The sequence below is a fragment of the Hemiscyllium ocellatum genome, chromosome 17 (genome assembly GCF_020745735.1).
Source record: "Hemiscyllium ocellatum isolate sHemOce1 chromosome 17, sHemOce1.pat.X.cur, whole genome shotgun sequence".
In the NCBI taxonomy this organism is placed as follows: domain Eukaryota; kingdom Metazoa; phylum Chordata; class Chondrichthyes; order Orectolobiformes; family Hemiscylliidae; genus Hemiscyllium; species Hemiscyllium ocellatum.
The window spans coordinates 22,937,180-23,063,228 of record NC_083417.1 but is presented as its reverse complement, the minus strand read 5'-3'; the positions used below and the strand labels follow the sequence as shown (position 1 = coordinate 23,063,228).

The following is a 126,049-nucleotide window of genomic DNA, read 5'->3' as shown; positions in this document are numbered from 1 at the left end:
TTTAGTTAATGACTGAGCTTCAAAAGCCCACTGGGAGCGGGTAATGATCTTTTAAATCGATTCTATCACCTTGCAATTCTTTTGACATGAGCTGCCTTGTTTTTAGCTCTTGCCCTTGCTTCAATCCTCTCACCGCTGTGTTAGAATTATTGTATTCTACCACCTATATAAACACCAGACCAAGTTTCTCATTAAGAGATCCCTTCTTCTTACTACTTTACTGCATTAAATGGCTTCTTGTTGATAACAACTTCCATTTCATCATATCTTTCTCCGTATTGAGTTTAATGCCCTCTCTTTACCTGCCCAACCAAACTAGCTTTCTTTCCTACTCCTGTTCATGGACACACTGCTTGACTCTGTCATCACTTCTCTGTTCCTACAGTCTTCACCACAAAGCATTTTTCTTCAATTCACTTCCAATAACGTTTTCACATATTCATCTGATTAGTCTTCATCTTCCATAATGATACTTTTCATCTATTGGTCAGCTCAATAATACCCTCACTTTCACCTTTTACTGTCCTTGCCCTTAGCAAAACATTTACTCACATCTTGGTCTTTCTCACAGTACACAGTTCAGAGCTATTTGACTGGATCCAGCACAGCAGGCTTCAGTTATAATAAAGCTTTTTTTTTCGAAATGAACACGCAACACGGCAATTTCAGGTAGTTTGCTTGAAATATGGAATAAATAACCAAACAAAGAATAATGATGAAATTCTCCATTTACATCTGATGTCTCACTCACTGAAAGGGAGGCAAATTACCAACCAGATGCAAAGGCTCACTGTATCTTCCTCTGATCAGCCCTTGGAAGTGGAAATCGGAGCCAGTGAACCTCACCAGAGAATGGCAGCTGCTGCAGGGATGATATCCACTATTTTTAGTGATGGTGAGTTTCCGGGGGATTGAGAGGAGGGTTGGGTTCAGAAGCAAGACAATAGACGGGGCTCTCAGTGGCTAGCCCAAGCCTATGCCAGTTCCTTGATCATGTACAAATCAATGCAGCTTGAGGAACGTTCTCTCCTCACAACCCAACTTGACTATCAACACTGGTTTATCAATCAGATTGGCAAACCTTCCTTTAGCTCAATCGATATGGAGATAGTTGCCATCCAGACTGGAATAGGTCCTAAAGCGCTGAGAGACGTTGATTAATTTAGAACCCAGGAAGACTGAGCCTGGTCTCCCTCACCTGGAATTTAATTAGGGTGGGAGTGGTAAGACAATGTAGACCTATTATTGCTGTCACTTTTCTGGCTCAGTGTATTTAAATGACAGTGTGAAGCATTTTGAAGTGGGATGGTTAATTTCACCAGGTCTGTCTCTTCAAAAGAACATTTCAATACGATAGTGATGTCACTTTGCTGTGGGCCGGAAACATTGCAGATTTGAGGACCTCAAGAGACTTGCAGCTGTTGGCAGATGAATGCATTTTCAGGGCTTTTCAATAGTTTTTAAACTATTAGTGTATATTTTCTTAAATATTTTGGCACTGCACTGAAAGAAACTTTGTTTTGGTTTAAACGTAATATTGCACACAGGACCTTCTCGGTCGATAGGATTTCACTTACTCCTACAATAATACAAAGAACTATGAATGCCGGCTTCCTTGTCCTGTCATTCTGGGCTGTGGGTGGCCTGACAATGAGTGGTTGTGACAGACACCGAGAATGCTGGAGAAACTCAGCAGGTCTCACAGTATCCGTGGAGAGAGAAAAACAGTTAACATTTTCATCCAGGATGACTACTTCAGCACTGAAAGGTGGCTGGAAAATAGATTTTTTTTAAGGCAGAGGAGGAACAATGGAGTAGATGCTATAAAAATCCAGTCCAAAAGACAAAAGGAGTTGTTAATAGTGCAGAAAGAAAAACAGATATAAAAGGGAGAGAATTGATCCTTACTATAAAGTGGAAAGACGCAAACGCATTATGACTGGGTGGTGGTGGGGTTGTCTGATACTGTAAGAAAATTGGAGAACAGTCATAATATGGTCAGCTTCTGAAATTATTGGAATCAATTTTGAGACCTTGAAACTGTAAAGTGTAGCGTGGAAATTGAGATGCTCTTCCTCGAGTTTGCATTGTTCTTTGTTGGAACATTGCAGCAGAAACGTTAGCATAGGAGCAAAGGTGGATATTGTTGAAATGGCAATCAACTGAGAGGCTGGGGTAATTCCTACTGGCATTGTGGAGATGTTCTGCAAAGCAGTTGCTCTGTTGGTCTTGCCAATGTAAAGGAGATTACATTGTGAACAGTAAATGCAGTAGTCTAGATTAAAGGAAACGTCTGTGGCAGGTGTGTCTCACGTCTTGGACAGTGAGCAAGGAGAAGGTGAATAGGCAAGTGTTATACTTGTGTTTGCATGGGAAGGTGCTATGTGGTGTAAGGAAGCTTTAGGTGTCTTGGCAAATTGTTGTTGGGGTATTGTGCTACCAATAATCTTCCTTTCCATGCTGTGTAGAAGATCTGTATAATTTTTTTATTGGGAGAATATAACCCATTGATGACTCTTAACAACAGACACATTTTACGCAATAAAAAAGTTTATTGTATGATCGCAATAGATGCTCGGTACATTTATCACTTAGGATTATCAAGGAGTCAGATGACATGTCTGTCTCCATTGGGTCATCATGCCAGACTGCTGATTTTTAACCTAAAGAACTGTATGACATTCAGGGTGGATGGAGTTCAATAATGCAGCTTCACATGAACTCTTCACAGTAATGTTTCTGTAAACACCTTCTGTTCCTCTGTTACAAGGAGGAATCAGGAATACAAAGCATCTAATTTCAGAAATGTCAGGTAAGAAAGGTCTCATAAATGCTCTCTAAGCTGTAGCCACTGCTACCTGCACATCCATTTCTGCAGATCGAGATGGGGTCATAACTGTGGTACCTTGGCAATTGTTTAGAAAGCCGTGTCTTCCTTATGAAGCCAGACAGCTGTGGACAGAGCACTAACTGGAACTTCCAGAAAACAGAGATCCAAGCCCCTTGCCAACTGAATTTGTACATCAAAGTTGTACTTTCGGAACAAATACAACTCAGTCACTTGCTGTTTGAGACTCCTCAAATTATCATTTTGTTCGAATTTTGAATTTTATTACTACTCCTTTCCTGTCCTTTATTTTAATCTTTGGCCCATGGAATATAAAGCATATGTGCCAACAACACTTGCCTCAAATGGCTGCTCTTTCAATGCCTGGTGAGCATTAGTAGGCAAGTTCACTGAAATCTCTGTTTTGACTCAATATTCACATTACAGATCAGCAATTCCATCAGCAATCAGAACTTTACCCTGTATTTTCCCTCCTTATTGTTGAACTAGTGATGTCATCAAATGTTTTGTAAAGTTCTCTGTTACAGTAAGGTATTTACCACCGAGAGAACACCCTTTTGAAATTTAATTGCATCCGATTTCAGGATGTATGATTGGATGATGGATGCATTTTCATCAGGGAGAAAGTGAGGACTATAGATGCTGGAGATCAGAGTCGAGTGTGTGGTGCTGGAAAAACACAATAGGTCAAGTAGCATCAGAGGTGCAGGAGAATCAACATTTCGGACATAAGCCCTTCTTCAGGAATGAGGCTGGTGGGTCACGGCTGAGAGATAAATGGGAGGAGGGTGGTGTTGGGGGGGGAAGGTCACTGAGAAAGTGATAAATGGATGAAGATGAGGGAGAAGGTGATTGGTCAGAGAGGGCAGTGATGGATGGATTCAGAAGGCGGTGCTGTGTTGGAGGCTTGGGACTGGGATAATGCGGGGGTAGGGGAAATGAGGAAGCTGTTGAAATCCACATTTATCCTGTGTGGTTGTAGGATTCCAAGGTGGAATATGAGGCGTTCCTCCTCCAGGCGTCAGGTGGTAATGGTTTGGCAGTGGAGGTGGCCCAGGACCTGCATGTCCTTGACAGAGTTTAAGTGTTTCAGCAGGGAAGTTTAAAATATATACTTTAAAATGCTTGCGCACTTCATTCCCATTCAGCCCTGAATAGCTCCCATAATATATCAGTGGGCAGGCTCCAAACTTAGCCCATTAATCTTTTTCAAAATGACAAATGGGCAATTGAGCTGTGATTAAGCCCAAATATTATACTGCCTGCACCATATGCAGTTGGCATGGGGAGGCGGACAAGAATGGGAAAGCTCTTCTTACACAAATTTATTGAAAAGTCAGAAAAGAACAGCGTACTACATTATTCAGGTAGTTCCCTGTGCTCAGCAGAGGCATTCCTGCCAATACACCATGTTCCCCTTCCCCCTGCTGTGTCCACTCATTCTGCACCTGGCCTCCGAAAGCTACCCACTCCACCCACTTGTTTTCCTACAATGCTGCTCAATGCCTTCGCACCAAAGCCCCCGACGTGCCCTCTTCATCCTGAGCACTTTGTGTAGTCCTAGCAGTGGGCACTACTGAGTTCTGGTCCTGCTGCCCAATCAGATTGGCTGGCATCTCTCAAAGGTATGACATCTTCCTGCTGAGGGAAAGGAGTCCCATTCACTGCTCGTTTGGATCACTGCCAGAATGTTGGTGTGGTAAGGCAGCCTTTATAAAATAAAAATGGCTAGTCTGGAACCAAGTTTTGTTACAGTGGGGTAGTGTGGTGAATGGGGGAGTGGGGGGAGATGTCAAAGGGTTGGTCTGACCTTACTTTCTATCCTGTGCTTAACCTGATCATTTAACAAATGATATACCAACACAACAAATCCAAAGAAAGTAGACCAGCTCGAATTTCTACTCAGGATTAATGAGAGACAGGTTTCTTGAACAGGAAGAAAGTGAGGACTGCAGATGCTGGAGATCAAAGCTGAAAAATGTGTTGCTGGAAAAGCACAGCAGGTCAGGCAGCATCAAAGGAGCAGAAGAATCGACGTTTCAGGCATAAGCCCTTCTTCAGGAAGGATTTCTGAAGAAGGGCTTATGCCCGAAACATCGATTCTCCTGCTCCTTTAATGCTGTCTGACTCGCTGCGCTTTTCCAGCAACACATTTTTCAGCAGGTTTCTTGAATAGCTTGGTATATCGGTAACAATTACTAATTCTGCAAATAGCTCAGGCTTACAATGTGCGTTCTGAACTATGACAAGGACTACGTTGGTAATATATGTATTCATATAATTTAGTGTGCTTAATAGCTATCAATCATCACAATTTCTCACCTTTGCACTACATTCAAATACAGAGCCTGCTGTATGATTATTTTTCAAATCAATGAGCACAAAAATTACCTATTAACATTTAAATAACGCTGCTTTGCACGACTGCTGCCTTGGCTCAGGTTTTAATACGGACTAATATTTGAACTACCCAAAGACAATCATGTAATGAACTTCTTCTTGACACTAAGTGAAACTCTTTACAGATGGTGAATTTCACCTTGACTGAAGCTTCATCCAGCACCAAATGTGTTTTTTATAACTGAGAATCGTCATTGCAAAATAAAAGTAAAAAGCCAACAGCTGAAAGTGACTTTTAGATTCCCCTGGTGGTAAAAGTAATATGCTTCTGCAAGAACGAAAGCTTGTTTACCAGCTGTTGCATTTGAGTCACAAGATTTCCAATTCACATCCAGCCTAGGGCTTGTGCACAAATATAGGCTAACACTACAACTCAGTACTGAGCAAGTGTTGTACTTGTAGGGGTTCTGCCTTTCAGATGAATTGTTAAACCAAGGCCCTAGCTAGTGTCTGGTTGGAGAGATGCAAAAGAACTTGTGGTACTATCTTGAAGAAAAGCTGCTAAATCATCTCTGGTGCCCTGGACAATATTTATTCCCTCAGTTAATATCACACAAGCAGAGAATTATCAAATTGTTCTCCATGGGCATTTGTGTGTTTTTGGCTGTTACAGTTTCTATATTGCAACAGTAACTACATTACACTAGCTGTAGAGCACTTTGTGGTGTCATATAGATGTGAAAAACACTACACATATTCGGAAAGGGAAAGGTGCACCAAGTACAGAAGTAAGGATGATTGCTGCAATTGCACAGGGCCTTGGTGGAACCACATCTGGAGTATTGTATACAGTTTTGGTCTTCTTGTCTGAGGATGGGTGTTTTGTCTTTGGAGGGAGTTCAGCAAAGGTTTACCAGACTGATTCCTGGGATGGTAGGACTGACAGATGAATCAAAACAGGATTGATTAGGACAATATTCATTGCAGTTTAAAAGAATGGATGGGGAGTCCTGTAGAAACGTATAACATTCTAACTGGACTAGATTGGCTAAATAAAGGAAGGATGTTCCTGATGATCAAGAATTCTAGAGTCTAGATTAGAATGGTGCTGTAAAAGCACAGCAGGTCAGGCAGCATCCATGGATCAGGAAAATCAACGTTTCAGGCAAAAGTTTTCAGGTTTTTGCCTGAAACGTTGATTTTCCTGCTCCTCGGATGCTGCCTAACCTGCTGTGCTTTTACAGCACCACTCTAATCTAGACTCTGATCTCCAGCATCTGCAGTCCTCACTTTCACCAAGTATTCACCTAGGGCCTCAGTCTAAGGATACAGGGCAGACCATTTAAGATTGAGTTGAAGAGAGATTTCTTCACCCAGAGAATGTAGCCTGTGAAATTTCTGCCACAGATGAAGGGCTTTTGCCTGAAACATCGATTTTCCTGCTCCTCGGATGCTGTCTGACCTGCTGTGCATTTCCAGCACCACACTTTCGACTCGGATCTCCAGCATCTGCAGACCTCACTTTCTTCCTCTGCCACAGAAGGCAAAAACATTGAATGTTTTCAACAAAGAGTTAGAGATAGTTCTTGGCGCTAAAGGGGTCAAAGGGTGTAGGGAGACAGCAAGAACAGGGTACTTGGTTGGATGATCAGCCATGATCATATTGAATGGTGAAGCAAACTCAAAGGGCTGAATGGCCTCCTCCTGCTTCTATTTTCTATGTTTCCGTTCATGTAAGTCTTTCTTTCTACATTTTCTCCATATCTAGTTTGATTGTAGAGGAGCTGAGGCTTCCTTTAAAAGTCTCTGATAATTTACTTCCTTTCAAACATAATCCATGGTGGGAGAATAGGAGGATGAACAGCAGTTGTTATCAAAAGCAGAAATTGGTGTTAATCTCTAAATCACCTCCTTTGAGTTCTATATTTCTGAGGCTCCTGTCTGTTCAGATGTAAGTTCCAATCAGTGGGAATTACACCTGCTGGAAAGGCTGACACACTTAAATTTGGCAAAGATTATTTTCTAAATGCTTTTGCTCATTGTCTGAATGCAAATGAAACAGTAGATAGCATGAAAATCAGGCTCCATCATGGCTGTGACAGAATAGCATGGTTTCCTGTCATCATATTTATATGGTGAGTGGGAGAAGTTGGGTGGTTTCAAATAATGCTCTATCATTAAGTCAAAGACAGGATGTTTGCTGATGATTGCATATGTTCAGCACCATTTGCAACTCCTCTTGTAGTGAAGCCTTTTGTGTCCACCTACAGTAAGAGTTAGACAACATCAGGTTTGGACTGATTAATGGAAAGAAACATTAGTGCCATTCAAATACCAGGCACTGGCCATTTTCAACAAGAGAAAATATACTAATCACCCCTTAATAATCAGTGGCATCACTACCTCTGTATCCTCTCCTGATTAACATCCTAGGGGTTACCATTGACCAGATGCTGAATTGAACCAGTCATACAAATTCTGTAGCTAGGAGTCTGATGGAGACTAGACATTCTGTGGCGAGTAAATTACTCTTGCCTCCCAAGTCACTATCCACTATCTACAAGGGAATAAGTCATGAGTCTGATGGAATAGTCTCCACTTGACTGGATGATTGCATTTTGAACAGCATTCAACGACAACATCCAAGATAAAACTGCCTGCGTGATTGACAGCTATCTATAATTTTCAACCTTCACTCCCTGCACGACCTAATGTAAAACAACAGCAGTAAGTACCATCCACAGCAGAGCAGTAACTCGCCATTACTTATTCAACAGCAACTTCCAAACCCAAGACCTCCACCACATACGAGGAGAAGCTGAAAGTCACCCTCCAAGTCATACAGAATCCTGACTTGCAATATACCATTGTCTCTGGGCAAGAATGCTGAAATTCCCTTCCTAACAGCGATATGACTTTCCCTATTTCACAAGAATTGCAGAGGTTCAATAAGGCAGCTCACTACCACCAGGGTGGACAATAACAGTTGCCCAGCCTGCACACCATGAACAAGTTAAAATAAGTTACCCTCTTGGATTTTATTTTCTTCAGAGTAATATATTGTTCTGCAAATTGAATCAGCCAACATCTATTTCAACAATATTATTGAGTTTAAGTTCCTGCAAGATACCTCTGTTTGATCTATTGCCAGTGTAATCCTGCACGTATAAAGACAGCATGTAGTATATTGACTCAAACTATTGATGGCAATTATGCCTGTTCTGTGCACTGGTATCCATTGTATGTTTCTCTATTTATTATTCAGGTTTACATCAGACCTGCATTTGAAGAAGTGGGCCAAGGTACTTGATAATGTTCAAGTGTAATGGATGACCACAAATCAACAATACAGTCAGGGTGTTTTGCAAAATCTGTCCAAACAGTCCAAGCAACAGAAATATTGTTTGTGTATGTTGACTGTTTATGTGATGATATTTCTAGCTGTATGTCAGCTTTGCATTTGTGCCTGAGTTCTGCAAGTGAATTGTGAGCCATGAATGAAGGGGGTCTTGTGACACAGAAGCATACTGTAATCTTTATTAGCTGGTTGAAATTAAGGTAAAACAACAGACTCCCACAGGATAAATAAATCAAGTTGGCTTCCAGAAAACAAGGCATAAAGCTGCATGATCCACTTGCTGTCCATGGTCACAAAAATACATTGAGTTGGTGGAATACATTTCTCTTCAGAAAGATTGCAGGCTGGCAATGTAGTAAGCAATACAGGTAAAATCATTATGGCTTCATAACCCCTTGCTGAATTGTAGGGATCCAGCCCACAAATTTGCAGAGATTCGAGGTATCTAAGGAAGCCACTTGTTAATTCACCTTGCCCACAAACATATTCTATGTCAAAAAATAAGAAAATGGATGCAGTAAAGATGTGAAAAATGTGAAAATATTATATTTGTTTTTACTAACATCGTGATTTTTATTGTTTAGGGAAAATTTAACTTTTGCCTGACCTTCCTAAGTAAAAGGCTTCGGAAGATAGCCATTGGGAATCTGTTCTTGTGCTGCAAGGTGTAATAAAAGTGGATAAGCCTGATAGCTCTCTCACCCCTCACACATTTCTCATACTGCCAATCCTGACTGCCCATCAATCCACAAGCCCTATTACAAACCCAAGCCAGGTTAGTGCTAACTCATGCCAATCCATGGCTCCAACACATAAACATCACCAACCCCTTCGAGCTCCTATGTAAACTCATGACAATCCATGACACACATCACAATCCTTTGTCTTTACAACCTCCCTGCCAACTTGCCCAGCATCCACCTTGGGCAGATCTCAGAAGTCCTGCTGAGATTAAATAAAGTCTTAATTAACTATCATAGACTGCAGAAAAACTACCATTAATAAAAGCCCATTCAATATATTTAAATCCCTCCAAATTTAGCTTAGATTACTTACAGTGTGGAAACAGGCCCTTCGGCCAAACAAGTCCACACCGACCCGCCTAAGCGTAACCCACCCAGACCCATTCCCCTACATTTACCCCTTCACCTAACACTACAGGCAATTTAGCATGGTCAATTCACCTAACCTGCACATTTTTGGAGTGTGGGAGGAAACTGGTGCACCCAGAGGAAACCCACGCAGGCACAGGGAGAATGTGCAAACTCCACACAGATAGTCGCCTGAGTATTACAGTATTATGAATGCAAATGTTTGTTTTTATGTCAAATACAGCTAAGACCTTAATAGCCTATTGGAGCTATCAATCAAATCATAAACTTACATACCGTGCTGCCCATCCCGTCATTGTGATGATGATAGGCTGTGGAAGCACACAAGCACCAATAATAAAACAATGATGATCTTAGAACCAACGCATGTAGAAATTACAAACACCACTTGGTTTTCAACTCAGAGGCACAGCAGGCTGTTATTTCTTTTCTATTTTGAAATTGCAAGAGATTTAAATAATTTAACTGTTGACAGTTCTAAAGATTTTATCTCCTTTTTTCTTTGCATTTGTATAAACTCTCAAAAATCCTAGGTCACCCACCAAGGGAAATGGACTTCACTATATCTAAAAGGCAGTGGTACTAGTGAGTTCAAACTCCCCCATCAGTGAATCATATCCTTCTGTCATCACCCTTTACCCGGAAGAAAATAGGATCTGTCAGAAATGAGTATGAGGCATCCGAAACAAGGTTCCTGTCAACATTTTGAATAAAATTGGGAGTCTCCATAAATCTGCAAACATCTGAACTTAGATTCATACATTCAATGGAGCACAGATGTTGGGCATTCAGTCCATGCCAGCTCTCTGTAAAACAAGCCAGTCAGACCCTCCTGCTCTAACTACACAGTCCTGGAAGGATCTATCTAATTTCCTTTAAAACTCATTGACTGTTTCTTTGCCCCGATCCTGTAGGCAACGAATTCTGGGCAACAAGATAATCATACATTGTTTAATGATCTGTTTGTTGATAAGTGATAGTGATAATCATTACAACATGTTTTTAAATCAAGAATATTCCCAAAAGAATAATTAAAAGATGAATCGTTTCATTTTTGGCACATTAGTGTGTTGTATTTTTATGATGATTAACAGTTAATTGCAATGTAAGGAAAATGGTCCATTAAACATTGCATGAGGCATTAAATTATAACAAATATGCTGAAATGGGTGAAAAACAGATATAAATGAACTAGATGAAATTACAAAAGGGTATTTTCATTAAGGAATTCATATTAATACTCTCTGAAAATTATATTTGTTTTTATTAGGTCTTAAGTTTTATTATTTAGGGAAAATTTCACTTTTGCCTTTTGGGAAAGAGATAGTTTAGGGTTAGCTATGCAAAGCTATAACATATCTAATGTGGCAGTAATTTTCTGAATTAAACAGACTGAAACATGTTGAGTAGATTCAGCATTTTTTAAAAGTCTTTTTGAGCAGGTGGTCACATTTCAAACATATAGAGCACTCATTAGGATAAAGGAGAATTTTTTAAAATGTATGCGGCAATTTGTTTTGTTTTTTATTTGCGGGATATGAGTGTTGCTGAGTAGCCCAGCATTCATTACCCAAGGTGGTGATGTCTCTTTCTTGCACTGTTACAATCCATGAGATGTTAGAACACCCATAATGCTGTGAGGAAAGAGTACCAGGATTCTGATCCAGCAACACCGAAGAAATGGCACTGTGGTTGCAACTCAAGAAGATGGCTGAGAGAGAGAGGCAGCTATTAAGGGAGATGAATTTGGGTGACACAGATGTTACTTTTGGTGAAGTTGGGGAAGTGTGCTGAGTGGATGATTAGCTGCAGTGGGCATGCCGACTGAGTGGTGTTGGGAGTTGCTCTGGATGAGATTGAGTGGGGAAGATATTGGAGGCAATAATGACAGCGGTAGAGTATTAGCTTTATTGGGAGGTGGGCATATCACAGATAAAGACTGAGTGCAAGGTATTGGAGATAAGATGTTGGCACTTACATTGGCAAAGTGGAGAGGCATGATGTGGAAGTGCCAATGTTGGACTGGGGTGGACAGCGTTAAAAATCACGTCACACCAAGTTATAGTCCAACAGGTTTATTTGGAAGTACACTGCTACCTGATGAAGGAGCAGTGCTCTGAAAACTCGTACTTCAAAGTAAACTTGTTGGACAGTAACCTGGTGTTGTGCAATTTTTAACAAAGTGGAGAGGAACATTGACCTTCTTCCTACGGTGCTGGGAATCCCTCCAAATGGTTTAGACTATGTTCCTCTGGGTGGCAGGTTTAGACCAGGCTGGCATGGTGGCATGGTCTGCTGTGGGTTCCACTATTGGTCTTGGGAGAGGTGGAAGTCCTGCTTGTGCACCTCCTGGAGCCCGGCCTGGTTTATTACCCCGCCGAAAAAACTCAAGGACACAGTATCCTTGGGAAAAGGAACAGCTTTTAGAAAAAAAAGACTAACTTTGCGCCACCTTGCCCCTTAAAAAAAGAACCACGAATGTGAAAAGATGCCTTCATTTTTACAACCCATCAAAAATCCGGTTAGTAGTCTAAACACTCATATTTCCAACGTCCCTCCCCCAAGTCCCTCCTCCCTACCTTTTATCTTAGCCTGCTGGACACACTTTCCTCATTCCTGGAGAAGAACTCATGCCCGAAACGTCGACTCTCCTGCTCCTTGGATGCTGCCTGACCTGCTGTGCTTTTCCAGCAACACATTTTCAGCTCTAAACACTCATATACACTATACTAACTATATACATGCAAACATGCACCACCACATGCAAATTCAGGCCATGGCACACCTACCACCAAATGCCTCCATATCTATTTGAGCCTTTTTAACGCATTGGCGATCACATTTTTGCGACCTGCCACATGCACAATTGTCAAATTGAACGGCTGCAACAACAAATTCCATCTAAACAGTCTGGTATTTTTGTCCTTCAAGTTTTCCACAAATGTCAATGGGTTATGATCAGTGTATACTATTACCTCAGATGCATTGCTGGAAATATAAATACTGAAAGGTTGTAATGCCAACACTGAACCTAAAGTTTCTTTCACCATCATTGAATATTTCTGTTGATGAACATTCAACTTCTTGGAAAAATACCTGGTAGGTCTTTCTATTCCCTTAACTCCTCCTGCAGGAGCACCACACCAACACCCTTATCACTCACATTGGTGGCTTTGTATAATCCAGAGTGGCTAATACTGGCACAGTGGTTGACAGTTTTTAGGCTGTCAAGTGCCTTTTGACAGTCTGCTGTTCACTGAAACTTCTTGCCCTTTTTAAATAATTAAGTGGAGCAGCCACACTGCTAAAGTTTGGCACAAATGTTTGGTAAAATCCATTCAATCTCAAGAACTGTAATACTACTTTTTTCGTCAATGGTGTGTGAAATTCCCCAAATACTTTCATTTTCACATCCCTTGGGGCCATTTGTCCATGTCCAATAACATGGCCCAGGAAGATGACTTGGGCTTTGGCAAATTCACTTCTAGCTCGGTTTACCACCAAGCCTGCCTTCCGAAATCAATCGAACAAGTCCGATAAATGCTGTAAATGTTCCTTCCATGAATGATTAAAAATCACCAAGTCATCAATATACACCACATAGTTGAGTAATCCTGCAATGACCTTATTAGTCAGTCTCTGAGATGTGGCCAGAGCATTTTTCATACCAAATGGCATGACTTTGAACTGATATAGTCCATTTGGTGTTCCAAAAGCTGAAATCGCCTTTGCTCTGCCTGACAGAGGTACTTGCCAATAGTCTCTGAGCAAGACCAACTTAGAAATGTAAGTTACTTGTCCCATTTTGTCGACACAGTCCTCCAACCATGGAATTGGATATGCATCAACGTTTTGTAACAGCGTTGACTTTGCAATAGTCCACACATAACCGTTGGGTACCATCTGGCTTTGGCACCATGACTATAGGTAAGCTCCAGTCACTGTAACTCACTCGATTATGCAATCTTGGAGCATGTGCTCTACCTCCTTCTGAACCTGTGCCGACTTTAGAGGGTTATGCCTACAAGGATGTTGCTAATCAGAACAGCCTCTCCTATCTCTACATCATGCACAATTAGGTTAGTACTTCCCAGTTTATTTCCACATATCTCCACATGATGATAATAACTCTTTCAGGTCATTTTGATTTTCTTGTGGAATAACTTATCCCAATATTTGAAACTTCCTCATTGTCCAATTTGATTTGAGGAATGTCCAATTCAGAATCCTCTGAGCTTCGTTCTCCCTTTTGTGCTGTAATCATTAACACCTTCCCCTTTGCTTTCCTTCCCTATCAAAATACCTTTTGAGCATATTCACATGACACACGAGATTTCTTCCTGTCTGGAGTCCTTATCAAGTAGATCATCTCACTCAATTTCTTCTCGGTTTGTTAAAGTCCACGAAACCTTGCTTTTAAAGGCTCACCTGTTACTTGAATGAACACCAATACTTACCCCAAATTGCAAAATTGCGAATTTGTAATTTCTTATCCACTTTCTGTTTCATTGTATGCTGTGATACTTCTAAATGCTATCTAGTCAACCGTCCAGCTCTATTTAATCATTCTCTAAAATCTCTAAATAGATGGTCTCTGCATTCTGAATTATAAATTTCTCCTTAATCAATTTTAATGGTCCTCTTACTTCATGCCCAAAAATTAATTCAAATGGACTGAATTTGGTAGATTCAATTGGTGCATCTCTGATCGCAAAAGTACAAACAGAACTCCCTTATCCCAATCATCTGGATAATCCTGACCATAAGCCCTCAATATGGTCTTTAGTGTTTGATGTCATCTCTCTAGTGCTCCCTGTGATTCTGGATGGTACACAGTAGATTTGAATTGTTGTATTTCCAAGTTATCCATAACCTTCATGAATACTTTGGATGTGAAGTTTAATTCTCAATCTGATTGGATCTCTAATGGCAATCCTTATCTAGTTTAAAAAAAAAGTAATTCTTCAACAACCCTTATAGCTGTGATGTTGCAATCTAGCAATCTAGTCGTCACATCCATTATTGTTAATACATATTCCCACTTTAAGTTTGAGGTAGGGGACCTATGCAATCAATCAAGACTCTTGTGAAAGGTTCATCAAATGCTGTAATAGATATTAAAGGTACAGGTTTTATTAGTGCCTCTGGTTTTCCTATTAGCCGCATTCTTATGTAGTCCAGGCCAGTAAAAATGTCTTTATAGTTTAGCCTATGTTTTCCTCACCCCTAAATGACCTCCAAGTGGTAGCTCATGTGCCACTTGCACCACCTCCTTTTTATATCTGACTGGCAAAACAAATTGATGAATCTCTGCCCATTTCTCATCTGCTTGAATGTGTGATGGTCTCTATTTCCTCATTAAGACATCATTTGTTAAGTAACAACACACAGGAATGCATTCACTCACCTTCTCTGTAAATGCCTTTTGATATAACTGTTTTAAGTTCTCATCTTTCTGCTATAACTCAATAAGCCTAGCAGAGCTAAAGATGTTTATCAAGCTGTTCCTGCTCTGTTGCACTTATCTGATCAAAAAAAGTCTTGGACAAAGCTATGTCAGCTTTCTTATCTGTGCCTTTTGATCTCTCCTGCTTCAGCTTGTGCCTCTGTGATCTTGTGATCACACAATCTGAGAAAATCCCTAAAGATCCTTCATTTCTTCAGTTGCATACATCTCCACTGGCTTTTCAACTAGAGTAGGCAGCACGCCTACCAGTGAATCAGCGATATCATTTGCAAGGACAAATTGTATTCCTGAAGTTGAGAGTTTGTCCAGTACTCCTAACACAAATTCTCCACTCTTCTCTGGATTCTCTAGCCTCACTTTACATAATTGGCTACTTTTTGTCTCACCGTGAATTCCTATTACCAGTGTCTTTCCTGGCAATAGTCCCTCAAGTGTACATATCTCTTCATCCTTCAGCATTACAGACTGAGAGGATCCTGTGTCCCTTAATATTGTAATCTCCTTACCTACTACTCTTGGCCAATGTGAATAAACTTTACCTTTGCATGTATATTTTTTAAGCAGATCTGGCACTTCTCCTTAATCAACCTCTGAACATCTTGTACACTCTGAGAGAAAGTTAGACAGTTGTTTAACTTGCCTCATGCTTTTTGTTACTAGTCCAATAAAGCTCCCAGACTTGTCCGGTTTTCCTATATCTGGCTTTCTACTAGCCCGCCAACATTGTTATTTCATGTGGCCCACTTTATTACAATGAAAACACCAGAGTTTTTTAACTTCTTTGTTCCTACCCCCCCCCCCCCCCCCCCCACACACACACACACACACACACACCACAAGGGTTTCCTTTTTACCCTGTGGTGAGTTATCCTTATGATCTTCACTGAGATCTACCTTTCCCTTTCCACATGAGGATTTCTCTTTGCCCCAATTTCTATCCCTGATGGACTGAAACTGATTCTGGAAGCCAAACTGAGTTTTATGGATCAGCTCATAATCTTCAGCCACTTCAGCTGGTAACCCTGCTGTTTTAGCTCTCTGCTCTTCCACATGAGTTTGCACTACTTCAGGCATTGAATTTTTGAATTCCTCCAAAATAATTACCTCTCTAAGGGCATCATAGCTTTGCTTGATTTTTTAAACTCCTATCCATCTATCAAAATTACTTTGGTTGATCCTTTCAAACTCAATGTAGATTTGACCAAGGTCACTCCTCAGATCCCTTAGTCTATAGATCTCTGGTAGAAGCTCATATACACTTAAAATGGCTTTTTTCACCACCTCATACTCCCCAGATACCTCCTCTGAATGCTCCTCCTCACCAGCCCTACCTACAAGTTTTGTTTGGATCAACCATTCCCACATTGCCACTGGTCACTGCATTTGTTTAGCCAACTTTTCAAATGAGATGAAAAAGGCTTCCACATTATGCTCACCAAATTTAAGCAATGCTTGAACACACTTAAACAGTTCCTCACGAGGCTTCTGACTACCAGGGACTTGCTTATCCTCACTCTCTTCCTCACTAAGCCTACCCTCAGCCTTTAACTCCAGCCTTTTAAGCTCACTTTCCTTTTTAATTGTCAGTTTCTGAAGTTCATAAGCCTTCTCTTTTATTCTCTTCTGCTGCTCTCTCTTTTCCCTCTCTTCTGCTTTCAATCATAACTCAAACTGTTTCATTTCTGTCACCCTTTCCTTATCTCTTGCCTCTAACTCATGCTGCTTCATTTGTAATTGAATTCTTGCCATCTCTACAGATTCTGATGGTTTCTCCATCAAGTTTAAATGCTGAGCTACTGCTGTAATTATCTCTCCTTTCCTCACAGAAGCAGGCGGTTCCAATTCCAGTTGGTCTGCTAATTCCTGCAGCTTGGTATTATTCACTTTTTGCAAAACTTCCAAAATCACCACATCCACGTTTGGCGACGGAACGAGTCATTACCATCCCAAGCTTTGTCTACTCAAACAAACTAACACCTGAAATAAAGACACTCGCGCCTACCACTCGCTGTTTAAATCCCGCAAAGAACTCCCAATCTGTTATGGACTAGGCCAGATCACCCAAAACATTCTTAAGCAGGCAGCCAGACCATAACTTTGCAATTTGTCTTGGTAAGTGTACAGTGAAAATTACCTGGAGTAATTTAGTGATCACTACCAGGTCTTAAAACAGACAAACGTTTATTCACAAAATTACACAATGAAACGCAAAGAACAGAATAAAGAACCCCGACAGAACTCAGTCTATCCAAACTACACTTAATTATGCTGTTCCGAATATATACAACAGTCCTAAAAGCAAACTCCCTTAAAAAAACATTTCAAAAAGGAACAGATGCTTACAGGTTGATTACTCCCCTTCCATCATACAGGTCACTTTTAAAACATGACCACTTTGGCCTTAAGTTTCATCTATTTACATATATTAAAAAAAACTCTCAAACTGCTTTTCATCGCTTTATCAAACTAGTCTAATCAGAGCCCAGCCCATTTATGACCCTGCTGAAAAACATTGCCTGGATTGGAGGATTTGAGCTATAGGGAGAGGCTAAACAGGCTGGGGCTGTTTACCCTGGAGCATCGGAGGCTGAGGGGTGACCTAACAGAGGTTTACACAATTATGAGGGGCATGGATAGGATAAATAGGCAAAGTCTTTTCCCTGGGGTTGGGGAGTCCAGAACTAGACGGCATAGGTTTAGGGTGAGAGGGGAAGGATATAAAAGAGACCTAAGGGGCAGCTTTTTCACACAGAGGGTGGTACGTGTATGGAATGAGCTGCCAGAGAAAGTGGTGGAGACTGGTACAATTGCAACATTTAAGAGGCGTTTGGATGGGTATATGAATAGGAAGGGTTTGGAGGGATAGGGGCCAGGTACTGGCAGGTGGGACTAGATGAGGTGGGGATATCTGGTCGATATGGACAGGTTGGACCGAAGGGTCTGTTTCCAAGCTGTACATCTCTCTGACTCTAAGGACACAGTATCCTTGAGAAAAGGAACAGCTTTTAGAAAAAAAGGACCAGCTTTGTGACCAACAAGCTTCTAAGGTTGGCTTGAAGCACAACTGAAGTTGCAGAACTCTGCGTTATCGCTGAGGGTTGAGTTGTTCTGAGAATGGTGCCTGTTAAGATGGGGCTGGAATTAGAAGTGATGGATGTCATAGGGGTGGAATTGGTCGTTAATGAGGCAAATTTGACAAGATAAGGTGAGAAAACCTAATCAGCCTTTGGTGGAAGTTGCTCAAAAAAACTCAGCACAACTCTGACCTATCCAAAACAAAACTAAGATTCTACCCAAGAGATGAGTTATTCACTGCAAATTGTTGGATTACTGCCTCTAGGTTGGGTGCAAGGGTCATGAAGATGTTGAAATGTGGCTAACTCAGTGGAAATTACCCAAGAGGTTGAAACTTCCATTGGGAAATCCCCTGGCTTCCTGACCCCGTGAAAAATGCTCCCAACTCCAACTTGGACACTTCAGAGCATTTCAATGTACTTAGCTAAAGGGTTATCCAGAAACCACTAGATGATTAAAACCTGCTCTAAGTCCTGAAGAACTATTAAGAAGACTCATCACTGATTATCCTTCACAGGAGACAGTTTGGTCTAACACCCACATAGGCAAAAGTTAGGACTGCAGATGCAAGAGATTAGAGTTGAGAGTGTTGTGCTGGAAAAGCACAGCAGGTCAGACAGCATCTGAGGATCAGGAAAATGAATGTTCTGGGCAAAAGCCCTTCATCAGGAATGAGGACACCATGTATCCCTTATAGATCCAAATACCACCTCTAGGAATCCCTGGTCACAGAACCTAACCCAAACCTGAATTTTTTGTTCCATTCATTGTATGTGGGTGAAACTGATTGGGCCAGCTGTACTGGCACGGTGCCCTCCTGAACTGTTGTCATCATGTGGTATAGGTAGACCCAAAATTCCATTAGGAAGAGAGTTCCAGGGTTTTGACATAGAGATACTGGAGGAACAACCATATATTTTTAAGTAAAGATGGTGAGTGGCTTGGAGGGAAACTTGTTCTTCTAGATGGTAGTAGTTGTGTGTTGGAAGGTGCTATATAAACAGCCTTGGAAAATAAACTGCCTTTCTTCAGGCTTATGGTCCTTTCAGTAATCTGAAGGCTTCTGCCAGTATCATCTTCACCCACCTCTGTTAGCCATCCAGGAGCTAATCAGATATTTGTTGCCAGGCTGAAGGTCTTTGTCATCTACAACTGGTCACAATTCCACAAACCAATCAGCAACCTGTTGCCAGCTGAATTTTTTTGTACACACATGGTGCCAGCTTATCTATACCCAGTTTCCCAAATTGCTTGAACAAATCAGCAATGTAAACATGACTTACAATGATTTATAGTAATCTTTTTTAAAAGCAGTCCTTTCCCCAAATTCAGTCCACAATCGAAATTACAGAAGAAAAGCAAGAAAGGTAGTGTCTTTACACCATGGTGGGATTTGAACCCATGTCCTCAGAGAATTAGAGCTGGAAATGTGTTGCTGGAAAAGCGCAGCAGGTCAGGTAGCATCCAAGGAGCAGGAGAATTGACGGAATGATTTCTGAAGAAGGGCTCATGCTCGAAACGTCGACTCTCCTGCTCCTTGGATGCTGCCTGACTTGCTACGCTTTTCCAGCAACACATTTCCAGCTCTGATCTGCAGTCCTCACTTTATCCTCAGAGAATTAGTTAGGTCTCTCAATCACTTATCTAATGACCATTAAGCACTGCCTCCTCTTGTACTGACTCTCCACCATTTGACCTACCCTAAGCATTCATCCACTTTATTGCTGCCTTACTCCTTCAACCACCTGGCAACCATTCCCTCACTCAACTAGCTCTGGAACCCCTCATTTACCTGACAAATTTGTCTACTCTCAGTAACTGTGAAAGACTTCAAGCCATTAATACCCTGGAATATCATAACGATTGTCATTAAAAATTGAATAGTTTCAATATGTACCCCCTTCACTGCTGGCTGTGTGGAATCCTGGATTCTGCTAATTGGCTACCCTGGGAATTCTCCATGGAAATTCCTCTAAAGAAATATTTCTTTGTTTAATCAGGATATAAGATAGGGTATCCAATCCTAATTTGAAGACTTGGGCCAAAATGAGTATGGGTCTAGATTAGAGTGGTGCTGGAAAAGCATAGCAGATCAGGCAGCATCCAAGGATCAGGAAAATTGACATTTCGGGCAAAAGCCCTGCCTCTATTCCTGACGAAGGGCTTTTGCCCGAAACGCTGATTTTCCTGCTCCTCGGATGTTGCCTGACCTGCTGTGCTTTTCCAGCACCACTCTAATCTAGACTCTGGTTTCCAGCATCTGCAGTCCTTGTTTTTAGCAAAATGAGTATGGCTGACACAGTTCAGTTTCGGTTCACTGGTAGCCCCAGGATGTTGATGTGATTTTGACATAAATACCACATCACAGAAATTATTTCCCAGTAAAACAATTTTAAAAACAAACCACAGTAATTTCAGTTCTGTCAGTGCGAGCATCATCAGCAGCTGTGACCTGAAATTCAGAGAGTGGTAATGAGAGTCACAGTAGTCCACTAAAAATAAAGTCAAAGTGTAATCTGTCAAAACGAACTTGTAAAGGACCAGGGAAAGATAAGAAACGAAAGATAGTGATCAAAGAACACAATTGTGATGCTAAAATGGATTCCGTTCAGCAGGATGTTTGTGTGAGGATGCTGTGTAGATTTGGAATTGAGGCTGATGTTTTCAATCATGTTTAATGTCTTTCAAAATGTAATCAATTCCATGCACATTCTTTTGGTCTAATGATGCATTCTCAGGCCTTGCCTCAGAACATCCTGCTTCTTCTCCCTAGGCAAAAGCTTCCGACTGGAGAAGATTTATAGCTCTGTGTAGTTGACTGAGGCTAGTCCCACTGTTTCCTATTGAAATTATAAGAACAAAAGAAAGAGGAGCAGGCATGGACTATTTAGCCCTGTGCACCATTCGATGAATTTGTGTATGATCCCAAGTCTGAATCCTACCTTCCTACACCATTCCCATGCCCCTCAGTTCCCTCTATATCCAAAAAATATAGATCTCTGTGTTGAACACAGCTCTCTGATTAACCTCGTTTTGAAAATCACTGGTCCTTGAGCAAAGAAACTTCTTATCTCTGTTTTAATTTGCTGCCACCTGATCTTGAGATTGTGACTCAAATGAAAATCAATAAGAATCATGAGTGAAAATCCTAGCCAATCTTCATATTCGCCAAGGGAACGTATGGCCAATAAAAGTTCCTAGTCCTTGACCAAGAGCAGGTAAAAAATACTTGGATAGGCTTTGGTCCATTAGACGATAGTTTTCCCATATCCAAATCTGTTTAGATTCAATTATGTAATGTTTCCGTAACATTTATGAGTGTGTTCTGCACAATTTAGAGAAAATTTGCCAATGCACCACAAGAGGTGAAGGTCATTTTGAAGTATGAGGTGTATAAGCTACCTGAAGTGAAAAATCAAGATTTTACAATCTTTAGATAATGATCTGACTCCCGTTTGAAAGCCATGATTGAATCTGCAATCTCTCAGGCAGTATATCCCCGATCCTGACCATGCGGTGAATAAGAATGGTTCCTTGTATCACTGTTGATTCTTTTGCAATCACATTAAATCTATGTTCTCTGTTTCTCAACTTTTCCACCAAAGGGAAGTTTCTCCCCGTCTAGACTCCACATGAACATCTTTATCAAATTTCTCTCCTCTTCTCTAAAGGAAACAGTCCCAGCTTCTCCAAACCATTCACATTATAGACGTTTTTCTCTGTGGGACCATTCTCATGAATTTAAGAATTTTATATATTCAGATACTTATTGGTTTATTGATAGATGTCACACAGTGGAGACAATTGTGCACCAGGCTGAATGCTGAGACAGTTTAGCCGGGAAGTAAAATAACAAATACGAGAAACACATGAAAAAAAAGTACTGGCAGATAGCATGAAAGGAAATCCCAAAGTCTTCCATAACCATGTTATTTGTAAAGGGTGGCAAAAGGAGGAGCAGTGCCAGTTCAGGCCATAAAAGGTGATTTACACAAAGAGGCAGGCGGCGTGGAGCAACTGTTAAGTGAACACTTTGTAACTGTCTTTGCCTATGAAGAAAATTCCACCCAAGCCATAGTGACAAAAGAGGAAACTCTGTCTCTAGAAGGGTTTAAAATTGATAAGAAGATATTGAATAAGCTGTTGATGCTTAAACTTGATCAGACCCAGGGGACATGAAGAAAGTGAAAATGAAAATTGCAGGGATCCTGGTAATGATCTTTCAATCTTCCTTGGATTCAGGGTTGGTGCCACAGGCTTGGAGCATTGCAAACATTATTCCCTTGTTCAAGAAAGGCTGAAAAGATAAGCCCAGCAATTACAGGCCTATCATGATAACTTTGGTGATGAAGAAACTTGCAGAAATGGTTATTTGTAATACAATTAATAGTCACATAGAAAATGTGGGTGAATTTGGAAGAGTCAGCATGGACTTGTAAAGGAAATATCATGCCTACCCAACTTGTTGCAGTTTTTTTGAAGACATAACAGAGACTAGATGAAGGGAAGGCTATAGATATGACGTACATGGATGGCTAAAAGATGTTTAATATAGTGATATAAAATAGACTCGTGAGGAAGGTGATAGACCAAGGAATAAAAGGGACAGGAGCAACAGGAATACAAAACTGGCTGAATGATAGTACATGGGCTTTTTTGGGGGCTGGAGAAATGTTTCAATGGAGTTCCCCAAGGATCAGTACTGGGATGTTTGTTTTTCCTGATTTATAGGTCTTGATGTGTAGAGGAGAAAGTGAGGACTGCAGATGTTGCAGATCAGAGCTGAAAATGACGACCCCTTCTCCCACCTCCAACACAGCCCATCCATCTGGACACCCCATGCTAGCTTCTTACCCGCCCTCGATCTCTTCATAGCCAACTGCCGCCGTGGCATTAACCACCTCAACCTGTCCACCCCTCTCACCCACTCCAACCTCTCACCCTCGGAACGTGCAGCCCTCCACTCCAACCCCAACCTCACTATCAAACCTGCAGTCAAGGGAAGTGCTGTAGTAGTTTGGCACACTGACCTTTACACCGCTGAGGCGGACACCTCCTCCTACTGCCCCCTTGACCATGACCACATCTCCCACCATCAAACCATCATCTCCCAGACTATCCATAACCTCATCACCTCAGGGGGTCTCCCATCCAACGCCTCCAACCTCATAGTCCCACAACCCCGCACCGCCTGTTTCTACCTCCTGCCCAAAATCCACAAACCTGACTGTCCCGGCCGACCCATTGTCTCAGCCTGCTCCTGCCCCACCGAACTCATCTCTGCATATGTCGACATGGTCCTGTCCCCCTTAGTCCAAAAACTCCCCACCTACGTTCAGGACACCACCCATGCCCTCCACCTCCTCCATGATTTTCGCTTCCCCGGTCCCCAACGCCTTATCTTCACCATGGACATCCAGTCCCTGTACACCTTGATGTGTAGAGGACAATTTCAAAGTTTGTAGATGTAAACTCGGAAGACTTGAAAACCATGAGGAGAGTATAGAACTTTAAAAAGATGTTGACATATTGGTGGAACAGGCAGAAAGGTGGCTATGAAGTTCATTGTGGAGATGTGTGAGGTAACACACTTTTGTCGTAAAGAACATTGAGTGACAGTATAAAACTAAGGGTACCATTCTAAAAGATGTGCCAGAGCAGTGGGATCTAAGGGTGTACATGCTCAAGTCACTAGAGGTGACAGGTCAAGTGGAAAGAGCAGTTAATAAAGCATGCAGTATCCTGGGTTTCAGTAATTGGTACTTAGAGTACAAGAACAGGAAGACTATGATAAAAGTATTTGGGACCCTGAGTAGACCTCAGCTAGAGTATTGCGCACAGCTCTGGACACTATCTTCCTTTAAGAAGGGTGTAAATGAATTGGAAAAAGTGCAAAAGAAGTTTACAAGAATAGTTCCAGAGATTAGAAACTTCAGTCATGAGGATAGGTTGAAGAAGTTGAGACTGTTTCCTAAGAGAGGAGAAACTGAGGAGAGATAGATGTTTTCAAAATTGTGAGATCTGGACAGAGTAGATAGGGTGAAACTGCTCCCACTCATAAAATGATTGAGAATCAAAGGGCACAGTTTTAAAGTGCTTCACAAAGAAGCAATTGTAAGGTGAGAAACAACTTTATCACAGAGTCATGATTTGGAGATGCCAGTGTTGGACTGGGGTGTACAAAGTTAAAAGTCACACAACCTGTTATAGTCCAACAGGTTTAATTGGAAGCACACTAGCTTTCAGAGCGACGCTCCTTCATCAGGTGATGGTGGAGGGCTCGATCGTAACACAGCATTTATAGCAAACATTTGCAGTGTGATGTAACTGAAATTATACATTGAAAAATTGATTGTCTGTTAAGCCTTTCATCTGTTAGAATACAGTGATAGTTTCACTTCTTTCATGTGTAAATCACAAGACCTTTTTTTTAAAAGTTGCATTCTCGGGTTAGCTTTTAACAATGGTGATAGCTAGACAATATGTTGAAGGTGTTAGCCCCCTGTGTTCTCTGTCTATGACCTGATGTTTAGATTGTTATCTCACTTTTTAGATTAGAATCAGAGTTTTATATAAATTCATGCAGTTTTGGAGCTCAGAGTTCTACATGAATGCATGCAGTTTTTGAGCAAAGTGCAATGTAACTCTGCAAGTACAAATTCACCCCACAAAATATATGTGTGCATGTGGGTCTTTTTGTCTGTCTGTGTGTGTGTGTCTGCCTGGGGTGGGGGTTGTGAGTGTGAGAAAGTGTGTGCGCGCGCGCAGTGAGTCTTAAATTTATGAGGGGGTGCATGTGTGAGTGTGGGAGTTTGTGTGTCTATAAGGGTGTGTGAGAGTGTCTGTGTGCGCGTCTGTGTGTATGTGAGAGTGTGTTTGTGTAAGGAATATCTGTGTTTGTCTGTAGTGCAATGATGATCACCTGTAATGTGACTTGAACCCAAGGTCCCGGTTGAGGACACAGGTACACACAGACATCCACACACACACCCTTATAGACACACACACTCCCACACTCTGCACTCAGTACACACACACACACACACACACACACACACACACACACACACACACACACACACACACACACACACACACACACACACACAATCCCCACCCCAGACACACACACACACAGACAGACAAAGACCCACATGCACACATATATTTTGTGGGGTGAATTTGTACTTCCAGAGTTACATTGCACTTTGCTCAAAACTGCATACATTCATGTAGAACTCTGAGCTCCAAAACTGCATGAATTTATGTAAAACTCTGTTATCTCACTTTTTAAATTAGAATCAATCTAAACATCAGGTCATAGACAGAGAACACAGGGGGCTAACACCTTCAACATATTGTCTAGCTATCACCATTGTTAAAAGCTAACCCGAGAATGCAACTTTTAAGAAAAAGGTTTTGTGATTTACACATGAAAGAAGTGAAACTATCATTGTATTCTAACAGATGAAAGGCTTAACAGACAATCAATTTTTCAATGTATAATTTCAGTTACATCACACTGCAAATGTTTGCTATAAATGTTGTGTTACGATCAAGCCCTCCACAATCACCTGATGAAGGAGTGTCGCTCTGAAAGCTAGCGTGCTTCCAATTAAACCTGTTGAACTATAACCCGGTGTTGTGTGATTTTTAACCTTAGCACAGAGTGAATGGTTTGGGAATGGAATGCACTGCCTTTGGGTGTGGTGGAGACATTTATTTGAGCATTCAAGAGGACATTGCATGACTATTCAAATACAAACAGATGCAGGATTAGTGGAAAAGATTGGAGATTGGCTCTAAGTCAAATGCTCAGAGAGTCAGTGCAGGCATGAAAGGATGAATGGTCTCATTCCGTGCCATAACAATTCGGTGATTCACTAAGGAATTAATTCAAGTACGCCAATAAAACTAGTAAATGGTTCAGAATAACTTTTTAAAAGACATTTTTGAATATTTTAATTCAGAAAGTATCCTGGACACTCTTAGTCATTGTGATAAATTCATTTCCAGCTCTACTTCTTTAAATAAAGCTATAACAGTTACCACGTTTAAAAAATTAAAGCATTATTTTACAGTACAAAAAGGAGTTATGTTATGCTAACTAATTGCACTGGTTCATGGAAGTTTATGATTATATAGTTAGAGGAAATTTAATGAGCACAAGCCCCAATGTTTGCCACAATGTCCCAATACTGCAACATTATTCTTAAGAATCTTGATTTGTATCTGATCTGACTTACTTTTAAGATTACGTAACATTTAATTGACAAAGGTACACTAACAAGACAAGGAATTTCAGATATTGAGCAAACTTTAGTTCCCTTTTTGACTTGAGAGATCTCAAGAGGCTTTTATGAAGTATTTCAGAAGGAAATTCAATATATCACCTTCTGCAACAAATAAATCTACTCTAACCATCTCACTAAACTGTGATACATGAGCTCGAGTGGTATGCCTCCTTGTCAAACACACAGCGGTTCAATTTTCAGAGCAATCGGCTCCTCATTCTGATACTACTACAATAGGTGATATTAGATCTTTGTCATTGAACAGAATGTCACATCATGGTAAGCTGTTCCAAAATTAAAACATCAGTTTTGTCAAAAAACAAATGCTGGGAATATTGATTGTGAGATGATCCGATTTATTACCTTGGTTGTGTCCAAACTCCTCAATGAAGGTAGGTGCATCATGGAAAATAAACCTTGTGAAACATTTTATTATTGTTTTCAGTGGCATTCTGTTCCACTGATTTTATTTTTACAATTTGGAAGTAGTTCAGAATATTGGAAATAAATGTACCAGAGATTATTGAATAGAGATGATTGAGTTTTTAAAATTCAATACAATAACTATATTATATCTATGCTATCACAATCTATCCTTCTTGGAACATAATCAGTTGCTTCCCAGTGGCCTCCTTTACTTTAATAGAACCGTAATGTTACAACAGGGGATAGCCAGCCAAACCAAATCATCCACACTCGCACAGGATTTGCAACACAATCAAATTAATACATTCAATGGCCCTCAAAATTGCCCAATTGTTCTTAATGAGACTTTACAAATAACAGATCTTGGACACCAAGGTTATAACTTAAGCAAAAATTAACAATTTATCATTAATAATGTCACTTTAGTAGAACACAGATAAATAACAAAGGTAATCTAATTGACATCCCAGTATTCTCTGATCATCAACAAGCAGTCACACCCTGACAGACAGACACAGTTAAGGGATACATTTTAAAAAGAAATAAGGGAATCATAATTTGCCAGTTGATAGTTGTTTCAATCATAAATTCTGGTCTTCACAAAATCCTTGGTTGTACATCTTGCTTGAATTCTAAAGTCACCAGTCAATGCAAACAACTTCAGCAGACCTCTGGAGAGTTTTACTTCTTTCTTACAGTCTAGGATTCTTTTCTCAGAACTTTCAACAAGTTGATAACTGGAGAGAGACTAGAGAGAGCAAAACAAAAACAACTCAACCCAGAAACTTCCAAAAAAAAACACCTGCCCAAAACCCAGTCAGATCCAGTTCAGTCTTTGTTTTCACGTTATGTATGGTTGGCTGGCCAAAACTTGTCTTTTCATGATTGACCAATACAATGTTCAACCAGCTGCCAGTCCTGAGTATAGCAACATCTCAGTTCTGAATTGTCTACTGTGTCGTTAGATGAGCAATTAACCTGCATATCTTTCTGGGCCAGTTCCAAACAGCAAACAGGTAAAAAATGAGGTCTGCAGATGCTGGAGATCACAGTTGAAAATGTGTTGCTGGTTAAAGCACAGCAGGTCAGGCAGCATCCAAGGAATAGGAAATTCGACGTTTCGGGCATAAGCCCTTCATCAGGAATGAGGAGAGGGTGCCAGGCAGGTTAAGATAAAAGGTGGGGAGGAGGGACTTGGGGGGAGGGGCGATGGAGATGTGATAGGTGGAAGGAGGTCAAGGTGAGGGTGATAGGCCGGAGTGGGGTGGGGGCGGAGAGGTCAGGAAGAGGATTGCAGGTTAGGAGGGCGGTGCTGAGTTGAGGGAACCGACTGAGACAAGGTGGGGGGAGGGGAAATGAGGAAACTGGAGAAATCTGAGTTCATCCCTTGTGGTTGGAGGGTTCCCAGGCGGAAGATGAGGCATTCTTCCTCCAACCGTCATGTTGTTACGTTTTGCCGGTGGAGGAGTCCAAGAACCTGCATGTCCTCGGTGGAGTGGGAGGGAGAGTTAAAGTGTTGAGCCACGAGGTGGTTGGGTTGGTTGGTCCGGGCGTCCCAGAGGTGTTCTCTGAAGCGTTCCGCAAGTAAGTGGCCCGTCTCCCCAATGTAGAGGAGGCCACATCGGGTGCAGCGGATGCAGTAGATGATGTGTGTGGAGGTACAGGTGAACTTGTGGCGGATATGGAAGGATCCCTTGGGGCCTTGGAGGGAAGTGAGGGAGGAGGTGTGGGCGCAAGTTTTACATTTCCTGCGGTTGCAGGGGAAGGTGCCGGGAGTGGAGGTTGGGTTGGTGGGGGGTGTGGACCTGATGAGGAGTCACGAAGGGAGTGGTCTTTGCGGAACGCTGATAGGGGAGGGGAGGGAAATATATCCCTGGTGGTGGGGTCCGTTTGGAGGTGGCGGAAATGATGGCGGATGATACGCTGTATATGGAGGTTGGTGGGATGGTAGGTGAGAACCAGTGGGGTTCTGTCTTGGTGGCGGTTGGAGGGGCGGGGCTTAAGGGCGGAGGAGCGGGAAGTGGAGGAGATGCGGTGGAGGGCATCTTCGATCACGTTTGGGGGGAATCTGCGGTCCTTGAAGAAGGAGGCCATCTGGGCTGTGCGGTGTTGGAACTGGTCCTCCTGGGAGCAGATGCGGCGGAGACGAAGGAATGGGGAATATGGGATGGAGTTTTTACAGGGGGCAGGCTGGGAGGACGTGTCGTCCAGATAGCTGTGGGAGTCAGTCGGTTTATAGTAGATGTCTGTGTTGAGTCGGTCACAGCAAACAGCAAACATCCATCTTTGGTTCTCTTCTCTTTTTTAAAAAACAAACAGCTGTTCAAAGTTCAATTCTCAACTTCAACTCATGATTTCAAATAAAAGATAAATTAAAAAGTAGTGACGCTCTCAGCGTAATCACTTTTTTCTGTTGAAATTAAGACCATAAGGCATGGGAGTGGAAGTAAGGCCATTCAGCCCATCGAGTCCACTCCGCCATCCAATCATGGCTGATGGGCATTTCAACTCCACTTTCCAGCATTCTCCCTGTAGTCCTTAATTCCTCGTGACATCAAGATCTATCAATTTCTGCCTTGAAGACATTTAGTGTCCCGGCCTCCACTGCACTCTGCGGCAATGAATTCCACAGGCCCACCACTCTCTGGCTGAAGAAATATCTCCGCATTTCTGTTCTGAATTGACCCTCTCTAATTCTAAGGTGTGTCCACGGGTCCTAGTCTCCTCACCTAACGGAAACAATTTCCTAGCGTCCACCCTTTCCAATCCATGTATTATCTTGTAAGTTTCTATTAAGTCTCCCCTCAATCTTCTAAACTCCAATGAATACAATCCCAGAATCCTCAGCCGTTCCTCGTATGTTAGACCAACCATTCCAGGGATCATCCGTGTGAATCTCCGCTGGACACGTTCCAGTGCCAGTATGTCCTTTCTGAGGTGTGGGGACCAAAACTGGACACAGTACTCCAAATGGGGCCTAACCAGAGCTTTATAAAGTCTCAATAGCACAACGGTGCTTTTATATTCCAATCCTCTTGAGATAAATGACAACATTGCATTCGCTTTCTTAATCACGGACTCAACCTGCATGTTTACCTTTAGAGAATCCTCAACTAGCACTCCCAGATCCCTTTGTACTTTGGCTTTAGGAATTTTATGAAATTCTGTGGAGCTCAACATGTTACAGACAACTGTGCCCTCTCAGTAATTGTTTGATTTGAATTTTGTGTGTTTATTCTCAGTTTACTCACTATGAACCCCAAAGTTAAAATTCATGAGGAGTTGGAACTATTTTCAAGACGTTGGGAACACTACTTTTCTACAAGTACTTCCACCTAATTTATCAGGTTATATTTTAAGCCATTAAAGTAAATGATGTTAATTAAGACCAGATCAAGAACTTCAAAATCAGCATCCAGAATGCACAGTGGACCATCAGCAACAGCAGAATTCCGATCAATCACAATGTGTATTCTGCTGACTGGATACATCCCTTTTTCACCAAAGAGAAAAAGTACATGCTATGTGACAAAAAAATGCATTGGATTATCCCTCACCATTTTCTTCCGCCTTCCTGCAGCCTTTGATTTGACCCATCGTCCTCCATCACCTACCCTCTATCGTGAAGACCAGTGCCATTACTCTCTCTTGGCTTCAGTCTCAGCTGAAAGATCATAGCAAAAGCATCTCCACCAAAAACAAAACTTTTATTCCCCTCAGCTACTATGCTGGACAATCTCAAGGCTCTGTTCTTGGCCTTTTCACCTACCTCATCTAAATGCTTCTCCTTTGTAGCATATCCTACAGATGTCAAGTCAACTTCCACAATTAAATTAGTGATATCTTAAATGTGGTACAATTATCTCTTGTTAAATATTAGGTAAATGTCATTGTCAGCACAATGGTCTTAGCATGAATCTAATTTGTCTCTTTGGCCATTAACCCAGAGTGTTTGCCTGTCTCTATATTTCCTCCAACATAGAAAGTTCTCTAACTCTGTAATATTGTTAGGTGCTCATCTGCTCCATGGTAATGAAATTTAAATTTTCAGATTTCATTTCTAAGATAATCAATGATGTGGTCTCCAATGAATGATTGGTAATCTATGGGAAAACCGTGGCAATTTTATCACAAAAACCTGAGCATCACTAAAGAATTTCATTCGGAAAGCCAAAAATGTGAACAAAATAGCTCTAAACATACAATGCTGCTACAACTTTTTTCAGTTTGCCCTCTCAGTAATTGTTTGATTTGAATTTTGTGTGTTTATTCTCAGTTTACTCACTATGAACCCCAAAGTTAAAATTCATGAGGAGTTGGAACTATTTTCAAGACGTTGGGAACACTACTTTTCTACAAGTACTTCCACCTAATTTATCAGGTTATATTTTAAAATTCCATGTTATTTTATCATTTACTCTATGCTTTACTGAAAATAACATTAAAATTAGCATTTAAAATGAGTAAATCCCATGGAACAGATGCCATTGTCTTTTGCAGTCATGATTCTGTCTTATTCAAAGAATGTGGGTATCACTGTTTGGACTAGCATTTATTGCCCATTCTTAGTATCTCGAGAAGGTGTTGGTAACCTGCCTTCTTAACTGCTGTATTCCTTTTGGTGCAGGAAGACTCACAATTCTATTAGGGAGTGAGTTCAAGAATTATTACCCAGTGACACTGAAGGAACGGTGACATATTCCCAAGTCAGGGCTATAAGTGGTCTGGTCTGGAGGAGTGCCTGCAGTTGTTTGTGTTCCCATGCGTCAGCTGTCCTTGTCCTTCTAGGTGGGAGTGGTCATAGTTTGGAAGGTGTTATTTGATGAACCTTTGTGAATTTCTACAGGGCATCGTTTAGATAGTACACACTGCCACAACTGAGTGTTGGTAGTGGAGGGGGTGGATGTTTGTGGATGTGGTGCACAATCCAGCTCACTGTTTTGTCCTGGGTTGTCTCAAGCTTTTCCAGACAACTGAGAAACCTACCATCAGAGCCCTACCTTGTGCCAGCGTATGCGGAGTCAGGATGTGAGTTACTTGGCACAGGATCTACACATGTATTCATTCAAAATTCTGACTGCAGCATTCCATTAGAAATGGTTATTAAATCAGTTTTGTTTTCAGATGGATCTCACCTGTCAATGAGAATTTCTGTATTACATTGCTGATTAATTAACTTTGTCACTTAAACTGTTTAAGTAGTTTGGTTTTACCTAAGAGGCATGAAAGATTATATCGTGACTGGTTGTTACTTTGCAAGTGACTAAAATTTGGTCTTAGAAGCTGTATCTTTCAAAACAGTGTTACTAAAACTTTGTTACAATGTGGGCCATAATTTACACTGGAAAACATAGCTTCTTCTTGTGCTCAAAAGGAGAAACATCCAGATTATCATACTCAACAGTCAAGAAAAACAAACACGTTTGATCTTTCAGTTCATTGCTAAATCCTTAAGTTGAAAGTGTGCACGCCATGAGAAATCCTCAAACAGTTCAGCTGCCAATGAATGAATATGAAAGCAATAGTATTTTGTATTAGATGTTTCTGCAAAACAACAGAGAAACTATGAACTTGAGAAGAATCAGCTCATTCATAAAGTTGGCATCTGTTCAATATGTTATGGACCAGGGTAGACCCCCCTCAAAACATTTTAAGAAAGTAGCCCAGACCCTAACTTTGCTAGTGTAGAGTGGATATTTTAGGAGTGATTCAGCTGGTCAAACAACTTAGTTTTAAACAAAACAGAATTTATTTGCAAAATTACTGAATGAAACACAAACAAAAGAGAACAGAACATAGAATAACTTAATGTATCTGAAAACCCAACAGATTATCCCAATTTAATGACACTGTTCCAAATACCTATTACACTGCAGAAACGCCCCTTGACAAACAAGGTAAAATCAAACACAGCATGTAACAGGAGAGATGTCAGACAGAAATATGGCAGAGAGATTCAGCATGGAACACCTTTATTCTATGTGGCTGTTCCTTTGACCAACAGCCTCAAAACAACTGACTGGTTGCTCTGAACAACTAGACTGCTGAACCCAAACCAAACCAGAGAAAAGCTGGACTGGGAGAAATGGCCACTCCTCTTTTATTGTACAAGTGTTTTTTTAAAACTTGAAAGCTTCTTTAAGTCGATCAAGCCAGACATTTCAGCAACTCTGCCTCATAAAAGACTTTTGAAGAAAAACCAAGGACAACACAACTTGATAAAGCAGCATTGTCACACCTCCTCCCCCCCCCCCCCCATTAAAAATGAACCATCAATATCCAAAGACGGCCTCATTTTACAATACCTTAATCTTACACCGTCATTACACTACAATACTTGAATATATTACAGATGATAAACGTGTAAACATGCACTACTACATTCTGTTTCAGTCTGTTTACTCCTGCCACCGAATGCGTCCATTTCTCATCCAAGTCTTGACATTGTGTTGGCAATCACAATGGCAATCAGCCTGCCACATGCACAATTTTCAAATTGAATGGCAGTAACAACAACCTCCATCTCAACAGTCTGCCATTTTTGTCCTTAAATTTCTCCACAAAGGTCAATGGATTATGATCATTGTATATGATTGTCTCAGATACAATACTGCTAACCTAAACATTGAAATGTTGTAACGCCAACACCAAGCTCAAAGTCTCCTTCTCAACTGTCAAATATTTCTGCTGATGCACGTTCAATTTCCTGGAGAAATACCTGATAGGTCTTTCTATTTTCTTGTCACATTCCTGTAAGAGCACTGCATCGACACCCACATCACTCGCATCAATAACCACCCTGAATGGCTTTGCGTATTAGGTGTGGCTAATACTGACGTAGTGGTTAACACAGTTTTCAGGCTCTGGTTGTAGGTTTGCTCACTGAGCTGCAAGGTTCATTTTCAGATGTTTCATCACTGTGCTAAGTAACATCCTCATTGAACCTCTGAATGAAGCACTGGTGGCGTAGCCCGCTTTCGGTTTGAATTTCCTAGGGTTGGTGATGTCATTTCCTTTGTTGACATCATTTCCTGTAGTGATGTTATGTCCTGTTCTTTTTCGCAGTGGTTGGTAAATGGGATCCAAGTCAATGTGTTTGTTGATAGAGTTCCGGTTAGAATGGCATGCTTCTAGGAATTCTCGTGCATGTCTGTTTGGTTTGTCCTAGGATGGGTGTCTTGTCCCAGTCGAAATTATGTCCTTCCTCATCTATATGTAAGGATACTAGCAAGAGTGGATCATGTTCTTTTGTGGTTAGTTGATGTTAGTGTGTCCTGGTGGCTAGTTTTCTGCCTGTATGTCCAATCTAGTGTTTGATACAGTCCTTGCACGATATTTTATAAATGACATTAGTTTTGCTTGTGGTCTGTGTGGGGTCTTTCAAGTTCATTAACTGCTGTTTTAGTGTGTTGGTGGGTTTGTGGGCTACCATGATGCCAAGGGGTCTGAGTAGTGTGGCAGTGATTTCCGAAATGTCTTTGACGTAGGGGAGAGTGGCTAGGGTTTCTGGATGTGTTTTGTCTGCTTGTCAGGGTTTGTTTCTCAAAAATCAGTGGACTGTGTTCATTGGGTAGCCGTTCTTTTTTAATACACTGTATAGGTGATTTTCCTCTTTGCTACAGTGTGTGGTGGCTCATTGAAATAATGTCCTAATGCAGCTTTGTTTGTGGATGTTGGGATGATTACTTCTGTAGTTTAATATTTGGTCCAGATGTGTTGTTTTCCTGTGGAAGCTACTACTCTCACTAGTGCCCTTACATACAGATTAGGAAGGACACCACTTCAGCTGGGACAACACATCCATCCTAGGACAAGCCAAACAGAGACACGCACGAGAATTCCTAGAAGCATAACATTCCAACCGGAACTCTATCAACAAACACATCAAGTTAGACCCCATCTCCCACCCTCTGAGAAAAATAACAAGAAATGACATCACCATAGGAAATGATGTCACCAAACCCTAGGAAACTCTCATATAAATAGAAAGCAGACTACACCACCAGCACTTCATTTGGAGGCTCACTGAAGGTGTTACCCAGTATGGTGACGAAATGTCTGAAAACGAACCCTCCAGCTCAATGAGTGAACCTATATCCAGAACCTCAACCTGAGCTACAAACCTTCTCAAAACTAGTTTTCAGGTGTCAAACGCTTTCTGACAGTCCACTGTCCACTGAAACTTCTTGCCTTTCTTTAGCAACTAGGTGAGTGGAGTAGCCACACTGCTAAAATTTGGTACGAATTTCCGATAAAATCCACTCACTACCAGGAATCGTTGTACTGCTCCCCAATTACCTACGTCTTTTTACATTCTATCTGGCCATTTGACCGTGTCCAATAACATGGCCCAGGAAGGTGACTTGGGCTTTGGCAAATTCACTTTTAGCTAGGTTTACCACCAAACCTGCTTCCTGAAGTCAATTTGAACAAGTCTATAAGTGTTGTAAATGTTCCTTCCATGTGTTCTAAAAATCACCAGGTCATCTATACATATATAAATAAATAAATAACACAATTGGGTAATCCAGCGATGACCTTATTGATAAGTCTCTGAAATTTGACTGACATATTTTTCATACCAAATACCATGACTTTAAACTGATACAGTCCATTCCGCATTACAAAAACCGAAATTGTCTTCGCTCTTTCGGACAAAGCTACCTGCTCTAAGCAAGTCCAACTTAGAAATATAAGTTGTTTGTCCCACTTTCTCAATACAGCTTTTCAAATACAGAATTGACAGAATAGTCTTTGTAACTGCAATGACTTTGCAATAGTCCACACATAGCCCTTGGGATCATCTGGTTTTGCCACCATTACTATGAATGAGCTCCAGTCACTAACTCACTTTGATGATGTTTTCTTGGAGCACGTGTTCAATCTCCTTTTGAACCTGTGCTAACTTTAGAGAGTTATGCCTATAAGGGTGTTACTTAATCGGAACAGCATCTCCTATATCAAGATCATGCATAACTAGGTTCGTACTTCCCAGCTTGTTTCCATTTATCTCCCCATGTGATAGTAATAATACTTTCAGGTCATTTCAATCTTCCTCTGGAAGCTAACTCAATAATTTATCCCAATTTTTGACAACTTTCTCACTGTCCAATTTAATTTGAGGAATATCCAATTCAGAATCCTCTGAACTTGGCTCTTCTCTCTGTGTTGTAACAGATAACACAGTGTCCTTTGGCTTTCTTTCCCTGTCAAAGTACCTTTTGAGCATATTCACATGACACACTCTGAGATTTCTTTCCGTTTGGAGTCCTTATCAAATAGTTTATTTTACACAGTTTCCTTTCGACTCGATAAGGTCAGCTAAACCTTTGCTTTTAAAGGTTCACCTATCACTGGAAGTAACATTAACACCTTATCCCCTAAAGCAAAATTGTAAGTTTTTGATTTTTTATCTCCTTCCTGTTTCATAGCCTGTTGTGATACTTTTAAATGCTGTAAAGGTCTATTTAATCATTCCCGAAAATTTGACACACAGTCCAAATATATGGTCTCTGAATTATGACTTACCGATTTCTCCTTAATCAACTTAAATGGTCCTCTCATTTCATAGCCAAAGATGAATTCAAAAGGACTGAATTTGTCGATTCATTTGGTGCATCTCTGATTGCAAGAAGTACAAAATGAAATTCCCTTATCCCAATCATCTGGATAGTCTTGACTCTCAACATGGTCTTCAATGTCTGATACCACCTTTCTCGTGCTCCCTGTGACTCTGGATGGACACTTGAAGTGTTTTATTCTAAAGCTGTCCATAACTTACTTGAATAATTTTGATGTAAAGTTTGACCCCTGCTCTGATTGTACCTCTGTGGTTATTCCATATCTAGTGAAAAGTTTGAGGAACTCCTCTACAATCCTTTTATTTACGATATTGCGTAATGGAATGGCCTCTGGAAAACTGGTGGACGCATCCATTATTGTTAATAAATACTGATTCCCATTTTTCATTTTAGGTAGGGGTCCAACATAATCAATTGACTTTTGTAAAAGGTTCCTCAAAAGCAGAAATAGCTATTAAAAGTTCAAGTTTTATTACTGCCTGTGGTTTTCTAATTCCCTGATGTATGACATGTCTGGAAAATTTGAACTACATCCTTATGCAGTCCAAGCCAGTAAAAATGTTTTTGGATTTTATCTAGAGTTTTTCTCATCCCTAAATTACCCCCACTGGTAGTTCATGCGCCACTCGCAACACTTCCTTTCCATAACCCACTGGCAATACAACTTGATGAACTTCTACTTATTTCTCATCTGCCTGAATATGTGATGGTTTTCATTTCCTCATTATTATATTATTTTTAAGATAGTAGCATTTAGGGATACATCTAGATTCTTCTTCTGTTTATACTTTTTGATACAATTGGCTTAGTTTCTCATCTTGCTGCTGTTAATTTCAGTTAATTACTTGAAACTAAAGATTTCATGCTTTGTCATCTATCTGCTCCTGGTTTGTCTGAACCATTTGATCAAACAGAATCTCCGCTAATTGAACTCCGACTTTCTTATCTATATTCTTTTATCTCTCTTGTTCCAACTGGTGACTTAATGACCTCATTACCACACAGTCCAGACAAATCTAGGATACATACCCTTTAATAGTTCAGTTGGCTGAGTTTCCATTGGCTTTTCAAACACAGCAGGGAGCACTCCTACCTGTGAACCAGTTATATAATTATCAAGGACAAACCGTATTCCGGGAGTGAGAGTTTGTCCAGTACTCCCACCACAACTTCTCCACTCTTCACTAGAAACATTAACCTCACTCAACGTAAGTGAGTGCTTCTTGTCTCACCATGAATTCCCATTATTTGCACATTTTCTGGCAATAGTCCTTCAGAGGTATGTATCTCGTCTTTCAACATCAAAGATTGAGAGGATCCTGTATCTCTTAATATTGTAATTCTTCACCTGCTGCTCCTGGCTTATGCGAGTAAACTTTATCTTCGCAGATATGTATATTAAGGAGATCTGGCACTTCCTCCTTAACCAACCTCCAACCAGGTTGTACATTTTGGTGCAGCTTTTGAGCTTCCACTGTACTCTACGTTACTCCAACAAAATTCACTGGCTTATCCTGTTTTCCCAGTGCTTTTCTTAACCCACCAACACTGATTTCATGCGGCCTATTTTACTGCAGTGAAAACCCCAGAGCTTTTTAACTTCTCTTTCCCCTTCAAGGGTTTCCTTTTTATCCTGCGGCAAGTTATCCTCATGATCTTCACTGAGATCTATTTTTTCCTTCCTACATAAGGATTTCTCATTTCCCCAATTTCTATCCCTCACAGATTGAAATTGATTTTGGAAGCCAAACTTTGATTTATGGACCAAATCATAATCAACAGCCATTTTAGCTGCACATCTTGCCATTTTAACTCTCTGCTTTTCCACATGAGTTCTCACTACTTCAGGAAGTGAATTTTTGAACTACTGTCTAAGTTGCAACTTCTTACATTCAAATTCTCTTTCTTTCTTCGTTTCCTCTCTCCGTTTTTCTCTCTTTTCATTCTTTTTTCTTTTTATTCTGCTAAAGCGATTTGTTCTTTTTCTTTTTCCTATGCTTTTAATCATAATTCAAACAGTTGCACTTCTTTTGCCTTTTCTTTGTCTTTTGCCTCGAACTCAAGCCACTTCATTTTCAATTGAATTTTAGCCATCTCCAAAATTCTGATAGTGTTTCCAGCAAATCTACATGCTGAGGCATGGCCGTAATTATCTCTCCTTTCTTCACAGAGGGAAGTAGCTCCAACTCCAGATTGTCTGCCAATTCTAGCAGCTTTTCCTTGTTCACCTTTTGTAAAACCCCCAAAGTCACTTCTTCCATCCCCAGTAAACCAGTGATAGTGGCAAAGATTACTGCCTAGGCTGCATAACTGACCTCAGTGCAGGGAAATAAGAATTGGTGTCATCTGGCAGAGTTTAGAATAGTCACAGCCTTGATATATCTATGGGCTGAGGATTGAGAGATTCCACACAGGTCTCCTGTGGACCTTTAGGAGCAGCAAGTTGAATAAAAATGTAATGCTGTTTTCACTTCGATGACTGCCTGCTCCTCCAGACCACAGGTCTTGCTTGGGCAGATGGCAAAAAATCGTCGACAGTGACACAGGACATTCGCTGCAATGTTAAACTGCAAATTCTTCATATACATTCCTAGGTCTAATGATACAACTGTCCCCCTCCTCAGTCTCTCTGCACCTTAGGAGTTCCATAGAACAGGTCTGTTAAACCTGTGTGGGGAATATCAGATCTAGAACAGAGTCTTGGTAATGTTAACAGTCAGTATTCACAACACTCAAAATGATGGTGTAGCACAGTCCTCCATACAGTGAGTCATGCAGCACTTCAACAAGGAGGACGATGGATTGCCTCCATGTGGACCTTTGACAGAGAGACCTTGTTCTGATGTATGCAGCACAGCTGTGATGTGTGAATACTGTAGTGAACTGTTCAAGGTGAGAGAATATTAACTCCACACACTTGTGCAGACTCCGAGCCTGGTTAGTCTTTGTGAATTGTTGACCCACTTTTACGGTGACCTATCATTACTCCTACTGCCCAGAGATGACTATCTTCAATTTCTGATAATCAATGACATGGTGAAAATTGTCTGTGATCAGCACGTATCCCTCATAATTGAACACTGCATGCATCGCATATGCAGATTACAATGAATACAAATGTCTTCTATCTGTACTATATGAGTGCCTGATAGTTGCAACTGCTACTTGAGAGGCCTCACTTTGCTTGCAAGTGGAGTCCATGTGCTCAGGTAGAAAAGAATACTTATTTCACCCATTCTGGATTTGGTTGCAATCATTTTCTATTTCCAGTGCATGTTTACAATTCACATTAGAAAAGAATACTTATTTCACCCATTCTGGATTTGATTGCAATCATTTTCTATTTCCAGTGCATGTTTACAATTCACATAAAGATGGAAGACTACACCAATCATGCTAGCAGAGTGAGTCTGGTAACCATGTGTCTGCACCAAACTTTTGTTTGTGAAGATGTGGATGTACTGTACCCAAGAAAGTTAAAAGCTATCTGACAACACCAAGTGTTCTGAATAAGGTAACAATGTAACACTTGGCTGAATGCTCGATTAGCTGGGTTGCCTGGAAATGACGAAACATATTTGAATTAGACCTATCAGTTTAAATTATCCCTTGGAAAATACCAAACTCCAATCAAGTTTGAATTTAGTATATTGACCACCTTAAAGGCCAATGACACAATCCAATGGCTTTGGGGGTATAAGACTGGGGAAATTTGAACAGCTGGGGGGGAGAACTGCCAAGCCAATAACTTCTGCAGACTGCCTGGAGAATAGCTCTCCTAAAGGTATCTTGATTGATCAGTAATGTGTGAAGCAGAAATCCCGAAGAAAAGATGATTTGACATCTGGTTGGTTTTGAAATTTTGAGTTTTCCAGTAAATCTTACTCCGGGATATTATTGGACGAGTATTATAGAAGGGAAAGTAAAAGATAGGTTGGAGGAAGGAGTTGTAAATGTTGTTAGTTAATTATTCCCTGTTATACCTTAAGAATTAAAGTTGTTACTTTTATTTTAACTAGTTCTTGGCCTCTCGAATTTTTACAGATTACTGCATGTGATAAGTCTTTTGCGTGTTGCTGGTTAAAATTAAGCAGGAGGATTTACCCATGGCTTGACACCTTCATGTTGCTTCTTTTTTCCTGACATTCCTTCAGAACTGAACCTCCAGCACATTCATACCTAGCCATTTTATTTACATCTTCATCTCCCAACATTACCCCCCAAGTCTGTTCCCTACAGCTTAGTCATGCCCAGCATTGCACTTCATTGTCTCCCTGTCAAGGCCTGACTGTTTGTGACTGCCAATGATTCCTCTACCAATGGTGATGAGTTATTTTCTTTCACTTCCTTGCAGTGCTTTAATATTGATACAAGCATGTTTGCACACTGATGTTCAATCTTCATTCCCTGGTTGATAATTTCACCTCTCAATTTCTCTAAAAGGGCTTTTTCTTAAGGTCCTTCCAACAGAGAATTTGAAGAGAGAGGAGAGGAAGCCAGCTGTATCTGGAGGCTTTCTGGTTTGCCTCTACACTGTATGAGACACAAAGATTTCTGATGCTGTCTATTCACAGGCTAGACATGTTCCGCTTCATTGCCCCCACATGTACCGTGGTCACTTCGTCAGGAACCAGTTGAAATACTGTTGTCAAGAAGTTATCTTTTAGTTCAGAATCTATCAACTCTTTTACGTCTGCATTCTCTCTTTGTTTTCCTAGAAAAAAGCAATATTGTACGCAATTCCAGTGAACATGAACTGCAACCAATCTATTTACACAATAGATTTAGAACAATAAGTTCCTTTCTTAGTTCACAGTTGAAAAAGGAAATAAAACATTTGGGCTTTACACTCTGTGGAAAGAAACAGAGCTAACATTTTAAATCCAAAGTCAGTCTTTAGGACATAGCTTTGCAGGTTGGAAAAATTGGAGGAAAATGTAAAGCAGGGAATAATAGTCAAATTGGATTTTAGAACTTGTTTTCTGTCGGAGAAAGGAAGAGCTGAAGGAAACAGTGCATTTGTTGCATTGTGACTAACAGTGAGCCCTTCAGCATTCACAATTATCATGGAATAAATCAGATGTCAGTTTCTCAATGTACAAATAAAAATGAAAATCCAGAAGGTGTCAGACAAGTTAACCTACTCCTCAGACTGTGCTGTAACAATCTGGCAGCACAGGTTAGCACTGCTGCCTCGCAGTGCCAGGGACCCAGCTTCGATTCCAGTCTCAGGCAACTGTCTGTATGGAGTTCCCACATTCTCCCAGTGTCCGTGTGGGTTTCCTTTGGGTGCTCCAGTGTCCTCCCACAATCCAAAGATGTGCAGGTTAGGTGAATTGGCTATGCTAAATTGTCAATAGTATTCAAGGATGTTTAGGTTAGATGCATTAGTCAGGGGCAAGTGTAGAGTAATAGGGTAGGGGAATGGGTTTGGATGAGATACTCTTCGGAGGGTCAGTGTGGACTTGTTGGGCTGAAGGGCCTGTTTCCACACTGTAGGGATTCTATAAAATAATACTGTAGGGATTCTATTTAAAAAATCCTGCTAATAGACTTGGCACTGAAATCCATGTACAAGCCTGAAATTGTGGCTCTTGCCCACAAAACATGTTAAAAAACTCCACTTGCATCTGAATGTTTTAACAGGGTAATTTTGTTTTCATAGTTTAAGCCAAAAACTCTCCCAGGTGCTAAAAATTAAACTTTATAATGTAGTGTCTCATCTCTTCAGAGTTTAATTATTGTTAGAGATTTGTATTTTTTTAAAAAAAGATTGTACACATATGTTAAAATATTGCATTTTCTTTCTTTCTTGCCTCTACTGGAATTGAACTAAATCTAATTTATACACCCTGGTTTGGATTTTGTAAGTCTCAGTGAGGATTTTAAAATCTAATTGTTTGAAGAGTAACTATTATTTGTCCATTTTGCAGGAGATAGATTTATTCTAGATGATGCTGAACTGAATGAGATATCTGATGACTAAATGTTACTGCTGAAAAGCTTACACAATGTCTGGGTGCAGCTGTGAGTATGATGAATGGGAATGCTTTTCCCTGTCACTGACTGTAAAACCTAGGTGAAGTTCTGCTTTTGCAAGATCTTGGTGAATGCAGAGTTAACAAAATCATTTACTAATTAATAATTTAAAAAATGATACTTCAATTTCATTCTGTTAAACAGTCAGCATTTATATGTATTGCCCCTAGATTTTTCTCAAGCAATTTGAAAACAGATGTTCATAGCAGACCAGGAATTGGTGATGGGTTGCCTACTAGTGAACTCAGTTAGGTTTCTTGAACCCTGACAACATTTATGATCATTTCCTGCTGCTGGCTGCAAGCTATCTGATTCGTTTCACAATTTCACAATGTGCTATATTGGGACTTGAACTAGGATCTTTGGCTGTGAGTCCAACCCAGTAACAATAAACACAAGTAATTAAAGAAAATAATCTATCAAGATATACATCAGAGAAAAAATACAATCCACAAAGTGTATTAAAAGTGAGTCAAGGTTATGGGGTGCAGACTGTAAACATATCAGCCATAATCTTACTGAATGATGGAGCAGGATTGAGGATTTACATCTGCTCCTAAGTATATGTTATATTGTCTTTAGAAACTTACATGGTCCATAAATATCACATTGTTTCTCAAAAACAAAACACTTCTGAAAACATGAACCAAAAACTAGAAATACATAACAGATCTGGCAGCATCAATAGCATGAAAGAGACTTAACGTTTCAGACCAACGGCAGGTAATCAGTTATCGATGCAACTGCTTTTAAGGAGAAGTGTAAAATGATACACATTTAGAATCATTGAGTAGAAGAATGACAAGAGGTATCTCTGCTAAAAGCAGAGAAGCATGAGACATCTGTGCTTAAGTCACTGAATATAGGAGGGCAGGATCAGACATCTCTTTGGGACCCTGGTCTTGATAAATAGGGGCATAGAGTACAAAAACAGCAAGTTAATGATCAACTGATTAAAAAAATCAAATTTGGGTCTGGTCTCAACTGGAGTATTGTGTATGGTTAAATCGAAAACCATTAAAATTTGCCAATTAGGCATTTTGACTTGTTATACTTTAAAATGAAGCTCCAGAATGACCAGCACAATCATCTCCAAGTATGACTGTTTTTTAATGTTTCTTCTCCCTGAAGGACACAACACGTTCAGATAGATTCATGAGGATGTTGCCAGGGAAAAACTACTTCAGTTACAGGAACAGAATGGAAAAAGTGGGGTTTAAGGCATTGGAAACTGTGAGCTGTAAGGACAGAGTAAATGGGAGGAAACTGTTTCAATTAACAAGAGTCAAGATCCAAAGGACACTAATTTAAGGTAATTGGCAAAAGAATGAGAAGTGAGATGAAGTAAAATCTTCTTACACTTTAAGTGGCTGGGATGAGGAATGAATTGCCTGAGTGTGGTGGAGGCAGATTCAATCAAGGCTTTCAAAAGAGAATTGGATAATTATCTACAAAGGGAAGGCTCACAGTGTTGCAGGGACAAGTTAGGTGTTAGGACTAGGAATATTGGTCATGCAGGGGGCTGGCACCTTTCTGTGCTGTAACCATTTTGCCATGAAGCAGAGGCATGGTGGGGAAGGATGGGTTGAACAATGAACGGGAAGATCTCTAATGGGGTGGAAGGCAGTTTTGGCTCTATGGTTAAAGGGATGAACTCATACAAGAATAAAAAAAAGAGTAATAAGAGGCAAAAAAGCAAATCATGATCCAGTGAAGCTGGAAATGACAACAGTGGAACTATTATCAGCACCCCCTGTCCAAACATAGGAAACAAAGATTATGAAATAAAATTATTGACTCAGTGTCATTGTCAGTATATTGTAGAGTTCTCAATTGAAATGATTTCTTGAGCATCACTTGAGGTTTTTTGAAAGACTGTAGGAGACTGAGAACAGCAATGTTAGAGAAAGAGTCAGAAGGAGAATTAAAATATTAAGCAAATAGAAACTCAGGGTTACGTTTACATGTGTTCAGCAAAACCTTCATGCCCTTGGAATCAATTGAAATTGAATTGGGACCTCCACAAAGTAATCATCATGTTCAGCGAGACCTTTTACTTCAGTTAATTACAAAACTCAGAAATGAACTGAAGCTTTTACCATTAACTAATTACTTTTATTCATTCAAATTCCTTTTGAGGTCAGTTTTCCAATCAAATTGCATGAGATTACAAATGATCAATTCAGGAAGACCAATCTGACAATTCAAATCTACCTCTATACAGCTATTAATTCAACTGTGGGAAACATATTGAGCTAACATCAGTATTAACCAAATATGTGTCTGAGAGAGGTAAGGCAATAGCCATTAAATTAAAAGGTTCTGTGTGGCGTAGCATTTAGAACTGTGGGCCATTAGCAACAACAGAATGGTATTCAATCAAAATCTACAATCTCACTCGAGCATTACCATAAAACCCTGGGATTAATGCTGAATTATTGAAGAGGATAATGTCAAGGGCAGCACAAGGCATACCAAAAATTAAGACCAAACCTAGTGAATTGATGGACAGTGTTATTTGGTCCCCACACTGGCTAGTTTGCAGGCGGGAAGCCTTGTAAAGTTCCATGAATGGGCATTCCCCATCTATAAGTTGTTCACAAGTCTCAATGCAATAAGTGAGCCTGGAGTGACCCATCCATATGTAGCCCTGTTGAGGCTAATAATTGGCTGCTTGGCATTCAGACTCAATTTCGAGGCAGCAGTGAAAGGCTCACACATTTTGGGGGGGGGGGGGGGGAGGTGTGGTGTCCAGCACTTCATATTATTCAGGTCTCTGTGTGAAAAGGATGGGTACCTCTTTTAGGACCCTTTATCATCTTAGATGCTGGTACTTCTCCCTCAGGTTTTCTGCCTGCAGGTGCTTCTTCCTGCCTACTCCCTTCCAGCTCCTCCAATAAAATCCCTTGCTCCTTAAGTTCCTCTCCCTTCCATATACTTATTTTGTCCTGGAGTTAGAAGCTGGGAACTGTTTGTAGTCCCAGTTCTGGCCACTGCTGCCAGTGGCACTGTTGGAGATTTGCAGCTGCCACTCTATGTGTTTTGCCGCTTGTTCATTGAGGTGGGATTTATAGGAAAGCACTATGTCTAATCAATTAAAATTCATCAAAACATCAAGTGTTTTCTGAGCTGCTATGGTCAGTGAAGACACATCCTTTCCTACTCTTTAGGTAGTGATGCAGGAAAGCCTATCTTCCAAAAACATCCTGCCCAACAACACAGGACTACACACATGCTGGATGGCAGAAATACATCAAAGAGACAGGGCCAAGCAAGTCCACAACCACTGAATCAGGATCAAAACTACACTGTCCAGCCTCATCCAATCTTGAACAGAGGTGGACAATTACACAATAAATGGCAGGATGCAGTTCTAAAAATATCTCTATTATCAATGATTGCCCTTTGTATTGAGACTGCACAAAGTTGAAATCTTTTGCCAAAAGTGTCAAGTGGATTTCAGCCTCCTCTTGAGGTCTTCAAAATCATAGAATGAAGTCACACGACACCAGGTTATAGTCCAACAGGTTTATTTGAAGTCACAAGTTTTCAGAGCGTGTTGGACCTGGTGTTGTGTGACTTCTAACTTTGTCCACCCCTATCCAACACTGACACCTCCACATCAACAACATCATAGATGACAATCTTCAGCTGGTTAGTTCACTCCATATAGTATCAAGACATAGCTGAAAGGCATTGGATATAGAAAAGTCCCTAGCAATGGATCTCTCTACAGTTAACAGTATATTAATTTTACTTAACTATTGTACTTAACTAACTGGATTTAAATAGGGATTCATTTATGATCCGACAAAGAAGAACAAGCTGAAACTGAGTGAAGGGTTGTGTACATGTAATGAGCATATCTGCAAATACGTGCTTATAAAAAGTGAAGTCTGGCTCAAATTCTAGCTTCCAGCACTAGATATTCTGGACTTTAACTCTACACCACATGAACAGTAACTGTGAAAGATGGAGAGTCACTGCCACATTCTCAAACTAATTAGGCTGGGAAATAAATGTGATGCTCACATCCTATAAACAGATAGTAAAATAAAATCTGTAAATTAAGTTTCATCGATCCCTCCTGCATTGTCTGCTGCTGTCTGCATGATCAGCTCAAAGAGACCAAATAACTCAGTCCCGCTCCTTCTTAATTAATTTCTTATGCTCATATGTTAGCACCCCTAAACCCCAGTTTGGAAATCTAAACAGAATCAATTTTGTCAAATTATACACCATGCAAATGTGTATCAAAGGTACATACATTTATGCATGAGCTGTTACATGAGGACATCTAGTGGTTCATTGACTTCACTTCACTCAACCTGAAATGTTCAGGCTCTAAGCCGCATTATTACAAAGGCAGAGCTTTCATTAGATCTAAGAGGCAGTTGTAACAGAGTCAATGATATCTGGGAAAAGTTGCTCGTTTTGAATTCGGATTTACCTGTAGACCTTCTTAAAAACATTCTGCAAGAGGAAGATATCTCAAGTATAGTAACCACATGGGTAGTGGAACATAGTAATGAGTCCAGTTTTGGTCTTCCTGTTATAGGAAGGATATTATTAAGCAGAGGAGGATTTAGAAGAGATTTACCAGGATGCTGCCAGGAATGGAGGGTTTGAGTTATAAGGGGAGATGGGATTGACTGGGACTTTTTCCACTGGAGCATAGGAGTTGAGGGGTGACCATGTCACCTATAAACTAAAAAGTACAGATAAGGTGAGTGGCAAGTTTCTTATCCTTAGGGTGGGCGATTTCAAGATGAGATTAGATTAGATTACTTACAGTGTGGAAACAGGCCCTTCGGCCCAACAAGTCCACACCGACCCGCCGAAGCGCAACCCACCCATACCCCTACATATACCCCTTACCTAACACTACGGGCAATTTAGCATGGCCAATTTACCTGATCCGCACATCTTTGGACTGTGGGAGGAAACCGGAGCACCTGGAGGAAACCCACGCAGACACGGGGAGAACGTGCAAACTCCACACAGGCAGTTGAGGGGCCATATTTTTAAAGGTGACAGGTAAAAGATTTAAAGACAACTTGAGGAGCATTTTTGTTTTTACACAGAGAGTGATTCATGTGTGGAATGAACTTCCAGAGGAAATGATGGATGCAGGTACAGTTACAAAGTTTAAAGACATTTTGATAAATATATGAATAAAAAAAATGTTTGGAGGTTTATGGGTCAACTGGAACCAGTTGGGTTTAGTTTAGTTTGGGATTTTGGTCAGCATGGACTGGTTGAGCTAAAGGGCCTGTTTCTGTGCTGTAAGACTCTATGGGTCAATTTAGTCTTCTGGATGTGGTCCATGTTGTCTTGTTCAAATGTTTTCCCAATTCCCTTTGAAAAGTTATTGCAGACTTTACTGTCATTGATTGTGCATTTTCTAAAATATAAAATAAGGTCTCTTGACAAAAATAAGGAGTAGAAAAGGAAAGAGGCATTGTTGAACTTTCTGCAAATAACTGGTTAAGATGCAATTCTGTTTGTGTGCACTACAGGAAGTATCTCAGTGCCGTAAAACTGTTCATTAAAATGATATGAGGGATGAGAATCTTCAAAGCCAAGTGGAGATCTGACTTGTGCAAAACTTTGAAGAGTTTTCAGAAACTAATAGGGAAAAACAAACATTTTTACAAATTGGTGAATCAGTAATGAGAGACTATACAGTTGTGATCAAAACAAATAGAAAAATGTTTCAAAAGTGTTTAATACTTCATATTTAGAGAGGTTTTAAATAATGGGATGGCTTCACCAGCAGCAGAGATGGAAACAAAATCTGCAATATCTATTCAAAGGAAAGCAAATATATAAATAAGAAATATTAAGAGAGCATGCAAAAGGGCAAGAGGAATGAGATTAAGTGGAGCACTCTTGCAAAGTCACAGTTGGTCAATGTGCATGATTCTGAAAAGTGCCTTTAACTTTTGTCCTGTTGTAGGTTTCATTTTCTAGGGTTCTGCAGTTATACTAATATCAAAACTTCTCAGCAATATGCTGACTGCTTAAGAATTACACTTTGGGCTTCTTAACATCACGTTTTGGAGGATTGTGGAATCATTTGACCAAAATACTGTATTCTGTATGTTTTGGGATTCCAGAAATTGCTGTCTATTTCAGTGCAACAATGACAGTTTCCCATAATGTCTCCAATAAAATCCAGGTCAATATTAAAAGACTTGAAGGTAAACTGAGGGAGACTATCTGGGACCTTGCTGATGTACTTAGCAAGATGTTTTAGCAAAGAAATCTTTACATATTCACAACGTGAGAACTATTTAACTGAATTCCACATCGGAAAAATCCAGATATCCTAAACCCAACATGGCATTATAAAGATTAGAAGCATGTTATGTTATTGACAAAAACTAAGAGGAATATAAATTAAGTCAGCAGTACAAAGAAAGCGTTTAAATAACGACTTTAAAAAATGTTGATGCAGGTAAGAATTTAGAAGCTTAGAATCCAATAATAAGTAAAAGAAAATCTGACACTTCCGGGGGATGTTTAATTCAACCCTTATATACATCCCAACATTCTATAGTATTTTCTATGATTTTGCCTTTTTTTTAAACTTTGTCCAAGATTGTTACATATTATGAAAGAGCAAATGTTTGAAAAAAAAATTCCATGCTGTATTCTCATCATCAATGGTTATTTTAAAAAGTGAATTTATACTGTATAATACAGAGCTATTTTGAAGATCGGGGGGATTATCTCTATTGCCCTGGCCAATATTTATCCTTCAGTATCACAAAAACAGACTATCTGGTCATTATCATATCACTGTGTGGGAGTGAGCTTGCTGTGCACATATTATTTGTCTCATCTCCTACATTAATACAGAGACTATTCTGCAAAAGTACTTCAGTGATTGCAAAATACATTGCGATGACCAGTGGACATGAAAAGCACTGTAGTAATTTTAAGTCTTTCATTCCTAAGTTTCTTTGGAAACAGTTCTTCAATTCAACTTGCCATGTTAAGATGATGCTGAAATTGATTAACATTATATTTCCATACACATTTAATTACTGAGCTGCATGCTCAACTACTCCAACGAATTCTTTGTCAGTCTTTCACAGATTTCAGAAAATCCAAAACTCTCCTGCCCATACTCTTTCATTCACACAGTCATTCAGAATACAGTCATGCAGTGATTATGTTATTATAATAGTAATTCAGAGGCCTAGACTAATAATCTGGGGAGAAATCTCATGGGAGCTTGGGGATTTTAAATTCAGATCATAGTATGAATCTGGAATAAAAGACTCAGTTGCCACAAAATTATTGGATTGTCATAGAAGCCCAGTTAGTTCACCAATATCCTTTAGCGAAGTAAACCCCCTGTGCGGACCTTACCAGGCCTCTCATATTGGTGACTTCAGAGGTATAGCAACATGGTTGACTTCCAACTGCCATCTTAGGTTGTCAAAAAAAATGACTCTGTTGCACATTCTCATCTGTCATCCCTGAGAACATGGGCTCTTGCTTCTTTCAATGCCTTTAGTATAACATTCTTACTCTCCTCTTCTCCTTTGGCCATATTGTTTCCCATCTCTTCAACTTCCTTCAGCCTTAAAGCACTCTGTGTTCCTCCAACTCTGACTTCTTTTGTATCCCTCACTCTGCCTCATTAGTGGCAGCCCTGGCTTCAATTGTTCGGTCCTAAGTACTGGAATTTTCAACATTAAAGATTAAATTAATGCCATTGAATATTCTTTTTGAACTCAAGATCTGTTGAGTAATGTGTTGAAGGTGAAGATTACAATACCCAAAAATAGATTACTTCTTTTTTGCAATGAGCTGGGCTGAGAGGTGGCAAATGGAGTTCAATGCAGAAAAGTGTGAGGTGATTCACTTTGGAAGGAGTAACAGGAATGCAGAGTTCTGGGTTAACGGTAAGATTCTTGGTCGTGCAGATGAGCAGAGATCTCGGTATCCAGTTTCATAGATCCTTGAAAGTTGCCACCCAAGTTCATAGGGTTATGAAGAATGATGTGTTAGCTTTTATTGGGAGAAGGATTGAGTTTCGGAACCATGTGATCATGCTGCAGCTGTACAAAACTTTGGTGCGGCAACATTTCAAGTGTCGCATACAGTTCTGATCACCGCATTATAGGAAGGATGTGGAAGCTTTGGAAAGAGTTCAGAAGAGATTTACCTAGGATTTTGTCTGGTATGGAGGGAAAGTCTTACAAGGAAAGGCTGAGAGACTTGAGGCTATTTTCATTACAGAGAAGAAGGTTCAGAGGCGACTTAATCGAGACATAAAAGATAAGTTGGACAGTGAGAGCCTTTTTCCTCGGATGGCGATGGCTCGCATGAGGGGGCATAGCTTTAAATTGAGGGGTGATAGATATAGGACAGATGTCAAAAGTTGGTTCTTTACTCAGTAGTAGGGGTGTGGAACGCACTATCTGCAACAGTAGTAGACTTGCCAACTTTAAGGGCTTTTAAATGGTTCCACAGGCCAGCGCAGCATCGAAGGCCGAAGGGTTTGTACTGCGCTGTAACATTCTATGTTTTGCCTCTGACAATATTAAGCACTTCTAGTTCAAACAGAACACAGATCAAAACAAAGTTCAAACATAATTATCCCAAATTCATGAAGTCAGTAATGTTAGTTTTTTTTAAATTAATAAGATTAGATTTGATTATGGAAATGCAGAAATATTACATCATTATAATTCCTTCAACTAGTCCCTGCTGACACTTACCATTCATATGAATAAATAATGTAAATCAAATTTCTCAACCTGTTACAATATTTCTTATCACTTTTACCTCATCCACCTGTCCAATTTAATGTTAAATGCTGGAATACTTTGTGCTTAAACCACTAATCCCTGAAGTGGAATTTCCAATCTTATAATTCTTAAATCCAAGGCATGTCATCAACTAGAAATGTCCATCTGATCTACTTCATTGCACTCTTTAAAAAGTTATTAACATTTTTATCAGATAACTCCATAATCTTACGCATGCCCTTAGGCAGCACCTTCCAAACCCATGATCATGGCCATTTAGAAGGACAAGAGCAGCAGCTACTTGGGGACATCACCAGCAAGATCTCCTCCAAGCCATTAACTCTCTTGACTTGGAAATAAATAGCCATTCCTCCAGTGTTGATGGGGTAGAATCCTAGAATTTCCTTTCTGCTCCAAATGGATGGCAACAGTTCAAGAAGGGAGCTCACCACCACCTTTGTAAAGGCAACCACGGATGAGCAATCAACGGTGGCCCAGACAGTGACACTTAGGTCCCATGAAGGAAGAAAATAAACCAATATTTTCATTGAAGACCAAGTCCAAAAACTAGGAAGACGTCCTTCACATTTATATTTTCTTATTTGAAGCTGACTCCCATTAAAGCTCTAATGAATTCTTTCTGAAGTTTCAATATTCATCATGCAGAATGAAGACTAATACTCAACGGCTTGTATTTTTAATTGATTTGCTTTGACCTTTCCCATTCTATAGATAACTCTTATTTTTTTGTATCTCTTTTTGTTTATGATTCTCGATATTCGCCTTCTTTACTTCTGTACAGGATTTGAAAAATGTGGTGCTGGAAAAACACAGTAAGCCAGGCAGCATCCGAGGAGCAGGAGAACCAACGTTTCAGGCATAAGCCCTTCTTCAGGATTGTACAGGATTGGTTAGAATTGTTGATGATGTTTGACAACTACATGACCTTGAATAAGTCCCGCAATGGGCAACTGACATTTCTCTACGTGCTGAGGACGGCACAATCAACTTGTTTTTTCTGTACTTGCTGTTTGTTACACTGTATAAGACGGAGCATTTTGTTCTGTGTTGCTGGGCTTCATCTCAGACCAGGGTCATGAACAGTGCCAGGAATGCACCTGAGCCTCTAGATCAGCCATCAATTGAGAGGTCGTTACCACTCAGTTTCTATTATTCAGTAGAGCTTTTCCGCAATCGGTATCCACTGTTGATACTGATTTTTTTTTGTAGAAAGGGCTAATTTTCAAAAAAAAGTTATTAACAAAAGATTGACAGATTCCTAGAACTTGTTGACTAAAAGACAAATAATTATCCTTTGATTTAGACAACACAAAAAAGAAGAGTTGGATCAGTGGAGGTGGTTTCTTAGTCAAGCCAGCTGCAATTTGCTGCTACTCTATAGCTCACCCTGCCTCAGCAGTGTAACTCCACTGTCATGGCATTGAGTTTCCGTAAGATAGGATCGTTGCAATTGCAAGATTGCACCACAGAAGTTGCTTACAGTGATCAATTCTGCTTCAAGAACATTTTTTAAAATCTGTTTCACTTGAACTTGCACAACAGTTCTTTTTTTATTCTCTCTCGGGATATGGGTGTTGCTGGCTGGCCAGCATATATTGCCTGTTGCTAGTTGCCCTCGAGAACGTTGTGCTGATCTGCCTTCTTGAATTCACAAATTTTCTAATTTACCGTTTTATTTTGCTAAGGTGCATGGACTCTCCAGAGTAGTACTTTAGATACTGTAGCATATCAACAACAATACCAATGTACATTTACATTAGTTATTATTTATTTATTGAACAAAATGGTTCACTAAGATCAATCTTTTAAAAAAAACCCAAAAACTTAGCATGAATCAATTTCCTTCAGCCAATGCTACTTTCTTTTGACCATCCTTTGCACATAACACAACCTTGAGATATTGCATGAATTGTGCCTTAATGGATTCTTCATAAAAGTCACATTTCAGAACTGACAAAAAAATGACTAAAAAGTGAAAAATTTTTGTAGAACTATCATTGCACCTGATACTATTTCTAAATTAACCAAATGGTCTATGAATATCTGATACAAATGCAATGCATCCATGTGATGCGAACTAATTGTCACGGATTTGGAATTTGCAGTATCAGTAACAATTTTTAAAAAATCATTTTAGATTGTTCTGCAGAAAACAATAATGACCTTCAAGCCATAATGAATGCAGCTCAAAACAATCAATGCCCATTGTTGAAGACAAACTGTCCCAAGTTTGCTTTTACTCCATTCTACTGCCATTTTTTAAAACATTTGCAGTTCTGCTCCAGTTTAGCCATGTATTAAAAATACATTAATTTTTAATGATGTTTTAGAATTCATAAAACCAAGACAGGTAGCAAATGGCTTTGCAAAACCCACTGGTATAAAAAACAGCAGTCATTAGTAAAGCTAAGCATGCAATTGGCTAATATTAGCACACACATCTTACCCTCCTAAAGGCCAACCTGAAGTTTAAGGTGTATCATATATGTTGCATAACAGCTTGCAACCAGATGCTTTACAAGATCATCAATGTTCAAAATAAATCTCTACACTTTGCTGGATCATCACAAAGCAAATGAAAAGATTGGTAGAGAAAAGGAAAACAAGAGTTTGTTTATTTTTGATTGCTTTGGATTTGAATACAGCAGGTTGGCTCATATTGTGGCACTGTAATCTGAGCCAGAAGATTATGGTCTGAAGCCTCAATTTGGATTCTCACATAATCTGATCTGACACTGTATGGCAGTATGAAGGAATATAAAGACCTCAGTCTTTTGAGGAAATGTTGAATATTGGCCTGGCTTGCTTCTTTGGATACATGACACTATTCAAAGAAGAACAGCAAATTCTCCTGTTTCTTGGCTAACATCCCAAAAGTATTAATCTTTCATTCATTGCAGGGCATCCTTGTGAAAAATCTGGAAGTTACATTTGCCTGTATAATAACATTGACTGTTATTCAAAAGAACTTCATTGGCTTTAAATGGCTTTGGGATATTGTGATCGCATGGTAGTGCATTTACATTCGTTCCTTCCAATACTGAAACTTGCATGCAAAACTGCTTTATTCCTTTAGATTTAACAAAAGCTCATTGAGATAACAGAGAACATTCATTAACAATGGAAAGGGGGCAGGGAATAGTAATTATGGCACTTCTGGGTTTTGACAGACTATGAAAGTGCAAATACAAGTGTTTTTCAGATTTTCAAAAAATGCCACTTTCACAGTTAGTGGTTGGATTCAGAAGAAAGCAAGGGAGTTCAATATTAGAAGTTTTTTGAAAAAAAATGGAAGACTACATACAACTGCTTCAGTAGCTGAGGAGTTGTGAATGGGGCTGAACATTGTGCAATCATCAGTGAATATCCCCACTTCTGAACTTATGATGGAGGGAAGATGTATGATGAAGCAGCTGAAGATCCATTACATGAACAATCTCTTGTGGGATTATATACGGAAATGAAAGATAAAGCAGATGATGTAGTTAAAGCTATCTACAGCTTCCAAAGCCCTATCCATTGACAAACATGTGGTACTGAAGTTGCAACTATATGAATACTGCCTTTAGATTGGGAAAATCCCATTGAGAAGCCACCTAGAGGCTTATCAGACATTACCAAGATGCGCAGGACAAAAACACCAATTTAATCATGATATTAAGGAAGCTGAATACTGTAATTGGAAAACAACATTAAGACAAGTGGACTTCCGGTTTAGTTATTTAAAATGCCATTTCTGGTAAGCTAATTAACCTGCAGTACCATATCTACATTAAGATTTGTGTACCAATATTCCTCTGTCCAGTCACAATGGCATAACTGAACTTGTTAAATAGTTTATTATATTTACATGATATTAATGCAACCTTCTAAACGGACCTGACTCTTTAGTGATAGAAGATGCCTAGCCACCTGGACGCACTATAACAACAGAAGCATTTTAAAAATCTTTATCGTACGTTCAACATAAACTATTATCAAATACACTCTGTCTGGCTCATACTTTCCTCTTTTCCTCTGATCTTCCCTTGCCAATACTTAACAACTCCCAAGTGCTTTAACATGTACGTGCTCACAAATCCAATATATATGTAAATGCATCTATACACACATACATATATATTCTCAAAACATGTTGTTTTCTTGGCTGTAAAATTGAGGGTGGGGGTGGTATGGTAGAAATTGGTTTTTACTCAGCAAGGGCACTACAGTACTTGGAAATGTCGTTGTAATGTAATATTCTGAGGTCAGGATTGACAGCTATTCTAAGGCACCATAAGATGCAGATTTAGTTACCAGCTGGGTACCCGTACTTCTCATAATACAGATGACATTTTCACACTGATGTTCACTTTGAATGGATACTGAACCAATGTACCGACAGATCAGTATGTGCTCAGTATCTTGAAATTCTTGAGAATGAAAGTAAATCTCTAAGAATTTTAATTTACTTTATTGTGGTTTACATGCAAGGTAATATTTTTCTTTCATATTATCATTGAATCTTAATAACACAATAAAGGAAAAGGTCATTTTGTTGCCTGGAAATACTTTCATACCTGTTTCATATTGTACACTTATGACAGAAGCTTCATCTTTATTAGTTTGGCTTGCCAGCTGCTCGATTAGTTCAGCTGCAAAATGCTGTACTCCTGCCATCATTCCAGTCTTAAACTTCTGCTTTGTGCCTTTCCATTGCTTAACCATTCTTTGATCTCCATAAATACTCATGTAATCTTCCAGCCTCATTTAATCTCTCCTGCAATAATATACAAACCTGTGCCTGTTTCCTTCATCCAGAGAAGGGAAATAACTGCCCTGTGATCTCTTCCAACAATGTGGATGAAAACATGAAATGTCCTGGTACTTAAAATAGAAAACGTACTAATGTTATTACAAATTAAACACAATAGCAAAGCCTCAATTTGTCAACGAGACACCAATATAGTTGCAATAGTATACTGCTGCAGACTATGTTAGTTGAATGTTTTTATTTACAGAAAAATATTGGAGAAATAATACCTAGTGAGTAAAAGTTCCAAAACACAGAAAAACGGTAGGGTTGGAACCAACCTGAAAGGAGTTGCAATAATTTTGAAGGGATAATGTTCATGTTAAATTGGTTGCATCCATTCTATTAGAGTCACACACTGACTGTGGCTGGGGACAAGTTCTGTGGGGAGCTCGTTCTCACCTACAACCCCACCAGCATCCACATTCAAAGGACCCAGTGCTGTCATTTCTGCCACCTCCAGGCTCATATTCCCCCTCCTCTCCTTTGTCAGCCTTCAGCAGAGACTGTTCCCTCTGGTCCACCATGGTCTATTCTCCCTTCACTCCCAGTACCAGTATGCAGTGTTGCTTGAGGGAGCTTACTGCCACCAATCGTCCATTATTATTGCTTTGTCTTGAGTCTATTTAGTGATTAGTAGGGGATAGCACACTACCTTAGACCAACTACAGAAGGAGGCACTGTTCTTCGATAACATGATGGATCATTGCAAAAAACTTGTGTTAAGTATATTACATTTGGTCAGGCATAATTGAGAGGATCTGGGGGTGAGGGGGAGGGTCTTCCACCCCCCAAGGAACCTTCACATGCAATCGCAGAAGGTATAAACCTTGCCCATTTACTTTCTCCCTCCTCACTATTCCAAGCCCCAGATAAGCACTTACCTGCACTTCACTCGAACTAGTCTACTGCATTCACTGCACACAATGTGGTCTCCTCTACATTAGGGAGATGAAACGCAGGCTGGGGGGACTGCTTTGCAGCACACATACATTCTATGCAGAAAAATGACCCTGAGCTTCCAGTTGACTGCCATTTCGACATGCCACCATGTTCCCTGGCTAACACATTTGTCTCATGCTTGCTGCAGTGCTCCAGCGAAGCACAGCACAAACTGGAAGAACAACACCTCACTTTTCTCTTGGGAGTCCTGGAGCCTTCAGGACTCAATATTGAGTTTAATAATTTTAGAGCCTAAGCATTTCCTTCATGTCCCTTACCCAACCCTACACAATGGGCTGCTACCACAACAATCGTCAGTTTCTAATACCCCCCATTAGCAACTATTCATTCTCCCATTCCTTTGTTTTCCCAACTGTTTTTTTTCTCTCTCTGGGCTCCATCTCCACCTTCAATTACTCTTTCTGTCTCCCCACCTCTTCCCCCCCCCCCCCCCGCCAAAAAAAACCCCTTCTTTAACATATATACCTAGCTACAATCAGCACTGCAGAAAAGTCACTGGATCCAAACTGTTAACTCTGCTTTCTCCCCACACATGCTGCAAACCTGCTGTATTTTCCCAACAATTTCTGTTTATGTTGTCTACGGGCAGCTGATGTATCTGTACCCGACTTCTCCGTGCCCCCCACCCAGATCCTCATAATTATGCCTGACCAAATGTAATTGTACTTATTGCAAGTTTTTTCAATGCTCCATCATGTTATTGAAGAACAGTGCCTCCTTCTGTAGGTGGTCTAAGGTAGTGTGCTCTTCCCTATTAATCACTAAATGGACCCAAGACAAAGCAATAATAATGGACGATTGGTGGCAGTAAGCTCCCTCAGCAACATTGCAAACTGGTAGAGGCTGCAAATAATGCAAGTTACCACAAGTGATCATCTGGGAAAATATCATGAAAGGAATTAAGAATGCAGGATGTAGGCTGAAGGTTAATCTCTACATATTTAACTTGACTGTTACACTATTTGGTATTCGACAAACATGCTTTTGAAACATTTACATATGTTCTTAGGTTGCATTTATGAACTAAAGAAGTAGGAGCAGGAATAAAGCCCATTAGCCTGTTTCACCAGTCAATAAGACCTGATGGAATACATTCCATTTTCCTGTCTGTACTATGTAACACTTGACTCCCCTAAACTTCAAATGTACAATATTTAACTCAGTCTTGAATATATTAAATGATTCAGCCTCTGTTTCTTTTTAAGGGAGAGAATTCCAAATACTATTGACACTCAAAAAATAAAATTACTCCTCATATGAAATAAGACAAAGAACTATAAATGCTGAAGGTCTGAAATGAAAATAGAAATTGCTGGAGAAATTCAGCAGGGCTGGCAGCATCAACTGAAAAAATACAGAGTTAGTATTTCAAATCCAGCAACCCTTCATCAGAACTGTGAATTTTGCTTTTCCTACACAGATGCTGTCAAATCTGCTGAGTGTTTCCAGCAATTTGTGTTTTCATTTCCATTTGCTCATTTCCATTTTAGATGGGTCACCCCTTGTTTTGAAACTGTTTCCACTAATTAACACACAATTACTGAAGGTATCCTAAATTTATAATGGTAAAGAAACAATACCACTCTTCCAAGTTGGATAACATATGAATATTAACTCTTGAACATGTGTTATGGTTGAAATCAGCTGTTGGATTCAACTTGGCTCTTTGACTGCTTTTACATTTCTTAAGCCACTAATTCTATTTTTCAATACAACAGGTTGATATTTGCAATAAAATTTGCAATTATTTACCTGATCTTAAATTCCACTAAAGATTAAATCAAATTATCCAGATGAAATGTGAAACCAAAGCCTCATCTTGCTATTTGTGGGAGCTTGCTTTCTCCAAAATGGCTACTGCAGTTCCTATATTACAACAGTGAGCACGCTAAAAAAAGTCCTACGTTGACTGTGACGCACTTTGGGACATCCTGTGATCATGGCAGGCACTATAAATGCAAATCTTTCTTTGAAGCATTTGTAAGGATTACACATTTGACAGCTTTCTGCTAAATATTTCACAGAAGGCAAAGAATACCATAAATGTTTTGACTTTTGTATATCTGTGGAATAGCACTAATTATCACACTGTTGCTTAGCTTCACGGCAAGCTGACCTTCCTTGCCCTATTTAATGCAACTAATCTCAATATAAGCAGCTGCAGAATCTTCCCCAGGGCCCTGCTTGACTGGCTTCCAATTGAAAATATACATTGCATAACAGCTCAAATTCAGCTCAGTCTCTCAATTGTCAAGTTAACTTATTTATTTTTCTTCCTTTGACACTGCGAACCTCTCACTGATAAACAGTGGATGCCTTCTGGCAGCTCATCCCAGTGACCATTCTTCAAATGTAGATGACTTAGTTGCAGAAACACCACTACTTAACATAATCCTATAGTCAGCTGACTTCCAAACATCTGCATTGCACTGGTGATCACCAAATAGCAATCAAGCATAGAAATGCAGCTAATATTCTGTTTTTGACTAGAAACTGAGCGCAACATCAGCATCCTTACAATTTCAGCCATGGAAGTCCATCCATCACTCATTTCACATTTAAAAAAAATCTTGCTGAGGTGGAATGTAGACTCAATTTCAATTACCCTCTGGTTGAATTCAATAGGTTATAAGTAGCTGAGTTTTTTTATACAAATCAGGTTGGCAGCTAAACATCTCAGAAAAACTTCAGATAGGAGACCTCTTTTAGTATCTATAAGGAGCATAAAAATGCATGCAGTTTTGGAGTTTAATCTCAAAGGTCTTATACTGTAATAGGTAAAGCAGGATTACAAAACATATTACATGAAGGCCTGCGGTGTGTCATCTCTTCTAAAGTAGGATAAGTACCTTATAGGGCTGCCACAAATTGTAGGGCAGCTGGGTGACAAGTACTGAAATGTTTTAAAGCCAATAACTACTGTTAGGTAGCAGACACCTCAACTATCATTTTGCATGTGGTTTTAAATTTTGAGATCACATCAAACATGCAGGGCAGTCTCACTTTAATGTATTGTAAATTAAATCAATAAACACAAAGCATTGCCCTTGAACCTTGGGGTTAATGCTCCTTGCTTCTAAAATATAAACAAATGTAGTGCTTGCTTCATCAGGGAAAGGAACCTAAATCAGATAACTGTCATCCATACATTTACATTTCAGTGTGGTTTAGTGTGACAAGGACATGGACACAACTTCAAAGCAACTAATCATCTAACCAATCAAGGTGACCTTCGACTATTCCAGCAAAGCATCAAGTACAAGAAAATGCCTGTTCTTATGCACATGCACACTCAGCAGTAAATTTAATACATGTAACTTTCTGAATACTATATTAAAACTTATAGAACATCACTGCAGGTTTTAGCTTCTTGTAATATATAATCCTGTGATGCATAATACATTGGATTTGACAGAAACATTTATACAACTAGGTTAATTTAAATAAAGACTTTAATGGTTACGTTAGTGCTGAATGATTCAAGCCAGGAATCATTGCAGGAGACAAACCAGATGTAATTTTTTTGAAAATAATCAAACCTAAAGTAATTTCACAAACCATTTAACATTATACAAAGTTTCCAGTTTTTAAATCTGAGTAATATTTTACTAATTTGCAAAAATTGCGTGTCAGGATAATTTTTTCCATGAAATACATGAAATCAAATAGTATTACAAATGCTTTGAACAGAAACCATGTAATCATCTGATATCACACCCTCAATTACTTTAATTACTAGAAATAAAGTATCTCCAATGTTAGTGCTATCTCCAGCCTAAAAGCTTTGTAAGAATATACCCTCTGTTATTACCTCACTAGTTATTGCACTTAGTTTTAAGCAGGGTTTGTTTTTATCTCCCAAAGGTTGCAGTAAAATAGCCGCACAATTAAGGATCAGGTAAAACTGGATCCCCATTCAGTGGCTCAGATAAGCCCTCTCTGTTGGGAGCATGTACAAGTAGCCAATTTAGTGCAACTTGCAAGCGTGTGGAGTTGACTGTCTCAAGGAACCAAATGGAAGAAGGAAAGAGGTCTTTGGTTGCAATTTGCCAAAACAAAGCAACTGACTGGCTAGTAGAATTGGTATTTCTAGTCTTTAAAGTAAAAATAAGATCTACAGTTTGTGTTTAGGCCACTGATGCATATTTCTAGTCCATTTCTATTATGTCTCTTCTTAAAAAGAGCTGAAGTATAAAATTGAAACTGCTGCAAAATAAATAATAACAACAAAGTATAAGGAGCAGGGATATTAGAATGAGGAATTTTAAAAAATTAAAAAGATGATTTGATATATCTGGTGGTGTGTTGCTGCTGCAATGAATGGGTGCTGCTAGACACCCAGGTGATCCAGAACGATCATGTCCTTAGCAAGTATCTGAAGTTCAAGTAACTTCAGATGCAATTTGAGGAGCTGGAGTTTGAACTGCAGACATTGCATCATATCAGGGAAAGGGAAAATTATTTTGATTATTTTCAAACAAAACTTACATCTGTTAGTTTGTCTCCTGCAATGCTTCTACCAGGACACTTTACTACATGAAGAGGTCCCACTCCTCAGATTAGATTATTCAAATCTGGACTGTGATCAGAGACAGGAGAAGTAGATATGGGAACCAAAGGAATGGAAGATCTTTCAAGCTGTTGGATGAGAGAAAGAACTGCAGCAAGGATGAGCAAACTGATCACAGCATCATGGCACAGGGAGACATTCAAGTGTGGAGAGGAAATAGGAATAACGTGCTGACATGGGACTGCATGATTGAATGGATGAATTCAGAATAGGACAGGAAAGGACAGGGTATACATTAAAAAAAACAATAGGATCAATGCAGGAAAAACAGCAAAAAGATTATGGTATGATATTATAGTCATTACAGCACAGTTATGAGATGATCAACACTAGGAGGGATATTGAGGAATGCTTAACTGCTCAAGAAAGAAAAGGGTTACTTTTCAGTTAATGTTAAATGGAAAAAGAACAAGAACAAAAACAAAAAATGTTCTTGGATTGAAAGGTTTTTTTTAAACCTCCATCCATATGGATTCTACAAAGGAAAGATGATAAAGAGAAGTTGACTATATCCACTCCCCTGCTCCCCACCTCCCCCACAAAATAGGTATACTGTTGGACAGAGAATAAATCAAGACCTAATGACGGCTAGCAGAGAAAAAGAACAGTACATTAATGATGGGGGGCCTTTATCTTTATGCACATTGAGAAAATCACAATTGACAGAGGTAGTTATGAGGAAGAACTCAGAGTGCTTTCAAGACAATTTCCCAGAACAGTATGTTCATGATCCAATCAGTGATCAGGCTATTTTGGATTTTGCTAATGTGTAAGGAGGCAGGCTTAATAAATGATCTGAGAGTAAGAAATCTTGTGGGAAACAGTGACCTTAATATAGTAAAATTTAGCATTTTGTTTGAGAGGGAGAAACTTGGGTCAGAAATAACTATGGTCAACTTAAATAAAGGAAAATATTTAAGAAAGTAGTTCATGACTCATAAAGACATATCCCAATGAGGAGGAAGGATTCTAGGACGGAGATAAACCAATTATGGATAAACAAGAAAAGAAAGCATAGCATCAAACTGAATGAATAAAAAACAACAAAATGCAGCAAAAGATTTGAGGCAAATCAGAGAATTGGGGCAATTTTAATAAACATGCCTGCGTTTGGCATGTACTCATTGGCTTTTTGAGAGGGCAGTTGACCTTGTTAAAACATACAAGATTCTTAGGAAACTTGGCAGGGTAAATGCTGAAGGGCTGTTTCCCCTGTGGGACATCCTCGGACCAGAGCGCATAATCTCACTCGAAAGGTTGGCCATTTAAGTCACTATGGGGAGGAATTTCTGCTCTCAGGCGGCAGTGAAACCGTGGAATTCTTTACTGCAAAGGCTGTCAATATTGGTCATTAAGTATATTTGAAACTGAGGTATGATGTGGAGGTGCCGGTGTTGGACTGGGTTGGACAAAGTTAAAAATCATTCAATAACCGGTTATGTCCAATAGGTTTATTTGGAAGCCTGATAAATAAGCCTGTTGGACTATAACCTGGTGCTGTGTGTGATTTTTAAGGAAGTTGAGATAGACAGAATTTTAATCAGTAAGAGAATCAAAGGTTAAGGGGGAAATAGGTGTTAAAATAGAGTTGAGGGTCATCAGATCAGCCATGATCTCATTCAATGGCATAGCAGACTATCAGCCAATTAGCTTACTTCTGCTTCTACATCTTATGATCTTGATACATTTCATTGTTTGTATTATAATTGTATTACTGTTAGAATGTGTTTATGTCATAACATACAACAGTAAATTCATCTCTTTTTGATTAGCATTGAATGAGTTACCACTAACTACTTAACTGGAAAACTCAACTTAAAAGTGACAGAGAAGGCATCTCAAAACTTCCCCCTGAAATAAACTGTAAACTGTGACTTCTTTCATGGTGAAAGACCTCACTGAGAGCCTAATTGCTCCCCTTATTTGGGCAGCAAGCCCACTTTCTGGCCATCAATTGTCCAATTTGGGGGAAAGCCCTGCTGGGGTGACTGTTTTCACACATTATAGGTCTCTGATCAAAATTTCCACCTCAACATTGGGTTCCAATGGAAAAGACATAGCCCTGGCCCTGTTCTCAAGTCTGGAACTGTGATACTAAATAAAAGGCCTCTGGGTGGCACAGTAACCTTGCAAGACAGGTCCACTTTTCACCTTAACTCTTAAAAAAATATCTCACATCCACTGGTAACACTCTGATCAAGAACTGAGTGTGAGCAGCATATTAATACCTCAGAGAAAAAACAAAGTCCAATGGTAAAGGTAACATATCTTATCTGATTTAATAAAACTATATACATTAAGTTAGTTTTCTTAACTAGTTACAATTGCTTTCTTTTGATCATGCACATTTAATTTTCCACTACAGTCATTTTTCATATTTATTTGAAAATTGTTAGAATAAAGTGGCCAATCATTGAAAAAAATACCATACCAGTGTTTGATGTGTCAAATATGTAGTTGGTTAATCTACTTTAAAAATGTGACATTGTTAAAATTTATTGCAGCTTCACAACATTTTTTAAAAACTGTTCACATATCTATTTGCCTTAAGGAACTCTGAAGGAAATTTTATTTTCACCTTTTCCCTGTCAATTCTTTCTTTTCCCAGTTTTTCTCCTAAAAGAAATATCATATTGCTGGGGTATGGTAGCATTTTTAAAGAGTTGCCCTACAGTGGTTAGTTACACTACCACCATCCCATGCCACGCCATTTCCCACAGCCTGGATGTGTTATCAGCGATTTAACATTTGGTGCAGTGTAAAACAATCCTGTTTCTGACAAGCCTCTAAATACTTCCAGAATTAATGATAAGAACTTCCCTCTTTCCAATTTAGGGATTGCATCCAACTACAGAACCACATCTTATCAATAAACTCAGCAAGGAACAAATACTAGTTGGGAATTTTTTAAAAAATTCATTCACAAGATGTGAACATCACCAGCAGGCTAATATTTATTGCCCATTTCTAACTGTCCTTGCAAATGTGGTGTTGAATTGCTTTCTTCAACTATTGTGGTCTCTGCAAAGTAGGTTTTCTCAGTGTTGTAAAGAATGGAGTTGCAGGAATTTGACACAGTGACAAAGAAGGAACAGTGATATATTTCAAAATTAGGATGGTCTGTGATTCGTGGGTGTTCCTGTGCCGAAAGTACTTATCTTTCTAGTTGTGGTGGTTATGGATTTAGGTGGTGCAATTGAAGACATATATCTTGTATATTGTACACACTGCACCCTGCATGCAATTGTGGTAGAGGAAATGAACAGAATAACCTTGTGCTGGATCTTGAGCTTTGTTGGAGCTGCACACATCTAAGCAAAAAGGGGAGAAATCCACCACACTTGTGACTTGAGTACTGAAAATCGAAGACTTTTGAAGAATCTGCTGGCAAATTATTTGCTGCGGAATTTTCAGCCTTTAATATGCTCTTACAGCTATATTTTTTGTGTAGTAGTCCGGTTAAGTCTTTTCCTTTGAATGCTTCAATTCCTCAGCAGTTTACCCAACTGAATGATTGCAGAATTTGGAGAAATAATTTGAAATTGAGAGAGACAATAAGGAAGAATAAGAGGCGCAGTCATGAATGTTCTCACATATAGCAGAACATAACATTTATCACAGATGCAGAAAATTTGCTTAAGGAGATACCAACTTTAGATTCTAGGTCCCCCCCCAAAAAATCGGCTAAATGTTAAGTGATCCTATTCAGGAAAAACAGACTAATAGATTTTGAAAAAAGTCTGAGCAGCAAAAATATAATAAACTTACAAAATCAATTTTATGAGATGACTAAAATGCAATTCATCGGGATTTACAACAACCAACTCTTCCAAATCCAATTTTGACTTGAAAGCTTTCTGCATATTTTGCTTTATTCCTATTATCAGTTGAAAATATGAGTATAAATAAGATTCTACAATGGCAGCGTAGAAGTTTAGATATAGTTGCAAAGTTATCAGTCAATAAACAAATGACAAACATGATAGAATCAGATCAACAAAACATTGAATTCCAAATAAGGATAACTGTCAGATTTAATCTACTGCTTTTCAGACTTACTGATATCCATCAACATCTAAATAAAGAGCTGTTTGCTCTATCTAGACTTGACAAGACACTTCAAAATATACACTGGCAAATTAAAAGCACTTCAATATTCAATGAATGTTAATAAAATCATAGTTATAACATTTGGCAAAAAACGAAGTGTACTATCAATCAGAGAATGTGTAACAGGATATGTACTTGTTTAAATCAGTACAACATTGTGACAAAACTTTTAGCATATCTTCATGGTGCTTCTATGCTTCATTCACTTGAACTATGAAGACATCTAACAGTTTAAGTACACACTGTATGTTTTCAGATTTACATGTGGTTAGAGGAAATACTTTGAACTTGAGAGTCATTGCATGTCAGTGATGGTGACAGTAAAGCAAGTAATTTGAAGTGATGAATCATGAATATCACACAAGAATTGTGGCAAAATTTTCAGACCTCAGTGACTTCTGCAGTACAAGTAACAGTTCACCAAATAAATCTGGTGTCAACATTGCATTAAGTTTGTATTTCAAATTAAATACCTCTAATCATATCTGATTACATTACCTTTTTGAAAGAAATGTGAATGAAACTGCATTTTAAGTGTACACACTGTTGGTATCTGTTATATTCTAATTACAAAACTATACTTTTTCAACAATTTCATTTTAACAAGATCTTAACAAAATGTAAACACAGTCAAGCTATTGTGAAACAATAACCTTGTTAAAATTTCTGTTGCCTTCAGTCACAATACAACCTATCTGCAAAAAAAAACTAACTGAAACCAATCTCTTACCTCTTAATATAATTCTTTTCTTTATGTCTGCAACAAACAAAAATGCATTATGAAGAATTGCAGGATATGATTTCTCTTTCGATGTAAACCATGACTCATTCTCAACTTCATTTGTGACTGAGCAGGCTACCTCAGCTCATTAACAATTAATAGCACTGACTTTCCATAACACATTCCATGTAAACACAAATAGATTGTCAAGTAAGATCTCAAATAAACCAGTGATTGGGTGGCACATTGCATTGGAAAACTGCAAGGATATGAATTTAATCCAGACCGATGGGGAATTCTCCTCGCTCTGTCATGTTACATGACATATGCATGCAACATATTTCTGTTTGATTTTAATGTGTGGACAATCAAATCAGCAAGATATGAAATTAAGAAAAAAAGACATAAGGAAGAATTTAAAATATAATTAGGTATGGTCATTTGTCCACCATCAGCTCATGATTTAATTTTTACCCCCTTGTTTCAATCTCAAGACTCCACTAGTGCATCTAGCAATCAATTAAAATGAACAATTAAAAGTATTGTGTGAATAAAGTTAATTTCATTCACTGAGTTTATGAAAGAAGCTCTTTTCAAACAACATTTTTGGATCTGTTTCAGGATGGAGCATAATGATTAGGGATAGATGGGAGGCGTGATTTTGTTACTGGACAAGTAACCTAGCCTCAAAACTGGTGGTCTGCGGTCACAGGTTGAAATCTCACCAATGATTGTTGAAAATGTGTTGCTGGTTAAAGCACAGCAGGTCAGGCAGCATCCAAGGAATAGGAAATTTGACGTTTCGGGCATAAGCCCTTCATCAGGAATGATTCCTGATGAAGGGCTTATGCCCGAAACATCGAATTTCCTGTTCCTTGGATGCTGCCTGACCTGCTGTGCTTTAACCAGCAACACATTTTCAACTGTGATCTCCAGCATCTGCAGACCTCATTTTTTACCCTGAAATCTCACCAAGGCAACTAGTGGCATTTAAAATACGTGATAACATCTGAAACTGTAAACTAATCCCAGTAACAGCGACCATAAAATTATCATAGGTGGGGGTAAAACTGCACTCATGCCCTCTCAGGAAAAAAATATGCTATCCTTACCTGCTACATGGGAGTCGAAAACTGTCAAGGTGGTTGACTCTTAAATGCCTCTGAAATGGTCATTAAGAGTGGGTAACAAATGCTGTCCTTCGCATCAAAAACCAGTCAGAATCATAGAATTTTACAGGACAGAAGGAAGTTATTCAATCCATTGTGTCTGTACCAGCACTTGAAAGAGCTCCCTAGCTTGTCCCATTCCCTTGTCCTAACTCAGTAGCTCTATATTCAGTATGCCAGGAGTTTGTTTTTAAATGGTGGGACTTTAAAGATATTTTAAAATGTAACTCTTAGATAAAGAGGATATTTACAAATAAACTAGTTGAATAAAAGACAATATAAGTAGATCACCTGTAATAGTTATAATTAGACAGACATGATCTAAGTCCTGAGGCACTTATATTTATTCTCAACCAGGTTACTGGAGATTAAGCTTCTAAATCCCCAATGATTTTGGATACAATATGGTACTCAATTAGCTCACCATTCTTTATTCTCAAGAATCACAGCTTAAACTAAGACAATTTTTTCAAAATTGTTATGTGAAATTAGTCTTGGCTCCATTCTTCAAAAGTGGAAGCGGTGTATAAATTGCTTATGATTCAGCATCAAACTGGTGTCACATGGATGGCAGGTATGAAAAGCATTGATTTTCATATTGATGTAAATTGAAGGTCATCTTCCAAATTTGATGTTGAGGCAGCCTTGAGGAAGTATAAGGTTTTGGTGCTTTAAGTAGAGCATGATTCCCAAAAATGAAACAAACTTGCATTCTCCACTGTTTATATTTAAACATGAAACAGTTAAATGCATATCTCATTTCGCTGCCACGGAAGGTTACGTCCACATATGAAAGAACATATATTTTATATAATATATATATATTTAATACCATTATATTGCCCAAACTTCAGTCAGTGATTTACTATTATGTGGAACAAACATTCTACACTCAGCCAACTCTACAGTGTGAAGAATGATTTGTCAACCTATTTTTAGTTGTACTGACAGAGATGGAACATTGCATACAATATCTGGAAAACACTTGGGCATTTACTGTATAAAATCAAAGCATCTTTAGCTTCTACTGTTTTAATCTGAAAACTAGCACTGGAGTGTCAATGTATATTATGTAGTACAAGGCTTGAATCAAAAAACAAATGCCTCACAGGTAGAAGTGCTACAAAGTCGTACTGATATCCTCTGAACGGAAGTTCACTCCATAAGTAAACTATGCATCAACAGATAATGACAAATGCATTTCAAAAATACAAAGAATTTAACACTAGCCCTCTTAAATTTAAGCCCTAAATTCAGCTTGTTTTGTTAGTAAACTCCCAGTTGTCCTTTAAATATTTGAAATGTTGACAGTAAAATCAATGAAATCTTTATTACGTTTACAATGCCAAATTGTTACTTGAAGTTTCCTAAGAGTTGCAGTGCTGCTAATATTCAGATATGGGTTTATGATTACTGTATCACCAAGTAATGATACTGAGCACAATGCAGCATGAATAGAGCAATATTGCCATATTTATGATTCACAGATCTTGGAGCTGTAATTTTCCTGCTCAAAAATAATTTTCTTGTATGCTTTTGCATGTTTTGTCTGTACTGGGAAATAACAGTCTTATCTGTAGAATATCCAATGATCAGTAGTTAATTTTGCAGTTTGCTATTTTTTATTAAAACAAAGAACAGTGAATGCTGAAAATCGGAAATAAAATCAGAAATAGAAATAGCTGGAAAAACTCAGCAGGTTTGGTAGCATGTAAGGAAAGAAAACAGAGTTAATGCTTACAAATTCTGAACAAAGGTCACCGGACATGAACCATAAACTCTGAAAATACCCAGCTTTGGCAGCATCTGGAGAAAGAAACAAAGGTAACAATTCAAGTCAATGACCTTTTATCAGAATTCTGTTTCTCTACAGATGCTACCTGGCACACTTAATATTTCCAACACCTTTCATTTTTAAATGAGCAAGATCTTCTATTTGACTTAAAATTTATTAAGCAAATATACTTGTGTAAAAGTTAACATTTTTGAGACCAATTCTTTTTAATAAAGGGTAAGATCACATCCACATGTAAAACACATCCACCTGCCAGAACTAATATGGCAAAAAGAATCCTTAAGGAAGTAGGGGAAATGGCCTTCACATGAGCTGTTTATTATTTCTCTCAAGTGTAACTTTTTAAATGAATAACAAGATGAGGTTTTTTTTTAAACTGATCATAGAGCTTGTATTTGGTTCTGAAAATCTTGGGCTTTGATTCTAAAATGTTAGTCGATTTTGACTGGCATGAGCATGTTTGGTATGTTTTAAAAGCCAGTGAGTGCATTGTTTCAACAGAGAGCTATGGTGAAGCTAAAACAAACAATGGCTATAGTCAGAGTCGGAAAGTGTGGCACTGGAAAAGCACAGCAGACAGCATTCAAGGAACAGAAGAATCGGTGTTTTGGGCGTAAGCTCTTCATCACGAACGATGCCCGAAATGCTGATTCTCCTGCTCTTCGGATGCTGTCTGAGCTGCTGTGCTTTTCCAGTCCCATGCTTTTTGACTATGATCTTCAGCATCTGCAGTCCTCACTTTCTCCCAATGGTTATAGTCAAAGTCACAGACGTTTGTACCGATTAAAGCAGCATAAGAATTAATAAATGAAAAGAAAAAGTACCTTCGGAGGTATGTACATTGCTGGTATTGAATGAATTATGTAGAGAAATTTGACAGTGTCTTGAAAAATATGATTTGTGCAGGGATTCTGAAACTGGGGATTTTTAGCCTTTTTTTAAAAATGATATTTTTTCAAACTCTGTTCTCATCAAGATGAGATTATCAATGCTGGGAGTTTCAAGTATCAAACATCAGCACAAAGTGGTTCCAACTGTTGCAAGATTAGAATCAGGAACAGCTTCCCTGTTGTGTCCATACAGACCTAATCACCAGTCTATGAAAAGCATCCCAAGTTCTACCAGTGGAACATTTTAATTTCTGATGTCAGATAACTGTTGGTGCAAATTAGCAAGTATAGATTTGTGCTGGAGGCCAAAACCTAATTTGAACTGGATTCAGAGTGCCAGCACAGAAAACTTCACTCCACAGGTCTGGGCAAGATATCAACCAAGGCCCCAGGTGCAAAACACTTCTGTTTGATCTTCCTTTTCTGGATTTTAGTAGTCTTTTATATATAAAATAAAACATTTTAAATAAAGCACATGTCAAACATGAAACGTGTCTGGCTTATTACATTCACACAAAAAAAACATTGACCACCATTTTTCAATGGCCTCTAGTCACCATTTTCTGTCAAGTTATCTGTGGTTACTTGGTTAAATTTAGAAAAGTTGGGAAAGCAACCAATTTTGAATCATCTATCCATGAAATCATAATTTTCATTTTACCCCCAACAATTTCAGTCAAAAATAAGCAATTGCTAGTAAAGAATCTAATGATTCACTTCATTGTAAAAATTCTTCTAGTGACCAAGTTGCTAAGGCTGTCAACTGACACAGGCTGAAAAGATAAACACAAAAATATAACAGGAGAGACAACCACCTAGTGATAACGTAACTGGCATCTGGTGGAATTTCAATTCAGTAAGCTTTAAATCTACATCTATGGCAACGTGACAACTATCATCACAACCCATCCAGCTCAGGAGTATCTTATAGGGAATGAAATACTACCTGGTTTAGCTTACGTGTGACCCCAGTAACCCAGCATTTGATTCTTAACTGCTTTCTGAAATGATCTAACAAGACAATCATTCAGGAAACTGGGGATAGGCAACCACTGCTGGTCCTGCCAGCATCATCCACATCCCATGAAAGAATAAAGTTTGAAAAATGTTTTTTAAAAAAAACCTTTAAACATACCAAAGTTACATCCAAAATTCAAGCAGCAAGTTTCTCTCTTTCCTTTTCCGACAACCTGGCCTTGAGGCACCAGGATTTGGCTACATAAATGGGGTTTGATTTCATCCACTGGACTTTCACTCACTTTTTTGGCCAATATGCAAACATGACTTGAGCAAGCAACTGCATGTTACCATAGTCTACTTGATCAGATTTTAGATTAGATTAGATTACTTAGAGTGTGGAAACAGGCCCTTCAGTCCACACCGACCCGCCGAAGTGCAACCCACCCAGACCCATTCCCCTACATTTACCCCTTCACCTAACATTACGGGCAATTTAGCATGGCCAATTCACCTACCCTGCACATTTTTGGACTGTGGGAGGAAACCGGAGCACCCAGAGGAAACCCACGCAGACACGGGGAGAATGTGCAAACATTCAGTCGCCTGATGTGGGAATTAAACTCGGGTCAACATGATCTAAAACCACATTTCCTGTGACATAATTCAAATACTGATGTGCACACAGACTTATTCATTTTTTCATGTGTTAGCAATTGATGCTTCTTTTGCTGCTGTTCCAGTGGGATAATAATTTCATTTTATTAATGTGCGTATTCATTGGAAGAGTAGAATGATATTGCTGGTAACAATATGCAAAACTGACATACTTCTCCATACCTCTGAGACTATTATTTAATTTGATGACCTAAGGATATAATTAGATCAAAATGCATTTTGCAATCTAGGTGTCAAGCCATATTATTCTGCGGTTTTATGTGGGGCTGCAATTAGATTCATCTTCTGCCAAAAGGAATAAAAAAATGTATATATTGGAATTTTTAAAAAATAATCATTACTCCTACACATGAGAATGTTTTAGAAAAGACTTTTGGTTTGCTAGGATAGAATTTCATTTCAAATCTAATAATATTGGCTTTACTTTTATTTTTTGTTCATGGAAGTCTCTTCTAAATCTACATTATAACTTCAGAATCAATAATACTTACAAAGTGTTCAGACTTTGTCTAATAAAGGATTTAAAAAATTCTGAATGCTAAAAATATATCTAAAAATAAGATCAGATTTTCTTTAATTTCTAAATTAAGGTCAGGGCAAAAGGCAATTAATTACATACTATCCAGCATTTTGTGTAAATGATGCAAATACAGCCACTGTTTCAAACCAGCTTATATCCACAGATTTGCTGTGAACAAAACTGTAATCTGGTAAAAAAATGAATCTCTGTCGGGCAAAGAGTTAGAGGAAATTCACAACCTCTCCTTTGATACAGAAAAGCAGACTAATGAGTATAAATTGTATACATCAAGTCTCAGGAACATTTGGAACAATTCAGTGTATGGAGAGTGCTGCATAAAAACTTTAACATCTTTGTATTCAAATCACTGACATTCTTTTATGCTTCCTAATGCACATGGGAAAAAAGATCCTTGACAGGTGCAGGATAAGATAATCTGCTCCACTACAAAGACAATATTTATACTTGCAGCACATTAAGATATTACAAATATATTACCAGCACAAGAAACAATGGGAAGAAAATTGCTATATTGGTTCTTATAGCTGTAAAACATAAATATATTAAGTTTGCACCACCATATACTTAATATGATTCTGTCCTAGGATAACCTTTTTCTTCAAGACAACTTTGAGCACAATTGAGCTGAATGTTACTTGTGCATATAACATATTGCTGAAATGTATTCAAGAATGATCAGTATTTGTTTAATACAACAAAACAGTAGAATCTGTTTATCTTCACAAAACATTTTCATTACAGCAAATTGTAATACTTTCTAATTTTAGTATGCAAAAGATCACATTTCCATAATTACAATAAACATCCAGTTGCTGCACAGTTTCAGATAGGAAGTTCATTGCCTTATGAAGGAAAATATTTAAAGACACACGTGTGTTATTTATTCCTGAGGCTTAATGAACGTCTTCTTGCATTTACCACCTCTGGTGCTAGCTTCTGTTTCTTCAGATTGAATAGCTGATCGATCTCTCTTTTTGGTAAACTTCCTTTTTATGGTTCCCACTAAGCTTTCATATCTGAAGAAGAAAAGGTTTAATAATGCTTCACTGAATGCAGTTTGTTATGTTAGCTGTTGCACATTATTCAAAATGTAGAACTAATACTTCACAATATTACCAACTTTTGATAAGAGGGTTTATGGAGGGAGATGTTAAGAAAGACCAGAGCAATTATTAAAAGGAATACATGTTGAGTCGAGGGAGTTTGAATAATCAACAATCAAAAGTGTCCCAGAAGATGGTCAAAGCAATGAAAGGTGAAAAGATCTCTCAGTGAACAATGTAGGATAAGACAGAAGATGACGAGAGGAAAATCAATATTTTCAAGGAGTTTGGATCAAGGTGAAAATCTAAAAGAAACAGTATGACAGGCCAAAGTACAACTTGTGAATAAAGACAGGACAAATGACTGGGCAGAATAGATGATTCAAACTTAGGTGGATGGTAAAGCTTCAGTAAAGGGCAAGGTGTTTCCACATCTAAACTATGTTTTCAAAGTCTAAATAACAATGTGATCATCCCCAAGAAAGTTGCAGCTTGTAGGTGGGTGGTGGGTTAGTGCCCAACAAGTGCACAAGACAAAATGGTTGATAAGATTGGAGTACTGTGCTTGGCTTAAGAAACAAACAAAAGGTATTTTATATAACATTGACAGTGACAAGGGTAGCTTTGAGCGTGTTCAAGGAGGACCAAATCATGAGATGGGTCAAGACCATGGAGGGAATGGATTAATAACAGGCTGCATTCAGGAACAGTATAGGTAAAGAAGTGTAGATGGGAGAAAGAAAAGCTAATATGACTAAATTACACTAAGGAAGAAAGAGGGACAGCTAATGAGAAAAAAATAGAATGGAATCAAGTCTTAACTGGTAATCAACATATGCAATAAATCAACAGGGAAGGTTCAAATTGCAGAGCTGTTGTGATTACAAACAGGTCAGAAAGGAAAGCTTTGACTAAGTTAAAGTTGAGAATCAGTGATGAATGAATTTTTAGATTAAGTAAAATCAATTTGAAAAGCCTTGCACTTAGATAGCATTTTTCAGGAGCACAGGACATTCAAAGTAATGGAGTACTTTTGAAGTGCAGTCACGGTTGTAATGTGGGAAAAAGACTTAGGGCAGTGGCTTAAATGAAGACAAGGGAAACACAAGCACAACATTAAATTTACATTTCAACCAAACTACTTACTGTAAATTGCGATATACAAGTTGACCTGATGTATATAACAACCACATTTGTCCTCTCCAAAAATCATATTTTTGCATTTCGAAGTATACTGCCAGGATTGGAGGGTTTAAGCTATAAGGAGAGGCTGAATAGTTTGGGGTTGTATTCCCAGGAGCATCAGAGGGTGACCTTATAGAGATTTATCAAATAATGAGGGAGATAGATTGGGTTAATAACCAAGGTCTTTATTCCAGGGTGGGGGATTGGGGGAGGGTGGGGGGTGGGGCAAAACTAGCAGATGCAGGTTTAAGGTGACAGGGGAAAGATTTAAAAGGGACCTAAGGGGCAACACTTTCATGCAGAGGGTGGTGAAGGTATGAAAATGAGCTGTCAGAGAAGGTGGGTACAATTACAACATTTAAAAGGCAAGTGGGTGGGTACACGAAGAGAAAGGGTTTAACAGAGATATGGGTCAAATGCTGACAACTGGGACTACATCAGTTTAGGATATCTGGTCGGCATGGATAAGTTGAACCCCAAGGGTCTGTTCCATGCTTTATAACTCTATGCCTGTGTATACTTGGTATGGAAATCAGCCCCTTTTTCAATCACATTACACTTGAATTAGTTGTTAGCCTCAATTTCCCACCCTGCTTTATGCCTTATAATCGATCAAGGGATCAAGCAATATAAGCATATAAGTGAATATGCATAATCGTTAATAACACACACATTCTTCACAGGTGACATTTCAAAGTAGTGATCATCCAAAAATCATACCAGCAGTTTACTTTTACACTTTGTATAAGTTGACCTGTGGTTTACGAAGGTTTATCAAGGCTTCAAAGGTTAACTTGCATAATGCCATCTCCATAATTATAAACAATCACTGGGCAACATTTCAAAACTTGAAACTTTAATTATTTAAAGAAAATACAATAGAGAAGTCAGGATAGATGATGCATTGGAGGTGTAGCATGTGAAAACTGTACCAACCCAATTCAGGGGAGAATGGCGAAGTGCAGTCAGATACCACAGAAAGCAAGCAGAAAACCAAAAACAGTTGGCAGAAAGTGCCAACTTCACAAAAAAACCATACCCAGCTGTGAAATGGAGTTTGGTCTGGGTAAAAGCAGATTTCTTTTCAACAACCAACAAAGCAGCAATAGCTGAGAACCCAGCATTATATGGCTTGCCTCAGTAAAACTGATACAGCTGCAATATACTTGATTCATAAAATTATGAAAAAATTATCATAGATAATGCAACTTTCACACTTGTGCAATAACCATTTGTTGCTGCGCATCATACTTTGTCAGACAAGCTTCTGAAACTCAGAGGAGTCTTCGAGTGAAAGGAGTGATCAGTCTTTCAAGAATAAAGATTATTGGACAGATGACTAATAACCTCTCAATATCTTAGTGTTGTCGTACTCAGGGATTCAAAAGCTCACAAGTACAACAAAAATATTCAAATGAAGGTTAAGGCAGTTATTAACAACAATGTTGCATCCATGACTCAATTATTGTATGCAGTATGATTAACATTCTAAGGTAGCTATTCTATAAATAAGTACTGTATAATGATATTTTGTGTCACTACAGACATCTGATGATAGTAGTGGAATGTGTTGCCATTACAAGAGTTAAAACCATATAGTGCTCTATCACAATTATCTAAACTTTAAAAAAACTTTTGTCTTTAATAGTTTTGATTGTAGCTGTTAAAGTAGTAAAGCTGTTCAAGCATCATGAAGAAATGACTATACAGAAATAACCAATCTGTTCCTCATGATTTTTTTAAAAAAGGAGACTGAAGAAAGCATCTTAGAGATTGCTGATTCAATGTTTTGTGGCATTTGTTGGTTGGAATAGATAATGGTGGGCTGAAGGGCCTATTCCTGAGCTGTATTACTTGTCTCACAGCATCCACTTATTTTCTGTAGTGGTACTATTTAACATTAGAATGATTGCACCAAAAAATCTATTCATGGTCATCTTTTCTTTGAAGTTGAGATCACTTATTCTAGTTGTATTTGATGATTCACCAATCCTGTTTTGTTTAAACTCGAGCATTATTTTCATGGTTTATGATTATCATAGAAAAAGGCCACTTCCAAAATGACACACTGCAACACCACAAAAGCCGCTGTGATCACAACGCTCACATTTTACCTTAAAATATGCACTGCGTTTTCAACTTCAATGTATTAAATATCTGTTATATTCTGAGTCAAACAGATAAATGCAGCTAATATGTAGAATCACATTCCTTTGAGATACAACAGCTTACCTCCTAGCCATTTCTACATCGGAAACATCTACCTCCATCTTAACATCTTCATCAGGCTCTTCATTTTCATTCTGGGAATACATCTGTGCAACTAGTTTCTGGAATAAATGCAATTTTTATCTGTTACTCTACTAAGTTGATATTGTGTGTGAATGTGATGACATTAGATTGTTTGAAAAATATTTTATAAATTTGTGCTATGATTCACTTTCCAAATGCAAAATAGTAAGACACTTAGCTGTTAAGATTTCTAATTTGCTGGCAAATATAAGACATTAAAAATAATTGGACTTTTAACGTTTGATCTTAGGAACATGCAGCACTGTTAACATTTTGTAAATAATCAAAATTGCCCAAAGTGCCCTTCAGATGGCATTAACAATTATCTACAAAAACTGAAGTCATGTTGACCAGATGGGGCATTCTGGAAATCAGGAGTGAACCAGCTGTGTTTTTAAAATGAACAGCAGCTGGATCTCACATTACTAGGTTTATTGAATTCAATCTAAGCTTCAAAAGTGGCCATGTTGGGACCTCAATACCTGACCTCTGGGTGTCCAGTTGATTATCTCTGCAGTATGGCTTCAGTTTATATTGGCTTCTACATTTTATCACAGCTACAAATCTTCCACTTTTATCACTTAATAAAGAAGTCCAGATTTATATATAAATACAACATTAGTCAAAAAAGAGTTTGGCAAAAATTTGTATTTAAAACACTTCTTTTAATTGAAAAGACGCCATTGGTTAATATCTCCCTTTTCCAGTATTTTATCCTCACTGCTTAAATTATAGATCCCTTTTTCAATAAGTGAGCCATAGTGATTTCAACTTGCAGCAAAATCATCTGCCATAATTTCAGACTTTCATCTGGAACATAAGAAAATAAGAAATAGGAACAGGAGTAGGCCATCTGGCCCATCGAGCCTGTTCTATCATTCAATAAGATCATGGCTGATATTTTTATGGAGTCAGCTCCATTTACCCACCTGCTCACCATAACCCTTAATTCCTTTAACTGTTCAAAAATCTGATATATTTTTGCCTTAAAAGTATGAGGTAGTCTCAACCAACCAGGCAGGGAATTCCATTTGGATGAAAAAGTTTCTCCGCAAGTCAGTTCTAAATCTTTTGCCCCTTATTTTGAAGCTATGCCCCCTAGTTCTATATCTATTCCCTTCATAATTTTATGTTTTGATAAGAATCCCCCCATATTCTACTAAATTCCAATGAACATAGTCCCAGTCTACTCAATCTTTCCACAGAAGCCAACCTTCTCAACTCTGGAATCAACCTAGTAAACCTCCTCCGGACGCCTCCAGTACCAGCACATCCTTTCTGAAATAAGACGACCTTGGATGTCAACTTCTTCAGACTGCCTTAAGTCTTGCCATTCTGCAGGACTCATCAGCTTCAAACCACTGCTTACTGATAAGATTCTAATACCCCTTCACAGAACATCTTCCCTTGCTAACCTACCAAATGTACCTGCTGCAACTTTTACCAAAAACATACTACCCTTTGTTCAAAAAAAATCTCCTTCCATTCCAAATTCTTAGCCATACATGTGTTCATTCAAAAATGATCTAGGTCTCCTGGTTAGCACAGGAGGCCATTCAGACTATCACGTGCGGCACGGTGGCTCAGTGGCTAGCACTGCTGCTTCAACGCTAGGGACCCAGGTTCGATTCCCACCTTGGGCAACTGTCTGTGTGCAGTTTGCACATTCTCCCTGTGTCTGCGTGGATTTCTTCCAGATGCTTCAGTTTCCTCCCACAATCCAAAAATGTGCAGGTCAGATGAATTGACCATGCGAAATTGCCCATCATGTTAGGTGCATGAGTCAGGGGTAAATATATGGTAGGGGAATGGGTCTGAGTAGGTTACTCTTCAGAGGCTTGGGGTTGACTTATTGGGCCGAAGGGCCTATTTCCAGCCTGTAGGGAATCTAATCCAATATGCGTGCCGATTCTTTGAATGAGTTAATTAGTCCAAATGTCCTGTCCTCACCCAATTACCATCAAAACTTATTGTTATATGCATATCCTTTTACTTTCAATTTATTATGGATTCAGCTTACAACATCATTGCTATTGTACATACTGCATCCTAATATTTTTTGTTAAAAAAGGTCTCCTCTCATTCATTACCGTGATTATCATATATTTATGCTCTAATGCTGCTTCATTCGCTAATGGAGAAATACTGTTTTACCAATTAACCTAATCAAATCTATCATAATTTCAATGATCACTTTCAGATTCACAACCTATTTTGTCTCTTCACACAATTATAGCCTCTAACTTCATCTAAACGTATCTTCAGCAATACTCCCTGGTCCTGGATGGTTTTAAAAATACGATGCTCAAAACAATGTTATAACTGCATCCTAAGTTTCATACTTCATGTTCCAATTTCATTCCAATCAATAGTTTTTGTAGGTTTAGCAAGGCATAAACGTTAGTCTTTGCTGCCATCCCCCACCGCGCCCCACCCCCCCATCAAAATCTCGTCATCCTCGAAGTTCAATGTTCCCTGCATAACTCATCTTAGATACAGTTCGACCGTTTCACAAATCATTTTCTGCATCCAACTTGTCTCTCTATTCCCAAATCATCCCAAAGTAATAGCGAATTATACAAAAATTCAACATAGCACTGAAAATATTTGTGCATAGAGTTGCACTTGCTGATTTTAATTGCCTAATCTACTCTACACAAAGGATATGAATGTTTCCAAACAAAATAGTTCCAACAAGATTGAGGAATCATCCTTCACTAACAAGCCCTCCAGTTCTATCTGAACAATTTGATGCAGCAGGACAAAATTTTAAATGTTGACTTTAAAAAATTCCAGCACATTGCATACAGCAATGTGTGTTTCATAACAATCCCCACAACTTTATAACATTAAAACATGTAATTTATAGAAGTTCATTGTGTTCAATTGGATGGAAGTGCTGATAAATTCCTTCACCAAAAAGCCAATGGCGAACAAGACATAAATGCAGATTTCCTATAAAGAACATACCTCTATCTCTGGATTAAAACCTTTAAAGGACATCCGGCCAAACAACATTTCTTCACAAGGCACAAAGCTCTTTTCTTCAATAATGTGACTCCTGAAACACATTAACAATTTAGCAGAATTAGCTATTGAAGAAAACATTTCAGAGTTTGGAAAATACTAGATTATTTAATGGACAGAAGTCAAAGGTAACTGTGCTGATTTATACCATGGCAAGTTTGCTGAAAAATTACACATTGGCTTTGCACAAAAAAAAGTGCGTAACACTTAACATTTAAATTCCAAATCTGAGGTTCTTACAGCTTGGTTGGATAACAGTGGGGTAGCAGGGTGTATGAGCTAATGACAATGGCACCATGTTGTAGGAAGCTATTCACTTGAGGGGATCAAAAAGTAGAATAATTGTAATAGAGGTCAATGTAGTGAGGGGATTGACACTGTAGTAAACAGCAAGAGCCTAGGTGATTGTGCTGCCAGTTCAGTATCAGGGTTCAGGACATTTGCTCAGGATTTAAAACTAATTTAGTGGGTGTCAAGGATACATCACGTGTGCTCCACATAGATACAAGAGACATAGGCAATTCAAGGAATGATGCTCTGAATAGTTTGAGTAACTAGGCACCATAATAAAAAGGACAATTTCAAAAGATAATAATCTTGGGACTAACACCAAATTGGTAAAGTGCAAATAAGACTGGTGTGGAGTGATTTGGCTCTAATTCGTGTGGTATTGGCACTGGTACTGGGGTAAGTGACATCTTTACCATTGAGTCAATCGATACCTGAACCTTGCTGGTCTAGTGTTCTAGTGAACCAGATAACTAGGAAAACAGAGATGACTTAAAGCTAAAAAGTGTGATAACGCTTAAATTTGTCAAGATATTGTAAATCAAAGAGTAGCCAGCATGATAAGAAGGAATAGACAGTACAATTCTAACATTAAATCAACAGATAAGGTTACAGGTTACAAAAATGCAATACTGATAGCTCTGTATTTGAATGCAGTATTTGAAACTAAACAGATGAATTGATAACAAACATATCTGATAGTCATTACAGAGAAATGCCTCAGACTGACAAGGATTATGACTTGGGTACTTAAGCGTAAAGACACATTCAGGAAGGAAGGAAAGCGAGGAAATAAAATGGGGCTGATAACTAATGATATGAAAACAAGAGACAAGGAATACTCGAAGTAAGAAAGGACATTGCCAATTCTTGGCAGTGTTGCACAGTCTCCTTAACTGTTACCATACAGTAAGATGGGGAAAGTAAGGACTGCAGATGCTGGAGATCAGAGCTGAAAAATGTGTTGCTGGAAAAGCGCAGCAGGTCAGACAGCATCAAAGGAGCAGGAGAATCGAAGTTTCGGGCATAAGCCTGAAGATTCTTGAAGAAGGGCTTATTCCCAAAACGTCGATTCTCCTGCTCCTTTGATGCTGCCTGACCTGCTGCGCTTTTCCAGCAACACATTTTTCAGCCCATACAGTAAGATGGCATATAAAAGAAACAATAATAGGAACTCTCCAGAAAAACTATATGATAGGGGTCTTTTATTCTACATATAAACTCGAAAAATCAGATTAGTACACATAACTTAAATGAGAGTTCAGAGGATGATTAAAACAGTGTATCTGGATCCAAACAGACAGCGGGTTACATTAGATCAGGAATTGTACAATGAGATGAGATGAATGAAAGATCACACAATGAAAGCACTTTTAGACAGCAGTGATCATAACATATTGAATTTAACACTCAGCTTGAGGGAGAAAAGAGTGGGTCCAAAACTAATATTGTAACCTTAAATAAGGGCAATTATTAGGGCATAAAAGGAGAACAAGCTGAAGTAGATTAGGATTGGTCAATAGAGATGTAGTTACAACATGTAAATAGATATTCAAATAGATACATTCCTTAGATTTTAAAAAATTACCAAATTAAGTCTGTACCATCAAATTTAAATATACCACCACTTACACTTTAAATCGCTGAGTTCCTACATTGTTAAATGAAATAACTGAAACAAAACAAATTTGAAAAAATAAAATGAAATTACATTCTATAAGACTGTTGAGAGTCACAAGGGCCCACCTAATGGCAGAAGTCAGTCAATGCAGCTAAATGTTCAGGGCCTACCTACACTGACTGCCAACCGCAATTAAATAGCCCCCAGGGCTTCAGTTCATATTAAGAAGAGAATCAAAAGCCCAGCAGTAGAAGTAGCAGTGAAGGGAAGACTGTTCCTACTTAGAGATTTCAGATCAATGTCTAGAATGTGGCGGTGGTGGATAGCAAGACCCAGGTGAGAGCAAGACAGCAGGAAGTGATGTCTGGATGTAGCCAATTGGGAGACAAGGCTGTAAAACAAGGCCAGGGTGATACAGAAAAAAAAGATGAGGCAAAAGTGCTTGCCCAAGCCCAGAACAAAGAGGAAAGGGTATTTGGAATGTAGGAAGTGCAGTAGAGGCCTTTGATTTAGCGTATATACACTGGTGTATAGGTCGAGTTTTGAAGACATTTTTAGGCTGAAATTGGGAGTTGACACAATGATATATGCAAGGTATCGTTGAAGGGGATGAAATTCATGCTTGGCATAAGCCAAAAAATGGACAAACAAGAGCCAGATTTCAATATAAAATAATAAACAACAAAAGGAAAAAGAACTATGGCCATTATTAAATATTTACCTACAAAATAACTGTCTCCATTCTGCTTGCGATGGTAAAGCGGTACTGTCATACCGTATTCCAATTACCAGTACCGTAAAGTGCATGTAGGTATACACATATGTACAAACACTAATAGGCATACCAGCAGGTGGTCAGGCCATCTACTGGGGGTATTTGTACAACACACAAATCATGAAGAAAAGCAGAGGAGTAAAAACAAAAAATGTTTCATTGTATTTTAAAAGACCGCATGAAACTGTTAACAATATACAATAAACACTTTACGTCAAAAACTGATATTCACAGCAAAAAACTCTTCTCACCGTCTATCACAAATATTATGGGATAGCTACTTAAAACAAAAGTTACAGGGACATGCAAAAGAATCCTTCAAATTCACTGTCCTCGTCAGTTGCACCACTGAATAATTTATTTCAGTTATCTGGGTAAAGTGTATCATTGTATGGATCAGCTTCATCTGCACTCTCAAGGGGATCATCAGTTGATTTGTCATCACTTCCATCTGACCATAAAAAGCCATCCTTCGTACCAGCTAAAGTACTAGAAATTGCACATTTTTTTTTAAGGTTTTCACAATAATTTCAGTTTTCATCTCTTTCCAAGACTCAACAATCCACTCACATACAGTTGCAAGTAATGGAACATGCATGTTGCCACCCTTTGTGAAGCCTTTTTATTTCCCCTTCTTGTATCCAAGTGTCCCATTTGTTCCGTACTAAGTCCTTGAAAGGTTTATTGATGTCAAAATCCAGTGGCTGCACCATGCTCATAAGGCCTCCAAGAATCATTGCAATGTTAATATTGTTAGCGCGAAGTTCACTGATAACACTTTTCACTCTGTGATCTGAACATATCCCAAACCAGTAAAGTTTTTACCTTTCTAAGTCCTGCTTGTAAATTCCAGACCTCCCTAATCCAAGTTTTGCTGCCAACTTCATCCATCCACCCTTTTTCACGGACAAGGATAACGATGCCTTTCGTAAATTTCTATTTGGGCAGAGTTTTCTGCTTAAAAATCACCATGGACTTTAACTTTGTTCCATCGGTCATACACTGTGGTTCTTGGTTGTATCAACTCCTTTCATGGCCAGTAATCTTAACCAAAACTGTTTTTGTTCCAATCTGGTTCACAGTTCTGTTCCCTGGCACATCAAACTTCATGGGAGTTTCATCCATATTGCAAATGCATGTCAGACTGTACTAGTTTTTCTTCCAACTTCTGATCACAAAGCAATGGAACTCAATTAATGATTAAGTTCTGCTAGTAGATGTTGGACAATCTTGGTTTTCTGTCTAAGCATTAAATCTACCTTTTCATAAACCTACTGCACCATTCACAGTACTGGCTTTGAAATCACTGAATCATCTTTTATCGCTTCATTTGTGGCACATATTCTGATACATTGTCAAGTCACTATGCTTCCGTTCTGACGACTCTGAATTACCCAGTTAGCAATATTTTCTTCTAGGTGTAGCCACTAGTTCAGCTTTCCTCGGTTGGCATACTTTGGTTTTGGCATAGCCTTTAATTGTGTGGCTTTTTTCTTACAATCTCGGACAAGTTTTTCCAGAAACACAGAACTCCCTTGCAGCTATGTTCTTCTCTGTGACTTCAATAACTTTTAGTTTAAACTGTGCTTCATGATGCCATTTTGTCAGAAACATTTGGGGAGTTTTACAGCAAGTTCAAGGACAACTATACGCGACACTAACTTCTAAGAAACTGACGCAACAGCGGGAAGACGGCTGATGTCGAGGGCTGCTATAAAGATCCGTAGATATTTGCATACACAAGTCAAATATAGTATGTAAATATTATATAATACACGCACTGTGTGCGTGTGCATGTATATACTATCAACATTCAATTTAACAATTTGAAAATCACATGGCACAAACATATACTGGTGCGCGTAACGTGATGACAAAAGGTATGGAATCAAAAATGTATATTTGAATCAAAAATGTGCAAATCATGCCCTTTAAGGCTGCATATATGGTCAGGAAGAAATCCTTGGAAAACTAGGGTCAACTTATACATTAGGTTTATGAAAAATACCAGATTTTTTGGCCAAAAACAAGGGATCAACTATAACACAAGGTCAACCTATACACAAATATATATGGTATGTTGACAATGGTTGTCAACAAAGCATTCAAACAATGTTAAACCAAAAGATGTGAAACAAAAATGTCAGCAAATTACATTACAATGAAATAACATAAAACAAAGGAATGTTAAATGAAGACAACACTTTGTTGAGACAATAATTAAACTCAGTAAATAATTTCAAACACATTGAGAAGGAAGTTATGATGCTACTTTTAATAACTGAAATTCAGAATTTGGGTGTGGTGGCATTAACTTTTACATAATAATTTGGTGGACATGCCAGCAGGTAATTGAAAAGAGAAAAAGTGGACCAATAATATGAAATACAGCCAATTTCACTAGATGAATTTACACAGGACATTTTACCCAACAGAGAGGTGAACTCAGGCAAAGATAAAATTAGTTTGGTTTCAAAAAAAAAAGAGAGGCTTTTGAATGAAATTAAACTGAAAAAGTGATCTCAACAGAGACCTTCAAACAACAAAACTAGAGTTTGGAAAGACTGGTCTTTGATTATGAAGCAGAAGATGATAAGTACAACTAGTAATGCTCAGTTGAATGTGTGAAGCTCAGTATCAGCAGGAGAGATTGGGACAGGGTTGGCATTTCCGTGTATAAAACTTAATTCTCTCCAAGTGCCAATGTAGACAAATAAAATTTTCATAGAAAGGGCTCCAGAAAATTGTTTTTTTTTATCAATAGGGATGCAGAGTACAACAGCAAAGTTCTTGTGGTACTGATAAATTTACACAAAACATTGGCTCAACTATAGTTAGGGTATTGTCCACAGCTTTGGGAGCTCTACAATAGAAAGAACATTAAATGTAGAGTCCACTTAGCATAAATTCTATATGGCAGTAGCAGCAATAAAAAAAATGAAATGGTACAATTATTCCCACAGGAGCATTGGGATTTTTAAAATTATGACATTTTGAAAGTTTTGCATTCATATATGACCTTCCGCATGTTCAGGAAAAACCAAAGCACATTAAAGACAAGGAAATAACCTTTTTGAAGTGCAGTTATTGTTGTAAGGAAGAAAATGCATTTCTAGATGCTGTTAAAGGGAAAAACATTTGCCAAAATACCAAAGACAAAGACAGTTTCACAACTCTACTTTGAACTAGTGTTATGAGAACTTTTATTTGTACCTCAGAGGCCAACCTCTGGGCATCCGAGCAGATGTCTCCTTCCCAGCTTGTATGCTTTGTATCTCCATTTTCAGAGCCATAATAGTGTACAAGATTATTCAGCTGATTGAGTCCATGGCGACTCCCGATATAGCAAACCAACTGGTCTCCTTTGTTTGTTCTATCTTTGCAGCACTGCAAGTTAATTCCTCTCAAATGCCCACACAATTTCCTTCTGAAATCATTAATCATCACTGATTCCAGCAGTCTTGTAAACAATGAGTTCTTGTTTTTTTGCTGTGTATAAAATTCCACCTCAGATCATCTCTGCATCTTTTGTCCAAAACCTTAAAGCTGTGTCCTGTCATCTTTGTATCATCAGCAAATGGAACAGATTTTTTTTTGTCTACCTTGTCCGATCCTGTGATGATCTGTGTAGCTCTATTGAATCCAATCTCGATCTTCTTTGCTACATCTTTTTCAAACTAATCCTTTAACTGAAATCTCTCAGTTGTGGAGCTTTTCTAGCAAATCTTCTGTCCTATCAAGGACCGTCACTGCCTGCAGTGAAGTACCTTGATAAATCATGTCACAGAATGTGTTTTGGTTTTGAACCAAAAATATTCCTGGCCATGTTTTGTAATTTATTAAAGTGTATTACTAATAACCAGTGCTTTAAGAACAAGATGCAAGTTTGAAATGAATAAAGGAACGGAGATGGAACATTGTGCAAAGCGTACAAACTGGGAAGGAGACATCTGCTAGGATGCCCAAAAAATAAAGAACATCAGTTGGAAGCAGATGACTGTGCATTGATCTTGTCTTTGCTCAACTTGCATATTGTCTTCCAATTCTGTTTTAGTTGTACTCAGCACCCATCTATATTCGCATTATTCGTGACCTTATGCACCAGTTTCAAGTCAATTATGGCCACTTTACAGATGAATAGTACATACAGAAAATACAACAGAAGATGACATTTAACCTTTGTGATTTTGCTCAAGGGAAATAATAAATTGATAATTAACTCGGTGCTATTAAATAACTTTCAAGCAGGGTTCTCCCCTCTAACACTTCCACTTACAGCCTCATTCTTATTCTTTGGTTCCAGTGCTCTGACTACATTCAAAGTCATTTAACTTTATCCAGATAACCTTATCAAATGCAAATGTCACAGGTGAACTTGCATTCACGCCTTTAGGCTATTGGAAGTAAAGCTCTTTCTGAGGCACAGACAGAAAAAAATGCTACATTTATATTACAAGAAGCAAGCTGCATGGCAATTTCCACAGCTGGTGGTTTTATCATCATTCTGTAATTTTGTCTTTAACCATAGCCCCAGATTGTTAAAGAAGGACAAAGTAAAGTATATAAAAAGGAGGTTAGATAAACAATTTCTTCTTATTATTGGATATATTGTATTTTCTTGATGTATTTTAAGTTTTCTAATGTCTTTTTGAAAGGACAGTATATCTACGTGACTTTTAAAAGTTCTTTGAAGAATATCTTTTTCATCACACACTATAGCTTATATCATTTAGCTTAATAAATCTGGGTAAACTTCTTACTCCTCTCCAAAGGTTCATATCATTACACAGAATAGCCCTCAGGTCATTCAATGCATCCACACAACATTATGAAGTGGGTGAGGACACTGGTCACAGGCCCTCGCAACATTCTGGTTGTAATGCCGCCACACAGGCCCCCTCTATCCAAGCTGTTCAAGTACAGCTACAACACTGGCATCTACCCAATAATGTGGAAAATTACAGATATGTATGTTGCTCACAGAAATGAGGATAATTCCAACCCCACTTTGTGTCTAAAGGGTGAGAATACAAAGAGTGACAAAACAAGTCCACATTTTGATTACTGAATTCATTTTGAAACATTTAGGAAGGATATACTGGCCTTGGACAGAATATACAATGTACCTTTATCAGGATGATATCCAAATTCCAAGGGTTGATTTATGAGAAGGGATTTTAAAAGCTAGGAATAAAAACAGTAAATGTTGAAAATACTCAGTAGGTCAGGTGATGTCTGCAGACAGTGCAACAAAGTTAACATGTTAGGCCAATGATCTTTTATTCCTGAGATGGAAGGACTGACATATGAGGAAAGACTGGAATGACTGGGCTTATTCTTCTAAATTCCAGCAAGTACAAGGGGTGAATCTCATAGAACATATGAAATCCTGATGGGACTGGACAGAATAGATACAGGAAGAATATTCTCAATGTTGAAGAAGTCCAGAACTAGAGGTCACAATTTAAGAATAAGGGGTAAGCCATTCAGGGCGGAGAGGAGGAAGAATTTCTTCACTCAGAGTTCTAAACTTGTGAAATTCTCTCCTACAGGAAGCTGTTGGGTCCAATTCATTAAGTATATTCAATAGGGAGCTGAACATGGCTGTTGCAGCTAAAGGAATCAAGGGTATGGAGAGAAAACGGGAATTGAATACTGAAATTTCATGATCAACCATGATCATATTGAATGGTCATGCAGGCTCAAAGGTCCGAATGGCCTACTCATGTACCTATTTTCTATCTTTTCACATAAACAGAATTTATTTTTCAAATTTCCTGCACCTGTAGTTTCTTATTTCCACTCCCATTCCACCAGAAACATGCTAAAACACATAGAAGCTAGGGTCATACTCTTTAGAGAATTTAAGAGGTTACTTGATCAATGCTTTCAATGGATTCAGTGGAACAGGTACTGTGGAGACAAAGGAGCTATTTTGATTGGTTATGGACGATGCCTCCTTTCCAAGCATGCATCCAAAGCACAATAGGAAATGTGCTGCATGTGGAACAAACAGAGCATGTACAAGCATGAGCTCTTTCAGATGTACAATCTTGAAGCAATCCCACTGAAAAAAATGTCAGCTGTTCATTATAAACAGAAAATGCAGGGAATTTAGAATGAGCAGATAGAGGCAAAATTAAGAGGCATATCTTTTAGAAGTGAGGTTAACAAACAATTCTACAAAGGATGGTCAACCTTTCGAACATTTTTCCACAAAACAACAAATAAATGGTTAATTAATTCTTCATTTTAAATCCAAGATTGCTAATCTCTTTGCTTAATTTCCATTCCAATGTAAACAAAGGTTCCTGGGTTAGGTCAAAAATCAGTCATGTCTGTTAAATAAGGGTACAAATGGCATCATGGTGTAGGTTTGGTTTGATTTGATTTATTGTTATCACATGTACCTAGGTACAATGAAAATTTTTGTTTTGCGAGCAATATAAACATCAGAGTAAACAAGGTCATTCAAATCAAAGGGTCCTTAAACAGAGCGGAGCATACAAGGTTACAACTGTAGAAGGGGTGCACAAAAGCAAGGTCAACATTCGATTTGAAATTAGAGGGGGTCATTCAGTAATCTAATAACAGAACAGAAGAAGCTGTCCTTGAACCTGTTGGTATGTGTGTGCAAGCTTCTGTGTCTTCTGCCTGATGGAAGAGATTGGAAGACAGTATTATCGGGCTGAGAGGGGTCTTTAATGATGTTGGCAGCCTTTTTGTGGCAACAAGAAGCATAGTTGGAGTCCATGGAAGATTGGCTTCTGCAATGGTCTGTGCTGTGCAAACTACTTTCTGTAATTTCTTACAGTCCTGAGCAGAGCAGTTGCCATACCAAGCCATTCTATGGTGCATCTGTTAAAGTCGGTGAGGGTTATTATAGACATGCCCAATTCCTTAAGCCTCCTGAGGAAGAGGCGTTGTTGTGCATTCTTGGCTGTTGCATCTATGTGGGAGATTCAGGACAAATTGTTGGTTATTGTCACTCCTAGGAATTTGACACTGTTGACTCTCTCCAACTCAGTTCCATTGAAGTCGATGGGAATGTGCTCTCCTCCTTTCTTTCTGAAGTCAATTATCAGATCTTTTGTTTGGCTGACACAAAGAGAAATTGTTATCATTATGCTAAGACACCAAGCACTCTATCTCCTTCCTGTATTCTTTTTGATATCCAGCCTTCAATGGTGGTGTCATCAGCAAACGTACAGATAGGATTTGTATGAATTTCAGCTACACAGTCATGAGTATACAGGGAGTACAGTAGGAGGGTGAATATACATCCTTGTGGTGTTGAGGATTATCGTGGATGAGGTGCTGTTGTCTATCTTCACTGATCGCAGTTTCCGGATCAGGAAGCTATGGATCTAGTTGCAGAGAGCAGACTAGAGACTTAGGTCTTGGAGTTTGGTGATTAGTCTGGAAGGAATTACGGCATTGAAGGCAGAGCTGCAGTCCATGAGCAGGAGCCTGACATAGGGCGTCCTTGTTCCAAGGAGGAGTGTAGGGCTAGGGAAATGGCATCCCCTGTAGACCTGTTTCAGGGGACTGAGGCAGGCTGGAAGGTTAGAATTGATATGGGCCATGATTAATCTGTCAAAGCACTTCAGGCTTATGGAAGTCCAAGCCATTGGACAGTAGTTGTTGAGGCACACAGTGTGTGTTTTCTTTGCTACTGGGGTGATGGAGGTCTTCTTACGCAGATGGAGACTTCAGATTGTAGCAAGGAGAGGTTAAAGATGTCAGCAAATTCTTCCACCAGCTGGCCTGCACAGGATCCGAGTGCATGGCTGCAGGCTCTATCCGGCCCAATCATTTTTCTCTGATTTACTCTCAAAGAGATTGATCTGACATCTGCAGTGGTGGCAGAGGGGACAGGTACATCCTGCACCGTCAGGGCAGGCGACACTATGCAATTGGCATTCTGCTCATAGCGAGGAAAGCATTGAGTGCATCAGGGAGGGATGTGTTTTTGTTACTAATCAACTTATGCTCTTTTAGTGTACTTCTAATCATCAATACAACAATGGTATGAATTTTATCAAGCACATACATACCCTCCAAAAAGCTGTTTACCACCGCCTTCTCAAGAACAGGCAATAAATGCTCATCAACAATGCTCACATCACATGAAAATAACAAAAATTTTATTATCGATGGGTTTCATCAGAACCAGTTTCAAACTTCATTACAATTTAAACATGGAGACAGGAATCAAATTCCAGACATGAAATGGACATAACTGCCCGCAACATCAAGGCATCATAACTACATACTGTGACATCATAGAATAAGTAGGATCAAGGAAAAAATAACTCCAACAGCTGGGAGTCATCTCTGGCAAGAAAGAAAATTCTTGTTGGTTATCCTCGATTTTCCTACTCAATAATATTGTGGCTCTACTTTTATCACAGGGACTAAAGTGCCTCTGGAAGGCACACCAGTTCAGAGTAACTGGGCAAACACAACTCATGCTAGCCTTGCCAATGATAGCCCTGTCTACAATGGTAGACAGGGAAAAACCCTGAAGAAGGGCTTATGCCCAAAACGTCGATTCTCCTGCTCCTCGATGCAGCCTGGCCTGCTGTGTTTTTCCAGCACCACATTTTTCAACTCTGGTCTCCAGCATTTGCCGTCCTCACTTTCTCCTACAATGGTATTTACACTGGTGTCTGATTCATCAACCACAAACTGCATTTATGTAGCACCTTTAATCCAGCAAAATATTCAAGGAACTTCATAAGAATGGTGTGCAAAGCTCAACAGAGTTTTGAAAACAAGGTTGAGAATTTTGAAATTGAGAAATTGCCAGACCAGGAAGCAATAAATCAACCAGCAGAGAGTTGATGGGTGAACAAATATGGGACAAGATAGGATATAGGCAGCAGAAGTTTGGATGAAATGATTACAAAGCAATGCAAACCAAAAAAATGTGAGGCCAGCTAACAGCAAACTGGAAAACTCAGGTCTTGAGCTAACAAAGACACAAATGATCATTTTAGTTGTAGATAAACCAAATCAGATCAAGGTTCCAAGTTGAAAGTATCCCTGAAAGTAATGGACAGGTTTTTAGTGTTCATTTACTAATATTTGAAATATCTGTATCATTTTCCACTGAAATGTGGAAGAATGTCTGCATTCTAATAGATCCAGGACACATGCCTCATTTTAGAAATGCAGATATTTTCCAATTAATTATGACACAAGATATCTCACATTAATCACAAATCATCAAGCAAACTTCAATCTGAGACATTTTCATTAATTGTGTTAATTATTTGTAAACAAATAATTTAGTTGCTTTTAAATAGTAATAATTTGCATTTATATAGCTCTTTTAATTTCGTCAAATCGTTCAAAGTGCTTCACAGGAGTATGACTGACAAAAAATGTACACCAGACTAAAAATGGATATATTAGATGGCTAACAGGTATGTTTAACGAGGGTCTAAAAATGAGAAGGGAAGAGAGAGCAAGAAAGGGAGAACAAGAGAAGTTTGGTCAATACTGGCACAGTATTGAAAATCAGGAATGTGCAAGTGGTCAGAAAATCAGAGGGTTGTTGGTCTGAAGAAGGTTTCAGAGATGGGCAATGCCAACTGCTTAATGACAATTATGGATGGCAGTAAATGTGGCCAAGCCAGCAATTATCACATCCAGCAAAAGAACGCGTGGAATACAGGGAGAATGAGCAATGTTGATCCAGAATTGGCTCCAAAGGAGGAGACAGAGGATGCTGGTTGAGGATTACTTCATAGACTGGAGACTTGTGACCAGCAATGTGCCATAAGGATGAATGTTGGGTCCACTGTTTTTTGTCATTTATATAAATAATTTGGTTATGAAGATAGGAGGTACGGTTAGTAAGTTTGCTGAAGACATCAAAATTGATGGTGCAGTGGACAGCCAAGAACGTTACCTCAGAGTACAATGGGCAGCTGGAGTTTCCTTTCAATAAATGTGGGGTGCTGCACTTTGGAAAGACAAATCAGGGCAGGACGTAATGGCAAGGTCCTGGAAAGTGTTGCTGAACAAAGAGATCTTGGACTCCAGCTTAATACTTTCTTGAAAGTAGAGTTCCAGTTACACAGCACAGTCAAGGCAGTCTTTATTAATAAGTGCATTGAATATCGGAGTTGGGAGGACATTGGTTAGGCCACTTTTATAATTTACATGTAATCATGAGCAGCATAGATAGGATAGGGTGGATAGCCAAGGTCTTTTCCCCAGGCTAGCAGAGTCCAAAAACTAGAGGGCACAGGTTTCATTGACTGAATGATTGATTTAGATTAGATTAGATTAGATTACTTACAGTGTGGAAACAGGCCCGTCGGCCCAACAAGTCCACACCGACCCGCCGAAGCGCAACCCACCCATACCCCTACATTTACCCCTTACCTAACACTACGGGCAATTTAGCATGACCAATTCACCTGACCCGCACATCTTTGGACTGTGGGAGGAAACCGGAGCACCCGGAGGAAACCCACGCAGACAGGGGGAGAACGTCCAAACTCCACACAGTCAGTCAGTCACCTGAGTCGGGAATTGAACCCGGGTCTCAGGTGCTGTGAGGCAGCAGTGCTAACCACTGTGCCACCGTGCCGCTCTATTGTCACGTGCACCGAAGTATAATGAAAAACTTTGTTTAAAGTTTACAAGCAGTACCGGCAGACCATAGTAAGCAAGGATACACAAAATAAAAGGTTTAGACAGAGGCATACAGGTTATATTGCACAGGGCATACAAGAGAGATCAACGTTAGCAAGGTCAGCATTACTGGAGGCCAGAGAGCCCATTCAAAAAAGGTCATTCTACTATAATGCAAGTTTCATCAGCCTGAATTGGTTGTTTAGCAATTGATGTATATGAACATTGTACTAAATGGGTATAATGATTCTGTATTAGCAATCTTCTACAGTGCAATTTTCTATAGTGTGAGGTTGCAGAGCAACACAGCTGTCATATTATAGCAGAACGACCTGTCATCTAATAATGGCCGGGATGAAGCTATTCCTCAACCTGCTGGTATGTTCTGCCTGATAGAAAAGGTTGAAGAAGATCATTAGCTGGGTGTGAAGGGTCTTTGATGATATTGGTAACTTTTCCATGGCAGTGATGGAAGGTTGGCTCTGTGCTGTGCACACCACCTTCCACAGTTTCTGATGATCCTGGGCAGAGCAGTAGCCATACCAGGCTGTTATGCATCCAAACAATATGCTCACAATGGTACATCTGTAGAAGTTGGTGATGGTCCTTATGGACATACAACATTTTGCTGAGCTGCCTGAGGAAGAAGAGGCGTTGTTGCGCTTTTTTGACCATCACGTCTACATGGCAAGTCCAGGACAGGTTGTCAGTTATCATCACACTGAGGAACTTGATACTGTCCACCCTCTCAAATCAGCTCCGTTGATGTTGATGGGGGGATGTTTGCCTCCTTTCTTTTTGAAGTCAATGATCAATTCTTTAGTTTTGCCGATGTTGATAGAAAGGTTGTTCTCACTGCACCATGTCACCAAGCCCTCTAACTCCATTCTGTATTTTGACTCGTCATTGTTAGATATCCGTCTTATTATGGTGATGTCATTGGCAAACTTGCAGATGGCATTCATTTGGAATTTCGCAACACAGTTTTGTGTGTACAGGGAGTACAGTATGGACTGAGGACGCACTCTTGCAGGTCTCCAGCGTTCAGTATTATTGTGGAGGAGGTGCAGATATTTATCTTCACAGATTGTGGTTTGTGGGTGAGAAAGCTGAGAATCCAATTGCAGAGGGCAGAGCCAAGACCAAGATCACAGAGTAGACGAGTGAGGAAAGATTTAAAAGGGATGGATGGGGTAACTTTTTCATGCAGAGGGCGGTGCATGTATGAAATGAGCTGCCAGAGGAAACGATGCAAGCTGGTACAATTACAATATTTAAAAGGCATAGAGTCATAGAGATGCACACAATGGAAACAGACCCTTCGGTCCAACCTGTCCATGCCGACCAGATATCCCAACAAAAACTAGTCCCACCTGCCAGCACCCGGCTCATATCCCATATCCCTCCAAACCCTTCCTATTCATATACCCATCCAAATGCATCTTAAATGTTGCAATTGTACCAGCATCCACCACATCCTCTGACAGCTCATTCCATACACGTACCACCCTCTGCGTGAAAAAGTTGCCCCTTAGGTCTCTTTCATACCTTTCCCCTCTCACCCTAAAATTATGCCCTCTAGTTCTGGACTCGCGCACCCCAGGGAAGAGACTTTGTCTATTTACCCTATCCATTCCCCTCATAATTTTGTAAACCTCTACAAGGTCACCCCTCAGCCTCCGACACTCCAGGGAAAACAGCCCCAGCCTGTTCAGCCTCTCCTGATAGCTCAAATCCTCCAACTCTGGCAACATCATTGTAAATCTTTTCTGAACCCTTTCAAGTTTCACAACAACTTTCCGATAGGAAGGAGACCAGAATTGCACACAATATTCCAACAGTGGCCTAACCAATGTCCTGTACAGCCACAACATGACCTCCCAACTCCTGTACTCAATACACTGACCAATAAAGGAAAGCATACTAAACGCCTTTTTCACTATCCTATCTACCTGCGACTCCACTTTCAAGGAGTTATGAATCTGCACTCCAAGGTCTCTTTGTTCAGCAACACTCCCTTGGACCTTACCATTAAGTGTATAAGTCCTGCTAAGATTTGCTTTCCCAAAATGCAGCACCTCGCATTTAGCTGAATTAAACTCCATCTGCCACTTCTCAGCCCATTGGCCCATCTGGTCAAGATCCTGATGTAATCTGAGGCAACCCTCTTCATAGTCCACTATATCTCCAATTTTGGTTTCATCTGAAAACTTACTAACTGTACCTCTTATGCGCGCATCCAAATCATTTATGTAAATGACAAAAAGTAGAAGACCCAGCACCGATCCTTGTGGCACTCTACTGTTCACAGGCCTCCAGTCTGAAAAACAACCCAACCTTGCTAATCAGTCTCCCATGGGGAACCTTGTCGAATGCATTCCTGAAGTCCATATAGATCACATCTACCGCTCTGCCCGCATCAATCCTCTTTGTTACTTCCTTAAAAAGTTTGTGAGACGTGATTTTCCACGCACAAAGCTATGTTGACTATCCCTGATCAGTCCTTGCCTTTCCAAATACATGTACATCCTTCCCTCAGAATTCCCTCCAACAACTGGCCAACCACCGAGGTCAGGCTCAACGGTCTATAGTCCTTGGCTTGTCTTCACCGCGCTTCTTAAACAGTGGCAACATGTTTGCCAATCTCCAGTCTTCTGGCACCTCACCTGTGACGATCGATGATACAAATATCTCAGCAAGAGGGAGGCCCAGCAATCACTTCTCTAGCTTCCCACAGAGTTCTCGCGTACACCTGATCAGGTCCTGGGGACTTATCCACCTTTAACCGTTTCAAGACACCCAGGACTTCCTCCTCCGTAATCTGGACACTTCGCAAGAGGTCACCATCTATTTCCCTACAGTCTATATCTTCCATATCCTTTTCCACAGTAAATACTAATGCAAAATATTCATTTAGTATCTCCCCCATTTTCTGTGGCTCCACACAAAGGCCGCTTTGCTGATCATTGAGAGGCCCTATTCTCCCCCTCGTTACCCTTTTGTCCTTAATATATTTGTAAAAACCCTTTGGATTCTCCTTAATTTTATTTGCCAATGCTATCTCATGTCCCCTTTTTGCCCTCCTGATTTCCCCCATAAGTATACTCATACTTCCTTTATACTTTTCTAAGGGTTCACTCGATCTATCCTGTCTATACCTGACATATGCTTCCTTCTTTTTCTTAACCAAATCCTCAATTTCTTTAGTCATCCAGCATTCCCTATACCTACCAGCCTTTCCTTTCACCCTGACAGGAATATACTTTCTCTGGATTCTTGTTATCTCATTTCTGAAGGCTTCCCATTTTCCAGCCGTCCCTTTACCTGCGAACATCTGCCTTCAACCAGCTTTCAAAAGTTCTTGCCTAATACCGTCAAAATTGGCCTTTCTCCAATTTAGGACTTCAACTTTTAGATTTGGTCTAACCTTTTCCATCACTATTTTAAAACGAATAGAATTATGGTCGCTGGCCCGAAAGTGCTCCCCCACTGACACCTCAGTCACCTGCCCTGCCTTATTTGTCAAGAGTAGGTCAAGTTTTACACCTTCTCTAGTAGGTACATCCACATATTGAATCAGAAAATTGTCTTGTACACATTAAGAAATTCCTCTCCATCTAAACCTTTAACACTATGGCAGTCCCAGTCTCGGCTTGGAAAGTTAAAATCCTCTACCACAACTACCCTATTATTCTTCCAGATAGCTGAAATCTCCTTACAAGATTGTTTCTCAATTTCCCTCTGACCATTTGGGGGTCTATAGTACAATCCTAATAAGGTTATCATCCTTTTCTTATTTCTCAGTTCCACCCAAATAACTTCCCAGGATGTATTTCTGGGAATATCCTCCCTCAGCACATCTGTAATGCTATCCCTTATCAAAAATGCCACTCCCCCTCCTCTCTTGCCTCCCTTTCTATCCTTCCTGTATCATTTGCATCCTGGAACATCAAGCTGCCAGTCCTGCCCATCCCTGAGCCATGTTTCTGTAATTGCTATGATATCCCAGTCCCATGTTCCTAACCATACCCTGAGTTCATCAGCCTTCCCTGTTAGACCCCTTGCATTGAAATAAATGTAGTTTAATTTATTAGTTCTACCTTGGCCTTGACTCGCTTCTGTTCACGACTCTACCAGTCCCGGAGCGATCTCATGCCGCACTACCTCCCTGGGTACTACTACTGTCACCACCACCACCACCACATAGTCCAGCTGGGAAGGGGCCACCCTGGACATGGATCGAGTGAATAAGCCTAGCTAGGTGATCAAGGTTTCAGCAGGGAAGCCTTTTGGGAACAGTGATCATAATTCCATAAGGTTTAAAATAGTTATGGGAAGGATAAGACTGGTCTTCAGGTGAAAGCACTAAATTAGAGGAACATCAATTATAATACCATTGGGCAGGAACTGGAAAAATTAAAGATTGGGGATGGCTAGTTGAGGTTAAGTCTACATCTATACGTGGGAGTCTTTTAGAGGCCAGTAGATCAGAGTTCAGGACCAGCATGTTCCTGTGAGTATAAAAGAAAGATAACTTTAACAAGATCCAGGAACCCGGGAGATGAGAAAGTTAAAAAGATTAATCACAAGTAACAAGGAAGCATATATAAGGTTTAGGAAACTGTAATCAGACAAAAACCTTGAGGAAGCAGGAAAGAACTTAAAGAAGGAATTAGGAGAGCAAAAGGGGACTGTGAAGTGTCTCTGACAAATAGGATTATGAAGAATCCAAAAAGGTATATTAGGAGCTGGTCCACTCAAAGATAAAGGAAGAAAATTATGCATGGAGCCAGAAGGGTGCTTTGCATCCTTCATGAAGGAGAGGAACATGGATGATGGTCAGGTTAGGGAGAGATACTTTGATATCCTCTGGCATGTCAATATTAAGGTGCTGGTGGTATTGGGTGTCTTGAAAAACATCAAGGTAGATAAGTCCCCAAGGGCCTGATGAGATCTATCCCAAGATACTGAAGGAGGCAAGGGAAAAGATTGCTGGGGCCTTGGCAGAGATCTGTGTCCTCTTTAGTCACAGGTGAGGTTGTAGAAGACTGGAGAATATCCAATGTTGTTCACTTGCTTAATAAGGGCAACAGGAATAATCCAAGAAATTACAGGCTGATAAACCTTACATCAGCCGTTGAGAAATTACTGGAGAAGATTCTTAGGGACAGAATCTACTTGCACTTGGAGAATAATGGACTTATTATGGATAGTCAGATGGCTATATACAGGGGAGGTCTTGTCTCACAAATTTTAGTTTTTTGAGGAGGTGTTAAAGATGATTGATGAGGAAAGGGCAGTGGATGTTGTCTATATGGACTTTACTAAAGCATTTGACAAGGTTACTGATGGGAGGCTTATTCAGAAATCTCAGTCATGTGGGATCTATGGTTAATTGCTAATTTGGATCTAAAATTGGCTGGGTTATTAAAAAACACAGGGTATTTGTGGAAGGGTGTTTTTCTGACTGCAGGTCTGTGACCAGCTGTGTTCCGCAAGGATCAGTGCTAGGAACCATGTTGTTTGTAATTTATATAAATAATTTGGATGAAAATGAAGCTGGTTTCGTCAAATTTCCAGACAACACAAAAATTGGTGGAGTTGAGAATAGTGGGGAAGTTGTCAAAGTATACAACAAAATATTGACGACTTGGAAAGACTGACAGAGAAATGGCAAATGGAGTTTAATCAAGTGAGAAGTGAAGCATTTTAGAAGGTCAAATGCACAGGTAAAGTATACAGTAAATGACAGTTAACTTAGCAACAATAATATAGAGAAGGATATTGGGGTGCAAGTCCATAGCTCCTGAAACTGGCAACACAAGTGGATAATGTGGTAGAGAAGGCATAGATCACGCTTGCCTTCATTGGTCAAGGCTTTGAGTTGGCAAGTCATGTTGCGGCAATATAACTCTTTCATTAAGCCACGTTTGGGGGATTGTATGAAGTTCTGGCAGCCACACTATAGGAAAGAAAGGGAGGCTTTGGAGAGGGTACAAAAGATGTTTACCAGGATCTTCGCTGGACTAGAATGTATTCGATGTAAGGAGAGGTTGGACTAATTTAAACTCTTTTCACAACAGCGTCAGACACAGATGGGCAACCTAATAGAAGTATAAAAATTCTGAGGTATGGATAGGGTAGATAGTCAGTATCTTTTTCCCAGAATGGAACTATCAAATACTGGTGGGCATAGGTTTAAAGTGAAAGGGGGAAATGTTTGAAGGATAGGTATTTTACAAAGAGGATAGTAGGTGTCTGGAACATTGTATCAGGATACAAGTATGATAATAACATTGATGAGGCATTTAGACAGACTCATGAACAAGCAGGGAATAGACAGGTGTGGATGACATGTAGGCAAATGGGATTAGGTTAAAATGGCATTGTGGTTTACACAGAAACAGTGGGCTGTGCTCTTCTATGTTCATTATGACCAAGATAACAATGTGATGATCAGTGACAAAGGTATGGATATAACCACCTCCTTCCAACTGTGTCCAGTTTTGATCGTCTCTGCTTATTCTGCCATACATACTCATGGCTCAGAGCAACTAATGAAGCCAGAATGAAGTATTGCAGTTCCTGCTACTCCAGTTCGTATAGACCTTTGAAACGTCTAACAACTATAGAAAGCACAAAAAAAAAGAATGGTAGCAACAGCAAAATAATAAATAAACCAGAAAGCAACTTGTAAGCTGATGTTGCACTCAAGTGGTGCTACTGGGCAGCAGTCTTTTATGCTGTTTAGTGTAGTGCTTTGAATGAACACTGTCGATTTCTAAGTAACAATGTTGGCCTTGAATCAGCAAAGCTGCATGAACACCAACCTTTGAAACCATTATTCCAGAGCTCTTCTACCAGAAACAGGCATGACTGACACTAACTTCACACGCCCTCACTGCCAGTTTACCGTGCCTTTGGATGATGTTGTCAACTAAGTTCAAGAATAGATCATTGGAGAGCTAAAACAGAGATTACAACAGATTCTCTGTATTTAGTTAGGAAAGAGTGGGACCAGTTCGAGGCAGTGCCATTCAGTTGGACAATGGACCACATCACAGGCTGCAGAGAAGAAAGGTGAGGAAAGCCAAGTCTTTACGTGACAGAGGATATAATTTCTCACTTTGATGAGGTCTATTTTGATCTTTTACTAAAATCAGAAATATGTTTAAGAGATGTTCAAATATGGAACTGCAGAGACAGCTTGCTTTAAGAGGATGGGCGAGTTATACAGAAGCAACACTATAAGATCAAGATCAAAGCTAGGTTCTCAAGTAAGTGGACAATATCTGAGGAAAGTGAATCATTTACATTATCAATCACCATGTAGATCAGAAAGGGAAATTATGTGGTCTGCAGTTAAGCTCAGAAAGGAAATTAAGAGAAAGAAGACAAATTAGTGAAAGATGCTGATTATAAAATAGATTTCTGACTGGTATAATAAAACATCTACCTGTCTGCTTCTGACCGAAAATAAATGAGAAAGGAAAAACACTATTTTATCACAAGGTTGACCAATAATGTTTCTTAACTGGCCTATTTATGTTGTACTTCCCTCTGTGATCAGTGATAACTGTTTTCTTTGGGAATGTTCCTGTACATGCTTAAAAACAACTCTCACCTTGTAAACAATTAGATTAACATGAAGGAAGAAACAAACTGGTTGTTAGTGTTTTTACTATCACAGCATTTTCTCAGTGTTTCTATACAGCAACTGATAAAGTTGAATTTCAAGAAACTGTCAGCTCCTGAATCACAAGAAATTGCATCTATAAATCTGTCACTAGGGTAAGGGAGTCAGGTTTATCAATGCATAAGCCAAGAACTAGCTTACAAATGATGCTTTCCTGATCTCTGTAACACTAGTTTACCTTCTAAGTGGTTTTACATCTTGTATTTTGCTTTCACTTTGTAATCACTTTCAAGCTTTTCTTTTGGTTTTGGATACCCAATTCACACTGACACAACTAAAGGCCAAGGTTAGTTTGAGATAATTTTTGGTGGTGATATTAAGGTATCACAACATGAATAAATTTGAGAAAGCCTGGAAGAATGTAACTTGTTTTAATATATATATATAAATTACCCTAGAACAACAATCATTTCTATAATTATTGAAGATGTCTCTCCTTTAGCTCAGAATATTGCTTTTGGGATCCAAACTTCAGAAAACAGTGCTTACACCTTTATTTAAGATGTGTAGATTGTGCTAAGAACTAAATGATCTTCAAAGAACCTTTTGCCATCAAAATTATTTACATAATATGTTCAGTATTGTAACTGCAAACTTAATTAAACTGGGTCGATATACAGCATGATTGGTTGAATTTTCAGACAAATTGCAAACTATTAGAATGTAAGCCATGGTAACATAATACAGTATTATTTTCATGCTAATTCTAATAAAATTGCATTCAAAGCTGTCACTGAAAGTGATAATTTTGTACTAACTATTTCACAATGAATCAATGTAGGAAGTCAACTATTTTATGTACAAAATGATCATCACAAATAAAAAACACAAATATACTTTTAAATCTCAATGTCTCAGCACTTATTCAAATCTTAATTGGGCAAGCTCAAATTAACTGTTCACTTGGCAAAAATGGTTTGAAATAATCTTGAAAAGCAAGTCTGTAATTATTTTGTAAAGCTATACAATGATCCAAAGGAAAATTGTCAACATTCTTAAAGGTGAACCCACAAGAAAGTAGAGAATACACCAATGAAGAGGCAATAAAATGGATAGGAAATCTTGATGTTTCAATAATTATTGCTTGTGAACATTTCTCCTGTCTGAGAGTATTCGAGTATAGGAGCAGGGATAGCTTGTGGGCTACTATGATGCCTAGGGGCCACAGTAGTCTGGTCGTCACAAACCTACCACAACAGTGAAATAGGTCCTGGTGAATTTAACGGACCCCATACCAACATCCAGCAAAATGAACATCATATACAAAATACCTTGCAAAGACTGCAAGGTATTTTATATTACATTGGACAACCAGGCAGGAAACTAGTCAATAGAATACATGAGCACCAACTATCCACCAAAAGACATGACCAACTACCATTAGTATCCATATACACAGACAAAGAGGGACACCAGTCTGACGTGGACAATACATCCATCCTGGGACAGGCTAACAAACAGATGCACAGGAATTCCTAGAGGCCTGGCATTCAATTGGGAACTCCATTAACACATTGATTTGGACCCCATTTACCAACCTCTGAGAAAAAGAATTGGAAGTGAAATCACCAAACACAACAGACCAAGACACACAAATAGCAAGCGGGACCAAACGCCAGCACTTCATCGGAGGCTCACTGTTGATGTTACCTAGCATGGTGACAAAACATCCGAGAACAAATCTACTACCACAGCAAGCGAACTTACAACCTGAGTACAAAATCTTCTCCAAACAAGGTACTGAATTGAATGAACAGCTATGTTTAAATTGAACAGCATATTAAGTTTGATGGGTCAAATGATCTGGTCCTGTACTTACATTCCATATATCTAACTCAGCATGCTTGGTTGATCTTACATCCATGATGAGAACAAGGCTTTTTGAATTCTAAAAGCTAGAATTGTTGGGCAAGAATGATGCAAATGTTTTCAAGCGGAGTCATTAACAAATCTTTGTAAAGAGTAGTTTACTTACTCTTTTTCTTTCAATTCTGGTAAATCCAAATACCAGTGCTCATCACTAATTATCTTCTTTTCTTCTTCTTCCAATTGCTTCTTAGTTTCTGTATCCAAACTCCTCTGCATAAACTAAATTTTTAAAAAAGCCATCAATTCCACTGAAAAATTAACTGTAAAATGTTTAATTTTTGGATTTAAAGTACAGATGGACAACCCTTTATTCAAAATCTGAAAAGCTCCAAAGTCCGAAAGTTTCTTTGTGAAGTTTTTTTCTCATTAACAAGTTTATTTGGCGTGCAAACAGTTAACCCAAGTCGACACCCACTCAATGCGTGTCACTCAGTTACAACGTGGTGGGCACGGGCGTGGCCCAGCACTGGCAGGCCTCAATTCTGTCTTAAGGCCCGCTCTACTCAGTGAGTCTGCTCCTCCGGTAAGATTGTTAAAAATTTCACCATCAAACTGTCACTGATTCTGAAATTTGAAAATTCTGAATTCTGAAAACCAGCTGGTCCCCAATATTTCAGATAAAGGATTGTGCACCTGTACTTCAACGTACAGTGAACTTACTGCTTTCCAATAAATTTGTCTGAAAGTAAAAAGATCCTTACCTATCAACTTTAATACAAAATACAGCTCATGTGCGAGTATAACACAAAGAAAGTGTTGTCAAAATTAAAAAATGAAAAATGTTTTATGAGTGGTATAGAATAAGATCACTTCTGAAAAATAATCACATACCTGAAACCAAGTCAAATAATTTATACTACAGTAACATTACATCACACTGATTTTTCTTTCAATTGTATGCAAAATGTCTCACTTAAGACTCAAAGGGGAGGTTGTCTATCCATCTTCGGAATAAATTTTTATTGTTCAACCAAAATCATTAAAAACAGCTAGACTAACTGGACTTCATCTCATTCCCATTTGCGGAGAAGTACTGCTGCCTTTGCCTGCAAGACAACAGTGACAATTCCAAAAATAATAACTTCACCATCAATTGTCTTAGATGCTCATGTTTTCCTTCATGTTTCTAAACCATCACACTGCAACAATGATTACTAAATTGTTTGATTTTTTTCATTGATTTAACCAATCAACCAAATCTTGAAAAATAAATTATGTTCGCATTTACGGGAAGGAAAATTGAGATCATCTCATGTCTTATGAAGATGTGTGACGGTCAAGTAGATTTTGCATTCATTATCATTTGTGAATCCTGAAAAGTTTGTGGAGTAATATCCAACTAATAATGTGCAAATCACTGTGCATCAAAAATTTCAATTTGTAGTGCACTTGGACTTCTTAAAAAGTGCTTCATAAGTGCTTTGTAAAACAAAATATGATATTGAGCTATAAAAGAAAATACCAGTGCAGATGACCAATTAGAGAGACAGGTTTTAAGGAGAGTCTTACACAAGAGAATTGAGGTAGAAAGATTAAAGCAGCAATTCCAGAATTTGGGCCTCAGCAGCAGAAAACTTTGCCATCAATGGTCAAGCACATAAAATTGGAAATGTACAAGAAACCAGAATTAGAGGAACGCATAGATTCAAGATTATAGTGCTCAGGTGCGATGATACTACAGCTTTAAGAAGTATATTTTATCCTGGAATTTCTTTTATGAACAAAGGTTGAGACAGAGGTGCCAAGTCGTCTGCTCAAAGCCAATAAAGTAAACCTTGAGGCTCCCCCCCTCAAGTTCTGGACCCCTCAAGTTCTTGCTTCACCAACAGCCAGCATAAACAAGTGAGGAGGGACATTGAGTAAACAGGAATTGACGAATGTTAGAACACAGTTACAGTTTTGGATTATCTCAACTTTAGGTAGAATGTGGAAGCTCAGTAAAGTGTGTAGTAAAAGAGCCAAGTCTAGAGATAACAGACATGGATTATACAGATGAAGTTGGTATATTCTTAAACTTGTAGCTAGGAAGGAAATGAGAAAGCACTCTTCTTTTATACAAAGTGTGGTGAAAATTTGTCGCCTGTCCCCAAGATTGGTCAATTGAAATTTTCAAGATGAGCACAATAAATGTTTTGTTAGGTACAATTTCCAAGGGATGTAGAGCAAACATGATAATTAAATGTAATTAAAGCATGAATGAGCTTTTCTGCAACAAAAGAGCTGAAGCGGGACACAACTGAGTATCTCTGGGAGATAATAGAGATAAACGTAAAATGGGAAGAGAAGCAATTGTTTGTGATTGTCTAGCTATGTTTAGATAGTAAAAATGAGACCAGGCAAGTGCAATATCCCCCATTATATATTAGTTGAATAGTGCTGGAACAGATTGGTGTGATCAACCATCTGAAAGGCCGCATGCATATCAAAAATAATACAAAAAAAAAGGGGGCAACACATCTTTATCACAATAAGAATGCTATTTGCTATTTTATTAACAGCCATTTCCATATACCAGCAGAAACAGAAACCTGACTAGAGGAATTAAAACTGCCTTTTGGGAAAGGATGACACAACTTTGGGAATGAACAACAAACACAAAGACTTAGGAGAGGGAATGCAAGTTGAAGATGGAGTAATATGGGTGGCACGGTGGTTAGCACTGCTGCCTCAAAGTGCCAGAGACTTGGGTTCAATTCCCGCCTCAGACAACACTCTGTGTGGAGTTTGCACATTCTCTCCATGTCTGCATGGGTTTCCTCCGACTGCTCCTGTTTCCTCCCACAATTCAAAAATGTGCAGGCTAGGTGAATTGGCCATGTTAAATTGCCCATAGTGTTAGGTAAATGTAGGGGAATGGGTCTGCGCTTCAGCGGGTTGGTCTGGACTTGTTGGGCTAAAGGGCCTGTTTCCACACTGTAAGTAATTTAATAGTTTGCAAGATCAGCAGAATCAAGAGTAGACTTTTAATGATGAAGGGGTTGTAATAATCAAACCAAACATTCTCAGGCTAACTGGTGAATGATGAATTTATATAGTTTGCTTAGCTATTTCACGCTTTCAAGAGTTTCAATTCATAAAAGAAAACGCGAGCGAAGATTTAGTTTTAGATAAGATAATTGTAAAACTGCTGCTACAGTTACTCAAGTAAAGGTGACAATGTTATTAGATAAAAATGATACATATATCTTCAGATAAAGATTAAAGAGGCAAGTATAAAGATGATTATAGGCCTGTTACTAGCTGTACAATTCCCTCTCCAAAGGAACAGAGTTGGACAACCTAAAGTTAGATTTGGAAGCTCCAATGGCTGCTCTAGGTTATAACTTACGTTAATAGAGGATTCAATAGGTACAGCAGCTTCAGGTCATGAATAAAGGTCAAAACCTAAATGGTTGCCATCCCACACTTCCACTGGAGGTCAGACATCTCAGCTCCAGGATATTTCTGCAGGAGTTCCTCAGTGCAGTATTCTAGGCCGAATCATCTTCAGCTGCTTCATCAACGGGGATGTTCACAAACGATTGCACGATTTGTGAGTACTCAGATACTGACTAGCAATGCAACAAGACCTGGACAATATCTAGGCTTGGGCTAGCAAGTGACAAATTACATTCACACTGCATAAATGTCAGGCTATGACTATCTCCAATCAGAGACAAACTAACCACTTTTAGGTAACATACGTTGTTCAATGCTAACATGACTGAATTCCCCACCATTGATATTCTGGGGGTTACCATTGTGCAGAACTTCAACTGAGATCATCATGCAGACAGTGGCGACAAGTAGTAGTCAAGGGCTAGGAATACTGCAGGCTGAAAATGTGTTGTTGGTTAAAGCGCAGCAGGTCAGGCAGCATCCAAGGAGCAGGAAATTCGACGTTTCAGGCATAAGCCCTTCATCAGAAATGAGCAAAGTGTGTCCAAAAGGCTAAGATAAAAGGTAGGGAGGAGCGATGGAGATGTGATAGGTGGAAGGAGGTCAAGGTGAGGGTGATTGGCCGGAGTGGGGTGTGAGCGGAGAGGTCAGGAAGAAGATTGCAGGTTAGGAGGGCGGTGCTGAGTTCGAGGGAATCGACTGAGACAAGGTGGGGGGAGGGGAAATGAGGAAACTGGAGAAATCTGAGTTCATCCCTTGTGGTTGGAGGGTTCCCAGGCAGAAGATGAGGTGCTCTTCCTCCAACCGTCGTGTTGTACCCATCCTCGATCTCTTGATAGCCATCTTAACCCCGCTCCCACACCGATCTTCGTCACCATGTCTAACCCCAGCCCCACGTCGATCTCCGTCCCCGCCCCTGCACCTAACCCCGCCCCCACTCCCAGCTCCAGTCCCACACCAGGTCCAAGCTCCCAGCCTTGCCGGGTCTTCACCATCCCTCCAGACCTCCCCCTCTCTGAGGATGAAAGATCAGTCCTCAGCAGAGGCCTCACCTTCATTCCCCTACGCCCTCGGATTAATGAGTTCAACACACGGCGAGACATCGAACAATTCTTCCGCCGCCTTCGCCTCCGTGTCTACTTTTTCAACCAACACTCTCGCCCACCCTCTGACGACCCCTTCTCCTGCCTCCAACACACCCCATCCACCTGGACACCCTGTGCTGGCCTCTTACCTGCCCTCGATCTCTTTATAGCCAACTGCCGCCGCGACATTAACCGACTCAACCTGTCCACCCCTCTTACCCACTCCAACCTCTTACCCTCGGAACGTGAAGCCCTCCACTTCCTCCGCTCCAACCCCAACCTCACCATCAAACCGGCAGACAAGGGAGGCGCGGTAGTAGTTTGGTGCACCGACCTTTATACTGCTGAGGCCAAACGCCAGCTCGCGGATGCCTCCTCTTATCGCCCCCTTGACCATGACCCCAACTCCCACCACCAAACCATCATCTCCCAGACCATCCATAACCTCATCACCTCAGGGGATCTCTGATCCACCGCCTCCAACCTCATAGTCCCACAACCCCGCACCACCCGTTTCTACCTCCTGCCCAAAATCCACAAACCTGACTGCCCCGGCTGACCCATTGTCTCAGCCTGCTCCTGCCCCACCGAACTCATCTCCCAATACCTCGACACGGTTCTGTCCCACTTAGTCCAAGATCTCCCCACCTACGTTCGGGACACCATCCACGCCCTCCACCTCCTCCATGATTTTCGCTTCCCCGGTCCCCAACGCCTTATCTTCACGATGGACATCCAGTCCCTGTACACCTCCATCCCCCATCACGAAGGACTCAAAGCCCTCCGCTTCTTCCTTTCCCGCCGTGCCAACCAGTACCCTTCCACCGACACCCTCCTTTGACTGACTGAACTGGTCCTCACCCTGAACAACTTCTCTTCCCAATCCTCCCACTTCCTCCAAACTAAAGGCGTTGCCATGGGCACCCGCATGGGCCCCAGCTCTGTCTCTTCGTAGGATATGTGGAACAGTCCATCTTCCGCAATTTCACTGGCACCACCCCCCACCTTTTCCTCCGCTACATCGATGACTGTATCGGCGCTGCCTCGTGCTCCCACGAGGAGGTTGAACAGTTCATCCACTTTACTAACACCTTCCACCCCGACCTCAAATTCACCTGGACCGTCTCAGACTCCTCCCTCCCCTTCGTAGACCTTTCCATTTCTATCTCGGGCGACCAAATCAACACAGACATCTACTATAAACCGACCGACTCCCACAGCTACCTAGACTATACCTCCTCCCACCCTGCCCCCTGTAAAAACGCCATCCCATATTCCCAATTCCTTCGTCTCCGTCGCATCTGCTCCCAGGAAGACCAGTTCCAATACCGTACAGCCCAGATGGCCTCCTTCTTCAAAGACCGCAGATTCCCCCCAGACGTGATCGACGATGCCCTCCACCGCATCTCCTCCACTTCCCGCTCCTCCGCCCTTGAGCCCCGCCCCTCCAACCGCCACCAGGACAGAACCCCACTGGTTCTCACCTACCACCCCACCAACCTCCGTATACAGCGTATCATCCACCGTCATTTCCGCCACCACCAAACGGACCCCACCACCCGGGATATATTTCCCTCCCCTCCCCTATCAGCGTTCCGAAAAGACCACTCCCTCCGTGACTCCCTTGTCAGGTCCACACCCCCCACCAACCCAACCTCCACTCCCGGCACCTTCCCCTGCAACCGCAGGAAATGCAAAACTTGCGCCCACACCTCCTCCCTTACTTCCCTCCAAGGCCCCAAGGAATCCTTCCATATCCGCCACAAATTCACCTGCACCTCCACACACATCATCTATTGCATCCGATGCACCCGATGTGGCCTCCTCTATATTGGGGAGACAGGCCGCCTACTTGTGGAACGCTTCAGGGAACACCTCTGGGACGCCCGGATCAACCAATCCAACCACCCCGTGGCTCAACACTTTAACTCCCCCTCCGACTCCACCAAGGACATGCAGGTCCTTGGACTCCTCCATCGCCAGAACATAACAACACGACAGTTGGAGGAAGAGCACCTCATCTTCTGCCTAGGAACCCTCCAACCACAAGGGATAAACTCAGATTTCTCCAGTTTCCTCATTTCCCCTCCCCCCCCCACCTTGTCTCAGTCGATTCCCTCGAACTCAGCACCGCCCTCCTAACCTGCAATCTTCTTCCTGACCTCTCCACCCCCACCCTACTTCGGTCTATCACCCTCACCTTGACCACCTTCCACCTATCACATCTCCATCGCCCCTCCCCCAAGTCCCTCCTCCCAACTTTTATCTTAGCCTGCTGGACACACTTTCCTCATTCCTGATGAAGGGCTTATGCCCGAAACGTCGAATTTCCTGCTCCTTGGATGCTGCCTGACCTGCTGCGCTTTAACCAGCAACACGTTTTCAGCCTCTGATCTCCAGCATCTGCAGATCTCACTTTTTACACTAGGAATACTGCAGCAAAGAACTCATCTACTGGCTCCCCAAGGCTTGTCTTCCATCTACAAAGCACAAGTCACTTGATTGGATGAGCGCAACTCCAACACCATTCCAAAAAACTTGACACTATCAGGACAAAGTAACCCTCTTGATTGGCACCACATACACAAGCAGCCACTCCCTCCAACACCAACATTCATAGCAGCATATTCAGGATTAGCTCTAGGAAACATAGGTTGGACAGGCAAGAGAGTGGCAAGATCAGCCCGCCAGCCTACAGCCTACAGCAGCACCTCACTAGTGACGATCGATGATACAAATATCTCAGCAAGAGGCCCAGCAATCACTTCTCTAGCTTCCCACAGAATTCTCGGGTACACCTGATCAGGTCCTGAGGATTTATCTACCTTTAACCGTTTCAAGACTTCCAGCACTTCCTCCTCTGTAATCTAGACATTTTGCAAGATGTCACCATCTATTTCCCTACATTCTATATCTTCCATATCCTTTTCCACAGTAAATACTGATGCAAAATATTCATTTAGTATCTCCTCCATTTTCTGTGGCCCCACAAAAAAGGCTACCTTGCTGATCTTTGAGGGGCCCTATTCTCTCCCTAGTTACCCTTTTGTCCTCAATATATTTGTACAAACCCTTTGGATTCTCCTTAATTCTATTTGCCAAAACTATCTCATGTCCCCTTCTTGTCCTCCTGTTTTCCCTCTTAAATACACTCTTACTTCCTTTATACTCTTCTAAGGACTCACTTGATCTATCCTGTCTATACAAGAGTAGTTTGAGCTAGCTAAGATTGATGTTCACGATGGACAGTGACAAGCATGTGGTTGGGATTTTTGAAAAAGAAATCAAGTGAGAACAGAGGAACGCATCAGTTTATCTAAAACGAATAGGGAGGGAAGCAGCGAAATAAAAGGAGGCATTAATAATTGTCGAGAAGAGTTTCAAATAGGTAAAGAAAAAAAGAAATATAATCCGGTAGATTAAAGTAAAATGTAAATTGAAGAGACTTAGAGTGTTTCGACCTTAAATGTTATCTAAAACATGCCCATAATGGACAAGCTTACATAGCTATGATGAGTTTCAATAACTTGTGTGCAAATATCCTTGTAAATGTAAAGTTGCCATCGTGCAATAAGACCATAGGGTTGCGGAATCTACTGTGCCTGCCTCTATTACCTCTGCTGGCAATGCGTTCCAGGCACCTAGCACCCTCTGTGTAAAGTACTTCCTTCGTGTATGCCCCTTAAACATTTCACCTCTCAACTTGAAAGCATGACCTTTCGTTATTGAATCCTTAACCCTGGGAAAAAGGTTACCTCTATGTACCCTGTCTACACCCTTCATGATTTTGTAGACCTCAAATCTGGTCCCCCTCAATCTCCTTTTTTTCCTAATCAAAACAAACTTAACCTACTCAACTTCTCTTCATAGCTAGCACCTTCAATATGAGGCAACATCCTCATAAACCTTCTCTGCATCCTCTCCAAAGCGTCCACATCTTATTGGTAATGTAGTGACCAGAACTGTACACAGTACTCTAAATGTGGCCGAACCAACGTCGTGAACAATTTTAACATGACTTGCCAGCTCTTATCCTCAACACCCTGTCCGATGAAAGCAAGCATACCATATGCTTTCTTGACCACTCTATCTACCTGTGCAGCAACCTTCAGGGTACAATAGACCTGAACTCCCAGGTGTCTCTGCTCATCAACTTTTCTCAAGACTCTTCCGTTTACTGTATAATTTGCTCTAGAATTAGACTTTCCAAAATGTATCACCTCACATTTGCCTGGATTGAACTCCATCTGTCACTTCTCCGCCCAACTCTCCAGTCCATCTATATCCTCCTGTATTTTCTGACAGTCCCTTATGCTTTCTGTTACTCAATCAATCTTTGTGTCATCTGCAACCTTGCTGATCATACCAACAGTGCCCTCTTCCAGATCACTTATGTATATCGCAAACAACAGTGGCCTCAGCACTGATCACCCTTCTCCATTTCGAGGAACTCCCTTCAACTACTAGTTTCTGTCTCCTGTTGCTCAACCAGTTCTATATCCACCTAGCTAGAACTCCCAGCACACCATGTGACTTCACTTTCTCCATTAGTTTACCATGGGGAACCCTATCAAACGCCTCACTAAAGTCCACCTATATGACATCAACAGCCCTTCCTTCATCTATCAACTTAATCACTTGCTCAAAGCTGGTAAGGCACAATCTCCCCCGCACAAAACCATGTTGCCTATCACTGATAAGTCCACTCTTTTCTAAATATGGATAGTTTTATCCCTCAGTACGTTCTCCAGCAACTTTCCCACCACTGACATCAGGCTCACTGGTCAGTAATTAACTGCGATATCTCCACTACCCTTGTTGTATAGGGGGAAAACATGAGCAACCCTCCAGTCCTCCAGCACCTCACCGGTGTTTAAGGATGCTACAAGGTTGGGGAGATTTGGAAAGAAAGGGCCAAATGTGGCAACAATTGGCCAAGGACAATAAGTATACATTCAAGAGCCCCTTACACAGCTAACTGCATAACAGCTACTGTGGTGGGAAATAAAGTTAATGCAAAGTAACAGACGTCATCCACAGGACAGTAGGGAAATTCTCGTTTGGGGAAGTTGGGAGGGGGTGAAGAAGAGAAGAGACAGAACCTTTTTCCAGTGAATAAGGGAAAGAACAAAAACTTATGAGTTGCATTTGGGAGAGAATCTGACTTTTTTTCATCTTGCAAAGATTTTCAATCATACTTGCACAAAATAAATATCTAAGAACAGACAAGAGTGTAACACTGCAAATGCTAGAAAACTGAAACCATTAAAAAAAAGTCCTAGAGATAATTAGGTGGACATGCAGCTCTAAGCAGAGAAACAGATATTTCACATCTATGTCCTTGATAGAATGCCACAGACCTCAAATATTAACATCGGTTTCTCTCTGCAGATGCTGCCTGGTCTGCTGAATACTACTAGCAACTTCTGTAAGAATTTAGATTACTTTCACAGTACAGTAGCTCTAAACCTATTCTTTTGTATATAGCAGGTCAAATAAAATTCTAGGGTCAACCTACGTTAACCTAACATCTTAATTTTAAGAAACTTAATCTGTTTTTCCAGGTTACATTTGCTTCCATTCTCTCATAAGTTAAACATTTTTTTTCCTGGAAGATTATTTGCTTTAAATTTTCAAATCAATGCTGCAAAAGTGCATAATCTGCAACTTATTTTCCTACAAAATACTGAAAAAGAAAACTGAAAACGATATCAACATTTTAAAAAATAATGACTTACATTTCATTAAACAGCCTCCACATGCAGCCAAACTCACGTAGATTAGAAAAAAAAGTGTGCAAAACTATAACTTACGCAGCATTAATAAGGAAGATTACAGAACCTGTGAGATGAAGTAAGGTTTTTATCTTCAAGTTACAGGCTACACCTGCTATCTTTATGGGTAATAGGACAGCAGGTCTGAAAGTAGAACTGCAAGTGGCAGATACTATATCAGTAAAAGCTTTTAACAAACCGCTTGAGTAATTGGTCTTTCACAAGAAAGCCTCTGAAGCATACATATGGCAGTTTTATAGCCAGGTTAAGTGATGTGTGAGCAGAAGGTTATATTCATGTACACTGTACTTGAAGGTAAAAATAACTATCCAAAAATGCAAAGGTTACAGTGATGTAATTATAAAAACATTACTGACACTATCAGTATCATAGTATTAAGTAACTTCATTGCATAAAAATTCTACAAATATTCAAGTTCCTTAAAATTTGCAATTCAGCAATCAAACATGCCCCACCGATAGTAGCACTCATCTTGGTTTTTGGTAAATGACATAGCTTCCTGATGCACTCCAAAGGCTGATGATACAGAAATGTTGAAATGCTGATGGCTGTACAATTTCTGTCAAGCAATGTTAGCTTTGAAAATGCCTCATACGTCGAGGACATAAACTTTAATAGAAGGCAATCAATGAGTGTTCCAGCACACATGTAAGATTTATTATCCAAGCGCCACTTTTCAAAAATTTAGCTTGGTTAGCAGGCTAATGAATAAATGAATTGCTTGAAATGGTCAAACATCAACTGGACGCTTCTAAATTTAAATGATCCAAGAATGGCATGTAGGACAAGTAATTTCTTTTTCAAACATGACACCTCACTTCCCAAAACTACATCATTCACAATGGCCTTCTGGCTTTCAACCTATTTAAATTAACACTTGTAAATTGTATTATGAAACTGTTAAATCTGCTGTTTCTGTTGACCATATCGTGTAATCATAGAATAGTCCAGCACAGAACAAGGTCTGCAGGACATGGAGCAGGTCAGAACATCTTACATTGAGGACACGATGATCATCCGGTTACAGATGCCAGAAGGTATACCATGTACTCATGAAGACATCATAAAATTACTTAAAGATACACAGGTTGAATTAGAAGAAAAGTTAAAATTATCATTTTGTAAAATTATCAGAATGTTATCATTTTGTATGATCTCTGACATGGTTATGTTACGTACAGACTCCTGTCATGGAATCAATTATGTGATTGAATGAAGCATACCTGATATGCAAAGAATCAAACCAAAGCCATTTGGCCCATCAAGTGTACAGACAAAAAACCTGCAGATGCTGGAATCCAAAGTAGACAAGCAAGAGGCTGGAAGAACACAGCAAGCAAGGCAGCATCAGGAGGTGGAAAAGTATACCAGAAACATCGACTTCTCTACCTCCTGATGCTGCCTTGCTTGCTGTGTTCTTCCAGCCTCTTGGTTGTCTACCATCAATTTTAAGTCAAAGAATAATCCAGCTAAGAGAAGTTTACCTGCATTCAACCTATTAATCGAGAATGGTCAACATCACATCAGTCACCTCAATTTCTTTATCCCCTCACCCATTCAAACCTATTTCCCGCTGAACTGACCGCATTCCATGATCTCAGATACATCCTGTTTTTGTAATCAAGCCTGCCAATAACCGGGGCGGGTGTTGTTTGGCATACTGACTTCTGCATGGAGGAGGCTGAGCACCACATTTCAGACACCTTCATTTGTCTCCCTTTGGACTATGACACTACCAGTGAACACTAAGCATTTGTATTCTCGATGTACAGCCTGCTTCCACCTCCTCCAAGTCCACAAACAGGACTCCCCAGGCAGATCTATTGTTTTTACTTGTTCCTGCCTCACAGAACTCATTTCTGCCTATCTCAATTTCATTTTTTTCTCCACTTTGTCCAATCCCTTCCCACTTACATGTGTGATTCTTCTAACGCTTTACATCAATTTCAGAATTTCCAGTTTGCAGGATCCAGCCATTTCCTCTTCACCATGGATGAGGAACCATTACACATCCATCCTCCATCAGGGTTCTCCGCTTCAGCCACGTTCAACCCATCTCCTGCACTTCTGCCTTCACACCCTTTCTTCCGTCCCACAACAATGGGGACTCCCTGATTCTCACTTACCACCCCACCATCATCCACATCCAAAGGTTCATAAGCTATCATTTCTGTTGCCTCCAGTGGGATGCCACCACCAGATACGTATTCTCCTCCCCTCCCCTGTCAGTCTTCTACAGAGACTGTTCCCTCTGGGACACATTAGTCTACTCCTCCTCAACTCCAAAACCTCCCACACCTTCAAGATACTTTGATTTAATTGCAGAAGGTGTAACGTCTCCCCATTTACTTCCTCCCATCTCACCACCCAAGGCCACAGATACACCTTCCAGATAAAACAGTGATTTACCTGCAATTCGTGTAATCTAGTTTACTGTATTTGTTGCTCACAATGTGGTCTCCTCTATATTTGCAGAACACCTGCATTCTGTACATTAAAAATTACCCTGAGTTTCCAGTTGCTTCAGGTACTTCAACACACAACCATGTTCCCCAGCCAACATCTCTGTCTTGGGCTTGCTGCAGTGCTCCAGCAATGCTCAGTGTAAACTGGAAGAAAAAAACCTAATTTTCTGCTTAGGGACCCTGCAGCTTTCAGGGGGTGGTGGTGGAGGGTTGTTTTTCAGAATGGAGGCCTGTGACCAGTGGAGTGCCACAAGGATCGCTGCTGGGTCCTCTACTTCTTGTCATTTAAATAAATGATTCGGATGCAAGCGTAAGAGGTATAGTTAGTAAGTTTGCAGATGACACCAAAATTGGAGGTGTAGTGGACAGCGAAGATTACAACAGGATCTTGACCAGAAAGGCCCAATGGGCTGAGAAGTGGCAAATAGAGTTTAATTCAGATAAAAGCGAGGCGCTGTATTTTGGGAAAGCAAATCTTAGAAGGACTTATACACTTAATGGTAAGATACTAGGGAGTGTTGCCGAACAAAGAGACCTTGGAGTGCAGGTTCATAGCTCCTTCAAAGTGGAGTAGCAGGTAGATAGGATAGTGAAGGCGGCATTTGGTATGCTTTCCTTTATTGGTCAGAATATAGAGTACAGGAGTTGGGAGGTCATGTTGCAGCTGTCCAGGACATTGGTTAGGCTGCTACTGGAATATTGCATGCAATTCTGGTCTCCTTTCTATAGAAAAGATGTTGTGAAACTTGAAACTTTCAGAAGAGATTTGCAAGGATGTTGCCAGGGTTGGAGGATTTGAGCTACAGGGAGGGGCTGAACAGGCTGGGGCTGTTTTCCCTGGAGCATTGGAGGCTGAGGGGTGACCTTATAGAGGTTTACAAAATTATGAGGGGCATGAATGGAATAAATAGACATAGTCTTTGCTCAGGGTGGAGGAGCCCAGAACTAGAGGGCATAGGTTTAGGGTGAGAGGGGAAAGATATAAGACTGACCTATGGGGTACCTTTTTCACACAGAGGGTGGTACGTGTATGAAATGAGCTGCCAGAGGAAGTGATGGAGGCTCGTACAATTGCAACATTTAAAAGGCATTTGGATGGGTATATGAATAGGATGGGTTTTGAGGGATATGAGCCGGGTGTGGCAGGTGGGACTAGATTGGGTTGGGATATCTGGTTGGCATGGACAGATTGGACCGAAGGGTCTGTTTCCATGCTGTACATCTCTATGACTCTAGAGATGAGTAGAAGGCAGCAGACAACAACACGAACGGCAAATGGTGAGGAGAAATCTCAGAATAAAAATACAGTACAACCACAGGCCCAAGATTACAGTGGAAAGCATCAGCTGCAGCAAAGACAGGCCAGCAGTCTTCTCATGAAGACATGCAGGAGGAAGGCCACAAACAGAAACAGCTAAGTACCAAAGTGGGGACAGAGATGACAGCACCCAGCTAGAAAGTGCTGGATTTAGGGAAGGGTCAAATGAAATCCTTCTCCATGATGTCAGGTGCCGTGATGCACACACTGCACCCTTACTCCAGGTAACCAACTGATCTGTTCCAAGCCCTGCAGTCTTTCCACAAATAATCATGACAGGAGAAACCTCCAAATGCATCCACAGACTGAATGAAGATGGGCTCAAAATGTCAGAATAAAAGAACAAAGCAGAAGTGCATGCTACAATTTCAGGCAGAAATATCAAGTGAATGCTCCATCTTAACATCTTGCTGTGTTCTTCACCACAGTTGAAGGAGGGCAAAGAAGATTTACCAGACTGATTACTGGGGACTGACATATGCCCTAATATGCATTGGTTGCAGAAGGGATCATGCATGTTAAAGTACTCTTGCTCCCTCTCAAGGGATACTCGGGCATGGATGTAACCTTAAAAGATAGACAGACTAAACAATCTTCTTTACTGCCTGTTGCCTGGACTGGTTGCAAAACTGTTCCCAGTCCTCCTGATGCAGTCTGAATAAGGCTTTGAACAGCTAAAGCAGAAACTCTATCCCATTATAATTAAGTCCTCCAAGTATAAAAAGGCCAGCATGCCATTAGGTTTTTTTTAAAAAACTGTTTGCTGTATCTGTCCATGACACTTTGATGATCCACATTCCTGGAACTGCAGGTCTCCTTTGACCATCTTTTTTTTTGGTTTTCACAATTTAGAAATGAACATATTCTTGGATAATACCTCAGCAATCTACATTGAAATCTACTTACTAAAGTTTTCCTTTTGGTGTAACCTAACAAAATGTCCACGTAATTTTATGCTTCTGGCATAATACCATGCTACTTATCTTTGTAATCAGTAAATTTAGATATACAAGTTTCTATTCTATTGTCTGAGATGTTACTTTAATTGCAGTAACTGAGGCCCCAATATGAATCCAAACAGGACACCAGTAGTCATGTCTGCTAATTAGAGTACCTGCTTGTTATCACTACCCTTCATCTCCTTCCACTCAGCCAGTTTCCTAACCAGGTGAATAATTTGTCTTCAATTTCATGGGACTGCAACTGTCTCTTCGAAGAGACTTTTGACAAATATTTTCTGGAAGTTTATATAAATAATACACATGCCCAATTAAAGCAATTTTGTCAAGTATAAACTATCTTTACAATTTCATGCTGACTCTTTCAGGTTCAGTTAATTATTTAAGTTTGTTTATTGACAGCAGATGGTAGGCTAATAGTCTATTTTCTTGTAAGTCTTCCCACTCATTCTTCTTAAATATCAAAGTGACAATTTTCCAATGTAAAGAAACAGTTCTAAATCAAAATATCTGGAAAATTTATAGTTAGGGCACAAGCAATGTTCTCACCAACAGCTTTTATGTTTTGGGGATTGGTGCCTTTTTTCCCCCATTATCATTAATTTACTTACAATAATGTACCATTTCAAACACTTTGCATTACCAATTAGCTACACCATTACTAAGTCCAAAAGAGATTACACAGCAATGTTTCAGTCAGCATCTCCACGACTCACTATGTACACCTGGTTGCTCAAGCCTGCTCTGCCATTCAATAAGATTATGGCCAACCACCAACCCTCCCCACCCTTGCTTACCAAGTCCCTGCCCTACAAGTATCTATGGACCTTATCCAATGCTTGTGACAGTCATCTGATGAAGGAGCGGTGCTCCGAAAGCTTGTGTGCTTCCAATTAAACCTGTTGGACTATAACTTGGTGTTGTGTGATTTTTAACTTTGTACACCCCAGTCCAACACCGGCATCTCCAAATCATCACACAGACTGAGGCTGGATTTGAACCTGGTGCTGTGAGGCAGCAGTGCTCACCACTGAGCCACCGTGCCTCTCTACAACCCCCTGATGAAGGAGCAGCGCTCCGAAAGCTAGTGCTTCCAAATAAACCTGTTGGACTATAACCTGGTGTTGTGTGGTTTATTTTTATTTATATATATATATAAAGTTTACCCTGAAATGATAGGGGGCATCGAGCAAGAAGTGCAGCGTGAGAGAAAAATACAAGTTACATTTTGAGAAAGTGACCTTTTCGGTCAAGCAGTTGCTGATGGCAAGCCTTCCTGCCGTGTGTGAGTGTGTGTGGAGGATGAGGACATTAATCTACCTCCACTCCTCCCGGGGCCTACAGTCTAACACCAACTCGAGAAACCTACGAGTAGGCCTCGGCAGTTCAAACTTACCTTCATTTTCAGCAGATTTTTCGATAATTTCATTGCGTTTTCTCTCGCCATTTTTTTTTATTTTGTCGTTTATCGTCCTTCTGGTTGTTTGAGGTGGGGGCAATCACAGGCACAAACTATATAACACACTCCCGACTCGCCGGTGCTTCCTCCGGTCCCCGGCAACACGTTGGCAACGGACGCGACCAATCGATCGGAGGAGCCAGCCGCCGCAGGCTGGCGAATCAACCGCCGCAAACAGGATACGGAGCTGTCCAACTGCTGCAACACTCTGCTCAGGGTGGGCTCACCATCCAGCTCAGGGAGAGAGAGGAGAGCACAGTGCAAAATAAACCATCCTGGCTATTTGTCAGCTTTTTCTTATTCACAAACACAAGGCATGCCCCTTAGAATCTGAAATAAAATAAAGAACTGCGAATGTTGGAAATATGAAACAAGGGCAGAAATTGCTGGAGAAGGCTCACTGGACTGAGAACATTCATTCTGTTTCTCTGCCATACGTGCTGCCACACCTGCTGAGTTTCTCCAATAATTTCTGTTTTTATCCCTTAGAGCTATTTCTGTTTTTAACCCTTTGTACTTAGTGCAAACTGGACATCTTTTAAACATGTCCAATTAAATATCTGTTCACCTCCACCACCCTCCCAGGCAGCAGATTTGATATATCCATCCCCCACAGTGTGAAAAATAATCCTCAGATCTCCTCTAACCACCTGCTCCTCAGCTTAAACTGATGCCCTCTGGTCTTAGACATGTCTACATGGGCAAGAGATTCTCAGAATCTACTCTGTCTGTGCCCCTCAGAATTTTGTATCCCTCAACCAGATCCTTCCTCAGCCTTCTCCACTCCAAGGAAAACAAACCCAGCCTATTCAGTCTCTTCACATAACTGAGACTTTTCATACCAGTTGACATCCTGCTGAATATCCTCTGCACTCTGCCCAGTGCAATCACATCCTTCCAATATAGTGACTAGAACAGCACATAGTATTCCATTTATGGCCTAACCAATGTTTTATAAAGTTGGAACAAGACTTCCTTGCTCATACTTTTATGATCCAGCAAATGAGGGCAAGCATTCAATCTAACTTTTTCAGCATATTGCCTGCCCATGCTCACATCTTCATGGATCTATGAACTTGTACACCAAGGTCCCTCTGTTTCTCAGTATGCTGAAGGGACTTACCATTCATTGTGTATATTCTTCCATTATTTGACCTCCCAAAATGCATCAACTTGCACTTTTGATAATAAATTCCAGTTTTCCAGTGTCCCACCCAATTTGTCAGCTGATCAATATCAGACGAAAGCACAAGGCCATCCTCCTCACTATCAACATCATCAAATTTTATGTCAACTGCAAACTCACTAATTATACATACTATATTTGCATCCAAGTTAAGGTACATAATAAACAACACCGATTCTTGTGGTATACTGCCGATCACAGGCTTCCAGTTATTCCAGTTACAAAATAACCTCCACAATCATCCTTTGCCTTCTATTTGTCAGCCAGTTTGCCAACTTGCCTTGGATCTCATGAGCTTTTAAATATAAGACCACCCTCCTTGTGGGACCTTGTCAAAACCCTGACTGAAGTCCAGGGAAATCACGTCAATTGCACTACCTTCATCAATGTATTTAGCCACCTTTTCAAAAAGCTCAAATAATTTGTCAGGTAAGACTTCCATTGAATAAATCTGCATTGACTATCCCAGAACAATCCCTACCTTTCCAAACATTGAATAATCCTGTCCTTCAGAATTTGTTCCAATAATGTCCCCCCTACCAGTGATGTCAGATTAACTGATCTGTTATTACCTGGTCTATTCCTCTTGCCCTTATTGAATAAAGGAACCGTATTAGCTATCTTCCAGTCATCTGGCAGCATCTGTGGCCAACAAAATAGTAAATATCTCTGCCAGGACTCAAACAATCTCCTCCAACTGCCTCCTGTATAATCCCGCATTTCATCTCCTCAGGTTCTGGGGACTTATGCACCTTTATTCTCATAGAAGTAAAACCTCCTTCTTTATTAATGTTAATGTGTTCTGGAACCTCACTATCCCAACTGAAATCTCCAGCCACAGTATATTTCTCCTTTGTGGATACAGATGAAAAGTATTCAGTTCAGACCTCACCTATGTCCACTGGTTCCATGCACAATTTGCCCCTTTGTCTCTAATAGTTCCCACTCTTTCCTTGGCAAACCTCTTACTCTTAATATGCTTGTAATAACCTTTGGTGTTTTCATTGATCTCACCTACCAAATATTTTTCATGGTCTCTATCTGCCATCCTAACTTCCCTTTTTAAGCAACCTACACACTCTATACTTTCAAAGATCCTCCCCTTGTTTAATGTGCTGTACTTAACATATAGTTCCTTCATTTCCTTTATCAAACTCTCAATATTCCTTGATATCCAGGATTCCTTGGACTTTCTGCTCTTGCCCTTCTCTCTTTGAGGAACATGGTGGCCCTGAATTATCATTAGACTACTTTTGAAAGACTCCTACTTTCCAAATGTAAACTTAACTGCAAGTAACTGTTCCCAGTCCATGTTCGCCAGATCCTGATTAATGATATCGAAATTGGCCTTCCCCTAATTTAGACACTTAACTTCTGCATTATCCTTATCCCTTTCTATAATTACTTTGAAACTGACAGAGTTATGATCATTATCCTCAAAATGGTCACCCACTGAGACTTCATCCACTTGACTGCATTCCCTCGAATTAGCTTCAGTCCTGCCCGACCTCCAGTAGGACTATCTGCATATTGGCACAAAAAAGCTCTCCTGGACGCACTTTTAAAAATTTGACCCTGTCTAATCCTTTCACTCTAAGATAATCTCAGTTAATGTTAGCAAAGTGGAAATCCCTGACAACTGTACCCTGTTTCTCTCACAACTTTCTGTGCTTTGCCTACATGTCTGTTCTTCAATCTTCCTCTGACTGCTGGGAGGACTGTAGTAAAGTTCCAGTAAGTTAATCACCCCATTTTATTTCTAAGCTCTACCCAGATGTTGAAGACCCTTCTAAGATGCCTTCCCTTCTTAATACAGTGATGGTTTCCTTTGTCAATATTCTGTTTGGACTACTGAGATTCAAATGCGCACTGAGATTCATCCGTCAAAAACTCTGGGGCCAAGAGGCTCCAATGTCAAGCAGGCCTCTCTGCCCCACCTATAGATTTCGGGTCTACACTAAGATGTAGTCAGAGGGAGAGCAAGATTAAATCTTTTTTAAGGCCAATTTGGTAACATGGATGACAATATTCTGTGCATTATTTGCTCATGTCTATAGAATGCACTGTTTTGAGTTTCCATTTGGCTGCTTGTCTCTCCATGTTGTCCAGTTGTAACTATACCTTATGATGCCTAATTTCATGATTACTCAGGATGCACCATGGATTGACATTTGTATAGAGAAGCATGTAGAAGCAAGATGAACAAGATGTCAAGGGGACCCACTGACATCTTTGCCCCTCAACCTAAATCATTCTAATTCTTTCCCTGGCCTCTCTGTCTAAAAATATTGGTGTGTTTGAGGTGGTCAGTGATGTCTGTGGCAGAGGTGTGTACAACTCACAAGGAACCAATTCATTAGGATTGCCAGAGATTAGAGATCCCACAAGTCTGTTTCCTGTGCTGTGCATTGATCTGTTTGAAATGTTGTTTCCCTTTAAATGTCTTCACATCAGTGGGTCCTGCAAAACCTTCCTAAAGGGTCAAGTCACTTACCCCAACCACTATGAGTATTTCATTTTCCATCTTACACCTTTGATTTCCAACATAATGGAAGGTGACAGTGTGTACTCTTTGTCCAGTAGATGGCAGCCTCGACCTCTATGTGTAGGTGGAACTACCAATACCTCCCTCATAGCCAACTCTAAGAACCTCATATGCTTCACACCTCTCCAGATCCCCACCCAACATGAGCCTGAATCTGCTCATCTTTCCCCTCCAGTGCTGGTATTTGAGGTGAGCCTGCTAACTGAGCTTATACACTGCCCTTGCCATTGAAGCCAGGGTGTTCCTGACCATGAATTAACTGTTCTCCCACATGACCTCCTTCTCATTCATACTTTAACATATCATCCCTTGCAGGGTATGTCTCTTTGCAATTGTCATCCCCCTTCCCTCCAGCCTGCAGTCACCAATAGGTTCCTGAGTCTTCCCCTATACTGCTACATCCCCCAGCCCCACTTGCTCTTAGGTTATGTCAATGGACCTGACAGGCAATCCCTGGTCCATCCCATTGATTGACTTAACTAGTTAACTCAGGATGAGAAGTCTTCAGACTCCTATCTGACATTTATACATCTCCAACCATGGCAGGCCTACCCTCACCACCACCCCCAACCACGCCCCCAACCGACTGACTGTTATTGAACCATATGATTGTCCATGACCTACTCCATAGACTGCAGGGCTGTGGAAACCCTAACTGAGAACACCTTGACTGGACACATGATTGTAACCAATTCTCTGGTCTGGTATGATGTGATGGGACAAGAAAGTTGACAGGAGCTTCCATGGACTTCAGTGAGGAAAACTTTGGCATATGTCTGCTTGCTTGCTACTCATGTAGTATCTTTGCTGCATAAATTTGCTGACACATGGTGCAAGGGTGAGATTGAAGTACCACACTGCCTGACAGCAAGATGTACACCCCTTGAGTGAGCACTGTTAACCAGCAAGACAAGCTCCCTAGTAGTGTGATTGCACTAATTGTTACAGCAAGGCAAGTCAGAGCAAGGCAAGGTATAGGTGCTGCAAACACGTAGGTCCACACTAAATGAGTGACTACTACAAGCAAAAGAGCAGCCCTGAGATGCAATCTAGTCCATTCCATGAGCTGGTTGCCTGCCTGTACACACAAAATGTTCTTGCAGCAATGTTTCAATGGTAGTTGCCACTGCGCCCTGTAGAACGTCTCTGCTTCCTAAGCAGCTGACAAGCAGATTGGACAGATGCCATGATAAACATGAAGATTTGGCAAATGTCCAATGCCAATTTCTATGGATATAAGGGATGCATGTAACTGCAACCCATGGACCGTGCTCTGGGATGCTATTTTGTACTGAGCAACATGGAGACTGGTGACGCCCAGGAGTAAGCTGAAAACACCATATAACTGTTCTGACTTCCATGTTAAGATTTCTCAATGCCTAGCTTGTTCATCACATTTGCTAAGCTAGGAAACTTATTGAGGTGATTTGGGTCATTGACAAGAGATTTAAAAAGCAAGAATCCCCCTTTATGGCAACTTGCCATTGTCCAGTGTGAGACTCACCTTGTTGCTCAGTAAAAGCATTAAAGAAATAGCAAGCTGCTCTTGATGTTGAGATAGGCCCTGAGTCACCATAGTCATGTCACTCAGACCACTTTAACACACATCTCCTCTGTAAAATTACTCATCCAATTCAACTCGGTAAAATTATCTGTTGTTCAAACCCTGACCTATGCCTTTACTAACATTAAACTTGACTATTTCAATATTCTCCTGAGTTACCTCAATTTTAATATTTATTCAATTGAATAAAATAGCCACAAATTTGAACTCATTCAACACTGAGCTGATGATCGCTTAAGCTGTGATGTCAGACTGTAACTCTCCCCCCACCCCCTGACCAGGGATAAAAACTCAGGAGGAAGTCAGGATTCTGGTGAGTGGCAGACTTTCTTCAAGTGGAAACTGGTTAATGTAGGGAGAGGGCCAAAGGATTGTCCTCACATCTGGCTTCAATGTGACAATACGGTTATTGTCTTAAACAGTGACTCAGATCAGAAGAGAGATCAATGACACCCCATAATTTTTACAGTGAAATAAAACATTTTTATACATTTTGTATTATAATAATCACACACAGCATGGTCACAATATCCTTTCCTCTTATTCCATGCTCCCTATCTTGTGAAATATCGAATCGATGATGGGCATTCCTTTGGACAATCCCAGGCTCTCAGACTCTCTATTGATGTTAAACAGACAGTATAATCTCCAGGCCTCAGAGTCTTTCTATGCATCCTATTAATTCACATTCCAAAGTTACTGGTCTGTCCCAGGGTCTGTCCCAGGCTTCCTTATCTCTAAGGGCTGATTGAAATCTGTTATTCATTGTATTCCATATGTATCTCTATTAAATTCTATTATTCTCTTATATTTTTCACTGTCCCAATTGTGTGTATAAAATATTCAGTTGATTTTAACTCACTGCAATAAGATTCATAATATTTTCTGTTATAAAGTTAGTTATATAGTGTAAAGTTATACAAGTACTTCTACTGTTAGCACTTTAAAATTAATAAATTGTGACCAATGTATTTCATTCAGGGCTCCCAGGCATCTTTTTAGAGATAGGAGAAAGTGTTTCCTGAGACTAATTAACTTTCACATATTTAATTTTTTTTACCCGTAATGCTTCTATTATACTTTGATTATATGTGTATCTATACTTAGTTAAAATTTATCTCTATGATTATCTGAAGCATCCTTAACTAGAACCTATTTCTTAATATTGTGAATAACTTCAAAGAAACAACCAATTACTACAAAATAACTTTAGTTGTTGTTTTCATGGCTGCTTAATGAGTCAGGTTGGCCTGTTCATGGGCTGAGGTTTTACACCCCTTGTTCTAATTGGTGCTGTTCACTTAATGGGACAACATCCTTTCATTAATGAGGCT

General features: G+C 39.8%; 1 protein-coding gene across 1 annotated transcript; it reads right to left on the bottom strand.

Annotated features, from left to right (window-relative positions):
- Window positions 1-72,486: 72,486 nt before the first annotated feature.
- Window positions 72,487-119,537, bottom strand: mphosph6 (M-phase phosphoprotein 6). The gene is made up of 5 exons (XM_060837614.1): window positions 119,358-119,537; window positions 103,068-103,180; window positions 80,006-80,096; window positions 76,976-77,073; window positions 72,487-73,531 (listed from the first exon to the last, which is right to left on the bottom strand). The coding sequence occupies exons 1-5, from the start codon at window positions 119,406-119,408 to the stop codon at window positions 73,396-73,398; spliced, it is 489 nt and encodes a 162-aa protein (XP_060693597.1). The 5' UTR covers window positions 119,409-119,537; the 3' UTR covers window positions 72,487-73,395.
- Between the last annotated feature and the right edge of the window lie 6,512 nt (window positions 119,538-126,049).

What these genes read in the sequence shown, in the direction of transcription:
- mphosph6 (XM_060837614.1), bottom strand. Translation starts at nt 119,408, where the DNA reads ATGGCGAGAGAAAACGCAATGAAATTATCGAAAAATCTGCTGAAAATG. An exon ending in GTTTTAATCCAGAGATAGAG is followed by an intron (nt 77,074 to 80,005) that starts GTATGTTCTTTA and finishes CATTTATTCCAG; the next exon opens with AAACTAGTTGCACAGATGTA. An exon ending in GATGTAGAAATGGCTAGGAG is followed by an intron (nt 73,532 to 76,975) that starts GTAAGCTGTTGT and finishes TTTCTTCTTCAG; the next exon opens with ATATGAAAGCTTAGTGGGAA.